The 144,179-nt window shown below is 44.6% G+C and overlaps 2 protein-coding genes across 2 annotated transcripts in view; one reads left to right on the forward strand and one right to left on the reverse strand.

The window, feature by feature from the left end:
- STK32A (serine/threonine kinase 32A) overlaps positions 1-36,628 on the forward strand; it is a 129,082-nt gene extending 92,454 nt beyond the window's left edge. The window contains exons 7-13 of the mRNA XM_011232903.3: positions 3,507-3,596; positions 11,405-11,502; positions 16,388-16,504; positions 19,068-19,193; positions 20,669-20,797; positions 32,915-32,979; positions 33,384-36,628. Coding sequence (XP_011231205.2) covers positions 3,507-3,596; positions 11,405-11,502; positions 16,388-16,504; positions 19,068-19,193; positions 20,669-20,797; positions 32,915-32,979; positions 33,384-33,474 — 716 coding nt within the window. The 3' untranslated portion in view covers positions 33,475-36,628. The remainder of the gene's footprint in view (positions 1-3,506; positions 3,597-11,404; positions 11,503-16,387; positions 16,505-19,067; positions 19,194-20,668; positions 20,798-32,914; positions 32,980-33,383) is intronic.
- Positions 36,629-39,360: 2,732 nt separating this feature from the next.
- On the reverse strand, positions 39,361-100,377 carry DPYSL3 (dihydropyrimidinase like 3). The gene is made up of 14 exons (XM_011232902.3): positions 100,145-100,377; positions 72,388-72,476; positions 68,153-68,337; positions 65,140-65,304; positions 63,062-63,123; positions 62,110-62,190; positions 58,418-58,486; positions 55,078-55,198; positions 50,798-50,954; positions 49,763-49,904; positions 48,077-48,247; positions 46,659-46,838; positions 44,037-44,199; positions 39,361-42,657 (listed from the first exon to the last, which is right to left on the reverse strand). The coding sequence occupies exons 1-14, from the start codon at positions 100,181-100,183 to the stop codon at positions 42,569-42,571; spliced, it is 1,713 nt and encodes a 570-aa protein (XP_011231204.1). The 5' UTR covers positions 100,184-100,377; the 3' UTR covers positions 39,361-42,568.
- Between the last annotated feature and the right edge of the window lie 43,802 nt (positions 100,378-144,179).

The raw sequence follows: 144,179 nt of genomic DNA on the forward strand, positions 1-144,179 counted from the left end.
GCTAGAAGTAATGACGATAATGATAGTTGAATTAAATGACTCAGTGCTATCGATTCAGATTTGCAATGTGCTTCTGTATCTCAAGGTACAGAGGTGAAAAGAAAGGCAAAATGCTTTCCTAAGGTACCAAATCGGGAGCTTCTAAGCCTTGTACCTGGAAAACCCCACGTGAAGGCAGTGGTTCTAACTGGGGGTGGTTTTGCTCTACTTCCTGTCCCCATAGGGGACATCTGGCAGTGTCTAGAGACAATTTCATGGTCAGGATTCCAGCCAGGAGCGGGAAGTGCTATTGGCCTCTAGTGGGTAGAGGCTAGGGTGTTACTGAACTTACTACCATGCACAAGACAGCCCCACGGCAAAGAATGACCAGGTCTAAGAGGTTGAGAAGCTCCACGGAAGGGCCTGGGCTGATGGTCCCCCGTTCCCAAGGCAATTCCCGGGTCCCTCAACCAGCAGGGGACTGCCCCTCCCCCTGTGAGCCAGCACTTAGGTTCACTTTCACAGCTCGGGAGGAACCTGGCAGAGGGATACCAGCTATGGGGACATCCTGGGCCTGGAATTGCGCTTTGGGGCCAGGGTCTACGGGCTCTGCGGAGTTCTGCTGGTGTACTTTAGCTAAGAGCACCGGACCCCAGGTTCCAGTAGAACCCAGCTAACCCTCAAACAATTTCTCCCCACCCATACTGTGCCCTCTGGCAGGGAGACAAACTCTGAGCCAACCGGGAAGGAACTGTCTCAGTTTCTCCAGCTCTTTGGTCTTGTGATAAGGCACAAAAAGTTTGGAGGAAATTCATAACTCAACCAAAGGGTCCCGGACCAAATTCTCAATTCTAATCCCAGTTCTGCTACTTCTGAGCTCCGTGAAATTAGCCACAAACAACTTTTCTCTTAAACAGGGACTATTGCGCCTGGCTAACCGGTTTGAAAATGGCAAGCCATCCAATACATGTAAATACTACTGAAAGATAAAATTCAGCATTCTATCAACAAATTTATAAGACATATAACGAGTACTTACTGGGTCAGGATCTTCTGCCAAGCCAGATCTTACCTTAAAAGAGTGTTCTCAAACTTTACTGAGTGTCAGAATCACCTGGGAGGCTTGTTTAAACGCGGGCGTCCCACCCTCATTTTCTAATTCAGTAGGCTGGGGGCAGTACTCAGGAATTTGCATTGCTAGCAGGTTCCCAGGTGCTGCTGGTGCTGCTGGTCTGAGGACCACGCTCTCAGAACCACGGGGCTCGAAAACAACCTCGACCTTTTATTTCTGTAAGACCATGGATAATCTCAGGATTGAGTTGGCTCCGGACATCTGCTCAGACTAAAGTAAAGGGTCCCCTGCCTGGCTGCTCATCTGAATCTCCTGTGGAGTTTCTGTGGTTTCTAACACGGATGTCTGGCTCTCTATGGTCCCACTGCTCGCCGGGGCTCAGCAGAGTCAAGTCCAGGCATGTGTGTTCAGCAAAAGGGTGCTGGGGTCTCTGATCATGAGAGAGAGCAGCAGTCGAACACTTTCTTCCTTCTAAATGCTGAGCGAAGTTCTTCCACGGTATTATTTTATTTGATCTCCCCAACAAATTCATAAGAAAATTCCTGTTGCCATCCCAATTTTACAGAGAAGGTGTCACCTTTTAAGGTAACACAGGAAGTTAGTGGTCGAACTTGGACTTGAAGCCAGGCAGCCTGACTCCAGAGAACAAGCCTTTCTTAACTACAGTGTCTCTAGGCTGACCTAATTTGTATCCGTGAACTCCTTGAGCTGACTCAGGGGGAGAAAGAAAGAAAGAAAAAACGGAGACGGCCTATACAATATTAGAAGAGTTATCAGAATTATCTGTTGGCACCATTTGAACAAGAATACCTTCACTTTCAGCCGGACGAGTGCTACTCTTACTTTATTAAAATGTCGTCACATCAGCGACACAAAACACTTTTTTTGCACAAAACAAAACCCCAGCAACACAGGCAGTGAGGTTTGTCCTCAGCGCACACTGGGTGCTATCAGGGAGCAGACTGAGAGGTTCGGCAGTGGGGAGTGGGGACTGTGAGCCACGGAAGAAGGATACAACGACATCCCCTCCCAGGGCGGCCGTGTCTCATCGAAACCACAGGGCATGGAAATGGAAATGCCAACACTTCAAGGGCCTCTGAAAGCGTATGAATTTTGTGCCAGCAGCTAACATCACGGGCGGTCTGCCTGCTGCTCCTCCTGCCCTCTTCCTCCTTCGAGCTGGAGATGCAAGGACTGCAGCGCCCTTGGCAGGGGCCGCTCCTTGCAGAGCTGAGGCGTCAGACCCACGCTCTATGTCCTGAGTGTCAGAGCTGACAGAGACCCTAGAGGGGAGCTAGTCCGCCCGTTTCTTTTTCTTTCTTCTTTTCTTTCTTTCTTTCTTTTTCTTTCTTTCTTTCTTTTTTTTTTTTTTTTACAAAAAGAAACTTGGGTTCAACATAGAAAAGGGACTCAAAGTCTATGAGATATCAGGGGCAGACCTCAGGGCAGAACTCAGGTCTCTTGGCTCGCTGCCCAGGGCTCATGATACAGCCTCTTTGTAAATAAAACTTGACTTTTTTTGCCCCTGCCTTTCCCTAATACATTATTTTGTTGGGGGTGGGTAGAGGACAACCTAAACTGTCAGACAAAAAATACTCATGATATTACAGAGAAACGAGGAGGAAAAAGGTACTCTTGCTTGGCAAAGAAATAAATACATGTATCCACATTTTTGTCAGCTTTAGAGTAGCAATATTTATCTCGGAAAAAAAATCCCCTAAGTGGAGCCTATTTCCTAACTTAGATTCGGAACCCCTGCTTGTTTCCTTGCTATTACTGACTGTCAAAAGATTGCCATGTGCTTTTTAAATAAAAACAATCAGGAGAATTTACTTCACACACACACACACAAAATCCCCTAAGAGACACTTGGAAAAATGCTTGGAAATTCCATACATAGAATACCCCTGGCTGCTTCCCTCTTGGTGCTTACAGGTGTGACCAAGTTAAAACGTTGCCAACAAAAAATCATAAGCATAATTACCAGAGTGTGAGCTCTTAACCAGGCAGCTTAAAACTTCCTGAGATTGGGGCACCTGGGTGGCACAGCGGTTAAGCGTCTGCCTTCGGCTCAGGGCGTGATCCCGGCGTTCTGGGATCGAGCCCCACATCAGGCTCCTCCGCTGTGAGCCTGCTTCTTCCTCTCCCACTCCCCCTTGCTTGTGTTCCCTCTCTCGCTGGCTGTCTCTATCTCTGTCAAATAAATAAATAAAATCTTTAAAAAAAAAAAAAAACTTCCTGAGATTGAACTGCAGGTTTACCAGCAGACTCAGCTGGTTGACGATGACGCTGGTCTTGAGGGCAGAATAATTGTGCTGCTGCTGCCTGGACCGCACTTGCTACCGGCACGCAGGCATTGACAAAGGAAGCTTCCAGAGGCTCTCCGTAAGAAGCACGGCTGCGCCACGGAGTGGAACGGGACTTAACGTTCTGTGTGGTGCTTTTGTCTCTCCAGGGCACGTGCACATCACGGACTTCAACATCGCCGCGATGCTGCCCGGGGAGATGCGGCTCACCACGGTGGCGGGCACCAAGCCTTACATGGGTACGGGCCTCGCGAGCGGCGGTGTAAGAGCAAGGCTGGGCTTTTCCATTCCGGTAGACATCTCCTCCAGGTCCAGGCATCTGGAGGCTCTTGTGCTCAGAATGCCAAGTTCCCCTGTGACCTTGTCGGGGAACTTCTGAGTTCACGGGTCTGGGGTGGGTCTCAGGGGGCTCCACTGAGTGAGCACCTGATCTGAGCTCGGTTCAGGAGGGCCACTGATGACGCTTGGAAACACTGCTTTATGAGTTATGCAGGACAGCTTCTACCCACTTCCTAACAAAGACTACTAGTTGATTGAGTAAGTTCTGCTAACGGCCTCTGTGGGTGTGGCACGGTCTCAGGGGCTGGTGACCCGGTATGTGAGCAAAATACCCAAGGTCTCCTGCTCATGGAGCTTACCTTCTAGGGAGAGGAGTTCTTAAAAATAGAATCAGGGGCACTTGGGTGGCTTTGTCAGTTGGTTTTGGCTCGGGTCATGATCTCGGGGGTCATAGGATCAAGTCCCGCATCGGGCTCAGTGCTCAGTGTGGAGTCTGCTTGTCCCTCGCTGCCCCTCCTCCCACTCATGAGCTCCCTCGCTCTCTGTCTTAAATAAATACATAAATAAATAAATAAATAAATAAATAAATAAATAAATAAATAAATAAATAAAATCTTTAAAAATAGAATCAAATAGAAGTAAAATGCAGTAATAAATCAGATGGTGATAGGTGACGTAAACATTACTATACCTATCATTTACATAACCAACCCCTCATTACACGCATAGGACTGTAAAGTTCACACAACACCTCCCAGATGTCATTTTACTTTTAGTTTTAGCACCATGACAAACCCATGAGTTCTCCTTCTTAACCCATGAAGAACTGGATTTTGCCTGAAGATTCAAAATACACCCAGAGGGTTACGAAAAGGATATGGTTAGGTGCCAAAACTGTCAACAAGGTCTCACATTCAATTATGTTAACACTTACAAATTACTACGAATTCTAAGTGCTCTTGCCGGAGCGTCTCTGTGCGGACACCATTCTGGCAGAACTAGCCTTGCCACTCACCCACCCCCAGAAACATAAAGGGAGAACTGCTGTCCTTTCCCCAAAGGGATTCAGGAAGAGGGACTTGTCTGCTCTCCCCACCTAGGACGGTGAGTCAGGTCTTAAGAGAATTATCTGGAAAGTCGATGGGTGACTGTGAGGCGAGCGACCTAGATTTCCAAGCTTGGTCAGTGTGTGGTTCGTCACCGTACGTGCTGACGGGTCCTGGTACTCGCAGAGCCCGATCTGTCCATGGGGGTTTGATGAGTTTGGAGTTAAGTCCTCCCGGGGACCATGACCTTAGGAGACAGAGATACAGTAGTGTGTGAGTGTGTCTGGATTAGCCAGAGGTTGGGGTCCAGCTTGTCTGGGACCCTGCCAGTAGCCTGGAGGGAGGGCGGTCCCTATCGGTGCGGCTTACTGGAAACACCACCAATTCCAATAGAGCTCGACCATAGCAGAATCCTGGAGGTGCCCCCCAAGCACAGGGTGCTTTAAAAGCTCTTCGGGTAATTCTGCCACGTAGCCAGGGTTGAGAGGGATGCCACAGAGAAGGAGAGACATCAGCTATTAGAAGCAACTAAAGAGAGATCACCCCAGGATCCCTCTACCTCCACTATCCCTCAACCAGGCAAAAGGGATCAAAATGTATTAAGCAAGAGACCAGGAGCTATCATTAAGGGAGCCCCCTACCCAACACAAATGCGAAGCGAGCCACTGCACAGTTGTAGGCAGATGACAGAAGAAGAAAGCCTATTTCTGCTTCTACCCTAATTAGTTGAGACGCTTGAAGCAGATAATGTCACTGGTTAAGCCAGTGGAATTAGGGAGGTGGGATGAATTGTCCTGACTAGATATGGTCAGAGTGATTTATGAGCAAAATATTTGACCTTGAAATCAAGGGTAAGAGCAAAGCCACTTCTAATATGTCATTTCCTTCCTCATATAACTAGAGAGAGGAAAAGAAAAAAAAAAAAGAAAACCCCTTGGCCACCTCACTTTCCAAGAGAAAGAAATCCTCTGGGGAAAAAATGAGTCCTATTTTAGATGATATTTGAACAACTACAGATTTCCTGGCTTCCTATTACCAGTGCGGGGGAATAAATCTCCTTTGTCACTTCTAAAATAATGGACACATATAATTCAGCCTATTTTCTGCCTAAAACTCACAGTTCTCAGATGATAAAAGGGAATATCTGAGCCCGCTGGTCTGATGAATTTATTCTGCAGGTTTCCTGGGTTTCCATATTAAGGGCTATTTTCTTGGAGCCAAATCAGAATGTGCATCTGGGTTTTCTAGGCCTGGTTTCCATGGTGAGAGGAGTAAAGGGAGACTACCCTTCTTTTCTCTCCCCAGTGATTTTAAATACAATATCCGTATAATTTAATTCTCCTCATATTTGGCATTTCGGGTCCTTTCACAACACAGAGCTAGGAAATTGGAGTGCATTCAAGGTTCTCTCTGCTTTTCCACCTTCACCCTTATAATTAATAATTATTAATATTTATTGAAAGCTTTCTATGGGCCAGACAACGTGTTAAATGTTTAACGTTCATTTTACTCATTTTTTTTTCTCAGCGACTTTATGAGGCAGACTATAATTATCACCATTTTACAATGAGAAAATCAGAAGCTAAGTCATTTGCCCAAGATCACATGGCTAGCAATTGAAAAAGCTTAAATTTAAACCAAGCTCCGACTTCAGAAAGTCAAGCTTCTTCCTGAAAGAGAGCTAAGGGAGAAATTTATTAGAAATTATTTGTGGTCCGTAAAAGGTTGCAAATCAATTTAGGTAAGCCAAACTTTCAGAAATGTTTCTTGTTTCAGTATAAATGAGTATCTGTCATCACTTCACTCTGAATCCAAAGGTTGCCTTTGCCTTTGATTTTGGGGTAAGAGTCTTTCTAAGAGGTGTCATAGGTAGAAATCTGCTTTTTCTTTTTAACAATTATGATCCAAATAATTTAGTAATATCTAGGTAACAGACATTCACCAGCACCCATACCCATTTAAAGCGCTCCTGTGGGATACTAATTGGCAGGTATAGAAAGAAGAAATTTTCTATTTGTAAAGATTTTATTTATTTCAGAGAGAGAGAGAGAGCACTTGCGCAGTGCACCTGCATGTGTGCGAGTGGGGTGAGGGGCGGAGGGGAAGCGAGGGGGAGAAAGAGTCCCACGCAGACTCCCCACCGAGCACGGAGCCTGACACAGGGCTCAATCTCCTGACCCTGAGATCATGATCTGAGCCAAAACCAAGAGTTGATGCTTAACCAAGGGAGCCACCCAGGGGCCCCAGAAAGAAAAAAATATTCTAAGAAGAAAGAAAGAAAATGAGGATGAAATACTGATGTTGATAGGAATATAGGATATCTACTAAGATAGGTGCTGAGCACGTTAGAGCAGTTTCTTGGCTCTGGAGAGGCGGGGCTGAGCAGTCTCCGGCTCTGAACCACCTCCCTTTCAGCTCCCTACTCCCTCCCCTCTTTCCTCACCCTCACTTCTCCTCTGTGTGAGTATAATCCAGATGACTTAGAGCTTCACCGAGGAAAACATTCCTCTCTTCCCAGTTAAAAACAAAGCAAATTCACCATGGAAAATGTGTAAAATGCTGATAAGCAAAAGGAAGTTAAATTAATCCCTCTCCTTGTAGATATTTATGGTTTCCTTCCAGACTTTTTTTTCCTGTGCACATACGAACACATATTTTTTAAAAGTTGAATCATACTGACTTTCTGTAACCTAAATGTTTACTTTATAATGTAATAACAATAGACATCATACAATGAGCAGTTATTATGACCCAAACGCTTTGCTAAGCTTTTAACATTTATTGTGCATTGAAATTCTCAAGGCAACCCTGTGAAAGAGGTTCATAATCACACAGCAAGTAGCTGGTGGAGCACAGACGGGTGGAGCACCACGTCTGAAACCGTCTCGAGCCTTAGCACTGGTGGTGATGATGGTGGTGATGATGATGAATGGCCGACAATGGCCGACATTGACTGAGCTCTTCTATGTGCCAAGCACTGTTCGAAGTGCACGTATGACATCGTGGAAACGAAAACTTCTGTGAGGCCAATACTATTGTTATTCCCACTTGAAACATGCCACTTGAGAAATGAAGCTCTTTGCCCTGGGTACAGCTAGGGCTACTGCTGTCGAGGGTCAGAGCCCCGACTCTCGAACACTCTGCTATGCTGTGCAACCTCTCAGCCTCCGGTCTCTAACCCGGCCTCAGCTAGAATGGCAACTTGTTTCTCTCTGACTCCAGAGCCTGGGTCTTGGCAAATGGTATTCTTCTTCTTTGCCCACAATTGTGTATAGAACTATCATTTTTAATGATCGTGTGCTGCAGAACTAGAGGACTGCATCAAATTTAACCAATTCTTTATTGTGGAATGTTAGCTTGTTTCTGATTTTGAAACATAAATAGATTTGTCATGAAACTCCTGTTTGCAGAAATGGGTCCTGCAACTTGATTATCCTTGTGACAAACTCCTGTTCAAAGATGGGAGTTTGGATCTGGATATTTATGTGTTAGTGCATTTTCCTCTAAGTTCACATCGATTTCTGCTCGTTCATTCTGGAAGTGTCTGAGAATATTCACTTCCCTGCATTCTCAGCCGGGCTGCACCTTGAGTCTCTTTAATCTTCCTGAAAACATCACTTAAAATGGTCCCTCATGATGCTAATACTGAAATTCTCTGACTTCTTTTGTAAACTGTGCATGTTCTTTGCTCATTTTCTATTAGGGTGTTAATATTTTTATCCTATTTCTTATTGATTATATGCAAAGTTCTAGAGCCTTATATATTCGGAATATGGTAGTGTATCATATGTGTTATAAATATCATTTCCTACCTTTTAGTTTGCTGTTGTTCTTATAACATTTTTAATGTAATGAACTATTTTTCTAACATCATCACACCATTAGTCGTTTTCATAGTTTCTACCTTTTTATTATTTTTTTTAAAGATTCATTTACTTATTTGAGAGAGAGAGCGCGAGAGAAAGAGAGAGAGTGCACATGCAAGCAGGGGAGGGGCAGAGGGAGAAGGGGAGAGAGTTTCAAGCAGACTCCACACAGAACGCAGAGCCTGACAAGGGCTCGGTCCCACAACCCTGAGATCCTAACCTGAGCCAAAACCAAAGTCAATCCCTCAACCAACTGCGCCACCCAGGCGCCCCTAGAGTTTCTACCTTTGATGGTATTCTTAGTAAGACCTTCTTGTCTCCAGTTTTGGGAGGTGGTTACCTAATATTTTTATTACTGTTATAGTTTCATTTTTTCTCTTATTCCAGTTACATATAATCTTGACTGAAGGTATGTTGTAAGGATCTGACTTTATTTTTTGTTAGATCATTAAATAATTGCTTTGAGATGACATATCAAATAAGACCTTTTCCATGTTGATTTATGATATGTTCACCATAAACTAAATATTCTTATATACAAGCATTTTCAAATTTTAATTATTACAGCTTTATAATATAATTTAATACATGAGATACAAGTCTATGTCTTTATTTCTCAGAAAACATTTATTATTCACAAATTTTTTTGGTAGATGAAATTTAGAATATTTTTTGTAAATTTTATTAATTATTTCTATTGCATTACATTTATGGATTAGGTTTGAGGCCCTTTCTTTATTTCTTGACCAAGAATCTACTATCTAGGGGCACCTGGGTGACTCAGTCAGTTAAGCGTCTGACTCTTGGTTTCATCTCAGGTCAGGATCTCAGGGTCGTGAGATTGAGCCCCATGTCAGGCTCCGTGCTCAGCAAGGAGTCTCCTTGTCCCTCTCCCTCCCCCTCTGCCCTTCTCCTCACTCTCTCTCTCTAAAAATGAATAAAATCTTTTTAAAAAATCTACTATCCAGGTATTGTAAAACCTGAAAACCAAATGATGGAAATCCACATAGCCAATAAACACATTAAAATGTGGTGAAGCTTATTAGTAATCAGGACAATGCCGATTTAAACCACAATGAAAGCTCAATATACACGTGCTAGAGTGGCAAAATTCAAGAGGTCAGTTAACGCCAAGTGTGGGTAAGGAGGCTGAGCGAAGGAAACCCTGATATGACGCTGGTCACCGTGTTAATCGGTACTACCACTTTGGCTAAATGGTTGGTCATTATCCAGAGTACGTGAAGATCCACATCGTATCCCCAGCAGCTCCCCTTCCAGGAACACGCCCTATAGATGTGTGGACTTTTAGGAGTGTTCATGACAGCATTGTTCACAATACTGTCAAATCGAAAATACCCAGATGGTAGGAGATGCCTGTCACGTGTCACCGGGGGTACTGGTAAGGGAAAGTGGTAATAAAGCCCATTTCCATCCAATGCGGGGGGTACCCTGGGGTCAGGGCCATTATCTCCCGAGCTGATGGGGAGCTGTGACTTAAAGATAGGATGCAGTGATGCGTGGGAGATGGATTCGCTGGGAAATGAGACTCTTACAGGCAGGGTCAGTCCAGGCACTGGGATGTCAACATTCTACCTCGGACTGGATGCCGTCCGCAGGATTTTACTGGGACGTGAGTACCCCAGCTAGGTCAAGCCCGTGTGCAGGCCTCACATCATGCCAATTTCCTTTGTCCAGAGCCGGCGCCTTACTACCAGAGGCTTGTGTCATCTGTGTATAGCTTTTGATAAGTAACATTCCCATCCCTATGTTTGCCTCTCCAGAACAGTGATTCGTTTTTGGAGCACTTTCTAGATGCCAGGCACGGAGCTCAGATTTTGTCATGCAGCATCTCATTGAATTTCTCACCTCTCTAAAGATCATCTTCTTATTTTGACTTGGCTGATGAGGCTTCTCAAGCTCAGGCAGCTGACTTGTTCAAGGTCAGGATAAGTGGTAAAGGCAGGTTCTGACCCCAGACGGCATGTCACCAGAGCAAATGATTGCCACCATTTCTTGTTGACTTGACTCCTCGTTGTTTCTTCGGTCAACACAGTTCTGTTGAGTGACATTAGCGGCCAGGTTCAATATGAGACACTAGAAGTGTATTGGTGAACACACCGTCCTTGCTTCGGCTTTACCCCTCATGAGCTAGGTATGTGCTTAGAAGAGTATGAAGAAGGTTCCCAGGGCATCAATGTGCTTAGAGAACGCATAACCAGGCGGCCACCACTGGGGGCAAAGTTGACTGTAGCTTTGCCTTTCCTTGGAGTCCTTTCAAATAACCACATTACAAAGTGTAAGTTTCTCCACCTCATGTGAAAGCTTCTATTTCTGAGGGCCCACTCCCTCCTTCTCTCTCCCTCACCACCAACAGCAGGCTAGAAACGCTGCCCTTGGGTCTTCGAGATGACGGTGAGATGGAAAGCCAATCCAATACACCTTGCACCAAATTCTAAGTGTTGTCTGCAGCAGGAATACGGATCTCAGTCCTTTAGCACAAACCTTTCAAATCAAGGCAACAAATAACATCTTCCCAGCCTTCCTGATTTCACGGTCAGCTGAACATTTGAGGCCTTACGGGATCCAATTTTTAATAGTTGCATAATATAAATAAGAAGGGAATTTGCCCATCCAGGCCTGTGCATGCCTGTGTTGGTTGATGAATGAGGCCACTGAGACAAGAAAATTAGCCGGTTTTGCCTGCCGTGCGCCATCTAGCAAGGGATGATAGACATCCGTGGCGGTGTTTATTCGTTTTACTTGCTCTGGTACTATGACTCGGGAGGAACGTGCTGGGAGCAGAGATTTGTGCACGTCCCCGGGAGTAAAACTGACCTAACTTTCCTATCTTTTCAGCGCCTGAGATGTTCAACTCCAGAAGAGAAGCGGGCTATTCCTTTGCTGTGGACTGGTGGTCCTTGGGAGTGACGGCCTATGAGCTCTTAAGAGGCCGGGTATGTTAGAACTGCGTTTCTCTTTGGTTTCTCTTCCAGCAAGTTTCATTTTTAGAATGAAAGAAAGGATTTTTTGCCCCCTAAAATCAAGCAGTTTGTGTGCAAGGTGAAAGCACTATGCCATGTGATACCTGGGATTTCAGCACATACTACTCTCCTATATATGGACCCAAGCATGTGAGTTCACTTTAACTGCAAATAAAATTAAATGAATAATGTGAGTGTTAGAAACTCCCAGAGAGGGAAGATCAGTGCACCTCACTAAATATCTAGTGGAAATACATTTGTTTGTTTAAAGAAAATCATTTGGCAGTCACAGTACAGGATTCTAACTTCGACACGGTTCCCCCAGGTGAGTGTGAATTATTAACATAACACAATTCATACCCTGTCTTGTTGGATTCCTCTCTGTCATTTGGCTCCTGGGTTCTGAGTTTGGGGGCAAATTAGAGTAGTTTCCTTTTAAAGGAGACATTTCTTAAACTAAGAAAATGCCTAGGAAGAATTTTACCAAAAAATATTCCCCCTCCCATATTATCTCTGTGGTAGTTCTCTGTGATATGATGTATTGACATTGTCAGATTCACTTTTTTCTTTCTTTTTTGGGGGTGGGGGGAGGTGAAGAAAAGGTACTAACAGATTATTGAATTTAAATTCCATTTTGTAAAGTATTGCCCTTGTGAGTTTTTCAAGATATATCCATTTTTACCTTATCTCTTCTATATTATTAGATTATAAATTCATTAAGGTGAAGCATATAAACTGTACCTTATACAGTTTAGTATTATCCCCAGTATTTAACTTTAAATAGATACGTAACAACCGTGTACTGAATGAATGGGGGAACAAGGCACTACATCAGTTCTGCCACATTCTAGCAAAGAATCACCAACTAGGCTCTAGGTCATTAGGGTTCAAAATCTAGCTAATCACACTTAATTACAGTTATCGACACAACCAAACCACAGAGGACGGGCGCTAAACAATGATCCCCTCCACATTTACAAATTCTCATTTATAGAAAAATACTTGCCTTGAAGACAAATACGCTTGACCTATCTGCGGTTTCAGAACTTCACACGAACGGGCCCTTAGCCATTAAGCTGCTTTATCTGCCATCATAAAGGCAAGGCCCGTCTTTTCTAGCTTTAAGTCACCCTTAAGTGTCAGCTTCTCGTAGGTACAGGAAGAGTTTTGCACTAATTGTAAATCCTTAACTGCAACTCTTTTGCTCTTATCCTCCGGAAATAAGACCATAATCACAACACCTCTTTTCCCCCATCTAATGCCTTGCTTTTCCACCTTATTCGTTCTTTCTATTCTTGCCCTTATTTTATATGCTGTGTAAGAATTACCCTGTTGCTGCACACTGTAATTTCTTGATAGCATGTGTTCTGTTGATTTAGGGGTGTGTGTGTGCGTGTGTAGAGTTTATATAAATATTTATGGTTTCTGAAAGTACATTAGAGACTCCTCCAGTGCAGAAATTGAGTCTCTCTTGTTCTTATATCCCCAGTGCCCAACAGAGATGCTGGGACATCATGGGCACTCAATAAATATTTGGCAAATGAATAAATACCCAATTCTGGTAGTTGATATATTAACATAGATTCTAAATTTTAGAACTAGAAAGATAAGGTATTGTATAAGACAAAGGCAATTTGACTCTTTTTAATAAGTGGACAGATCGTGAGGATTTTTTTTTAAATATTAAGTTCAAGGGGGCGCCTGGGTGGCTCAGTCGTTAAGCGTCTGCCTTTGGCTCAGGGTGTGATCCTGGCGTTCTGGAATAGAACCCCACGTCAGGCTCCTCTGCTGGGAGCCTGCTTCTTCCTCTCCCACTCCCCCTGCTTGTGTTCCCTCTCTCGCTGGCTGTCTCTCTCTCTTTTGAATGAATAAATAAAATCTTTAAAAAAATAAAATAAATAAAATAAAATATTAAGTTCAGTCACATGGCCTTCTAAAGTAAATGGAAAATAGTACACTTAAACCCGGTTGTCTGTGGCATTTATCAGTTAATTTATTCATTTATCAAATCATTTTATGTTTTTAGTGAGAAACTGTAAGTTTAGAAGCAGCAATGAAACGAAGAAGGAAATTAGAAGAGAGGAAAAAATGTATGCACGTACATATCTAACCGTGGAGAGGAAGCCAATGTGCCCATGTCTCTTGATGGGATACACGGAGTGACTCCCAGGCAGTGAGCCACGGTGCCTTTGGCTAGGAAACAGTCAGTAAGCATTGATCATGGGGATACGGTACCGAGCACTTCCTTTCTGAGATTGAGTTACACGGATTATCTCCACTATGTTGTTACTGAGACGAATTATCTAGAGTCCTTTATTCAGTCTTGTGGGAAGAAAATATGGGGCAGATATATCTGTTTAGACCTTGCATAAAAAAAATAAAGTTTGGCCAGTCTCCTTTTTAGGGAGTCAACTCCTAGCACTTGGCGGGTCCCCGACTAACTGGACATTGACATAATATACGTAGAGTTAAGCCTTTCTTCATGTCGCCTTTATCGATGACTCCTCTTGCTGTTCACTGTTCACATTTATACCCTTTCTACCCCGTGTTCAAGAATAATACAAATCTCTCTCCTGCCCTGTGTGTAATGTGTTAGCTGCTCAATGGAGAATTTTACATGTGTTACATCATTCACTTTTTTTAACAGTCTCATTTGGTGATTTATTTTACAGATAAAGGACAGATGAAGGAACAAACTCCAATCGAGGGCCTCAATTTAATGCTCAAACCCTCTTTTGCCTTCAAAGCTCAAGATCTTAATCACATTACCTTTTTTCCCCCAAGCTTTTATTGAAATTCCATTAGTTAACAGTGTGATATTAATTTCAGGTATAGAATTCAGTGATTCATCACTTACATGCAACACCCAGGGCTCATCACCCACTTAACCCGTCCCCCTGCCCACCTCTCCTCTGGTAACCATCACTTTGTTTTCTATAGTTAAGAATCTGTTTCTCAGTTTGCCTCCCTCAACCCCATGTTCATTTGTTTTGTTTCTTAAATTCCACACATGAATGAAATCGTATGGTATTTGTCTTTCTCTGACTTATTTCACCTAGTGTAATACTCTCTAGCTCCATTCACATCTTCACAAATGGTAAGATTTCATTCATTTTGATGGCAGAGTAATATTCCAGTATAGATATTGATGGCTGAGTAATATTCCAGTGTGTGTGTGTGTGTGTGTGTGTGTGTGTGTGTATGTGTGTACACATATCACTTCTTCTTTATCCATTCATCAGTCAATGGACACTTGGGAAGTTTCCATAATTTGGCTATTGTTGACAAGGCTGCTGTAAACATCAGAGTCCATGCATCCCTTCGAATTGGTATTCTTGTATCCTTTGGGTAAATACGCAGTAATGCAGTTGCAGGATTGAAGGGTAGTTCTATTTTTAGCTTTTTGGGGAACGTCCATAGCGTTTTCCAGAGTCGCTGCACCAGTTTGCATTCCCACCCACAGTGTAAGAGGGTTCCCCCTTCTCCGCATCATCACCAACACCTCGTTTCCGTGTTGCTAATTTTAGTCATTCTGACAGGTGTGAGGTGATATCTCATTGCGGTTTTGATCTGTGTCTCCCTGATGCTGAGTGGTAGTGAGCATATTTTTATGTGTCTATTAGCCATCTATAATTACATTACCTTTTAATACTGATTTACAACAGGAAGAATATTAAACTCTTCCACCTCTCCCAATTTATTCCATCAGTCCACAGTCATTTATGAAGTATCTCGAAAGGGCCAGGCACTTGATGAATGTACATACCCATATTAAGTGTCCCATTGTTGGTTAATCTAATACGGAAATTGTTCATTCAACAAACATGTAATGAGCGTCTACTAGGTGCTAGGTCCAATGGACACAAATATGAATAGGGGATGATCTCTGGCCCTAAGTAGCTCACAATTCACACAAAAGATAAAATCCCATAAATCTATTTTCTGAGAAATAGAGACATTAATGTAGGTAAAGGCTGCTCTCTAGTGGACAGCTATGAAAAATATAATAAAACCACTGTTCTGTTTGATTTCTTTGCCCCAAAGTTAAAACTATAAAAGACCTTGGTTCTCTCAGAAGTAAAAATACTATGCCTCATCATCAAATTCTCCACCCCACTCCACAGAACTAGCAACTCATAGCATTTTGGACTGGAGTTAGTTTTCTGGGTGACATTCTATCCTGAACTTATTACTGCTTCAAAAAGCACAAAGAGGTGCAGAGTAAAACTCTGGATCTCTTTACAATCACTGAACATTTGTCCCATGTTTCACATAAATACTTACGTAACCTGCCTTACAAAACACTCCCAAATTGGGATCTCAGAGGTGTGTTTAGTGTACAGAAATGTTTCATTTGCATGAGAGACTATGTATGGACTATGAGAAACAAACTGAGGGCCTCAGAGGGGAGGGGGGTGGGGGAATGGGATAGACCGGTGATGGGTAGTAAGGGGCACGTATTGCATGGTGCACTGAGTGTTATACGCAACTAATGAATCATCGAACTTTACATCGGAAACCGGGGATGCACTGTATGGTGACTAACATAATATAATAAAAAAACATTAAAAAAAAAAAGAATTGTTTCATTTGGCCCAATGGACTTACCAAGTTTTTAAAAATTCTGAGATTTCACAGGAAGCTAGAGATTTCTGGTGTCTTTTTTTTTTTTTTTTTTAAATAAAAGATCTGGCAACAGTAGACCACATTTGCATATGAAAACAACAATCAACTGGAAGGGATCAGAAAATGATACTGAGATTTTACTGGTTGAAAATTTAGCTTGGGAACATGGGCAAAGCATAATCTTTTCTTTACCCTATAAAAATGAAGACTCTTCCTTCTTCTCTCCCCCAAGAGACCATACCATATTCGCTCCAGTACCTCCAGCAAGGAGATCGCACACATGTTTGAGACCGCTATTGTGACTTACCCCTCTGCCTGGTCACAGGAAATGGTGTCACTACTTAAGAAGGTAAGAAGGAGGACCGCATGACAAAAGGAAGTGGTAAAGAGAAGCATGCCTTCTGGTTTGAGGTGAGAAGTTTATAATATTGGAACCAGCCATGATAATACACATTTCTAGAGTGGGCTTTGCACCTAACAGCTTTCTTTTTTTTTTTTTAAGATTTTATTTATTTATTTGACAGAGAGACAGCCAGCGAGAGAGGGAACACAAGCAAGGGGAGTGGGAGAGGAAGAAGCAGGCTCCCAGTGGAAGAGCCTGATGTGGGGCTTGACCCCAGAACTCCGAGATCACACCCTGAGCCAAAGGCAGATGCTTAACGACTGAGCCACCCAGGCGCCCCTGCACCTAACAGCTTTCAAACACATGGCTTCATTAAGGCAACACACGTGTCCTCTTGTTGAGCCATGTCAAACTCAGTGTGTCCAAAACGGAGTTCCTGATCGCTATTTCCTGGACTTGGTGCAATGTTCCCTTTCCCAATGACTGGCCCCTCCATCTAGCCAGTTATAGAAGCCAGAAACCAGAAGTCACCCACCATCCCCATATCCAAGTCATTGCCAAGTTCTGTAACCTGATTTTGTAAATATCTCGTGACTGGGTCACTTCTCTTCCTCTCTACTGCCATCTCCCCAGTCCTACTGCCATCAGGCCTTGCCTTATAACTGGCTTGTCCCGGACACTTTTACACACTCCCTTCGGTTCTCCCCTCTGCCCCATACTGATCTGTTCAAAGCAAAATTCATTGTCTTCTCATTATTCTCAGAATAAAGATCAAAATAATCTGTATGATATAAAGGTTCCAACTACCACTCAAGCCTTATTTTGGACTTTTGTTCCCCTTTTGACTACACATTGACTTCTTGTCTTCTCCTTTTCTTGTCCCTCCTCACCATCATTTATCAATCTCTTACCACAGCGCCTTTGCACATGCTCTGCCTGGAACCGTGCCCCCATCCCCAGCTCCTCCCACTACCTCCTTTAGATCAACATTAGTCAATGGGATTCACCAACTGGTTCAAGTCCATGAATTGTTTCCTACAGGCCCCTGAGAAGTATAGAAATTAAGAGAAGCATTTAGAAACTGTTATAGCCATGCAGTACTGCGGTTGCCTCTAAGTACATGGTCAATGGACTCATCTCATTGAACAGGGTATTAACTCAAATCACAAGGTGTACATGGCGTGGCCCTGCGTATTAGCCATGCACAAGAAGACCACATACTAATCTCATGGTTGGAAATTAAACAGAAAAAGTTGGCTCTTCTACATAGATAGTTTGAGAAGCACGGCTTTAGATTTCAGCTCAGATATCACTTCCTAGGGAAGCTTTCTTCTGTTGTAAGCTCACATAGCACTCTCTTTCCTTCATACCATTTTTTTTTAAATTTGAACTTATGTATTACATATGTGTGATTCTTGGGTTAATGATTACTGTCTCCTAAGCCCTATGAGGGGCCTCTTCACCATGCTATCCTCAGCATCTAGCACAGAGCCTAATAGGTGATAAAACCTGGTATTTGAATAAATGAGGTCCAGTGTCTATCAGATTTGCAGGATGCCCATGTTCATGGAAAAAATTAATGGCAACTATAGCAGCAGCTAAGTTGTATGCCTTGAATTATTATAAGGAGGAAAGAATGAGGAGCCCCGCAGGATGCACTTGGCTTTCTTTGAAAAGGAAGAATCACACACAGGTTGTGACCAGTTAAGGATAAGAGATTTGAGGGCCTACAGTTCACCCCTGTGCCTCCTGCCTTTGGGGTCAAGTACCCTGTTATGGAACATGGATATTGAGGACGTCAAAGATGAAGAAGAGAGGGGTTATTTTCCATAAGCGAATTGTCCTCAGTTCCAAGACAGCTCTCCTCACCCCAAAATTACGCACTGATGATCCATGGCTATAATCTCCAGGAGAATTCTCAAGCAGAACTGACATTTCCCATTTAAGCCACAAGACCAATGTGATATTGGCTGTGAAGCAGTTACAGGGGGAAGATCTTTCATCACAGTCAGCAAAACCCCAAACCGTAATAGTAACCCTGGTTACATCTTATCTGTGGCACACCCAATATACTTTAATTAATTGTATGAATAGCTAAAACTTTTAGTAGGAAATTAATTTCATTTGTAAAAACACATGAGCATTCCCCACGTAATAAGGGCAGACCTTCTCTTAGGTACTTTATATACATGGCCTCATTTATTCCTAGCTACAACCATACAAAATAAGCTATTATCCCCTTTTTATAGAGGGTAAACTAAGGTTTAGAGGGCAAACTTGCCCATAGGTAGTAAAATAAGGGAGTCAGGAATCAAAGGTAGGTTTGACCCAATAGGACAATCTATTTTCACTCACCACACTGCAAAAACCTACTTACAGCTCGTTCTGTCCATGCATTATCACATTATTTATGTATTATATTATCTTTATTATTTGATAGGATTAGGGAAGGGGAACACTACCTTGTGTCCGTCAGACCTACACTTGAAAACTTTTAGAGGGAATTTGTATGATTTTTTGCCCGACTTTGACCTTCATTATGACCTTGATGTTTGTATTCCATTGGCAGCTGCTTGAGCCTAATCCAGACCAACGGTTTTCTCACTTGTCTGACGTCCAGAACTTCCCATATATGAATGACATGAACTGGGATGCAGTTTTGCAGAAGAGACTCATTCCGGGTTTTATTCCTAACGTGAGTCAATCCTAACACACCCATAATAACTCTCATTCATTACACACACGGTCTCACTAGATAACCTCACCAGTGTTGTAAGACAGCCCAACTCCTGTCTCACAGATGAGACAATGGAGGCACACACAGGGTACATGGGCCACCAAAGGTCATGTGGTTAACAGGTGGCCAAGTGGGATTCTCGTCCAGGTCCATCTGCGTCTGGAGTTCTAGCTCCTAATTGCTTTTTGTGGTGTGCTACTGGAAGGAAGCCCTAGTCCTCCAAACAGTCATTCCCAGGAATCTGCTCATTGAGGAAACAGTGTTTTCTCAGATTTTAAAGATGTAGAAATTTGTTTCCATGGAGTTCTGTGAGTCACAGCGTTGAAAATGTTGGGGTTATTTTTACCACTCACCCCTCTTCTTTTGGTGGTTTGCTGCCACAGACCTACATTCATAAGCACTAATAGCCAAAGGGAAGTAATTCCCCCTGGGTCAGTACGTGGCTGAGGACATCTGTGGCCTCCTTCAGACCACTGGTAAAAGCTGGAGTGCAGAAGCTTCGGCCAAGGGACCCAAGGGAGACCTCTAGCTTCCCTCCGCCAGTCTGATTGTACACACTCAGTATCGGGTAGACTGGCAGAATAATGAACTCCTAAAGGGTGCAGCTGAGACAGTTCAGAGTTTTCTGTGGTGCAGCCCAAGGGAGACACATGCCGTGGGCTTGTGGGGCTGTGATCCTTCCTGTGCAAACAGAGGGCGACGCACCGGCGGGTGGGTTGGGTGAAGGAGCACAGTGGGAGACATGAGTAGGCAGTGTGGTGGAATTCTGGGTTGGGGAGTTGCTGTCTCGTGCAGCAATAAGAAGATAGGTGGAGGTCTTACCACGCCGTGTTGCAGAGTCCCACAGGGGCCGCGTGAACCTTGGCTGATGGATGCATGACACTGTGGAGACCCAGACACACCTGCTGTTGGGTCCTCTCTTCCTCCGATGCACACACCACAGCCATTAGCCAGCCACCCTGCCTCAGGAGAGGCTCTGTGTGTGATTCTCTGACCTTACCGTCCGTCCAAATCATTTGGGAAGCTTCTTAAAAATGTAGTTTCCTCAGCCTCTGTTCAGAAACACTGACTCTGAAGGCCTGGCCGGGGAACTGGGCAGCTGGGCAAACAACTCGGGTGATTCTGATCTGCATACATGATTGTCAGAACACACTTCGAGAAACATAATTCACAAGTTCAAACTGCAGAAAAATAACTAGAGTTTGATTTCCTTTCTCACTCACAGAAGGCTTGTGGGGAGTTAAGAAAACAAAATATAAATGAAAGTGTATGAAAAACAACACCGACCGTAAATTATCTAAAACAGAGTAGGAATCACAGCTCCTTATTCTTGGATGGCGCCATCAAAACTAGATGGTCTTCCTGGTTTTTGGCCTGGTGTCCGTGTAGAATGACCCAGAAGCAAAGGACTGAGCCAACTGTCTTTCTTACAGAAAGGCAGGCTGAATTGCGACCCCACCTTCGAACTGGAAGAAATGATTCTGGAGTCCAAACCTCTTCACAAGAAAAAGAAGCGTCTGGCAAAGAAGGAGAAGGAGATGAGGAAGTGTGATTCCTCTCAGGTAAGCCGGTGCCCGCCAGACTCGGGGTCACGGGACTGTCCCTGACGGCCGCCGTTCGAAAACTTCTGGTGGGAGGGCCGCTCAGCACCCCGCGCAGCTATTAGCAAACACACAGGGTCACGGGACACCCGGGCTTCTGAAATGACAGGCCTGGGCAGCTCTGGGGTTCCGGGCAGAACAGCCACGTTTCAGGGGGGACCCTGGCTCCGGCATGAACTTCATTCAGCTATTGTCCTCCTCAAGCTCTCGTTTCAAATTGTACAATTTCCTGGAAGACACTCCAATCGGTAGCTCTGCAAACAAATAAATATTCTCCATGTACTTCGTGTCTCTAGTCCTCCAGGGACACTGCATACTTCACAGTCCATTTAGCCACGTCCACATGCAGTTGTTCATAGAATGGGCCTCGTGCCAGCTGCCCATCCTCAAGTATTTTCTACAGCCTTCCAAGGGAGGCTTCGGTGTGGCCAGACCCATCGTGCCTGTTGCTTCTCACTTCCACCACCTTCCTCCTAATGATCTGCTCTTGGCATCGTAACCAGCTGGTTTCTCCAGGCTTGCCCCCAGCTGTGCACCTGCAGAGCTTGCCCCGACAGGCCCCCCAAGAACAGGCCCCCAGTGTAGCCCAGACCGAGAGATCATCTTTATTATAAGTATTCTAAAGTTTTAGTGACCACAGCGGTTTGTGAATAACTTTTCACCGGGCCTACCATGCCCTACCTGGTCCTTGAACTGGATCATTCTTGCCCTCGCTCAAGACCTTCCAACCACACGACCCTACCGGTACCCGACCCTCTCTAACTACAGGTTTCATCCTTCTTTAGGACCTTTGCTCTTCCCTTTTCCTTCAATATCCTACTCTCAGATCTTGATGTAGGAGGTTTCCTATCGTCCTTTATACCCTAAACACCATTTGTTGAAGATAAGGTCTCTTCGCTACTGCGCTCTTTCTCAGCCCCAGTTTTTAATTCCTTCGTGACATGAACATAATTTACAAATATTTATGTGTTTCTTTTTCTATCCCACTTAAAATGAGGGCTCCTTGTGGGGGAAGCCCAGGTCGTCCCCATCAGTGTCTTGATGGAATCCCAACGGTGTCTTCACACAGCATAGGCTCAGTAAACAAGAGGTTCAGTATACTGGAAGGAAAGGACATTTTGTAACCGCACAGTGAAAATTAGGCATCGCTCTTTTTAGAGTTATAAGGTCATGTTGCCCCACCAGTCATCTTCCTGGAGTCCCCTCTTGTCCTAGCTCTTCCCCAACGCCCAGCCCCAGGTAGCCTCCCTCCTGATGTGAAAGGTGACGAGCCACTCACCCACAGTACAGACCCTCGCATTTTCAAAGACCACCCAAACGAGGGGCGCTGCTTCCCCTTTCTTCCAGGCCTCATATCAACCTCAGAATCATTTACCAAGAAGTGGCTTAGCCCATGATAAAAACAGGCCCTTGCATCTCTAATCAGGGAAGTGCACCCCCACTGGATCTTTTTGTTTTGTTCTTAACATTTTATGGAGGTGGAATACATATAACATGGAATTTCCCGTTACGACCATATTTAAGTGTACAATTCAGTGGCATGAAGTGCATTCACGAGGCTGTACAGCCACCAACCACTCTTTAGTTCCAAAATTTTTTGTTACCCCAAACCCCATTTGTTTACTTTAATTTCTTTCAGCAATGTTCTGCAGCTTTTGAGAGTATAAATTTCTCGCCTCTTTGGCTAAACTTATTCTTAAGTATTTTATTCTTTTGGATACCATGGAAATGGGATTGTTCGTTTCCTTTTTGGATTGTTAATTCCCGGCGTATAGAAACACAACCGATTTCTCTATGTAGATTCCGTATGCTGCAACTTTGCTGAGCTCGTTTATTAGCTGTGTAGCTTCCTCGTGGATTCTGTGGGATTTTCTATCTATAAGACCATGTTATCTGCAAATAAGAATAGTTTTACTCCTATCTTTACCGTTTGAATGCCTTTAATTCTTTTCTTTCCCTGATTAGTCTGACTAGAAATTCCAGCACACTGTTGAATAGCAATGTCAAAAGCAGGCATCTTTGCCTTTTTTCTGACCTTAGGGGGAAATACCTTTTACCAGTGAGTATTGTGTTAGCTGTGAGTTTTTTGTAAAAGCCCTTTATCTTGTTGAAGAAGTATTCTTCTATCCCTGGTTTTTTTAGTGTTTTCATCATGAAGGGTTTTGAATGTTGTCAAATGCCTTTTTCTGGGTCAAATGAGATAATCTTGCACATTTTTCTTTGCTTAGTTCTATTAATGCAATGTGTTATGTTGGCTGGTTTTCTTATGGTGAACCATTCTCACACTCTTGGGATAAATCCTATGTGCTCATTGTGTATAATCTTTTAATATGCTGTTGGACTTGGTTTGCTAGTACGTTATTGAGGATTCTTGCATCTATATTCATAGTGAAAATTGTCCTGTAATTTTCTTCTCTTTTGATGTCTTTAGCTGTTTTGGTATTGGGGTAAAGCTGGGCTCATAGAATAAGTTAGAAAGTGTTCCCTCCCCTTCTGTTTTTGTTTTGTTGTTTTTTTTTTTTTCAGACGAGTTTGAGAAAGATTGGTGTTATTTCTTCTTTAAACATTTGGTAGAATTCACTGCTGAAGTCATCTGGTCCTGGACTTGTCTTTGTTGGAAAGTTTCTTATTATAGATTTTTACTTGTAGATTACTCTCATTATAGGTCTGTTGGGATTTTATATTTCTTCTGAAGTCAGCGTAGTAATTTTTGTTTTTCTAGAGCTTTGTCCATTCATCTAGATGTTATTTGTTGATGTACAGTTGTTCACCATAAGGTTGAAAGTCATGTCCCCACTTTATGATTTTAATGTTTTGCATCTTTTCTCTTTTTTAATGTATGGTTAAACATTTGTCCATCTTGTTCATCTTTTCAAAGAACCAGCAGTTATGTCTGTTGTTTTTCTATTCTCTATTTCATTTGTCTCTTCTCTCATCTTTATTATTTCCTTCCCTCTGCTAGCTTTGGGTTTAGCCTGCTTTTCTTTTTCTAATTCATCAAGGTATGAAGTTAGGTTATTGACTTGGGATATTTCTTCTTTTCTAAGGTAGACGTTTATAGCTATTAAATCCCCTCTGATTACTGACTTCACTGCATCCCCTAAGTTTTAGTATGTTGGGGTTTTTTGTTTATTTATCTTGAGGTATTTTCTAATTCTTGTTGTGATTTTTTTTTGACACAGTGGTTTGTTGAAGAATGTGTTGTTTAATCTCCACATATTTGTGAATTTTCCAGTTTTCCTTCTGTTGTTGATTTCCAGCTTCATCTTGTTGTGGTCAGAGAAGATAATTTGTATGATTTTAATCTTTTTGAAGTGTATTGAGACTGTTTTTGTGCCCTAACATATGGTTTCCTTCCACAGTTTCTTTTATCTTTTTGAGCATGTTTAAGATAGTTGTTTTAAAGTCTCTGTTTGGGGGCTCCTGGGTGGTTCAGTCGGTTAAGTGTCCAACTCTTAGTTTCAGCTCAGGTCGTGATTTTGGGGTTGTGAGATCTAGCCCTGCACTGGGCGGAGTCTGCTGGAGATTCTCTCTTCCTCTCCCTCCGCCCTTCCTGCTCTTGCTCTCTCTCTCTCTCAAGTAAATAAATAAATCTTTTTAAAAAATGAAGTCTGTTTAGTAAATCCAATGTTTGGGCATCCTCAGGGATAATTTCTGTTCCTTTGAATGGGCCTTCTGATTTTGTTGTTGAAAACCTGACATTTAAAAAAAAAGAAAGAAAAAGAAAACCTGACATTTGAGTATTATAATGCAGTACCTCCAGAAATCAGATTCTCTCCTTTTGTAGGGTTTGCTCTTTTTTGATTGTTGAAGGCAGTATTTATCCTTTTTAAAGTAACTTTTACAAACCACTTTTGCAAATACCGTATTCCTTGTCATGTGTCATCCCTGCAGTTCCTGTTATGTTAGCTTGTGTTTAGCTAATATTTTGACAGAGATTTCCTTGAGCACCAGGAGCATTTTTTAAGTTGCTTTTTTTCTTGATTTAGTGTTTCCTTGGTTGTTAAAAAAAAACAAAAAAAACCCCTTTGATTGCTTTCCAGAATTCTGACAGTTTCTGCTTGCTTTTTTGTTTCTGTTGATGGGGAGCTTGGAGCTGCCTACTCTAATATAATGTTCTAGTTCCTCCTAATCTGGTACCCTAAGTTTAAAAATAAAAATTATTTTGCCTCATAGTAAGGGTTAGTATTCCCCCAAAGAAGAATCAGAAAGATCATGAACCTCCAAATAGCACTCTATCTACTCTTTCACATCAAGGTTTTTAAAATGCGAGGATCAATCTTCACAGCTCATTACAGCATTACCATGTTCGTTCATTCATTCATTCATTCATTCATTCATTCATTCATTCATTCATTCAATACATGATGTAAAGTGCCTGCTATGTCAGGAAGTATCTCTGACTTGCTAGTTATTGCTGCCCTTAGAGGGACAAAGTGCTCTGGGAATTACTGATGGCTCCTGAGTGAAGGTCCAAGACAGGCTTTCTGGAAGAGCAAACATTTGATGTGGTTCCTCGTCTAGCCCAGGCCTCTTGACCACAGGACTGGTATTTCCAACTGTTGGCAACCATCTGCCATTTCATTTCTTTTGAAATAATGAAGGCATTTCTATACCCTCAGGATGTACCAGTCCTGAAACGCCCTTATCCTTTGTTTTCTGTGTGGCTACCTGTATTAAACCTAGAAGAACCAGATCTGGAACCAGATCTGACCTGGAAAAGTGGTCAGCAATCCCACTGTGGTCATTTTAGTGATAATGCATGGTCTCCTACTACTCCCTCAATCTTTAAATCCTGCTTTCTGGTTGGGAAAAAACATGCGCAACAAACCCATTGACTTATCTTCTCCTTTACCTTCCACCTGCTCTCTTATTTGGCATTTCATTAAAATGGAAATTCTGTCGTAATTTTTAGCCCAATTAATTGTATTCATAGAGCCATCATTTTCATTTAAAGATGTACTTTAAGTATCCTGCAAACCTGTTAACCTGTGTTTTATCTGGTCTGTTTGTTTTGGTTAAATTGTTTTAAGAGGGGCGCCTGGGTAACTCAGTCTTAATTTTGGCTCAGATCATGATCTCAGGGTTGTGAGATCAAGCCCCATATCCAGCGTGGAGCCTGATTGAGATTCTCTCTCTCCTTCTCCCTCTGCCCTTCCCACCCCCACTCTCTCTCTCAAAAAAAAAAATTTGTTTTAAGAGATGCTAGGGTGTGAGAGAGAATTTGCAAGATATAATTATCCTATGGGCATATATGTATATCCTAAAAAGCTTTATTAAGGGGAAAAGCCCTACAATGCCAATTTCGTGTATGGGAAAATAAAACCTATTATAATATTTTATATATATATATCTATACATATCTTGTTTTTGTATATGTATTTTATATTTATATAATAATATATATTTGACATATATAGTTCTATAAATATAAAAATGTATTTATGCACATCTTACATAAATATGTGTAACTCTCGTAGAATTGCTTTGTTTTTGTTTTTTAACTTTTTCTTGTGGGAAAAGAGGTGAGGGGAGTCATGCCTCAGATGCCTTCTCAACTTGTAAAGATAATCTATGTAGTTATTTACATCTCAGGAGAAAGGGATATAAATGTGACTACCATCACCAGGCCCACAGGTTATTAAGGAAGCTTTCCACTCAACATAGTAGACACCCTGGAGGGTAGAATCTGTTTCCACAGGGCTTATCAACAACCTCTGAAGTCCAAAAGTCTTACAAGACACTTTCTTAGAAATATCAGCTAGAATCTGTGTGTGTGTGTGTGTGTGTGTGTGTGTGTGTGTGTGTATGTTGTTTTTGTTTTGCCTTCATGATGAAGATCTCTTATCTGTAGCCATAAGGGAGAGGGAAAATTCTCTTCCTTTCATCTCGTAGTCATGTAGACTTCTTTCGCCCACCGTTAGGAGGGTCTGTGTGCTTCAAGACTAAGAAATGGAATTGCGTTAGTGAGTATGGAACAGAAAGAGGCAGGCTTGAAAAGCTCTAAACTTATAATAAGGATAAGAAAGAGGTAGAATTATCTTGTGAAAAGACGGAATGTGAGGTGCATAACTATCTGCAATGATGGTTTCTGTATGTTGAACAGTCAATGCTAACACAATCAGCATGGTGACAGTTGATCTTCGACAAACTGTTTAGAATCTGTTAGAGAGCACATGTCCCTTCTCTCCAGTGAGAGCTGTCATCTCCTGTGAATACTTCCTATTGTGACTAGATGAGGCAGTGTGCACAGTGGTTACTGACCAAACAGCTATATGGTTCTTTTAAATGGAATGCTTTAAATACTAACTCGTGTATCCTTTGTAAGCATTGATTCCTTTATATTAAAAAAAAATAGCAATAGTAATGGGACCTCCCTCTTACAACTGATCTGAGGAGAAAGTAAGATAATGTTAGTGAGGCATACTGACCATTAATAATGCTGAAAGCTTATCGTATGACCCCTTGGACTTCTCCTCCAGGTCCCTGCTGCATCAGTGCTTCTCAAACTTAGCATCACACTTCCGCATTTGGGAAGACTTTTTCAGTGTACTGGTGTCTGGGTCCCACCCAAGGTCAGGTACACCGGAGTCCGGGAGTGTGGCCTGGGCTTCGGTATTTGAAACCGTCTATAGGTGATTCTGTATCTGCGGCTAAGGTTGAGATCCATTGCTACGGAATCTAGGGTGTGATTAAATAAAGTAAAAGCACTACAATTTTCCCTTTCTCTTGTTTTCTTATTTCTAAAATGGAGTTGATATCGGTACCCATTTCATAGACTTACTCTGAGTCAATTATTTCATGTAATGTGTCCGCAAAATGATCAGTTATGATATTTCACTTTTCCATTCTATGCCCTGACTCCTAACTTCTTTCTTTCCCGTGTTCCTGCTTTTGTTCCTGTTCATGTCAGATGCCTCTACTTCTTTGCTTCCAGAATATTCTCCCTTTATCCCTCTCTGCTTATCAACAACTTTAAAGTATAAAACGAGAAAGACAGACACATCGCCTAGCTGATCTGCTATTGAGGCAAATGACTGAAATCCTCTTTTACCATCTCCTGAGATTTCCACCTGCTCCAATCCCTTCAGATACTTCTGATGCCACCTCCATGCCTACCAGTCTAGTAGCTGTCTGCTCTGCTCATCCCTGAGAAGCGGGTTCAAAGAGTTCTAACTAACCTTTTCCTTCTCAGTCACATTCATCCCTCCATTCCATTTGCCTTGCCCTCCTTTCCCTCATCTTCTCTTTCTGGCTACTGTTGTTGACTTAGCCATGTCACTGAACTTCTTAAACTTTTTCACCTAAAGCAGAGGAAAGAGAACATGTCGAATGCGAATGCTTCATGGACCAGGGGGAGGGGGTGGGGGGACTCGTGGGGTCTACTGTGCCAGATCACAAATTCTTCTCTGAGTGTCTATTTTATATCTCTAAGTAAAACAGAATTAGGTGATAGAGAAAAAAAAATTCACATGAATTTCTACATTTTAGTTGATTTTAATCTTGACTTTTAATGTTAAAAATATTTTAAAATGTTAATATTTTAAATATTTTTCATGTTATATTTTAAGTAACATTTTATATGTCCATATATGTATATAAATCTTAATATATGTTTATATAAATGTTTTGTTTATATAGTCTATATAAACATATATACATATACAAATATATAAACATATTACACACTAATTTTACATATATTTTAAATACAATATTTTATGTATGTTTATATAAATATGCTTTGTTAATATATGATATATATTATATATAAACATATACATATATAAACATAAAATATTGTATATGTAAAAGTGTTGTATAATATATTATGTATGTTTATGTATTTAGGTTTTATGTAATACTTTAATGTTAAAGAAAAACACTTGGTGAACTGTACTCAAAGGAAAAAAACACAAACTTTAGCTCAACTAATGAAGGAAAAAAGAGGATCCATATCAATAAAATATAAATGAAAGAGGAGACATTACAGCTCCTGTCTGTAGGAGACAGCACAGAAATGTGAAGAGCATAAGAAACTACTATGAACAACTATATACACAACAAACTAGACAACCTAGAAAAAATGGGCTTTTTTTACTAAGAAAAATTCTTAGTAACATACAACCTACCAATTCTGAATCACAAAGAAATTAAAGATCTGAAGTTACCAATTACTAGTAAGGACTTTGAATCCGTAATCAAAAATCTCCCAACAACGAAAAGCCCAGGACAGATAGTTTCACTGGTAAATTTTACCAAACATTTAAAGAAGAATAAACATTGATCCTTCTCAAACTCTGCCACAAAATCGAAGAGGAGGGGACATCCCCAAACTCATTTTATGAGGTTAGCATTACCTTGATACCGAAGACGGAAAAAGACTTGAAAAGAAAAGGAAACTTCAGGACAACATCCCTGATGAATACAGATGCAAAAATTCTCAATAAAATACTAGCAAACCAAATTCAGCAGTACATTAAAAGAAATGTTCACCATGGTCAAGTGGGATATATGCCTGGGGTGCATAGATGGTTCAACATATGCAAATCAATAAATGTGATATATCACAATGATAGAATTGGAAGAGAAAAATCATATAATCTCAAGAGACACAGAAAAAGCATTTGGCAAAAATTCAACATCTGTTCATGATAAAAACTCATAACAAATTAGGTATAGAAGGAACATACCTCAACTTAATAAAGGCCATATATAACAAGCCCACAGGTAACACCATACTCAGTGATGAAATACTGAAAGCTTTTCTTCTAAGATCAGGAACAAGACATGGGTCCCCACTCTCATCTTTCCTATTCAACATAGCCCTGAAGACCTAGCCAGAGCAATCAAGCAACAAAAAGATATAAAAGACATCAAAATTGGAAAGGAAGAAGCAAAATTGCCTATTTGAAGATGACATGATTTTATATATAGAAAATTGTAGAGACTTCACCAAGAAACTGTTAGATCTAACCACTGAATTCAGTAAAATTGCAGGATACAAAATTATCATATAGTAGCATCTCTATATACTGACAATGAATTATCTGAAAAAAAATCAATCAATGCTATTTACAATAGCATCAAAAAACCAATAAAATACTTAGGAATTAATTCAATCAGGGAGGTGAAAAATATCTATACTGAAAACCATAAGACACTGATGAAAGAAATTAAAGATAACACATATAAATGGAAAGGAATCCTGTATTCATGGATGGAAAAATTAATATTGTTAAAATGTCTGTACTACCCGAAGCCATCTATAGATTCTGTACAATCCCTATCAAAATGCCAAGGGGATCTTTACAGAAGTAGAACAAAAAAAAAATCATAATATCTATATGGTACCACCAAAGACCCCAAATAGGAAAGCGATTCTGAGAAAGAACAACAAAGTAGGAAGCATCATATGTCCTTGTTTCAAGCTATACTACAAAGCTAGAGTAGTTAAAACAGTATGGTATTTGCGGAGAACCAGACACATAGACCAATGGAATAGAATCAAGGGCCCAGAAATAAACCCATAGAAATACCATCAATTGATATTGACACGGGAGACAAGAATACTCAATGGAGAAAAGACAGTATCTTCAATAAATGGTGCTGGGAAAATTGGACATTCACATGTAAAAAAAAAAAATGAAACTAGACCCCTATACCTTACAAAAATCAACTCCCCAAAATTAACTCAAAATGGATTAAAGAATTAAATGTAACACCAGAAACCAATAAAACTCCTAGAAGAAAAGGTAGGAACAAAGCTCCTTGACAATGGCCTTGGCAATGATTTTTTGGATATAATACCTAACGCACCAGGACCAAAATAAACAAGTAGGACCGCATCAATAAAAAGACAACTTACGAAATGGGAAAAATGTTTGCAAATCGTGTATCTGATAAAGTGTTATTATCCAAAAATGTATAAAACTCATACAACTCAAAAAAAAACAAAACAAACAAAAAAACACCAAATAATGCAATTGAAAAATGGGTAAAAGACCTGAATAGACATTTTTCCAAAGAGGATATACGAAGGCCAACAGGTACAAAAAGAGGTGCTCCACGTTACTAAACATCGGGGAAACGCAAATCAAAACTGCACACACCTAGTAGAATACCCATCATCAAAAGACAAGAAATACCAAATTTCGTCCAGGATGTGGAGAAAAGGGAACGCTTAAACACTGTTGGTGGAAATGTAAATCGGTGTGACTACTATGGAAAACAGTATGGAGGTTCCTCAAAAAATTAAAACTAGAACTACCCTATGATCCAGGAATTCTCTGGGGATATATCGAAAGGAAACACAAATACTGTGTTGAAGAGATACCAACATCCTATGTTCACTGCAGCATTATTTATAACAGCCAAGACATGGGTGGACGGGTAAAGTTGTGGTATGCACACACACACATAGTAATATTAATACAGCCTTTAAAAAGAGGGAAATCTTGCTATTTGCAACAACACGGATGGACCTGGAGGGTGTCATGCTAAGTGAAATTAGTCAGAATGACAAATGCTACAAGATCTCAATTATTTGTGGAATCAAACCAATCAACGAACTCATGGAGAAAGAGATCACATTTTGGGTAACCAGAGGCAGGGGGGTGGGGTTTGGGTAATTGGATAAAGGAGGTCAAAAGGTACAGACTTTTAGTTATAAGATAAATAAGCAGCAGGAAGCAAAGGACAACATGATGGCTGCAGCTAACACTGTGGTATGATCTAGAGAAAGGTGTTAAGACAGTAAATCCTAGGAGTTCTCATCAAAAGGAAAAACCTTTTTTTTTCCTTTTCTAATCTATGGGACAGTTGATGTTAACTGAACTTGTTGTAATTATTTCACAATATATGAAAATCGGGTCATGATGCTATATACCTTAAACTTATACAGGGCTGCATACCAATTATATCTCAGTAAAACTAGGGGAAAAACAATACATCTAATAAAGATGTTTCTAAGAACACTATGTATAAGCTATATATATTTATTTATATAAATAAATTTTTAAATAAAAATCTTGGGGAAAAGCTGCTTCCAAGAAGCTCTATCAGATTTTATTTACCCCCACGGTTTCATGTCATCATGATTGATACTAGAAACCCTCAGGGATACAAATACCCCATTTTGAGAACAAGACTAAGTGTAGCAGAGCCTTCTTTCTCTCCTTTGTCTTGCTCCCCTCCCCACTCCTCTGAAATGTCCTCTCCTTTTCATTTGCCTCTTCTATCACCTAAACATGCACTCAGGAAAGAACATTCTCCAGTACTTGAAGAAGCCTTACTATTTCCTAATTCCTAGATTTTTTTTAAAAAAATGAATGAATCAATAACTACTTTTTCCTCAGGGAATTTTTTTTTTCATCCAAAGTCATTTGGAAGTATTTTGTTGCAGATTTGTAAAACAGTTGATCTGGGTCTCACACTGTCCTGGGCCTGATGATAATCACCATTTTGAGGTTAAATTTTCTCATTATAATGGAGAAGTCATCAAGAGATGTTGAAAGCTGGATAGTACAGTCAAAGCAAATGTTTTGCATGTATTTGAGAAAGTCACAAGATCCTGCTCATTGCTCCTGAGGTCTATAGTTACCCGTTGTTGAAGGGAACATTCCAGCAGAACTCAGTGTTTCCAGGCTACTCATTAAATCCAAGTAGAATGTCCAAACCTTTCACAGCAGGGCCAGGAGATGACTGGCGAGTAGGTAACCAGGTCAGTAAACCCTCATCCCCACCCACCTCAAAACTATTGTTTCTTCATGGGCTGACATCAAGCTCACAAGCCAAAACCCACAAGCCAAAACCCACGTCTTCCTTGCTGTGGGGAGCAGAGTTGACCTGCTTTATCCTCTGGTGGTTTCTTCCTTATTTGCTCACCTGTTACTCTAATTGGGGTCTCCTGCCACATATTTTTAGATAGGTGTCCATTGGGAAGATGCACTGGCGCTTGTGAGATTTGAGCCAGTGGACAGACAGGAGGTCACTGGCTGTTTGACGTTTGAGGATCCCCACTGGTCCACTAACTGCATCTCTCTCTCCCCACCCCACTCCCACCTGTTCCCCCGGAAGATGTGCCTTCTTCAAGAGCATCTGGAGTCTGTCCAGAAGGAGTTCATCATTTTCAACAGAGAAAAGTAAGTAAGCCCTGGTTCCGCAGCAGCCCAGCAGACGATGGGGTGTTTCTGCCAGACTTACTCACAGAGCCTTAATAGATTTTTTAACATTTATTTCTTTTCACATCAAAAATGATATGTATTCATAATAGAAAAAAATTGGAAAATTCAGAAGCTCCCCCTCCCCCCGTATGAGATTTCAAAAATTGCACTAGTTAAATTAGCTTAGCACCAAGTTTCTGTTTCAGGGAAGGACAGAGGCATGGGACTAAAAACACTTAAAATCAGTGACGTGTTTAAGATGGTTTCCTTGGCTCATGCCACTTTATACATCGTGGGGCTTAATTCTGTCATTTCAAAGCTTAAATTGTTTCTTTTTCTTTCCAACAATAAGCCCTGGTTGTTTGCTTGTTTTTTCTTTTAAGAGTAAAAAGGGACTTTAATAAAAGGCCGGCTAGTCTAGCCTTGGAACAAACCAAAGACCCACAAGAAGAGAACGGCCCGAATAAGGCATGAAGTCCTCCACATCTGCTTGGGACACTTCCTGCCACCTCAGGCCAGGAACTTCCTGCCAACGCAGGCAGGGAATTGCTGACAGTAGTTCTCACCTCTCCACACCTCACACACCTTAGAAAAATGTGTACGAAAGCCTTTGGGAGGAGGCAGCGTGACAGACACGGAGAGTCCCGGGTCTCCTGGGACGGAGTTTCACCACTCGTTAACTGTGTGGCCTTGAGCGAGCCACTTCCCCAGTCTCTGCATCGGGTCATTCATCTACGATGAGAGGGTCACACTAGAGAAGCTCTGCTTTCCCTTTCTATTGGTACCATTCTGTTACTCCACACAGCCTTTATTTTAAAAGGAATATTTAGATGTAGATTTATTTTTCCACTCATTCTAACTACCCTGTGACAAATGGGCAAATGGACACTGACGTGGGCGATGACTGCGTGAGGCTCTTCAGAGCTAGCAAATCTCAGAAAGAGGTCAGAATTCCCCCATCTGATTGAAGAGGGCGCAGGAATTGAACCAGGAAGCAATGAATGGGAGCGGATTCGAAGTAACCAGATTTCTGAGGCTTTCCAGTGGCGTTCGGAGTCAGCACACCCTATCAGCTCGCGTCCGCCAGCAAGAGCCTAGTGAGCACGTCGCTCCCATCCCCCAGACAGTGATGGGAAGCTGGGCAGCTGAAACTGGTGATGATTGGTAAATACTGGCAATATTTACACCATGGAAATGGGCAAATGCTTCAAATCTGGGCTTTTCTTCCCCAGACAAGCCAGCTGTGAAGGAGTTATTAGAATACTGCTCACCTTCTTCTAATAAGTATGCTCCTTGAGAGGGAATTGCTCTCTTATCAGAGACCTGTGTCTGGGGAGGACCGGAAAATACTGTCACATCGGGACCATGTCTACCATGTAGTCCAGTCAAGCTCTCCCTTACGGTACAAGGGTTATAGTCTGAGTAGAATGGAAGCGAATTTGGAAGAGGGTAAAATTTACACTTGGAAACTCCCTTAAATTACACACACTATGGTAGGTATCTTCTCAGCAAAGCCCCAGTGCAGTGAGCCACCTCTCAGTAATGAAACAAATCACCATTTGGGGGTTTGATTTTGTCTTTTATTTTTGGTCTCATTTTTGGCCAGTATCAGGTGAACCAAAATGTGGAACCGATTATACATTCCTTTATAGACTGGAATAACAGAACTACGAGATGCTGCTCGGATCACCGAAACCTTGTCCTTACCGACAGTAAGGCCTTGCCAAGATGGCAGTAAGCAGGCAACAGGGAAGCCCAGACAGAGAAAACAGGCAGAAGGAACAGATCCCACACCTGCCACACCAGACCTCCAAGGAGGCAAGCAGCACTCAGGCAATTAAACGTGGGTAGGAAGCCAATGCTGGATTTTAACTTGACCTCCAGGATTTTCTCCTGAGTTAACAGGCCCAGAATTTCTGGCAGAGCTGTGAACAGTGCCTCTCTGCTGTGAGAGCAACCATATTTTTGTTAAGAATTAAAACCAGCTCTTTCCTTCTGTTTCTTTTTTTTTTTATGGTTCCCACATATTATTTGCCTGAGCTATTTTGCTTTTCTCCAAACACTATAAACTACGCACTGGCCCTGACTCCATCTCTGATTATATATGAAAAGAGCAAGGGGAAGAAGGTGACCCAGTTCTGTTCCAGGCTGGTAACCCCAGGAGTGTCAGAGGCCACTGGCATGTTTCCAACTTGCATCTTTCATGCGTTTTGACTCAAGTCCTGATGCGCTGTAGTCCCCTGGTGCCTCCTCTTGCTGTGACCTTGTGTGTGTCATTGCAGGGAAAGACTTCGAGAAACACTTGCTGCATGGCAGTGGGATCAGAGGCTCTCCGTGGGGAAGGGAGCCAGCTCTCTGCGCCATTTCACATCTGTACAGTGTATAATAGGATAGGAACCCCGTACTATGTCTGTAGTCTGAACCCCTAGTTTTTATTTCCAGTGAGTTGCTGCTGTGCCCGAGGCACCTCTGTGGCCAGTCAGGAACCGTGGACACATCAACTAGAGAGCACAGCCTCCAAGCGTTAAGATGGGTTTTCAGTCCTAAGCAGGTTACAGACCCACCACGTGTTTCCAGTTAGAAATGAAAAAGCATTGCATCTAGAGTGCAGAACAACTGATTATAAGCATCTCCCACCACCACACATTGGAAACATCAGGACAAGTTTTCCAAAAACCAGAAGGATGCCTAAACCTGCACCATGATTGCTAGATGATGGTATCAGATTCTTTGGCTTTATTCTGTAACTTGGGCCAAAAGTTACTATCTAACCGGCTGGAACATGTCTCATCAATTAGATTTGTGACAACCAAGGCTCAGGGCTCAGAATTTTAGAAAACAAGCCGAGTATTGCAGCCCTTTGTCTGGAATTCCTACAATGTTCTTCTGTTTACTCCCTTACCTGTGTGGAGCATCTGAGAAGTCCAAGCAAGACCAGAAGCATCCTGGTTTTGTCACTCTTACACGCAAGCAGGGCCACCCACCCCCTTGCATTCAGTGACCCCTAGTGGGTGGGTGGGCACCCAAGCCCTGCAACCCTGCCCACGCCCCGAACTTCGTGGAAGTCCATACTCTGCTAATGGCTAACACATCTCGAGGGCAGCACTGGTTTGGGCTGGGGTCATGGCCGGGGCAGCCGTGAATGTCCAGCAGCACAAAGCACTGCTAAATGAATTACAGTCACTAATTAGTAGTGAAGCATCTTGGCATAGGAACGTTTTAACCGGAAATGACTAGGCTGTAGATCAGCATAGCTTCGCTAGATTGGATGGGCAGGTACATAGCTCGGGAGAAAGGATGCTAAACGAGCTAGCAGGACACAGTGTCACTGCTTTCGATGATGCAGTCATGCTAAGGCTTTCATTCTCCAGCCGACCGAGGAGGCGTGCAACACATCGTGTTTGTTTCAGCAGCCAGGCGTGCTTGCGTTGTCTACACAACATCCTGTTTCCTCCTGTCTGCCTGTGATTGCTTTCTTACAGGCTCAGTGTGTCTGATGTTAGTCATGAAGTTCAAAATCCAAATTTCAGTGATCTGCGCTGTTGTGAACAGGCAGCCACTGGGTGGGAAACACGTGCTTCTGTTGATATGATGTAAATGTGCCCTGGTGTATTAAAATGTCTTCTGTACACAGTAAGCCACTTGTCCTTCCTTGTCAGCTGTGTCATTGTTTTTCCTACAGGTAGGGCTGTGGGTGCCCAAAGTCACCTGCTCGTACTTCTCTTTCCCACTGTGAGGACCGTCCTCGACCAGGGACAAGCTGGTATGAGAGATGACGTTCTAGAATGATGGAATGCAGCACCATTTAACTGATCCGCAAATACCAAACCCAAAAGCCTGACCCCCTTAGCATTCACACCTTAGGGAGCACAGCCCAGAATTCCAGATTTTGCCCTTCGCTCGGACCTTGTCCGTGACAGCCCATGCCCCTCTTTTTCAGCACTGGGCCTTGCTACTCTTCAGCCTCTTTGTCCTGTCCCATTCCATACACCGGAACAGTAGGTAGATGTTCCAACCCTGGGACAGGAGCGTCCCAGGCAGCTCTGGATCCTTGTAGCTGGAAGCAACTTCCTTTTACACCCACAGACACTTAGCAGCCAGGCCAGCTGGTTCCCTGGGCTTGTCCTGAAGTCAGTAGGCTCTTGTAAGTCATGTGGGCTCTGAAGTCCTAAATCTGAGTGGCCTGTTGTCCAGGCCATGTCAGGTGCCTTGTTTTGTCCCCAGGAGCCAACTGAGCACACGGCAAGATCTAGAACCCTTGATTCTGAAGAGTGCCACCCTTAAGTATGTGATCTCATTTTTGTCAATTCTTTGGCCCTTCCATCCCCCACTTCCTGCTCATGGTTGGTGTCCCTTTTCTGATGGCTTGATGGTAGCAGAGCTGATTCCAGAAGGTTCTTTGAAAGCAGAGAGACATTTCTTATGTCTGTGCAGTACTCTCATCCCCTACCTGGTCAGGTGTGACTCAGCCCCAAACAGCTCTCACCCACAGAGGTGTGAAAGTCACTATGTCTGTTTCACCAACATTTTTTTAAAAACACTGCCTCATCTCTTATAAACCCTACAACCTGAGTTCACTTCAGTTAAGCTTTGCCCATGCCCTTTAAACCCACTCTAATCCTAAGCAGAGCTCAGTTGCTGCCTTGGTCATGAGCTGGGACAGGTATTTCACCAATCCTGAGTTCAAGCTGCAAACAGATTATGGGCCAAACCTTGAACCTCAAACTAAAATGTGCTGAGTGTAGTTTTTGATGTTTTCTAAGGTTCAGTGTTAAAAGCTATCATCACTCTATGCTCCTGTACTGACAGCATTGTTCTACAGAAGTAAGAAGGGTTCATGACACATACAAGCAATTAATAAGAAAATACCATTCTCTGATCCCCATGTCCACCTGTTCCAGCCTACACATAGCCTCTTCACTGAGCAAAACACTCAGGCCCTGCAGGCTTGAGAAAGGTACCACGGCCATCTGCTGGTTTTGCCCATCCAGTATCCAGATCTGGTATCACAAATTGGTTGTTCTGGGTATGATCCAGAGTCCTCAGGGTTCACCTGGATCTGGGGCTGGGCACATGACCAGGTAGGGCTCATTAGCCTCAGTGTCCTAGCCAGGGTGCCTAGTCCTACGGTGAACACAGGTCCCAAGCCAGGCCAACCAAATTGGTCACTTTGGTTGGAACTAGTGAGGGAGCCTCTCTCCTTCCCAAGTTGCTAGGCAGGCAAAATGAAAACCAGGGGATGCCGATGGCCAGTTCTACTCCCACACCCAGCTTTCCAAAGAAGCACTTACTGAAAGCAAGCAGGGCTAAGAGATTAGGAGAAGTCACGTTCTAGACCCAGCTATGCTCCAATCAACCCAATTCTATCCCTGAAGTTCTCATTACACCAGACTTTTAAATACCCTTTTCAAAACAATTTTGTGCATGTGGTAGTCTACCATTTGCAATGGGAAGTATCCCATACGATATGGAAGTGGATCCAGGCGTGTTTCCCCAAAGAGAGTTTACCATAGTAGGTTCACTGGGATGTTAAAAGAGGATATAGGATAGAAGGGTTCAGCAGTCAAAAAAAGTTTGAGAACCTTGAACAGGACAAATTCTGAAAGGCTTAGGAGGTCTCTCATACCTTTTAATTGGATGATAAGACCTTAAATCTGTCAGAGGAGTAGCTTAGTAAATAATCCTTTCCAACACTCCAACACAACTTGGGATCAGTATGTTAAAGAATATACTTTGAGGGACGCCTGGGTGGTTCAGTCAGTTAAGCCTTTGGCTTGGGTCCTGATTCTGAAGTCCTGGGATTGAGCCCCGAGTCGGCTCCCTGCTCAGCAGGGAATCTGCTTCTCCTCTGCCTCAGCCCCCCATCCCCTGCTCGTGCTCTCTTTCTCTGGCTTTCTTTCAAAAAGTAAATAAAATCTTAAAGAAAAAAAGAATGCGGTTTGGAAAAAAAAGAACATACCTTGGAAAATACTTAGTTTGAATTTCCTCAAAGTCCAGGCTTTTAGGGAGAAACAGAATTTCTTTCAGGGGATGACAAAAAACAAACAGATGAAAGAAATCCTCTCAGGATCTGTACTGGACTCAGCCAGACTTTATCTCAAATGGCAATGCGTTTTACATGAGACAATCCTCAGAAAAAACTTCAGTCATTCTAAGTTCCAATAATGGTCATCAAATTCTATGGCCAAAACAAAAACTCAACCTCAACCGAGAAGACAGAAACCCCCCAAATTTCCTCCGGAAACCTCTTGTTTTCATCAAATCTGCCCCCCTCATTAACCACGTCAGTTTTATTGCACAATTTTCATAGTGCAGGTGAAACGGCACATCAAGTACAGAAGAAGGCTGGACGACAACATCCGTAATTTCATAGTTATTTTAATAACCAGGTGTACATTAACAGTCACTTGATGAACTTTTCTTTAATCTCAGCTAAACTCAAAACACAGTTTTCTTCACGGCTCAAACCAAACAGCTCTTCACGTTCCAGAGCTGCCTCACAGCTACCACAGATCACAGGGAGATTTACGGTCTGTTCATATTCACCAGACACAGAACTGAACACCCACACACCGTTTTCCAAAGAGGGAACTTGTATAATGAATGCTGGCTGCCTGGGACAGCCCATGGGTATATCTGGGACTCAAGCTGGAGTCTTCCAGGGGGGAAGGCCTGGGAAGCTTGTGGCTAGAACCAAAGTCAGGGGGGCTCATCCACCCTGTTGGGAAGGGCCTCTCAGGGTGAGTGCAAGTCCAGGCTTAGGATTAAGGCCTTCACAGCAGAGCATGACTCTCCTGGTGTAGGCATGAGGAAAAAGGCCAAAGGGTGACTGGTCTTTGAAGAAAACCCATTTTCAGGATGACTACAACACCGCCATTTTTAGAAAACAGAAAGAGAAGGAACACCTCTACGGGGTTGGCTGATCTAACAATTCCACAAATACCTTCTCAACTACCTAAGATTATGGCCCTCCCAGAGAGAACCCCAGCTGATTGCCATCTGGGTAAGGAATAACGTGAGAAGGTTGGGGGGGTGGGGAGGCAGGGCAGCCTTAGAGAGGGGCCAGGCCAAGAGACGAGAGGGCAAAAGAAAGCTTGGGCAGGAGAGAAAGGTTCAGCAAGCCCTCCCACACGTGGATGAGATACCATGAATTCTGAGAGTGCTGTGACTTGCGTCATGTTCTCTTCCTAAACCCTGTGCATAGGGAGGGCACTTTGCTGTGTCTTATGGAAAAGGACACATTTGAATATAAATTTTAACTTAAGTAACAAAGTCAAGGAAAGGGAGTTTTCTTGCAATTCTTAGGAATCTCTGTGCTTGGGAAGTTACTTATAGTAAGTGAAGAAAGGGAGGCCTTCCCAGATCACGTTGCCCATCATGAAGGCATTAGCGGGCATCCCTACAGCCTGGAAAGCTTGTGTAGGATATGAAGTTCTGGTTGAATGCTTCATTCAGCAGTCCCAGCGCAGTGCAGATGACCAGTCGGGCCATGAAAGATGTATTGTCATGCACAGACAGGTCAGGGAGGGAGGAGCTGGGCTCTAGCTACGTAAAAGGAGCAGATGGTACAGAAGAGGACGCCCCCACTGGTTTCTTGTCTTTTCCTCCACCTGGTGGTTGTGGCTGGTACTGCAACACTTCCTACAGAACAGCCCAGCCACTGAGGTATATAGCATACACGCTTCAGATCTGACAATCTCCCTCTGCCTGTAAAACTGTCATTCTGAGTTCTGCGACAGGCCCCCACATCTTTGAGTTATAAATCAAGAGCTACATGCTCCCCTTAAGTTTCCTTTAAAATAAAGGCACCATGAAAAAGCCTTAAAATTGCAAGATTCCTTATTATGAGGAGAAATGATCATTTTCAAGAACAGAACAGTAATTAGCTGGCTAGGGGGTATCCTCTTCCTTGGCTATTTCCAAATTCCTTTTTAGCCATGCATTGTGCCCTTTCCTCTGGTCTTCAGCTTATTAAAGCTGCTGTCAGAGAGAATGGCTTCTCCTGAGCACCTGAAAGGTGTTTGAGACCTGCTCTTTTTCTTCCAAGTACCTAGTACACAGGGTTAGGGGTCCTAGCAGCTGGATCCCCCAAGCACAGATATTCTGATCCCAGGGTGAATGTACTTTTTCTGCCTCTAGGCCTCTTAGTTCTACAGCTCTTCAGCTGGCTCAGAGAACTTGCTCCAACACTGAATTTTCAGACGTGGCAGGCCAGGGAAATGGACATTGAGCTTCACTTCCGTTCTGGGCCACAGAACACAAGGCTGCCTGTCATGTCCACTCACCTTGGGAGGCTTTAAAAGGAAAGAAAAAGCTCCCCCAGAGGATGTGCTAAAGGAAGAGGAGACAGATGGTTCAGGGCTGAAAAGCAGACCCATGGCCCCAGAATGTGCTCCCCCAGCTCCACAAACGAGCTTTCCTAAATCCTTGCTTGGCTCCCGTCTTAACTGAGATTACCTGTTCAGAGCAAAACTCAGAGAACATCTAAGCACTTTCATTTTCAAACAAAAAATCCTATTCAATCACAGATGTGCCTGGATCTTGAGACAGAAAAAATCGGCCACTAACCTCCAGCAAGAGAAGCCCTTCCTGGGGTCCCAGTTCGGTTGGTCCTAACTTGGGACGCCGGACGCACGCTGCTCTTCCCGGTTCGCAAAGCCGTGCGAATGAGAGGTGATCTCCAACATGTGTTTAGAGGAAGGTGTGTGAGCATGGCTGCCCTCACCCCAAGGGCCTGTGTGTGCTCCCAGCTGTTGCCTTTTAAAGAGCACCAAAAAGGCAGGCAGGACAGAGGAGGAGGGTGGTTTCCTCTCTCCTCTCTTCCTTCCCTGCCCAGGAAAGAGGAGAATTTGAAAGCAACGCTGAGAAAGAGGCCCCACCAAACACTGGCACAATCAAACAGGTGAAAGTAATGGTTGAGTTTTGGTGTTTTAATAAAATGTTCAAAGGAATAAACTCTAGGAGGGGATGTGAGAAAGTCTGGAACCTGAAGACTGCCTGCCTTCTCCACAGACCCCCGGGGACCGTGATGAAGGGACGGCTGCCCCAAGTAGCCATCTTCCGTGGAAATAAACGTGCTTCAACACAATACACAAGCCCCTTATGCTCACCCACCCACCCGCCTCCCTCTCCACGCCCTACCCCAGCACCTCTGAGCCTTCCGCCTCGCTCTGGGCTCCCACCACCCCCTCACCCCAAATAACCGCGTCCCTTTTGTTGATTTTCCTGACATCCCAGCTTTGTCTGTCCCCTTGTCATAAAATGCAGCACTACACACGCTCTCAACACTATATAGCAGACTTTTACCTTAGTAGCCTGTCTGATTGCATGCACATAAATGCGGGGAGGCAGGGTCAAACCAATCAAGGCTATGCATGAACAGAAAACAAAGCAATATTCGTAAAGCTAGGCAAGCGAGTGTAGCATCGGAGAAACATAAGGCTTGAGGCTTATTGATTCTTTAGATCGCAACTGTTTGGATTCGCTTTCCTTCTTAAATATTGGTGTACCATTTTGGCTTCAAAAAAATCTCTTCTTGCTTCTGCCCCTCTCTTTGGGGAGGGGTCGCTTAACTCAGGGACGTGATGTTAGAACGGCCTCCAGGGGGTGCCACGATGCGCTTGCTGGCCGAGCGGACCCCCTCATCCACTTGGGTGCCTGAAGTTGGCAATACATTCCCAGAAAGAGAAAAGGGAGAGCAGGGTGTGGACAAGAGAGAAATTACATTAATTTTCAGAGTGTCAGATGGCAAGTACCTTCCTGGCCTCATCTCCCAAGAAACTTCCATTCCAGTCTGTCAAGCATTCCAGGCATTTCATATCCACCCTCCTGAACACCCGTGCCCGCCAGGAGAAACCAGGTTCTCATCTAGATGCCATCGGACCCTTAGCATCGTAAAAACGATAATAAAAAACAAGGCCGATGATCTGAGAAACAGCTGTTTTACATTCACCGTGCCAAGCAAAGTCTCACGTGGCCCTCAGACACCTCGCCCGACCCTCACCACTATCCTACCACAGGGAGCTACTGTGACTGAGGCTGTGAGAGCTTAGGGAACCTGACCCAGGTCTCACAACCCGGGCCAGTGCTGGTCAGGCCCCTGCAAATCAGCATGGAAGGACGTGCTCGCGTGTGCCTACGTCCATTCACAGGGGAGCTGCCAACACGTTAGGGAGCGGGTCAGACAGGGGCAATTCAAATGGCCAAAAACAGACAAAAATTACGTGTGACAATCATGTGACCTGTGGCAACATCGCCTCAAAACCTGCAGCTTTCTCCTTCTGCCTTCCTCCCCTGACCCTGTCCCCTCGTCTCTTTCTGGCTTCTGCCAGTCCTTGCTCCTCTTCCTTCCCTAAACCTGTTCCTCTTTACCTCTACCTGCCCCTCTGGTTGTCTTGCTTCCCTTCCACTTAAATTGTTCATCGTAGAGATGCAAATCGACATTTACTTTCCCCCCTTTTAAGACTACTGGCTATGGAGCAACTGGGTAATTATTTTCTATCAATATCAGTTCTTAAAGCATAGCTGAGGTGAATGGTACGGCTAGCCCAGGGTAAGTACGCACTCAAGGGCAGCTCGTGCAAGCACCACCATTATTACTAGGAAGGGGGGGGGTGTGGAGAGTAAAAACGCCAGGTTCGAAGAAGCCCCTGCAACATCCGCTCTCTTTTTACCCTGGGCACACAGAGACGGGACAACACCACGCACAGATCCCACAGTCTCACGTGGAAAATCACCACCAATTCCTAATGGGAAGCCTCTCGCCCCCACCCCAGCAGGTGGGATCGCTAAGCAGAACTGGTCATCGTTTAAACCTGACCTTTAACCTCATCGAGCCCTACCCTGCCTTCTCAAGGGGACTTCTTTTTGATTGGGCAAAGCTTCCTGCTGGCTCCCCTCACCGTCTTTCTCAGAAGGTGTTCCAGGCTCAGGTTCGTGCTCAGCTCGGGCTCTTTCTCAGATCACCCGCCAGCTTGGAGTGCTCGCTGCTTCTCCCTTGTCCCCCTCCCCAGCGAGGAGCACCACGTCCCACTCACCGGACAGGCTGAATCCTGACTGATGGAGGTTCCTCACAGGCGGGTTGGGCCGCGTGGGCGAGCCCCGGGTGGAGCCCGCGGGGGTGCCCCCTTTGGGCGTGGTGGTCAGGTCAAACACCGGGCCGTCATACAGGCCCCTCGGGACGGCGTGCAGGTCTGCCATCTGCAGCAGAGAAAGCGCGTCACCCCTGAGTCTGTCAACAGTTAAAGGCTGTGCTAGGTAGCAAGATAAGTCAGGGAATTCAGGGGGTGGTGGGAGCCAACAAATAATAAAATAGGGTAATTTTAAGGAAAGAAGATGCAGACAATAAACGGGGCATGGGGATAGAGTGACAGTGGAAGAGGTCAGTGAAGTCCTCTCTAAATAGGTGAGCTTCCCTCTTACAGAACAAAGGAGGCTGTTGTGGGGCCGGGCAGGAGGGAAGGAGGACGCTGCGAGGGGCAGAGGACCAGGGTAGAAGGCGGCGCTCCCCGCAGAGGAAGCAGGTGGGGGAAATGTTGCAGATGGAAGGACTGCCTGTAGGCCCCGGAGCAGAGGGAGCGGGGAGGGCAGCTGTTTGGGCCAAGGTCATAAGTGCTGGCTGGGTAAGGTCCGGCGGGAGCTCCACCCACACGCTCCTCAGCACGCAGCAGAGTTGGCAAACCACAAAGGGAGCATCCTGCAGTCTGACCCCCTGGCCTCTCGCTGTGGCTGTGAACCTGTCCTGGGACTGGGGAGCCAGCCAGCACCACCCGCCCCACCCTACACCTAGCACGCTCCAGGCTAGGCCTGGTGCCAGGAGCGGGGGGCAGGGGCAGGGGGGGTCACACGAAACACGGTGCCTTCCCCGGAGGGGCCCCCGGTCTATCAGACACAGGCTGCCTGACCACACAAGGCAGCAGTGCGGCCCGCACAGCACCTACGCCCATGTCCTCTCCCCGGCTGCCGGAGGAGGCCGGCAGTACAGGGCGGCTCACGGTAAGACACCGATCACATCTGCCACAGAGCCTGCCCTCACCTCTGGGAGCGACTCAGGTGCAGGCACAGAGGCGACGCTCATGACATCTGCAGGTTCGGACAACTCAGATGGGACCTTGTTTCTAGCTGTGTTCCCCAAAATCCTTGGCCAGTAACTCTAAACCTTCAACATTTCTTTGGGTGCAGAATCTAAGTCGCATTAATGGAAATAAAGACCTAATGTAGATGGTAGGCTTGAGTTCCATTCTCTTCTCTAGTAGGCCACAGCCAGAGTGCGCAGTTAAACTCCATACCACCTAACGTTAGAGGATCACTCAGAAAGAGGTAGGGCCGGGGCAGGGATTTAAAACACTGTCAGAAGGGACACCTGGATGGCCCAGTCAGTTAAGCGTCTGTCTTGGGCTCAGGTTATGATCTCAAGGTCCTGGGATCCAGTACCGAGTCAGGCTCCCTGCTCAGTGGGGAGCCTGCTTCTCCCTCTCCCTCTGCCCCTCCCCCACCCCCGCTCTTGCTCTCTCAAAATCTTTAAAATAGAATAAAACGCTATCATAAGCAGTGCAGGGATATTCAGACTAAAGGACAGATGCGTCTGGAAACATACACGCGCTCTAAGAGACGGTGAACCTCACTCTTCGAGGGCGCCAGGGGCAGAACAGAGCGCGGGTCGACTGCAGGGAGGGACCCTTGCAGCCAGCAGGAAGAAGCCGGTTGTCACAGGCAGAGAGGGCAGCTGCCTCCGCAGACAGCGAGGCTCCCTGCATCCGCTCTCAGAGGCTGGATGTTCACTGGTGGTCTGGGAGTAGGTTGGGTGCTTGGGTACGGAGTTCCCGTGAGTCTGTCTTTAATGGCCACTACAGTGTGTCCCCAGCCCCCCCGCCTCGCCGGCACCATGACTGAAGACTCACACTCCCAGCTGCTGGATGCTGGCCCATCCCATGCACACGGATGACCGTGTGCCTTCCAACAGACAAGGTTGGGACCGGGGTCAAATTCCACCCCATCCCAGTGCTGGTCTAACCCCGCTCTGTGGATCCCTAGCCTTACTGGAAGGCAACCGTGTGGCAGGTGTGAGGGTACTGGGGGCGCTGAAAAAACAGACTTCTGGCCTCACCCCTTAATTATGTAGAGCGCTCAGTTTGTTATATTTAGGTAGATACACGGACACACATATGTGTCCGTGTATCTATCTTTCTACTTTATCTATGAAATCAGGGACATAAACAAGATTTTATGCGAACCATAGAACTAGCTAGAAGGGTTATGAACATTTGCCCTATGGAGCAACAGTGGATGGAAGAAATGAGACTGGGAGGGGTGGGTGTGGGCTGCTAATTCTCACTGTAAGCCTTCAAGAGTTATTTTTTAAAAATATATAAACATTATTTTGAATTATTAAAATTTTAGATTATTTTTAATTGAGAGTACTACAAAAATGGAGGAAAGTTATTTGAGAAAAAAGTTTCCTTGGGCCAAAAAAGTTTCGGAAACCCCCTTTTTATAGTACATTAAATCTGTGCAAGTGTCTCTGGAGAAGAGATCACTGCTGTGAACTTCTCTGGGAGGGTCCAAGGCACACAGACTCCTCCCGATCCCATGGTTACTGTCCCTGGGCCTGAATGGGACACAGTCCCTCCGCCCACCCCCAGGCCCGGCCAGCGTCTCACCTTCCTCCGGGCTTTAATGCGCTTGTAGACGTAGTCAGAGAACGGGCTGCAGGGGATGAAGCGGCCGGCCCCCTGGGTCACGTGCAGGTTGCCATCTTCCAGCATGATCTTGCCCTGGCAGATGACCACCAGAGGAGCCCCACGCAGCTCCAACCCTTCAAAGATGTTATACTCTGCAGCCTAGAGACAGGGATGAGAGGCAAAGCCATGAGTGGGGGCGAAGGATGGGGAGAAGAGGAACACGGTTTTCCTGGGCGTGGGGCCTGCCTTCAGCCTCACTATAACCAACGCACCAGGGAAGCCAGGAAGAGCCTCCAACGCCACCTGAAGCTTTGGGTGGGTATAAGCCTCTGGAGAGAGATGGCTGCTAAGTAGAGACTGGACTTGCCAGCAAAGAGAAGAATCTAAAGATTTTTAGAAAGGCCCTGGTGTGGAAGGACATTTTGCCACTGGCGGTGTTCAAAGAGAAGCTCAGAAACTGTCAGGGATGCTGTGCTTGGCCCTCCTGTAGGCACTGGGTGAGTGGGTGGGCTCCACCACCTTTAGGTCTCCACTAGCCCAAAAGTGAATGATGTGACACAATGTTTGAATGAAGGCCATCCCCACCAAATATGGGATTTCTCTCCACGGCCTTCATTTATTCACCAAGCAGGAGGCATTACTGCAAAGGGTCAAGGACATCCGTTTGGAGTCCAGATGCGTGGGTCTGAATCCTAACTTCACCATTTACTTGCTGGATGAATTACTGAATTTCCCTGCACCTCCATTTCCTCCCCGATAAAATGCGGATGATAACAGTGCCTATAACGGAGATTCAGTGAATGAAAAGCACACTGCCTGAAACATAAATGCTTTAAAAATATGAACTATTTTTACTAACACAGATGAGGCCCTTTCCCTTAGGGACTGGGCTTTAATTATTATCCTTTACACGAAACTCCTCGTGAGGAAGTTGTCTGGGCTGCTGACCAATTTTTTTCATGTTCTCTCTCCTTTTAGGTGCAGGGGGGATCCCTGACCTCCCCACCCTCCTCGGGTAAGGTCAAGCACAGGGCTGGCTTGGGCCAGTGCGGTATGAGAGGAAGGGCCATATACCACTTCTCTTAGGAAACCTTTTCTTAGACAGTACTCCAGGGACCATGACCTGGTCCCCGGCCTCAGCGATCACGGAGGCGGGTGTAGACATGTCACCTCTGTGTTGACTGTGCTGGGAGCAGCCCCCTGCTGACCCATCAAGGAGAGCAGGAGTGAGGAGTAACGTGCTAAGGTGTTACATCACTGAGAATTTGGTAAGGTTTGTGACTGCGACCCATCCTGGTCTAGTTGGCCTGGGACAAGGCACACGTACACATCTTTCCTGGCTGACTTCCACCCGCGCCTTCTCCACGCTGCTCTTCTCCCGCCTGCACGAGCCTTACCGACTGGTGGTTCTTGGCAGAGACAATCTTCACCGCATCCGGATCCCAGATCACCAGGTCGCTGTCAGAACCCACAGATATTCTCCCCTTGCGGGGATACAGGTTGAAGATCTTGGCGGCATTTGTGCTTGTCACAGCCACGAACTGGTTTTCATCCATTTTCCCGGTGGCCTATGGGAATACCAAAAAAACTCAGCGCAGGGCTCCCACGGTCAGAGCACCGTGACCACAGGGACGGGCCTCTGAGGTGATAAGTACAGACCCCACCCACAAGCTGCCCACCTGGCCGCGCTGTCCCGGTTACACGCACAGTGGCTAACCCGCGGCTTCGGGAGGCCGTTACGACTCCTGGAGTGTGCGTTTTCTCTGGATATGTGCATACACTTACTTCTTTGCCCCTCTAATTCCAAAAAGAATTACAGAGTTCCCAGTAAAAACAAATGTGGTTACGAGCTCCTGTTTTAGATATTTGTTTGTATTTGCATGGTTGCGGGATAAGCACAGAAGAGCTTCCCCCAAATGATAATAATGGTTAACCCTGGGTTGTCGAATTATGATTGATTTTTGTTTTCTTTCATGTGTGTGCTTTTCTGAGCTTTCCAAGTGTTCTTTTAATGAGAATGTATCATGTAGAATTAAAAAATATATATATTATTTTTAACAATTCCAGATTGTACTAAGATAACTATATATATACACAAATACTAAGATAACTATATATATTCACAAATATGTAACAGGGTTGAAGAAAAAAACAAAACCTAAGTATGTGAGAGAAGAGACAAAAATATTTATACTTTTCCTCTTTACAAAACAAAAAGCCTGGATTTAGTTTCAAATCTAACTTTGAACTTCCTAGGAGCTAAGATAAGAAGGGAAATAATATGGTGGCTTACACTGTGTAGATGAGTGAGGCATTAGTTCATAAGCAATATATGTGGCTCAGAAATAATTGTCTTTAGGGTTTTTAAAATAAAAGAGAAGGGGGGCGCCTGGCTGGCTCAGTTGGTAGAGCACGCAACTCCTGATCATGGGGTTGTGAGTTCGAGCCCTATGTTGGGTGTAGAGATTACTTAAAAATAAATTCTTTTAAAAATATAATAAAATTAAAAAATAAAAAAGGAAGTGATCAACTTAATGCGTTAATTATTATTTTTACTAAGGCCTTTGGGACAGCCTTCATTTGCATGGCTATTTCTTTTGTCAGCTTCTGTCATGTTATTAAAGAAAATAAAACCAGGCCTATTGTTAGAAGACTTTGGTCAACAATCCCTCGTACAGCCTAGATGACCACACACTCAGTGAAGGGCATCCTTGATGAGCAAGTTGACTTCAGTCTCTTAGGCATACATGTCCCTTGCTTACCATTTCAATGGGTTCTGTCGAGAGACGTTTCAAAAGAAGTGATAACGTTCTCCAGAGAAAGAATTTTAATTCACTATTAAGTACAGTTCATTCATGCCATCAGATGAAGGGTCTGTATGTGTGGCTCCTACTTCTTAACAATCTAGAGGAGGAGGTCTCCTCACAATCTCAAGGCTCATCCCTCTAGAAATGATATTGCTACACCACTTGAGACATATGGTTCCAGAAACATCTCAGCAGGCATGAGGGCTCACCTACAAAGAATCAGTGGCAGGAGGCTCTGATCTGGCCCTGGCCCCCATCCATGACCTTGATCCTTACCACAGCCTTGTCCCAGATGACAGACATCCGCTCTTCCACACCATTGGTGCCCTCAGGGATGGCTGTGAAGTTGTCCTTCCCAATCGCCTTCTGGGCAGTGCTGAAGGTGCAGTGGGCACTCCCAGAGAGCTGCAGGTCTCCACTGGCAAAGGAAAAAAGCTCCATATAAACCAGAGAAGTGGCTTAGAGGCACCACCGGGGACAAGCATCAAGTGTCTAATGGCAGCATTCTGAATTCGAGGACTTGAGTTTAGGATCTTTTCTGTACTTCTTAGCAGCTGTGTGAGCATAAGTGAGTTCTTTCCTTCCCCGGGGCTTACAGTTAGCCCAAATGGAAAACCAGGGGGTTAGATCATCTCTGGGTAACAAAATACAAGAGACCCAAATGAGTGACGGGACTGACCCTACATGTCCTGGTGGCAGGGTCAGCCATCAATGAGCGTCCCTTTCATTTCAGTTAGGTGCTGTTCAAAATTAGGCACATGGGGGCGCCTGGGTGGCACAGCGGTTAAGCGTCTGCCTTCGGCTCAGGGCGTGATCCCGGCGTTATGGGATCGAGCCCCACATCAGGCTCCTCTGCTATGAGCCTGCTTCTTCCTCTCCCACTCCCCCTGCTTGTGTTCCCTGTCTCGCTGGCTGTCTCTATCTCTGTCAAATAAATAAATAAAATCTAAAAAAAACCCAAAACGAAACAAAATTAGGCACATGATCTGACCCTCAGTTGCTTAACCTGTAAAATGGAGATGACAGTCTCTCGCGCATACAGTTGTCGTGAGGATCAATGAGTTCGTGTGTGTAGTCTCGCCACAGGACTTAACACATGCTATATGTTAACTGCTGCTGTCATTATTAATATGGTTACTGTTAGTCATCTGTGAACTATGACAGGAAGAGCCCGTTGCTCTCCGTGTGTTCTCCTCACTGCACATTCTAGTCTGGCTGATGGATGGGCTGCTCCAGTCCTCATCCCACCCTCCCACCCCAGTCCCACGAGGTTTCCACGGGATGCATGCTGCTCGTCATCCCCGCACCAACCTGGCCAGCAAGGAGTTGATGTAGTCAGGAGTGGTTGGGTCAGGGCTCAGAGGTGGAGATGTCACAAAGGCAGCTGCCTTAGCCCAGTTCTTGCTCCAGTAATGGGTTCCATCTGTGCCGAGGCTGGCAGTGATGGGCTCACCAAAGACCACGTTTCCTGCGATGGTAGGAAAGAGGCGATGGGTTTGCATAACGTCTGTGCTGCTCTGGGCCGGGTTCAGGTAATCACGGCCCCGAGCCCTCCTCAAGGCTTGTGGCTCTGAAGTCAGGCAGGCCTGGGGGCAAGTCCATGTGCCCACCTTTTCTAAGCCTCTGCTTTTCTATCTGCTAAACATGAACAATGTCGTATCCCCTAGCTCACAAGAAGCCATTGGTTATAAGGTGCAGCTTTGAGCCCCAATTTGAGGCAAAACAAAAAATGTATATATACTGATTCTAAGATTCATTGACATCTCAGAAATGTTAAAATATGGACTAGGCCTGTCCTGGAATAGATGAAATAAGACCACGTCTACTTCTGAGGATTCTGAAAATGAAAGGATCTGGGGGCCCCTGAGTGGCTCAGTCAGTTAAGCATCTGCCTTCAGCTCAGGTCATGATCCCAGGGTCTTGGGATCCAGCCTCATGTCGGGCTCTCTGCTCAGCGGTAGCCTGCTTCTCCCCGGCCTGCTGCTCCTCCTGCTTGTACTCTCTCTACCTCTGTCAAATAAATAAATAAAATTTTAAAAAGAAAAAAACTTAAAAAAAATGAAAGGATCTGGCACGTACAAAGTGTGTGGTACACACGAGACGCTTGGTGACTGCGATTTCCTTATACTACTGCTACTCCTTCCCACGGCAGACGCCCAAAGCCCCCAGCGTGCCTGCATGCCTAGGAGCCGCCAGCTCCTGCTTGTTGCAAGGACATGCTCTGGTTCCACAACGAGGTTCTCACAATCTTTCCATCATGCTTGGTACTCCATAACCTAAAACAAGGAGTGATATCTGCTCTTGGGTACCCAATAACCTGGGACACATCAAAGATGAGGCTCACTTCTTGGACCCTGTGTCTGCAATTCAGGGTTTATATGCGCAAACCAAGCAGCAAGGAGAAGGGATACTGGGAAATAAACTGATCTAAGCTGAGCTTCTTAAAGAAGAAGGGAGAGAGAAAGAGAAGGCAAATGCTGTCTCACAGAAGGTTGTTTGGTACCAAGTTTCTCTACACCAGAATCTTGGGCAAAAGATGCTCCATAAAGCCCTGGACTTCTCTAGCTTCAGTCCTCCACCTTCCACATTCAAGTTCCCCCCATTGTCAAAGTGTAGGAAGGCTCTATGGCCAAAATTATAAATACATCTTGCCTTCCTTCAACTCCAATCTATGGGTTTTGGTTGCCTGGAATTCTTTACCAAAAGAATTCTAAATACGCTCTTGGTTTCACTGTAAGAGTCAAGACTGACTTGTGATGTCTGCCATAGGCAAAAGAAGGAATCGATGGCAATGATAGCCCTGCTCTTTGGGAGGACGGGAAAAAGGATCCACACAAGACTAACGAGAATTTCAAGGGCTCCCTAAAGCAATTTACCCAACTAAATCATATAGGACCACAAAGAAAGAAATGGAGGTCAAGGCAAGCCCCAGGTACTATTAAGCGAAACACGATCTTAGAAGTGGAAGAACTCTGGGGCGCCTGGGTGGCTCAGTTGGTTAAACGTCTGCCTTCAGCTCAGGTCATGATCCCAGGGTCCTGGGATCGAGCCCCACGTTGGGCATCTTGCTCAGTAGGGAGCCTGCTTCTTCCTCTTCCCCCGCTCGTGCTCTCTCTCTCTCTAATAAATAAATAAAATCTCTTTAAAAAAAAAGTGGAAGAACTCTCCCTTCGGACTATTTTTAGATGGAAGAGTAGAATAAGCAAAAATTTTAATAATGGTTGGGTTTGAACACCAGCTCTCCCAGCTGGGAGATTCTGACACATTGTGCTTCAATTTCCTCATCTGAAAAATGGGGATAATGTCTATTTCTCAGGGCTCTCTGACAATTCTACATAACAATAAATTTGAAGTATTTATCTCTGTGTGGGGCATACAGTTGGTCCTTATTAAACTGTGAATCCCTAATATTAATTCTGAGCAGCTGTGCAGAGTTGTTGAAGAATACTTGGTGAGTGAAGACACCGGACTTCAGGTCAGGAGGGAAGAGAGTAAGCCCTGCTATACTCTCTCCCTGCTCTGAGTACTCTTCTTTCCTTCCCTGCGAATGACAGGTCCCGAGATGTTTCCTGGCTTCCGTGTCAGGAGTCAGCGTTTCAGCCCTGAAACAAGGTCTCCCTGCCTCCCAGCCACCCTGGAGACATGGCTGTCCTAGCTCTTCTTGCCAGACAATCACGAGCCAGAAGGCAAAGGGTGAGGCACCTTTCTCCAGGAGTTTAAAAGAAGACCCAGTGTATAGTGGAGGCTCTCTGTCCTTAAGACTCTCGGTCATCCTGAGATGGTTCTGAGGGAGGATGTAGCCATGAGCAGAAGGCATGAGAGTAAGTATGGTAGGTGGTCTTAGGGAGAGGGTGGGAGGGTTCCCCATGCATTTTTCTTGCTCACTTGCTTGCTTTTTTTCTTTTTGCCTTTCTCCAAGAATGGGTAAGGAAGATTGGGCTACTTTCCTGGCTCTCACCCAATGACTCATACCCAGGAGAGCAGCCACCCATGTCACGCTGGGACATTTACGAGCAAAGAAAGAAAATAGCAGGCTTACTGTGAGCGGGGTAAGGCAGGAGATGCCCCAGAATGTACTAGCTACGAAGCCTGCCTAGACAATTAGGAAGAATCCCCTCCCAGAAGAAAAGGGTCCCCTTTGCCAGAAGGGCAAGCAGCTGAACACTCAGCCATCAGAGTCAGGGGAACTATTTTTAGCCACCCAAGCCACCCACATGCGGGTCTTTACAGACCCGCTCAGAGTTTGGTGGATAAGTCCCTTATCTGGGGTCTCCACGACCAGAATGGCCGCCGGCACAGAGTGGTAACGAGTATACACACGGGCCTAGGAAATCCTTTCTCCGGCTAACACAGGGCCCCACACCTCCAGGTTCTCAACCATACGCTGTTCACAAGTGAGCCCATGACTGTGCCACGGAAGACGAGAATAAAAAGCAGAAGAGAAAGCTCTGAAATGAGAGTAAACTTCTGCTTGGTACCGGAGGAGCAAATGAAGCCCAAGTTAACAGACACGGAGGAAAACAGCAGGAGGCAGAAGGCGGTGGGGACAAAGCCCCGGGGTGTGAAGGCCGTGCCACTAATCATGCTTTAGAGACCCATTCAACCCCTTGTCCGAAATCAGCTGTGCTAACCTGTGTGGCTCAGGTGGTGGGACCCCGCCCCTGCTCGCTGCCCTCCACCCTGGCCGATCAATACAGCATCCCCAGAGCAGACACTGGCTCTAGGAGGGGCCCATGACCCAAGCCGAGGCAATCAGAGCCCTCCTGGGCGCTTCTGATGGAGCTGCTGGAAAAGCTCCATCTTTGATGGATGCCCCCCCCATCGAATGCTGAGGACAACGGGTGCCTCTGAGCATTTACTCTTGTCACTGTTCACCCTGAAAATGAAGCCAAAAGAGAGGAAAACAGAGACAAGAAAGGATCAAGAGTGATAGAGCCCCAACATCATTGTTGAAACCCCTTGATCCAGCTATGCCTGAAACACCTTCAACCAATAATTTACTTTTGTTTGTTTAAGTCCATTTGAGTTGGATCTTTGAATTCTGCACCCACTATAATCTTGACTAGTATGTCCATTTATAAAGCTCAGATAAAGTGAACTGACAATGAAGGATCAAAGGGAGGAAGAAAGACTCCTGGGGCACCTGGCTGGCTCAGATGGTTAAGCGTCTGCCTTCGGCTCAGGTCATGATCCCAGGATCCTGGGATCAAGCCCCACGTCTGGCTCCTGGCTCAGGCGGGAGTCTGCTTCTCCCTCTCCCTCTGCCTCTCCCCCTGCTCATGCTCTCTCTTTCTGTATCTCCGTCTCAAATGAATAAAATCTTAAAAAAAAAAAAGAAAGACACCTCAAAGCACTGATTGAAGCTGTGTCATCCCAGACAAACCACTCGCCCTTCCTGAGCCTAGTAAACTCACCCACCAAGTGGGAGAAATGCCAGAGTCCTGCCATCCACACGGGACCCCCTGCACTAACAAGGAGGAAGGGCTTCCCAGAGAGCAAGGCAAGGAGTAAAATAAGCACATTCCCACAGGACAGCCAGAGGGGGGAAGGAGCCACATGGCTGGTGCCGGGCCCTTGGGAGCACCAATCACCTTTTTTCCTGGCTTGCGAGATCAGGTCCGCCGCACTCTTGCTCATGACCTTCGTGACGTAGAGTGGACAGTTGGTTTGGCTCGCAATGGTGATGGCACGGAACACAGCCTCAGCTTCCAGCTGCAAAAAGAAGTCCCGGGAGTCAAGAGAAGCACAAGCCTCTTAGGGGCCACTCCCCTGCCTCTGCAAGCTGAGAATGTAGCAAAGCACAGAGCTGCAAAGCCCAGAGGGTCTGCAGTTAGAGGCCCCCGACCCACCACGTCCCCGCTGTGGTGCTTCACTTGGCATCTCAGAGTCTCGCCCTCACCTTCCTAGGTTGCTTCCCTCCTCTCCCTGTCATGATCCCAGTGGCTTCATGTGATGGAAGCTTTTGCTCCCCAGTCTTCCCAGACAGATTCTCTGGCAAAGCATCCCAACACCAATATGGAAATAATAACCAGAAAAGGTAATTAGACATCAAATCCTTTCCTGCAGAGGTGGTCAGAGGTGGCCATTCCAGCAGGCATTTCTTACACTGATAATTCCCAGGCTTCCAGGGCACTGGGGTGGCTCAGTCAGTTAAGGGGCTGACTCTTGATTTCAGCTCAGATCATGATCTCAGGGTTGTGGGACTGAGCCCCACAGCAGGCTAAGCACACTTAGTGTGACCTCTGCTTGAAATTCTCCCTCTCCTCTCCCTCTGTCCCTTCCCCCACTTGTGCTCTCTCTCTCTCTGTCTCTACAATAAATAAATAAAATCTTTAAAAAGAAAATGAGTCCCAGGCTTCTCAGCAGAGGGTTCTCTTCTTCTCGATTTCTTCCATCCTCTCCAAGGTAGAATCTACATGTTCAAATACGCTAACCAACTTGGTTGGATTTATTCAGTAAGAAATAATGAGTTTCCCCTTACTTTATTAACAAACGGTCTTTAGAGCTCAGGTTCTTTCAAATGGCCTGGGTCTGGGTTCTGGTTCTGCCACAGAGAAGCCGGGCGACCTCGGGTATGGTACATAACCTCCCAAAGCCTCAGTTTCCTGTCTATAAAATGGGGACAGTAATAGGACCTGGCACACAGGGCTGTTGTGAGGATTCTAAGAGTTCATCCTTTAAGGCACCTGACCTGCCCCTGGAACAAGGCAAGTAAGCCTGGCAGGCGGGCTGCTGGTCTTAGTGCTCATCACAGCTCCTGGCCAGTGTGGGAGAGCCTGTGTCACTGCCCAAAGCCCACAGCAGTCCGATTCAGCCCAAAGCAATGATGCTGGCATTCTCCCATTCAATCGGCAACAGTTCCATGTTGGATGGATAGGACATTCTGGTCAGCCTATGCAGCCCAACACTTTAAAAAAATACCAAAAACAGCTTGCAGATGCCCGGTGTTTGCATAACGCAAACCAACCACTGCCCTCGGTGGGTGTGGTTCAGGACACAGACTCTAGAACTTGGCGGGCCCTGCCTGCTGGCATCCCCCAAGCTGCACTTGCTTCCAAGGGGACGAGCCCCTGGAGCCTCTGACCACAGGTAAATATGGCCACCTTCCTGAAGCACCCGGACTTCGGGAGCAAAGCTCAGGTTCAGCTCTCTCTGCACAGGGTGTGCTGAGATGGTAGCAGAGTGTGCTCTGAACCGAAGAGGGGCTGGCCCCCCCTCCGCCCATCCCTCCTTCTTCACACCTGTGCTGCCCACTGCACTCCCCACGGCCTCAGTCTGGCCCCTCGGGTCCCACTCCCTCCCAGCTCTGCGGGCTCTTCAGCACCTTGACAACATGACTATCTTTGGAAGGTGACATCACCCTGCAGCTTCACCCAAAAGGGCTTTCAGGGTTGTCCAGATCTACAGCTGAGAAGCTTTTTACTAAAAAGGAGACGGGAACAGGAGGAGTGGGGTGGGGAGGGGTTGGGAAAACAAACCAAGGAACAAAAATAGACTTCGCTCAGAAATCCCCTGGCTGCCACTACACAAACCCATCTTGCCAGCAAATCTCTGCCGCAACCAGCATTTAGGGAAAGTTTCATAAACGGTGTCGATCACCCTGGCCCGCTCACACCGCGTAAACAGCTTTCCAGTCCTTCACATGGGAGCAGCTAGGGGCTTAACCCCCTGAGCCTTCGCTTCTTCACCCAACAGTAATGCCCAGCACCCCGAGCAGCAGCAAGGACAGCTAAGGTAATTAGCACAGCGCCGGGTATGGGCTAGCGTTCCGTAGAAGGGGCCTGATATTCCAGAGCCAGACCTTTCTGGAATGCTGTGAAATAAGGATAAATGATTTCAACCGGGAACAACAAGGTCATTAGACGCCGAGGAGTGTCAGGAGTGCTGACAGTTCTGCTTCTCCAGCTGGGCACGAGTGACACAACTGTATTCAGCTCGTAAAAATTCCTCGAATGTTCATGATAGGAACATTTGTCTGTGCGTGACCTTTTAATTTTTAAAAGCCTCTAAAAGAGATAGGCCACAGGAATCACTTGTTTCTGGTTCTGCCTTCTGCAGAGTGGGGGGGGCTGGGGTGACAGGGCAGGAGCTGGGCTCAGGCTACTTGCACAGAGGGCCCTGAAGGCACTCCAGGCGCCACTCCCGGGCTGGCCTCCCAAAGCCGGTATGCTGTCAGCCGTGTGGCCAGCCAAGGCCCCGTTCTGCGCCCTGTGCCAGCAGCTAAAGCTGCCGACATCCCAAACACATGCGATCAACCACTAGTTAGCATCTATTCACTCGTCAGCTGGTAAGCAGGCCCTACCCTATTCATCATTCATTTTACACGAGGGAAACGCCCATACCCAGACTTAATCATCACCGTACAACAAATCGATAGACATAATGTCTATGAAACACCCACTCCACCTACTACCCATATGGCTGATATTTTATTTTGCAGGACTCAGAATATAATATGGAATCAGGGAGGAAGCGGAAATGTCTTTGAGATGGACCCTGATTAAGAAAGGATTTAGGTATTTACCTCTCCAACTGAAAAGGTGTGGAAGACCCTCCACCTTGAGTTCTCTTTAGAGAGACAAGGGGTCGCAAGTAAGCATTTCCCTTATGTTGCTTTCTACTTTTCTCTGAGTCCCTTGAGTTGGTCCATCAGATGTGTGGTCTTTGGAAGAAATGTTCCAATACTGCTGCCTGGTACTCACAGACTCTCCCCACCTTTCCTCAAGGTTTGCTCCTACCCCGTGTAAGCACGTGCCTGGGGAAGGCAGGCCAAACACAAACACTCCAAGTGTCAAACGAGCAAAAGGCCATTTACCAGGCTGCTGGGAACTGTAGGAACACGAGTCTCCCGGAAGATGATGGAAAAACAGAGCACCTCCACTGCTGTCCTGCCCCCTCCTCCAGCCCAGTCCCCGGCCGCCCGCAACTCACCTCCTCTGGTCTGCTTAGCACATGGCCTTCTGGGCCAGTGATCCCCATTTCCAACATCCGGGTTTGCTCCTACAGCAAGAAAAGAACCGAGAACAGTTTTGAGATAAGCTCCACTGAGGCGTGGAAAAACTATACTGGTATCTTAATCTGAAGAAAAGTGTCCAAGGGAACAAAAAGAATAAGACGTGTATGTTGAATACATTTGTTAATGCTCCATCTGGAATTATAAAATAGGGTCAAGTCTTTTTTTTTTATTTTTTTTTATTATATTATGTTAATCACCATACAGTACATAAAATAGGGTCAAGTCTTAACTAAGAGGAGAAAAAAACGTTTCAGGGTAGCTTTTTTTTTTTTTTTATTAAAAGGACGGCAGTCACTTAGAGCATCAGAATTTTGTCGCTGTTACACATCAAAAGTCACACCAACTCACTTACTTCTTACAGCTTCCTGCTGTGTTTCGCAAGGTCTAGTCGCCTCCCCCCTACATCAGAATCACCGGGCTTGCTTTTGTAGCCGTGCGGCTGTCTGGCCCTCTCCAAATCAGAATGGAGAGGTGAAATTCTAGGGATCTGTGCTCTAACAAAGCCCTCGGGCTTTCTTGTCGTTTAAATGGATGGCTGCAACAAACGACTCAGAATTTAACCAGACGAAACAATGCCTCCAAACAGCATTACCTGACTTGGTCTTGCGGTCAGATTCTATTTAGTCTGTTTTGTGACAAAATTGCCTACCCCTCACAGCTGATGGCTAAATTCTTCAGACTATGGCCAGCTTTCTGGAAGGAGCAGGTGGCTGGTCAGTGAACACACACGTGGGCTAATTGGGACTGGCAGGACTCCTAAGCCGCCGTGTCTGTAGTTTTGCTGGGCTTCACTCTCCAAGCACTAAGGCCAGTGCCAATGAACCTGGGCGCTGCGCAGGGAGAGACGAGGGAGTGACCTGAACGAAGCCTTGTGGCTCTTTGGAAGTAGGAGATGTGTAGAAAGGAAAGGAGTCCTTCTCTCTGCACAAGAAGAACTATTTTTTGTCATTGTTGTTTTTGTTTTGTTTCTAATAATATAGATCTTTTTAAAGGTATAGGAAGAAAGATGCACACACTCTAAGCAATTGCCAGAAGAGACATGATCACCAGCTTTACAGGATTAGAAAAAAGGCCACAGGCTGATCTTGCAGCAAAGGACCTTCACTTCTCATTCTTACTGTTCCATTTCTCGAAACTTGGACTGAACCCAGTTTCTTCTGAACTCTGGAGAGCTTCCGCTCTGTGTCGTCTCCTGAAGTCACACAAAGGTCGAGGAGTCCAACTACAAAGCCTCTTCTGTCTCATCTGACACTCTCCCATCGATCTCGTCCAAGGGTGCTGGCCCCGCGCACAGGAGGGAGCGCGCTCCAGCCGTGGTCTCCCAGGACATCGGCATCACGTGCCTGAAGCTGACTACCGACCTCCTACATCAGCATCTCTGGGGCCACGAGAATCCCAGGAATCCCCACGCTCTGCAGATGATTTTAATGTGCTGCTTCTGCTGGGAAGTCCCAGCCTAAACGCGCTGGTGTCCCTACAGCTGGAAGGTTAGGAAGGGGACGCAAAGACCCTTCGAAGCCAACTTACCTGGGGGGGTGGGGGGCGTGGGCACCTTGAGGCACTGACCATGGCTGTAATTACATCCCAGTTTGCGGCATGACACAATTTTGGTTTGCTCCAAGAGGAAAGGAACCCTGTTTTTTTCATCTTCCCTCTCCAAGGCTCGGCACATAGTAGGTGCTCAGAACTACTGTGAGATGAACGGCTAAAGAGGTTACCCTCTCGGATGGTCCTGCCGGCTTGAAACTTTTGAATATGTCCACGGCTGGTACCCATGAGCAGATTTCTTCTTGCTCTTTGGTGATTTCTGCATCAAGGCTGAGTACAACAGCTGCCTTCATTTCGACAATGTGATAAAATCTTTCAGCTCAATCTGAATATAATGAATACCCACAAGAAACTCACCCAAATGGAAAAATGCCCTTATTCTTTCCCTGACTGAGAACAGATCCTTGACAAGGTACGGAAGAGAGGGGACGGGGACGGGGGGAACCAGAGACAGTTTGGTGCTAAGGGGCCACCAGAGGAAGCTGGAAAGGGGGCTTAGCACTGGAGTCCGTTTCCCTCCACAGGGGAGGAAGTAGTGGGGAGTTTGGTTTCTAGGGCATCTGGAAGGAGGGCTGGGTCCTCTGGCTGCTGTGCTGAAATACAGAGCAAGAGGGGGAGTGAAGCTCTAACACCATGGGGATGCCTCCTGTGAGCACCGGACCCTCTCTGGAAAATGATTTCATTATCTCTGAGTGTGTGGGGGACGTGGGAGAAGGCTGTCAGGGGCCTGACTAATGAATCTCCTTGGTCAGCAAGAGGAAACGACACATTTAGCTCACCTCCTCCGCTCATGAGATAACACCCAGTGTCTGAAATCCTAGCAGCTGGAGCCCTGCGCTGCGGGGACGCGCTGTCTCTCTGGGGGGCCTGCAGTGGGACTGCTGGGGCAACAGGCCCAGGACGGGCCAACTCTGGAGAATACCCAGAAGCCACACCACCTCAGAGCTAAGATTTTCTTCTCCCAGTTACTGGCTGGGATCCTTGGGCCGGTGACCCCATCCTTCTGAGCCCAATGTTCTCCTCTACAAAACAGGGCAGATGGTAGCCATCTCTGAAGGGCCAGGGGAAGACTGAGAACACACTAGAGCACGTACCAGAGCCTGGCACACGGCTGGAAGTGCTCACAGCATGGTACCTGCTCTTTGATGTTCACAGGTCTGAGACAAGGGTCAGCCTCATGGTTCCCACACCCTGCTGACCACATTCACCAAGTCCTGCACAACCTCTAAAATGAAGGCTCAGCCCAAGGACTAGCAAGCTATGGAGTGTGTCTGTTTTGGTTCCCCTCAGTAAACTCATGCCTGGCACAAAGAGCTCAGGAAATACTCTCTGAAAGAATGAATAATGGTTTTAGCTGTGAATGTTATTATATGGACCAAGAGAGCTCCCACTCTTCTAGCAGCCTCCTCCTAGTAGAGGCCAATCTTGAATGCTTCTGAGGTAAAGAAGACGCTGGCTAAGACACCTCTGCGCAGCCAGCCCATTAAGTGACCCAGGAGATGGAGAGAGTGCCTTCTGCTTCCTCATAAACGATCACTTTGGGTCTTGGGGCCTCGCTTTCCTCACTCTTGCCTCAGGTTTCTCAGTACAACTTCTAGGAAACCAGTGGGGTGTCTGATCCCCACAAGACCCGCGTTCTTTATTACCTAAAGCCATGAGCTCCGCAGTCCTGGATCAGATTTCTGAGAAGCGCAGCCTGAGGGTTCTTCCCTAAGACAGAGACTGTCACGTAGCTTGGACTCACTTTTCAAAGAGAATCAGCAACACTCTCAAACTAAATGGCCCAATTTGAAAACCTCTTCCGGGATGCCTGTTCTGATCCCCTCGGATGGTCAGACAGTCCCCCTTTTCGCAGCACCCTTGGCTTTCTCCCTTGCTTCCCTTCATTGCCTCCTCCTAGCCTGAGACGTTCTTTAGGGGAGGTGCTGTTTTTAGCAGAGGGCTCGGGACCAAGGCTCACGCCCATGAAGAGCTCATGCAATACTGCAGGAACAAGGAGAGAGACGGGCCGGAGACCCAAGCCCGTGCAGAGAGCACACCCAGGGCTGCGCGGCGTTACCTGGGCAATGATATCCCCATTCTCTGCGTGGACTTGCGCAATGGCTCCCAGCTCACCCAGACAGGTGAAGATCTCGTAAAGCTGAAAGAGAAAGGAGTTGCTGTCAGCTTCACCAACCACTGAGGCTTTCAACAACTTCACACAGGGGTCCATCCCTAGGGCCACACGTAAAACAAATGAGGAAAACCAGAGAAAATCAGTGATTAGGGCAAGAAACACAGACTAAAACATGCACGACCAGAAAGTGTGAGTCCACAGGAACTCTAGGAAACTGTCTCTATGAAGAACATGTCATGTCTCCCCAGCCGACAGGGTAAATGTACAACAAAGTGCTATCGAGCCATCTATGCTGCCTCCAGCACACGTTTTTAATGGTCCTTCTCGACAAGTGCTCCTAAGAGCTGCTACAGCCTGGCCAGAAACTCGAAGGAAAGCTGGCACCCCTATTCCCTAACCCTTCAAGGTAGACCTCCCCCCCACCTCCTACCCAGGAGGGATGGGAATTCATTCCTTGTATTTCCTCTGAAAATGTGAGATTCATCTCAAACCAACACATGCCATGAGAATGTCTCAGGGAAAGTCAGAGACAAGCTATTCGCCCAAACAGCAGAAGGCCCTCTTAATCCTGCGAGGCAGAGCACTTCATACTTCTGCTGAACTCCTGTGGGGTTTAGGGCTGGTGTGGCAGCTGGAGATTTCAGCATGCCCTTCCTCTTGTCCTTCTGAGAAAGCTGCTGCCAGTGGAAATTCTAGCTCCTGGACTGCCTTGCCATGGGCACCCTGCCTGCTACCTTATTTAAAATGTAGTGTGGACTGCGAGGGCCTTAAGAAGCACTCTGGCCCAGCAGTCTCCCACAGAGACCACAGTGACTCACGCTCCAAGAGCCAAGGTCATCGGCAACAATGGGAAACCCATCCAGCTACCCCAAACCACACAGCAATGGCTTGTTACCTCTGTGTTGGACACTTGATACAAATCCTTATAGGCCATGTAAACCATGAAGGAGTTAACCCCTGCAAGAGAGGGAAGGGAGGGAAAACAGGAAGAAAAAACCATTAGCACATCACATCCACTCTCCTTCCTTTGCTCCCGTCGCCCGTGGGGTCCAAGTGCATTACAGGCGCCCGTCCAATATAAAGCAGTTGCTTCCCATTCTCCATTCTTGCCTCCCGTGCAGAAGCGGCAATGCCGACGTGGTGTCACAGCAGAAGAAGCTCTGCTACGCCTCTGTCTTGCCTCCCCGTACCCCCGTCCCCCAGCCCAGGGAGTCAGTAAGCTTTGCTACTCCTCGAGGCAGGATACAGCACCGAGAATCGGGGGCAGCAGCACCTACTAGCTCAGTGAGCTTGGAAAACCTCACCTCTCCGTCTCCTCACCTGTAAAATGGAAAAACGACCACAGCCTATTTCGTAAGGCAGTTGGAAGCGTTCAGTGAGACAACAGACACCGAAGGCTCAGCACCAGACCTGCCACCATATCTGAGCTTCATTAATGCAGCTCCTGGGATGGGTTTATTTCGCCACCTTAGGAATGCCCGCTCCACACTAGAGCCTGTGCGGGGGGCTGCATCGAGGATGGAAACCACATCCTCGGGGAACTAACGGAGCTAAGGGGCAGAAGTCAAGGTGCACCGTGTGCTTAAATATCTAAGCTGTAAGGGCTATAATGAAAGCGCTATTTAATTTTTCACTCCCAAATAGGCTATTAATGTAGTAATTTATATAAATAGGTGGGGCTGGGGAACAAACAGAGAGTCATTTTGAGGAAAGGAGGATAATTTTGGTCTCCAACCATTAGGGCCATCTCAGCCCACAGTGTTCCAGGCCAAAAGGTGGTTGTAATGTGAGAACTTCCCTACCCAGAGTGGTTCAGCTCCGGGCAGCTTTTCCCAACACTACCCTTCCCATAAGCCTCTGCATCATCTGCGGAATGACCCGGGCTCCTTGGAAGGGAAGTGGGTGTTAAAACTGTTCCATTTTCTACCCCAGTTGAGATGCATGGTGTGAAAGGAATCACAAGACAGGAGGGGGGTTGCAATCTCATATCCTGGATCAGGAAGGTCTGGGCAGAGCTCGTCGGGTGAGGAGGGACATGGACCCTGGGAGCCCATCCTCTCCCCTGCAACCCAGAGCTCACTCTTTCCACTGCGCTCTGGCATTCGCATCTAGGCAGCTCACTGAGAACAGTATTATTAAGTTAGTGTTATAACAATGCTTCTTATTACATTAGTATTAGACTATGATTGTAATGAAATTAGTGTAAAGCTATTACTATAACAACACTATCGAGCACCCTGTGGCATTTATCCTGTAGCTCTTCACTGGCCTGCTTCCTCTGGACTTGCACGCTCAGCAGAGACCATTGCTTACATGTCCCTAAATCCCCCAGGTGACGTTATGATGCTGAGCACACTGTGTGTCTATTTGTGTGTATGAGGGGGTAGTGCGTGTACGTGAAATATCTGATGATCGAAAGGTAGAAGGAAGTAGAGAACAGAAGAATCTAAGACGACCAGGGAAACCCAAATCATGTACCCACTGGGAGGACACACACATTTCCATGTCCTAAGCTCCTAGCCTGAGTACGAACACATCTTCGCTCCCACAAGTGCCATAGCCTTTCCTGAGTATAACACTGTTTGAGAACCATAATGGTTTGATCTTTAGAGCACAAGTTACAAAGGTTAAAAACTCCTAATCTCACATTGAGTAGCTGTGTGACCTTCTAGAAGATGCTAACCTCTCCTGGCCTCAGTTTCTTCCTCTAATGGGCAGTGTTGCATGGAGGTGAAGAGTACAGACTTTGGGTATATTTAACGCTAACTAGCCCCATGATCCTGGGCACTTATTCTGAGCCTCAGGCTCTCCATCTGCGAACTGAGAGAATCATGCCTATTCTGGGGCTCTCATAAGGAGGGAGATGGCGTACACCAAGACAAAGTGCCTGGAACGCAGCGGTACCCTCACCTAGCACTCACGCTCAAGCGTCCAGGCTCCGAGCAACAAGGGAGGAGGGCGCACGGGGCTCACCTTTGTCCTTGATGAGGTTCTGCACCTCCTGCTTGACGCTGTCGTTCCAGTGGGTGATGTCCACGTGCAAGGCATAGTCGCAGCAGCTCTTGCCATCCGCCCACTCTCGCCACTTCTCATAAGCCTCCGTCAGGCTGGCCTCGGGCTCGGGCACCACGTGGTCAACTGAAAGACAGAGGCCCCAGATGGGTAAGTCACTGACACAGCCGCTGCTCCCCTCTGCACAGGCCTGCTCCTGCTTGCTTAGCTACGGCTGCAAAGCCTCTACTTCCTGAGCAGAGCGTTAGAAAGTGTTCCCTGGCAGTTTCCAGACCGCTGATCATTTAACTTTCACTTACCCATGTTGCTCTTGGACAAGCTACTAGCTTCTCTAAACGTCAGTTTTTTCATCCTTGAGATTGGGGCTCAGAGGGGTAGAGGGTAGAATGTCATAGTTCCTTCCTTCTAACTTTGTTGTATGATTAAATGGCAAAACGCATGAAAAGTATCTCACCTGATGCCTGGCACATAGTAAGTGCTCAATAATGTCAATGAGTACCTACTATGTGCCATTTATTACCAGAATTATGGGAAGTCACTGCTAGTGAAGCGACTCAGACTCCCTTTTAAGGGTGGAAAGAGGATAATTAAAGCGATGCCAGGTAACAGGGCAGTGACATCCTTGTGTTTACTGCCACAGGAAAGAGCCAGTGTCACGAACCTGATGCTCAGCCCACAGATCTTATTTCCATGTAAACTTTTTGTCGAGAATATGTTTTCTTGGGGCGCCTGGGTGGCTCAGTCAGTTAAGTGTCCGACTCTTGGTTTTGGCTCAAGTCACGATCTTGGGGTCCTGAGATCGAGCCCTGCAGTAAGCTCAACGCGTAGTCTGCTTGTCCCTCTCCCTCTGCTCCTCCCCCTGCTCTCTCTCTCTCGAATAAATAAAATCTTAAAAAAAAAAAAAAAGAATATGTTTTCTTTTGAGACCCAAATCTACTTCCACAGTACTTGCAACGTGGACAACACTGTTTAATATAATGACATTTACAGTTGAGGAGGGTAAGACAAGAGTGCCACTCCCGTAGCTCCCTTGGGCAGTTGTGGGGAAGTGCAAATTGGTACAACTTTCCTAAGAAAAATTCTGAAATACACATAACAATTCTTGATATTTTTCATACCTTAACGCAATGATTATTCCCATGCCGAAGAATTATTTCCAAGGAAATCAACATGCCATTTGCAAAATGTGGGTGCCAAAGATGTTTGCCACTGCAAACATTATTTATGTTTATTTAAGTGACAAACTGGAAACCATCAAAATCTTCAACAATAGAGAAGTTTAACTAAATGATAAATACAGCTTCGTAGAATGGAGAAGCAGGCACCCATTTTAAATGCTGTAGTGGAATAAAAAGAAATGAATGGAAAGACATCCCTGCCAGGATTTTTTACTGAAATGATACACTAAAACACCACTAAGACACAGTATGTCTATAATGATCCTGTTTCTGCTTCATGGGAAGGAAACTATAGCCAAACCGTAACAGTGATGTGGGCTTTATGGGTTTTCTTTTCTTGCTGCATATCCAGGGTCTTAATTTATCTACAAAGGACATGTACAGCTTTGGATTTCTTGGTATGGTTTTCTCTCATCACGTACAACTCTGACCCCCCTCCAGTTCCTTCCCTAACCTAGAAGACCAAGCACAATACACACTCCCCGGACACTGAACAGGTCCAGCTGCTGGCCGGGAAGGCGGAAAGCCAAGCCAAGATCACTCACTTCCTCAGCCTCCTACCCCAGGCAGCCCAGTGTGCTTCTCAGAAAACAGACGCAAGGAGTTGCATCACTGACATATGGACCTACATCAGGGCTTCTGTGGGCAGGCGGCTGCTAAGAAGTCAGCTGGCTTCCTTCCTTTAGCTGGAGAAAAGCTTCAGTCTCCCTGAATTGCACCTTTTATGGCCTTAATGCAGTTTTCCCGGGCTTCCACACCCAGCTTGCTGGAGCTCAACCTTGCAGGGCTCCCGTCAAAAGGAGCCCAAGGACAATGAGCAACTCCACAGCTCAGGCTGTTCCGTGTCCTTGGATGGGTGCAGACGGTGGTAAAATAAACAGTGCTCTTGCTGACCAAGTTTAGGCCCAGGACTGGGATGGGACCCAATTCCTTGGGATTCCTTTGGGACAGAAAGGACTGCCCTGGAATGTTATCTGTTCCATAATCCAATGGCACGCAACTCCCTAGGTTTCTCTGGAATTGCAAAAGTTCTGGAGAAAGAAAAGAAAAGAAAAGAAAAGAAAAGAAAAGAAAAGAAAAGAAAAGAAAAGAAAAGAAAAGAAAAAAGAAAGGAAGGAAGGAAAGAAGGAAGGAAGGAAGGAAGAAAGAAAGGAAGAAAGGAAGGAAGGAAAGAAGGAAGGAAGGAAGGAAGGAAGGAAGGAAGGAAGGAAGGAAGGAAGAAAGGAAGAAAAAGAAAGAAAACAGAAACAAAAAACAAAGGAAACCACCACCACTTGCCCCATCTTCAGACAGGAATTGATCAAGAGCCAGGGCAGACCAGATAACAGGAAATGCCACTGAAGCCCACGAGTTCCTCAAACACGGCAGGTCCCCGTTATCTTTCCCTCGCGGGGACGCTGAGCCCCGTTCACAGCGCTCTGCCCGCACACTCTGTCCCCGCCTGCCCCAGGCCCGAGCTGGAAGCACTGAAATAACATAGGGCCCTTCTCCACACTTTTCCCAGTGTCTGGCCCAGAGATGATTGCCGATTCCCCACCCACGGTATACCCAGCCCCTGCTCTGACACGGACAAGAGAGGACATCTATTTTCCTGGCCTCGTGAATCTCCTCTAGGCAATTTCAGGGAGCTGCCAGGGTCCTCCCTACCCCCTGCTTTCCTCAGGTCCCATCAGGCAGAAGGTCTGTACGCTGAACTGAGAGACGTGTATAAGCTACCGCCAGAGAGCACAGGGGTTGTGATGTCAGTGAAACAGTCACTTGTTGGGACCAGGAGCATGTAGGGTCGGGCGACTCACTGATCATGGTGGTGCCCCCTGCTAAGGCAGCCTTCGTCCCTTGGAAGAAGTCATCCACTGTGGTCATTCCCTTGTATGGCATCTGGAAGTGAGTGTGGACATCGATGCCTCCAGGGATCACCATCTTCCCATTGGCCTCGATGGTCTTCACTCCTCCAGGGACAATCAGATTGTCTCCGATTTGCCTGGTGAGACAGGGAAGCAACTGGTCACTTAAAAGAGCGACTTTGAAGACAAACATAGAACTGTAAGGATTTTAGACGAGGCAACTTGTATTTATCAGAATGGCCTTTGCAAGTGATTAGCAAGCTTAACAATCTAGAAGCAAATAACGACAGGAGTACACCCAGAAAACAACTTCATAGGTGCAAAACGAGCTGATCTGTTGCTTGGTGGAACAGTGTGCATGTGTCCTGGCTTAGTGCTGCAACCCCACGGGTTGGACAGTGTCTACAATATAGGGTGTGCAAGAAATATTTTTTTAAGAATAGGTGTTTTTGGTATCCCTTTCATTTTGTTCTTTATCTGAGTGAAGGGTGGAAAGTAACATTTGGAAAAGGATTAAGAGAATGTAAAATAATGAAGCATTAGGAGAGACTGAAGAAGTAATGAATCATTTAAAGAATACGTATGTGAACTTGGCTATCCTCTTCAGCGAGTCCATCTGTGTTCCTGACAAGAGGAATCTGTTGGGGTCATTTTGTACGTCAGTCCTCACTCCCAATTCCACCCTTCCCTGATAACTTATCTGTCAGTCACAGCCAAAGGCAGATTCAAAGAAGGAAGCCAAAGACACAGACGCCCAGCTGGTGGGCGTCTCAGCAGAAGCGTCAAGCCAAGGAAGGTGATGGTGACAACCTCTACCAGACACACCTTCGCCCAGGAAACTTCGGTGTATCCCCAGGAGGAAGAAAGGGGGACTTGGGTGGGGAGGAAGCTGATGAGTACTCCAGAGACATACTACCTACACCAGGCAAGTGACAAAGACAACTACTCCTGGCCAAATGTCACCTCCTAGACTGCCTGATGTTGCTTGGTTTATAGGTGACTTCACACCCTTGGTTTAAATGGCCAGTTAATTCTAGGGAGACTTAAGATTCACAAGCCTCGACATTATTATTAAACACGTCCTACGTTGGGGAGACCTGTACCCCACTACCAGTGGCAGGAACATGTACCCCTTTTGTCCACAGCCAGCCGAGACAGACACCCTCTCGGGACAGTAAGAAGGCCACCACTGGCCTTCCAAAATCTAAGTTCTGCAACTAAAATAAAGTATTCCTGACATCTCCAAGAGTTCCACTTCACCACATCCCCACTGGGCCATTCCAGAGCCACCACAATTCAAAACACGCTGTGGAAAAAAATGCGGCCTCTGATTGTACCTCCATTTGAGTCCAGATACTGGCCACGATGTTCCCATTTTCCTCCCTTCCTGATCTTCCTCTGAGGCAAACTGAGAACCAAGGGCATGAAGAGTTAGTTACCCAGCGTGTGTGTGTGTGTGTGTGTGTGTGTGTGTGTGTGTGTGTGTCTGCTTGGGTGCTTCCGCCAGTTCTGAAAACGAGTGGAATACCATGTCTGAAACAGAAATACCTTCCCCCTTTTTCCTCCACGGAGCCACTCAAGGTCATATGAATCCTTGAAGGCTTGGCTTCCATCTCCCCTCCTTGGTCAAATCCCGACTGACAGCCAGGTCTAATAATTAAGAGTAGAGATCTGCCCTGCATGCAGACTATGTGGGTTCACAATCCTGGCTCCACTAGTTACTAGCTTTACGACCTTGGCCAAGTTGCTTAACCTCACTGGTCTTAATTTCTTCCTCTGTAAAATAAAAATGTCATGCAGATTGTTAGTAGGTGTTAAGCCCACGGAACACTGCTAGGCACAGGAAAATTCAGCAAGCATCAGCTATGATGCTAATCCCACACAGCACCCTCCTTCCCCCTGAACCTCATCTACTCTACTACCTTAACCCTCGTTGCTGCTAGTACCTGGTCATGTTATGCCCCCCGAAAAGACTGTAAGGTCCTGGGGGAAGATGTGGGTCCCAATGACAGCCACCATAGCATATGACGTAGCATGGGTTCCATGCTTTAGCCCACCACCTTCCACACTGCAGACACTCCACAAACAGTCACAGATAGACAAACAGCTCTGTGACAACTGGAGGGAATTATTTCTGTTTTTACGCTCTGCGATTTCAGAATGTTTTTGAAGAAAATGTCAGGATTGGATGAAGATCTACCCTTCTCTCTAACACCAACACACACATCCAAAGGTTACATCTCTTCCATAACACCCTTGGCAAGTGGCCTTCTAGTCTATTCTAATAGAGATGGCAAAAGGGCTTTACGTAGTCAACTCTGGTCGTAGATGCCTGACTCGCTGTGGGAAGACGGATTCTGGGCCTGTATTTCAGGCTCAACTGTGAAAAGTGCTGTGATCAATTAGTGATGCCCGTCATGAGCTCTGAAATGAGGAAGGCATATTAGGTGCTACTTTTTTTTCCATCTCTGAAAATCTCTAAATGAGGGAACTTGCTATCTCCAAAGACAGCCAACTATATACAATAATTGTTTAGTAAGAGAAAAATATAAGATCAACTGGGGCTTATCTTTCAAAGAACTTCTTGTTTCACACTGGTTAGCTTGCCTACTGTTTCCATATCTCTTATTCCTAATATGAAAAAGTGTTTATGTAGGTAAGGCGACTAAGCAGGATATCTTCATTCTTGCATGTTTATTTATCCATTCACTCACTCGTTCAATGAACTTGATTAATATGCTGATCGCTAGTAAGTTACTTCCTCCCTGTGTTCCTCTTTCTTCTCATCTGAGAAAAAGGGTAGTAATAGTACTTGCTTTGTGGGATTGCTGGCAGGTTAAATGGAATGAGGCATGTAAAACATTTAATGGCACCTGGCACACGCTACCTTGTCACTAAAAGGTAGCTCTTATAACAGTGTCTCCGTGCTAAGTACTGAGTTAAGTGCTCAGATATGGAGATGAACAGGACAGGGTGCTTGCTGTCAACGTGCCTAACAGTGTCAGCACCGCTGGGACTGAGAAAGGCACGAGAAGGGAAACCAGCCTAGACATGGGGGCTGACAAGGAATAACCACCTACAGAAAGTTATGCCTAAGCCAAGTCTTCAAAGAGAAGTAACAGAGCCACGATGGCCAGAATCTTACACGAGCCAATGAGTTTAACAAATGTAAAAATAAAACAGAACAAGACCAGGGACGGCTAATAAGATGGACTGGATACACTGATCTTATACAATATCTTTTCAGCATGAGGGCATAGCTCACTCTCTGTGATGAAAGGCTATGTGTAGACCAAATCCTCTTTTACAGGTTACAGGTAGGGAGCCCACACAAAAAGGGAACCCGGCTACGCTGCTTACGGACACCCAGTAACACATCCCTGCAGTATCCATTTGAAAATCTTGTCTGAGATGTATGTCCCATCCGTGCTCAGCCCACCTAGGTTCTACCTAAGTCAAGGCTCAGTTCAAATGCCTTCCCCAGCCCCACCCCATCCTCTGAAGGGATCTCCTTTCTGTGCATTTATCTTCACTTGAACTCCTTTGACACCCACAGCACAAAGCCTTTTATTTTTAAGGTGCTGTCATTTTATGCACATTTTTTTCAATAAATTAGAGGACAAGAGTCACATCTTCCACTTCTCTAAGATGCACAGAGAGCCCATCAATACAGTTTGCACAAAGGGGCCCGCAGCATCATTTGGTTGCTCAAATTCAGATTTCTCATTTCATTCACAAGATTCATATAAATTAAGGCTAGCTCCCATTTTAAGGGATTACGTGTATCCAGAACAAAAGGTTAAAATAAAGATTCACTTTGGGGCTCCTGGGATGCTCAGTGAGTTGAGTGTCCAACTCTTGGTTTCAGCTCAGGTCATGATCTCAGGGTCATGAGAAGGAGCCCTACCTCGGAGCCCTACATCGGGCTTCACTCTCAGCAGGGAGTGCACTTGAGGAGTGCACTTGAGGATTCTGGCCCGCTTCCTCGGCCCCTCCCCCATGCGCTCTCCCTTTCCTTCTCTCAAATAAATAAATCTTTAAAAAAAAATACAGACTCATTTTTAAGAAGAAGAAATAAAACACAGAGAATCAAAGGCCTAGGAAGCAAAAGAGAAGCAAGCTTCTTCCTGAACCTCTAATGAAGAGAGGAAGCACAAAAAGATAAAGGTAAGTTTCTACATACTTACTTTATCAAGCCATCTTCCATGTAAATATCAGCATAGAAGGACTGATCATCGTTGACAATTCTACCGCCCTTGATAAGAAGACGGTCACTCTAGAAAAGAAGGCAAATATAAGTCATTCTCATAGCTAGGAATTCGGAGAAGAGTGGTCTGCCAAGGTTTTCCCAGTTCATTGTTCTAGAGGTATAGAAGGAACACATTTACTTAAGACAACTGTGTGCTCAATGCACTAGTGTTTGAACTGGGTGTATTTGTTGGGGATATAGCCTTTCATGTTTGCCCCAAATTCAAATTATTCTACAGTTTCACCTCTTGCTTCTGGAACCTACCATAGCCACTCAGAAATGTCACTACCTGAGGGAAGACACTCTTTGTATTATCTTTCCTGGCTCAGTAAGCAGTAAATATTGAAAGTGGTGTATAATATATGCCTGAGTGCCCAGCATCCTATTGGCGCTTAGCAGTGATTCTCAAAAACAGAACTTGGGATCATACAATGAAACAGTATTTGAAAGTCTTTATAATGACATGAGGATCACGTTATGGTTTTTTTTTGTTTTGTTTTTTTAAATTTTTTATTGCATTATGTTAGTCACCATACAGTACATCACCAGTTTTTGATGTAGTGTTCCATGATTTATTGTTTGCGTATAACACCCAGTGCACCATGCAATACGTGCCCTCCTTAATACCCATCACTGGCCTATCCCAATCCCCCACCTCCCTTCCACTCTGAAGCCCTCAGTACGTTATGTTTAAAATTTAGGATACTTATACAGGTACGAACACGTGCACACAAGGTTGTGGAATGTGTAGGAAAAGCAGTGAATAGAAAAAAGACAAAATACCTATAGTATTCTATAGTATTTAACCAGGTTGGAGAAATAGTGCAGGATTTGTATTTGCTTCATTAAACTCTCACATTTTCTGAAATGTTTTTTGTCTTTATTATGAAAAAAAATTGCCTTTCTTATAACTAAAGTCTTTTTTAAAATTATAGCTTCGATAAAGTTTGGATAAGTGATCCAACTAGAAATAATGCCCATACACTCTAAGGTTATTAAGAAAATATAGGGGCACCTGGGTGGCTCAGTCGGTTAAGCATCTGCCTTCAGGTCCGTTCATGATCCTGGGATCCTGGGATCAGGCCCAGTGTCGGGCTCCTGGCTAATGTGCAGCCCGCTTCTCTATCTCCCTCTGTCCTCCCCTCCACTAGTGCTCTCTCTCTCTCGTGCTGTCTCTCTCTCTCTCAAATAAATAAAATCTTAAAAAAATATATATAAATATATAGTTCATATATTTCAGGAGGAACCAATCAGAGTCAGTTTTCAGTATCACAGATTTCATTAAAAGAACGACTGGAGTTTGGACTGTAGCATGAAGGGTAAATGCCGCTTTGCTGGACTCCTGAGGAAGAAGAGAAATCTCAGCAGCGTGGCTGAGTGGAACAGCTTGAAAAGAGAATGGTATGTTGCATTTTGTTAAGAATTCAAATTATAGACTTCAACTCCACCCGCCCGCCCATCCATCCATCCATCCATCCACCCATCCATCCATCCATTGTTCATCTATCCACTCATCCAGCAAGTAATTATTCGATATGTATGACTAAATACATAGAGAGGATCCAGTTGTTAATGAGTCATACCATGCCCCTGCTTTCATGAAACCAAAAGGGGATATGCGGCAATAAAGAAAAAAGAAACTCAACAAAACAAATAAAACAACGTAAAATTGTATCAAGCGTAACAATGTATAGGGGAGTGGGCTTGTTTAACCAGAGGTGGAAACAGGCCTTGCGGGGAAGATCAAGTAGATGGGGCAGGGATGGAGAGCTGCAGGCAGAGGGAGAAGCATGAGCAGAAGCCCTGTGGTAGAAATAAGTTTTGTTTCTTTGAAAACCTGAAAAAGATCAGGTTCGAAATGGAGAGCTTAGGGATCAAGGAGGAAAGCGGCAGAGAGGAAGGTGGCGAGGAGGGCAACTGGCTTTCAAAAAGGACATCAGTTTAACAGGGGAGGAAGACCACAAACAGGCTGACATCTGGCTTCGGAAATAAAAGGGTGTGAACAAGGCCAGAAACAGAGAATTGAGGTGAGGCATCCACATGGGATACAGCAAAGTGCCACTGAGTTCCTCCCACTTCCCAGGGATTAGGTGGGACCAGGAGATTTCATCACACCATACTGTCAGGGGAGAGGCTCTGAACGAGATACAGATCAAAGAGGCACCCAGGAAAACACCCACAGACGCCAGGAGAAAGATGTGCAGGTGACATCAAATGTGAATTCCCGCCACACCTGATCCCCAAGCCCCTCCCGACCTGCCCTTAGTCCAAAGGTCCGCCCTCATTTCCACCATGTATGGCCTCGTGTTTCACACCACGGCAAAGTAAAAAACGTGTAGTCATTGTCACGTTGCAGCTCTGTGGCCACTAAGCCTTTGCAACAAAGTTCCCTCTGCCTTCTCCCAGGTTCGACTGGCTTCTGACGACCACCCTCTCCTTTGCCAAGCCTCCAGTCGAAGGGTTTCTCCTGTAGAATGCATTACCTGACTTGCCAGCAAATTCCACCTGCTCTCCTCGCCATTTAGTTCAAACAGCTCTATTGTTCTACAACAGCCGCTTTCCCGTTCCTGTCTCCTGCCTAGAGCAAAAACTCCTTTGGTCTTGGGACTCTGTGTCTTTTGATCCTGTTACCTTCATTCCTGGAGCCCACCCTAGACAGCTGTCAAGTACTGGTAAAACAAATGGGTGAAGGGTGGGACACAGGAGGCTGTATCATGTCATTATGATGGAAAGACCAGCCGAGTCACAAAATTGTGATGTGGCCAGATAATTGGACTACTGTTTTAACAGTAGCTGCAAAATTATATGAGGCAGTCCCGGGGCTGTGCTTCCCAAACTAGGGTGCACATTAGAAGAATATGGATTCCCACCAAATCTGTATTTTATAAACTCCACAAATGGCTCTCATGCAGCCATCAGCCAGCCCAGAGCCAAGTCAGAGACCAGCACCAGAAACCAGGCTTCGGTGTGTCCTGGGCACAGTTCCGTGTGTCTACGAAGGCAGCAGAAGCATCTCCAAGAGAAGCTCCATAATAGTCTTGGTAACTATACGGTGTCCCTCTAATAGCTCAATGCTCTTCTTACGTTCTTTATCTTCCTAGCAAAGAACTGAAGTAAACTGCTTTTTGGAAAGGGGCCAGCTACCACCTGTAGTGAGCCCAGGTATGAAATACGACCACTCTCCTGCCTGCGGAACATCCCGCCTAGGGAACGACTGGCATGATCATTACTTCCCTCAACAAGCATCAGATGTCAGCAGAGGGGCAAAAGCTATCTCAGGCCCATGGTACATACTAAGAGGTGGGCCAAGTGGAATTAACATCACTGAGATGGCATCATTGGAAACTCTTCACATGCTAATTAAATACACCTTCTCTGGCTCAATAGTCAGGAATCTGAATAGATAAAGATGAATTACAGGCCTGGCATAAGTTTCAGAGATAGGAGTAACAAGACTCTTGTTCTATGGACTACTACAGTATTAATATTATTTCTTTTCATCACGCAGACCAGAGATACCCAAACCTCAATTCACAGAGCCCCAACACATACTGTCTCTGGAGGTCCCCGGCTTGTCCTCTATCTTTTATTAAAGGGACTCATAAAACTACTTCATTAATTTTAACTCTTTCCATGCACGTGGGATCCACTACAAAGGGGCGCCTAGGCAAACTGTCCTCAGACACAGGAAAGTCTGAAAGGCAGGCCTTGGGTTTGGCCTTGAAGAACAGCAGAACTACTGACCACCCCCAGGTTACATAAAACCAAACCTTACTGGTTACAAAATATGCTTGCCTGTGAGTTTACAGACCAGGCCTATAGACGAACACACGCTAGGGTTGAAAACCCACAAGACAAACAGATCTGCCATCTATGATTAAAAGTCATCCTCCAAGATGTTAGAAAGGCCTGGTGAATGGGGCCCTGCAGGGCTCTTCAATTTCCTTTCCCAGCCGCTGACCGTGTCCAGGAGCTGATACCCGAAGATGTGAAATGGTCTAGTCTGGACATCAAGCAAGGCTTCTCATGTGATGATATATAGATATATAGATGTGATGGTATTTCTAGAGCACACTGGGATCATGTAGAACCCCAAAAAAGCTATTCAGAGCCTAAAATAACCAAGGACCCCCACTGCCTTGGGGCCTGCCCTGCTGCCAAGGCTGAGTGTGGTGAGGTCCTGCAGGCCAGTGGGGTGCCGGGCATAGCAGCAGGCCAGGTTGGGTCTGGCTGGCTTCTCCCACGGCTGGGAGAATCAGGGGGACCCCTTAACGAGGTGTGTGATCTTGAGTTAGGACTTAACCCTCAGAACTTCAGTTTTTATTAGCTCAGAGTGGATAATAATACCTAGCTCACTTCACAGTGTGGCTGCCAGGAATAAACGAGGGAGGAAAGTGTGTGTGTGTGTGTGTGTGTGTGGGTGGGTGTGGGTGTGGGTGCACGCGCGCGGGTGCGCGCACACACGCATATCAAATAACTAACACACAGTAAACAATCTTAAATATTCGTTATATTGATTCCATTCAAATTATTTACAGCACTTCAAAATGTTTTTAAAAGCCTTAAATTAAGTATATTGGAGAGAGACTGTCCCCATTTTCCAAGTGAGGAGATACGCACAGGGCAAGCATCTTTCTCGTAAGTGACAGAGCTGATTAGTTTCAATTGGAATCGAATCCAGGACTCCTACCTCTGGGCACTGGACAGATTTCCACCTGAGGCCACTGAAGCACTGATCCTTAAACCTCACGACAAGGGACTCTTTCTGACAGGGCTCTCTTTACCGTTTGCTGCTGAATCTGACTGTTCCAGGGCTCAAACTGATGACCAGTTCTCTGCGGCAGGTAACTTAAGGAATCCAGTAACCCTGAAGATGCGACTTATAAAAGCAGTGCATCAACCTGCCCCTTATGGCCTGAGCGTGTTCATGCAGCTTATAAAGGGACCTAATTTACAATCCAGGGTAGAACCAGCCCTTCAAGCCTCACTAATATATGGTAATGATTAGAAAAATCAATCATAAAAAAAATGTGGAGTTTATCAGAAAAAGGGAGAGAAGAGAGACAAAAAGAAAGGAAAAGAGTAGAGAGAGAGAGAGCAAGGGAAAGAGGAAGGAAGGGGGAGAGGGAGGAAAAAACAAACTCTGTAAGGAGGGATGTGGTTAAGAATGGCTGGATTCGGGGTGTCTGGATGGCTCAGTTGGTTAAGCATCCGACTCTTGATCTCAGGGTCATGAGTTTGAGCCCTGCATTGATTGGGCTTTACACTGGGTGTGGAGCCAAAAGAGAGAGAAAGAGAGAGAGAAAGGAAGGAAGAAAGGAAGAAAGAAGGAAAGAAAGGCTAGATTCAAACTAGAAGAGAGAATAAAAGAACAGAATCTTGAACTCAAGCCTACTGGAGATGTGGGTTCCCATTTTAGTTTTCCTCGTCTAGTCTTCAACTTAAAAGAACTTAAATCACCACTTCTGTCTATCTGAGGTAATGAGAATATGCCTCCCAGAGAAACCAGAGCCCTCTGTGGACTTCTTCCCAGTGAATAAAGTCAGCCTGAGAACAGTACTTAAGACACATCTGTTCTATACTCTGCCGACATTCCAGCAGCTCAGAATAAAAACTATAATCCTAGGAACAGAAAAGGAGGATATAAAATGAAGAATGTCTTCCAAAATCAAATGTTTTGTTACCTACGTTCAAATCACAAAGCACAGACTCTGACCTTCGGTGGGGACTCAAGATCCTTTTAAAGTCCAGATGAAGGTGCAGCTGGTTATTTAAAATAAATTCCCATCTGGGTAATTAGATTTAACCCCCTAAAAACATTCCCACTCTGAAGAATACATTAGGATGGAAAGACCACATGGATGATCTTGGGGGTCTTCTTCCCACAAAGTAGCATCATTTAAAGAAGAGAGAGAAAGGGCTTTCTAAGATAGTCCGGCTGACCCGACACAGTATTTGGGAAAAGGTACTGAGTAGGCTCCACGGGACCAGGGTTCCCATCCCGGCTCTGCTGTTAAGCGCGAAGCTTCCAGTGAGACACACAGACTTGAGCTTATGCTCTCGCACCAACGCTACCCGTGCCTACATAAGTGACTTCGCTTCTCCGGGCTTCAGTTACCTCCAAGGGGACAATGCTACCCTTCTCTGAGGGTGCTGGTGAGGATTATGCAGATACCATGTGTAAAGGGCTGAGCTCTGTTTGGCTCTGTGTAAATGCTGACGACATGCGAGCTACCATCTTTATCAGAGCTGGCCGCTGTAAAGCTGCCCGCTCACAAATACTCAGGAAGAACTAAACTAGCACTTTATTAATCAAAATAGAACAGACCTTGCCATAAAGGGACTGGCGGAGACGCCAGGCCCCACTCAACCCTCGGCAACTGTTCTCAGCTCCTGCCACGAGCAGCCAAGCTCAGCCAAGACTTCTCCTTTTAAACCCACCCCCCAGAGGGCAAGATCCCATGGCGCCTCCAGGTCATTCTTCCTCTGGAAGAGGAGATAACAATTCACTTGCTCTCTCCCAGCAGGAATGGAGAGTGGGAGGCAAGGTCTTAAGCCTGGCCCCAAACCCACTCTCCCTATGCCATGTATGGATCTGTTTCTAGGACCCTCAGTGACAAACAGGCTGTTGAGACAGACAGAAAGACAAAGATCTGGGAGAAGAGAGACCTCTTGAAGAGCAGTGCAGTTTCTCAGCTCTGAGTCTGCACTGAAACTGAGCAGTTAGTTTCATAACCTTGGCTATTCCATACCTCTGAAATGCTATGGACGAGTCTCAAAAACATTGTTTCTCGCATCATCCAAACATACTGAAGACCAGGTGTGCTAGAGGAAGGTTAACCTGGGGCACACCCTTCAACACAGAGCCCACTAAGCAGAATTGGTAACAATGGGAAGCACCATTTTCCGCTTTCTTTCTTATGTGTAGTTTGGCCCTGGAGGGGCAGAACCCAAAGCAGAAAAGGAGGAAAGAGGCGCTGACACAGAGGAAACGGTAGCCGCGGGCGGTATTAACAGGAGCAGGGTGGACACTCAGTCTTCTGAACTAGAACATCAAAGGCAGCTGTGTGCATTCTTCCCTCCCCAGAACCATGTTAACCATTTTAGAGATGTGATTATCAGGGGGCCAGACAAGGTATGCAGCCTGCCCTGGGTCAGAATGGAGTGGGGGATGAACTGTGGATGGCATCTTAATCCCAGCCCCCTGATAACGGTCTCTCAATCTTCAGCAGGGTTCCAGACATGCATCCGCACAAGTGGATACGCAGGGTAGGAACGAGAGGACGGGGAGGGGAGGTGCACAGGAGCCACGAAGCCATTCCAGTCGCAAGCAGGAAGGTCGGCTGGGCCGATGAAGCCCAAACCTCAGACACTTGTGCACCATTTTCATGGCAGTTGATATAACCTGTAGAAACTGTACTGTCATTTGCACGGTATTATCCTTACATAAATGTATTTTCCACTGTCTTACTCCTATAAATTCTAAGCCACTATCACTTACCAAAAATAGACAGCCAACCTAGGAATGAATACTATAAAAACTCACTGCATTTTGGGGACATTCCGCTGCCTTCAAAAAAGGTTCCAAAGGAGGAGCTCAGATCTGCTACCTTGGTTAAAAAATGAAGTTACCAAGTGTCAGGGAGGTGTCCGATTCAGACCAGCACTACGCTGAGCCTTCTTCCTTGAGCTATTCAGCAGGTTAGAAAAAGAATTAGAATCTGGACACAACTGTGGGATTCAGTGTTACAGAATGCCCTCTTACAGAACAACCTAAAATGATTCCATGTAGGAATGCCACCCCTGCTCTTCATCAGGGACCACCGTGGGCCGACGTGGGCCAATGTGGGTCCACACCGGCTTGTCAGAAGCAAGAGCAGGGTCCAAAGCAGAGCCACAGGGAGATTACTGGGGTTCATGAAGAAACAAGCTCACATTTAGCTGGACTCTGGGAGGGAAAGACAGAGAGGTTGCTGTCCGGGATGGAAACCAGGCCTGATAGCAGTTTGCAGAACCTTGCAAGAGTTTAGGGAGAGACCAAGGGAGTGTGGGAGCCAGACCTGCTTTTGCAGGTCTGGGGTGGTACTGGGCAGGTGACTTGATCTATCTCTGGGCCTCAGTTTCCTTAGCTGGGCAGAGTTCGATTAATCCTCGGCTTCCTTGGCTTTCGTTCTCTAAAAAGGCCTGCTTCTGTATCTATAAAGTATAGATCATAAAGTGAGGATTAACTGTCAGGCAGGGACTGTAAGTAAGTGGTGGACATCTCGCTACTGCTGCTGCTATAATACACACAGACAATTAGAGCCAAATCCAAATCACAGGGCACTACTGTGATACAGAAAATGTGCTGCTCAGGACCAGAATGTGAAGCAGACTACAGACTAAACAACAGTCAGTGCTTTAAAGAACTAATTCACGGCCATCTTTGGTGTGACTTTGGGTGACGGTTTTGTATCTGGTTTATGACCTTTTTATTTTTGTTCGTTTGCTCCTTTTTAGGCCTCAAGTCTACGAAGTAACGGGTGAAAGTGCTCTGCACACAGGCAGACTAGAAAACTAGGTCCAGCTTTGTTCAAATACGATCCCATGTCCCTTTAGCTCAACAGCCTGTGCGAAAGCCAAATGCCTACTTCATCAGGAAGGAGTGCATGAAATTTCAACCCAGGCCTTGATTCTAGGGATAAATGGGCTTAATAATTCGTTCATCTGTGATTACTGCCCATCAGCTGTAGGTTTGGAGCGTGTAGGAAAAGTAAGCTATGAACACAAACAGCAATAGGAAGTCAAGAGAAAGGATCAAACTATCGACATAAAATGATCAGTGGTTGCCAGTGGTTTGGGGAGGTAGGGAACGAGGGGGGTGGTGAGTAGGTGAACAGATGGTGCCCCTCAGGGTTTGGGGGGCAGTGAAACTACGCCATAAGATACTATAATTGTGGACACAGCACATTATGTGTTTGTCAAAACCACAGAACTGCACAAGAGTGAAACTTCATGTAAAACTATCACTTCTGTTAACATATCAATACTGGTTCATCAGTTGTAAAAAATGTACCACACTAATGCCATATGCTGATAATGGGACACTTTGGGGTGGTGGGGGATGGAGGGAGTTTATGAGAGTGCTCTGTGCTTTCTACTCAATTTTCCTGTAAACCTCAAAGTACTCTAAAAAGCAAAGTCTGTCAATGAAAAGAGAGAGAAAGAGAAAGGGAGAAAAATCCTCTGTCCAGTAGAAATCAAAGGAGGGTCCACTGAGGCCTTATCAAGGTAGGTCTTGGGAAAATGGCTGATCTGGACACCTGGGTACGGCCGAAGAGAGAATTCTGATCAGAGTAGGGGAACAATAATTTATTTTTTTTAAGATTTATTTATTTTATTTCAGAGACAGAGAACTGGTGGGGGGAGGGGGAGAATGGGGCAGAAGGAGAGGGAGAGAGAATCTCAAGCAGACTCCCTGCTAAGCACAGAGCCCAACAGGGGGCTCGATCTCATGACCCTAAAATCATAACCTGAGCCAAAATCAAGAGTTGGACGCTCGGGGCGCCTGGGTGGCACAGCGGTTAAGCGTCTGCCTTCGGCTCAGGGCGTGATCCCGGCGTTATGGGATCGAGCCCCACATCAGGCTCCTCTGCTATGAGCCTGCTTCTTCCTCTCCCACTCCCCCTGCTTGTGTTCCCTCTCTCGCTGGCTGTCTCTATCTCTGTCAAATAAATAAATAAAATCTTAAAAAAAAAAAAAAAGAGTTGGACGCTCAACTGACTGAGCCACCCAGGAACCCCAAGGAACAATAATTTATAACTAGCATTTACTGAAACCTTCTTATGTGCTAGAAAGTCTTCAAAGAGATCAATGAATTGTCAGTGAAATGTTGCTGTTCTCCTCACTGAATTGATGAAGACAGGAAAGCTTGGAGAGATTGGCTCATGGTCCAACAGCACATAACCAGTCAGTAGGAGAACTAACTGCATCAACTCAAGAAATGCATTTCAGGGGGCAACTGTGATGTTGGGCAGAGTCCCTGATGCCTAGGATCTGGAATGGGGGACGCTCAAGAGATGGCCGGCTGAAGAATTTGACCTTCATTCTGTGAATGCTGGGGAGCTCTAGAAGGATTTTGAGAAAATGAATGAAATACAGTCTCCAAGTAGAAGAGAAAATTAAGCTGACAGAATAACCATGCTGGAGATAAAGGAAGGAACTAGTTAGAAAGCCATAGCTAGTGGCTAGAGAAAAGAAAAAAGAAAAGAAACAGCTTGTACCATTCAGGGTACCAGGAAAGTGAGTTAATAACTGGGTTATTAAAGAGAGTGTAACAAAGGGATTCTTTGACAAAGTGTGGGCAGGCTTTGTGCCCACCCACAGCAGGGAACCACCCCAACACCAGGCCTGAAGCAGACAGGGGAGAGAGAAGTCACCAAGCTGAAGAGGGCACTGTGAGCACAGCTCTGCCTGACCTCGGAGGTGTGACCTGCAGGAGAACCATGCAGCCCCTCCTCAGTGACCCCGCAGGAAGGAATCAGGAGGGCGAGATACTCTGACCTCAGCTGTGCACCTTCCTTCCAATCTTCTAGTTGCACTGAAGGAACTGAATCCAAGTAGGAGCCCAAGGGCAAAGGGCCTACAGATGCAGGCGAGAGAGAGCCCCACGGCATGCAGCAGAGCAGAAAAAGTGGAGAGGTAACTGGAGAGGCAAGCTGAAAGTATCCTGCCCAGTCCCTGAATATCCAACCGTGAGACATGATGTCATACACCTCAATACAGCCATACAATGGTTAGTCATACACCTATTTTTTTCAACAAGTTAAATCTGTATCTTGACTATCAAATAAGCCACAGATCAATGTGCAAAATATGATTCTACTGTTGCAAAAGCAAATGTGTGTGTATACATATATATATATATATATATATATATATATTATAGGTAAATGTGTTTGTTATGTTTTTGTGTGAGCAGGAGAAAGGTCTGGATGGATGTAAACCAAATTATTAACATTGGATATGGTAGGGGGAAAGGATGAAGATGGAAGGGGTATGGAAAACTTACTTTTTCCTTTCTGTTTCTGCACTATTTACTTATATTATGTCACTAGTTGCACAAAGCATATGCCATTTATAACTTTTACAAGGGGCTTAATAAAGAAAATTACAAAGAGGAAAAAGACTAAGGTGATGGCTATGGCCCAGGTGAGAGCAAGAATACGGATTAGAAAATGCGAGGCATGATGCGGAGGAAAGCCAGAATCAACTCAGCGGCTGCAGGGGAAGGAAAAATGATGTGTCTAAGTTGACTGAAGTTTCAAGGCAAAGTGGCCAGGAAGGACTCATGAATACAAATGGAGAAAGGAAAAGAGAAGAACAAAGTTGAGGTGCAAGAGTATCAATAATAATTTTGAGGTGCTGGTCAACCACACAGCCATGAAGCCAACAGCTAGACATGGGAGCCTGTGATTTAGGAGGATGGGCAGGTGTTAATGGATGGACTTGAGTTAATGCCATTGCGAACCTGGCCATGCCAAGTGAAAGGCAAGAAAGGAGAGTAGACTCTTGGAATGGGGGTCAGGAGCCCCAGATCCTGGTCTTAGCTCTGTGACCCTGAGCAAGGCACTTGGCCTTTCTGGGCTACTGTCCAATGAGCGGTACTCACTTCCTCTTTTAGAAGTAGACTCCTCTTTGATCATTTCAGACTGGCAGCTGGCTTTGACAGAGCCTTTAGAATGACAGGGAAGCCTAGTGAATTCCCACCCGATTGCCTGTCAGAAACAAGAAACTCTTTCACTGAATCTGAAAGCTGGCCAATTGCAATTCCCAGGGGAGGAATGCGGACTTGGGCCTTGGAATGTGTGAGCGGCACCTTCAAATGACAGGCAACTGCTCCCCAGCTATTTGCAGAGGCCACAGGGATGCTTCTCCAAGTCTGACCTTATACTTTTAAAATTGGCGGGGCTGCCTGGGGATTGTGGTTATAAGCACATAACCACTGGCTTATGCAACTTCCCAAAACTGGTCCGGTGGCGGATGTGTTAAGAGAGCTACAGCTGGGATGTTCCAGCTCACACTACGTTGCTGTGGAAAGGGCCCTTGAAGAGAGATCATGGGAGGAAGGGGCTGTTTCCAAGACCAGAGATGTCCCCCAGTTTGTTCGGCCTTGGAGCCCAGACGTCAGAGATTGGGTCCATACAGGAGCGCAGAGAGGAGCCGCATCATTCACTCTGTAGCTAAGGAACGCAAGCGGTGAATCCGTGCCAGACAGAATGGAGGAAAGAGGAAAGGGCTTTGTAGCACAATCCTCACTGTGAAATGGCGAAAATGATATCCACCCCAAAGGACTAAAGTGAGGAGTAAGCCCAAATTGCGGTGCATAGTAGATGATCAATAAATGCAGGTTTCTTTACAGGTTGGGACACAAATCTCAGGTCAGTGCTTCTCACCTGGATGCTTACCTGCTCTCTCCTCTATCCCTGAAAAGTAGCTTGACATTTCATTTCTTTTTAGTGTGTGTGTGTGTGTGTGTGTGTGTGTGTGTTTGTGTATACAAACTACCTTCTTGCAAGAACCCAAACGCTTTCCAAGGAATATGGGGAGCTGAGAGGATGGACCAGCTCACTCTTTTTTCTGGCCCTTTCTTGACACAATTAGCAGACAGTGGTAATGACCAATTCTCTTGCTCATTCTGTTATCTGTCTAGAAACCTGCAAACCCGTAGCTCTGTTTTCATTTGATAGACAGGTGGTTATAAAAGCAGTGGCTATTTTTTGACTCTTGGGCCCCAAACTTCTCCAAGTAATATGGACAGAGAAAAGTGCAGATGCTCAGAGAACAAGGACTTCAAGAGGTCAGGCGGACTTTGAATGAAGTGAACCCTTGAAATAAATACAATTGAGCCTCCGTTTAAAAATTATCAGAACTCAAAAATGAGATTGGCAGGCAGTTAATCCTACAACAAAGGGTTTCTTCACACAACAGGCACCCCCTAAGATGTATTTCAGACTGCCTTCCATTTGCAAGCATCACACCGAAATCACAGGACTGTATGCCCCAGGCCTGAAGGCCTGCAGGCTTCCTCCCTACCTGCAAAGCCTTGACGTCGCTTCCCCGCCTCATAAGCACTATTTCACATTCTATGATTCTAACACTAGCAGAATAATCTTTTGATACAGTTCCCAATTTTTTTTTATGACAGTCTCTGCTCAGAAATGTTTCAAACAGTGCTCTGAGGACTGATGTTTAGAGTTGCAAATGTTGGATGCATACCCAAGCAAGACGTGCACTGTGACATGCATTCAATTGTGTCTAAAACACAGCAAGCAAGTTATAACCATTGCAGGTCTCTTCCCTTCAGCTCAGAGGGAGCAGGTGTCTGTCCACGTGTTACCACTTTTGCCACTGTTCTCAAATCTTTTCACCTTCATCCGCTGCTCCGTTCATTCGAGGTGAGACTGAGCCAGGCCTGGGTGCGAGAGTGCAGAAGGACACAGAAGTGGTCCCTGTCACCATGGAGCAGACAGATCAGTAGCCTTTTGATAACCCTGCTTCCTTGACACCTGTTCTCCCCAAACCACTGACCCCAAGGAAAGCACATTAGCCTCAAGTAAAGGAGCAGGGAGCCTTTTCACTCCCTGATTTATTTATCCCTTCATTCTGTCATTTAATGTTTATAAACGCCTCCTGTTCACAGAGTAGGGATACAGCATGAACAAAATACATTCCTTGACATTGTACTGTCGTGGTTGGAAAAGCAAAGAACAAGTAAGCTAACTAAATGAGTAGTGTACTTGCAACAGTGATAAGGGGAATTCAGACCGAGGGCAAGGGGATAGCAGAGGCTTGGAAGCGTCCGGGACTGTGTCTGAGGGGGTTTTCAAAGAAGATATGTCTAAGAAGCTGTCTGCTGAACGGAACTCTGAACAATCTGAGGGAGCAATCCAAGTCAAGAACAGCTCTTAGGAAAGACCACTGCCCACTCCCGGGGAGCAGCAAGCACAGCAGCCCTGAGCTGCAGACGAAGATGTCCCAGGAAGCACGGGAGCAGAGGCCAGCTGCCGCCAGTCACCCAGGAAGGAGCAGCAGCCGGGCTGGGCGTCCAGAAAGGAGGACAGTCAAGGCCAGGCCACGTGGAATCTGGAGAGAGTCACAGTCTGTTTTATTCCAAGTGCAACAGATGTTTGAGCTGGGGGAGCGACTTGATCCGATTTACATTTTTAAAGGATCACCCTGGTGATGCCCAGAGAATGACCTAAGTGTAGGCAAAGTGGGAGCACGGAGTTCAGTTGGGGGTTACGGTAAGACCAGGGAGGCTTGAGCTAGGGCGGTGGCAAGTGATGAGAAATAGTAACCAGGGGTTGGATGGAGATTCAATTCTAAAGGCAGACCCAACAAAGTTGCATGGCTCATCTACAGGTGAGCTGAGCCTTACCCCCAGTGTCTGCTGAAAACAAACTCTATTCACCTCTTAACTTAATTGTGCCTTCTTACTAACAAAGTCCGAGAACTTGTATTTCCCGTATGATAAGCTTTGGGTTTACCAGCAGCTCAAATTAATTTCATTTTTTCTTCTCTTTTTTTAGGTGACTGCATATTTATCAGGCCTTCCTGTTGAAAATACTTCTAAAATATGTCGTTTTAAAACTCTGGCATAGATAATTTCCACATCCATTCATGTTACAGATGTATGGGTCTGGATTCCTGCTTGAACCGATACGATCCAGCGTACGTAAGTGATTCCCCTGCGATGGGTCGGAGTTCTTCGGGGCCTGGGGTCCATCATTCCAAACCTTAATTCTTCACTATGGATAGCTGTCCATTTCAACAGGTGAAGGGAAGACTTTGTAGTGAAATTCAAACAGCTTATCCTTTAAAATGTCCCTGATCTCTGTATTTTTCCTAAAATCAGGGGCCAAATATGTCCTATCCAATCCATTAAGTGGATTCCGAGGCATTGAGACTCTGGGGTACATTTTTTTTCTTCCTAACTTTAAACAACTAAATGACCCTGGTGACTCTACAGCTTGGATTAACTTCCTGCCCGGGAAGTAGCTCCGTGTACTAAGTGAGGGCTTCAAGTCAGACAAGGAGGTGAACTGGGAGCTTCCTCCACCAGTTAGTTATTAACTATGTGACTTGAGATAAGCTACCCTCCTGAATCTGTTTCTTCATCTGTAAAGTGGAGCTATAAATAATTATAATCTAGACATAAGGATGAAACGAGATGTCATAGATAAAATTATGATGAAAAACCAGTCAGTATGGCTCTGACAAGGCATCATTTCTTACATTATTTATGTGGGTTTCCCTTTTCTGTTCATTGAGAACTTCTCAAGTTTGAAGATTTGAATCTTTAAAAGTCTTTGTCCTTAACATCCCCCTGTGTCATTCTGCCAGGGCTGCCATAACACGGTACCACAGACAGAGTGTCTTAAAAACAAATACTTATTTTCTCATAGTTCTGGAAACTGGAAGTTCAAGATCAAGGTGTCGGCAGGGTTGGTTTCCCCCGACGCCTCTCTCCTTGACTTGCTGATGGCCTTCTCCTCCCTGTGTCTTCAAATGGTCTTGTTCTGTGACTGTGTCCTAATCTCTTCTTCTAGAGCCAGTCATAATGGATTAGGGCCCACCCTCCTGACCTTAGTTACCTCAACCATGTCCGGAAAGGCCCTATGGCCAAATCCAGTCACATTCTGAGGTACCCTGGGTTAGGACCTCACCACACAAACTTTGAGGAGACAAAATTCAGCCAGTAACAGATCCTCAAATTCCCCTGCCTCAGAAGAAAAGGGGGTGATAAAAGTACTGAACTAGAGTAAGGGAAACAATTTCTACACTTCTCTTTTTCCTTAATTATTTTGCTGTGTGACCTTTGGCAAATTATTTTCCGTCTTCCGCCCATATTTTCTTAATCATTAAAATGAGGGGGTTGGAATAATGGATCCTTTATTTCTCTTCCTGCCCTTAACCGAGCAAAGCTAAGTTTTTCCCATAATTTCTCACATCAAAAAGGGTCTGAGATAGAGCGCGCCACGAAGCAACTGAAATAAAAACAAAACAAAACATACCTTCTTTGTGGAATCAACCCAGGATGAAGTCTCTAGAAGCAGAGGATTAGATCCAATTGCTTTAAAACCTTCTAAGTTGTTTATGCCCTTTCTCTCTGTCAGGCCATAATTTAAACCAATTTAGTTGGATAAACCAGAAACCCCAAGCTGAATTTATCAATATCCCCAAACAAAGTAATCTCATCAAGATTTGGGGCACAAATTGGCTTTGAGGGAAAGAGTATATGATTTCAAATAAAGGTCTCCTTGAAAGAATTAAGGGGAAAAAAGTTTTAAAAACAAACATACATACACACAGAGAATGTAAAATTAAAACCAGCTTCCAAGCTCATAGGTTAAGCTATTAAGGAGAAGGGAGAAAGAGCTGGGCATGTTTCCTCTCCAGCTGTGTAACTTCAGGTCCCAGGACTCTGTGTACCTCTACAAATGTCAACAGCCTCGGAGAGTCAGACAGGCAAGCAAGGGCGGATGTGAGAAAACCAATGTGCTCACTCAAGAGCAGAAGACGAGAGAGGGAAGGCAGAGCCCTCCATGGAAAACAGCCCAACTACCAAAGCAATCAGAGCAATGAAAAGAATACAGGACGAATATGAAAGACAGTGGGTTTCAAATCTCTAGTCTGGCAGTCTTGAGCTGAGCAACTCAGGGCAAGTTACTCAACCTCTCATCCTGGAATAGCTTTTAATTTAACTTCACTAAAAAACAGCAACTGAAAACAAATGCATCATTTCATGTTTGTTAATACCATGATCGTAGAAACAAACCAAAAAATTCAATCAAAGTGGGATTAATTTAATCAGATCCCCAAGCACTGGGGTAATATGTGGGTTTTTAAAATTATGTTATGGAAGAATATCTGAAACATGGAAAGATGTCATAATATATTGTGGAATGGAAAGCAGGACATAAAACAGCATGAACACTACAGGTACCATTTTTATAAATGGCATATATGGTCTTAAGAAAAAGCTCAAAATGGGTGTATACATAAAATTTACAATGGCTGTCTGATTAATTTCACTATAGCTTATTTGTATTGTCCTCATTGTGTTTATTTTGGTAAATTTTTCTGTAACCCTCACGCTGTTTTTCGTATTGGGGAAAAAAATTCCTACTTAATTTTAAAATCTCAGTGCCCTACAATAAACCAGACAGAAGAAGCCCTAATTCATTCAGACCCACTTGCGTCTCCGCCTCCATTTCTTCACCTGTAAGGGAAATCTAGACTAAAATACTCTCTCTAAGGGAATTCTGACTCTATCAATCTCACAGAGCTTGCATTTAATCAAAACCTTGGCAGAATCTTGCTTTGGATTTATTGAGAAGCTGGGGAATGTCCTGTGGGGTATGGAATGAGAAGGAGGCATTCAAATCCACATTAAGAAGAAACCCCCATTGGTATTTTTGTTAATTCAATGCAAAATAGACTTCTTTGCTAAAAGTGGTGCCCCCCCACCCCGGCAAGTTGCCCTGGGCTGTGCCATTGTGTGGTGCTGCCTCGGACATGCTGGGAAGTGAGTCTGCCTGTAATGGGAAGGCTGGAGAGCTTCTGGAACCAGGCAGTGCTCGTGCAGAGGAGGGCACCAAAGGGCTGTTCTCTGTACCTCCCACAACCTCAACTACACAAGGTTCACAGGAAACAGGTGCAGGGAAGGCCTTCACCCTGGACCTGAATTAAGTGAATTCCAATTTGAACGGGTGTCTCATGACCTTGGAGGTGGGAGAAGATAAAAGAAGGTAGAATTTAAGATAGCTCCACCTAGCAGTTGAGAATGTGCGCTGAGCCAGTTCGAATTTTGGTTCCACCACAGAAGGCTTGCATGATCTTAGGCAAATTTTCTGATCTAAGTTTTCTCCTCAATGAAATAGGAAGACTGAGTTGGAAATCCATTTACCTAACTGAAGAGTTCTGAGCATTACATGAGATAATGAATAAAAAGCACTTAACACAGGATACAATAAAAATTTGTTATTGTTAGTAATTAGTAGTAGTAGTAGTTGTTGTTGTCATAAAGTAATTTCCCATCTGTGTTCCAGATTAGATGCTCCAGGGACAAGCATTGCATTGCTAGGTCCAGAGCCAATGGTCAATACTTGTTCTACAATCAAAAAAGAGCCAAATGCTGTTATTATACTTGATTATGTTATATATGATGTTTTCTAATACATCAAGTATTTCACGTGCTTTCTGACCTGAGATGTTAGGTTCCATGAATAGACTTTACTTCTTCACTTTGCCTTCTCTTATTAATGCTCCTTTTAAAAGGATCTAGTGACAACTATTACCTAAAGATTACTGAGACCACAAACCACATGGTTTACAGCCAGTGATGAACTTGATAAAATGTGCTGGGAGTTTAATCATCTTCACCAATCAAAGCAAAAAATGAACTTCAGAATAAATGCTAATAACAGGAATAGCTCCAAATATAAGCCCAGAGAAAGCTGACAGATGCGGTGGAATGAGGGACTAAAAATCTCTGAGTAAACACACACACACAAGCATGAAAACACTCCATCAAAATGGCCAACCCTAATAGGGAAGCAAAAAAAGACCTTTGGGCTGCTCCTTCACCAAGCTTTCTAAAAGGCGGGGTTTTCTGTACAATGCAGATTGCCCTATCTAACTGCTAATAACTAATAACTCCAAAGGCTTGTGGTTTCTATGCAAAGGCAGAAAGGCCTCAATTCAGATCTATGTTGGATCCTGGTTCAAAAAGTCATGGGGACGATTCTCTCTATTTGAAAGGAGGCATAAAGGTCTCTTTCTTTTCAATCATTTCCTGGAAGAGAAACAATGGGTCGGTTTGCAAGCAAGGAGTAGCCAGGTAGGCTCTGAAACAGGCTGAGAATGGGGTCAGATGCAGAATTTGGAAGAAGGGAAGCAAGGGAGGTCTAAGAAGAGAGAAGGACAAACAAGGGCCGGGCTCCGTCGGCCCCGGTCAGGTCCCAGAGTACAGCTGACCCTGCTCGTTCTACGGGTGTGCTGTCCTGTTTCCCTTGGCTCAGTGAGCCTCTGCTGATTTCTTAGAGCCAAGCCTGGTCTCTTAAAAGTTAATATTCAAGAATGTTGCCAGTGAAAGGAAGGATGACGTACAAGCATAAATGTATGCACGTTCTGATCATCTTCTGGCTTGAAATCATTCCTGCAACGTAAGTGTTAAATGTACCCATTCGTTCAACAAATATTTACAGAGGGCTTAATATGTGCCAACCAAAGACTGAGTGCTGTAGACTCAGTGGTAACAAAACCAAAACCATCCCTACCTCATGGGGTGCCCATGGCATTATTTGGCTTTTGGGGGTGGGTTATTTCCATTGGATGGCAGCCACCTCACTTAAAATATTGGCAAGAGCAACTGAAAAGAGCTTGCTGGAGCATATATAGACTTAGAGCTGTTTTCTGTTGGTCCACCTAGTTGCTTGACCGGTGTAGATTTGGGGCAACTTGTCAGCTTCGTGCCCTTATTGATGGTAGCCTTATCCAAAAGAGAAACTATTATGTGCCAGCAAAGGAATCACGGTCTCATTTGAAGAACACTCATTTGAATTAATACTAAAGTTCTGCTAAGAAAAAGACATCATTATTCCATTTCTCTCCTGTACAGAATCTATTGACCACATCTATCCTCTGAATGAGAAAAAGGGGGGATTTTAAGTGTAAAAGGCAACCAAAGACCCTTAGACCCAGCACAGATCTGGGCTGGTCCCACCAATTTTAAGCCAACAAGGACTACTCTGACTTTCTTCTCACTGCATTGTCTTCCCTCACGGAAAGGGCTTATGACTCTTCTCTAAATTTGGAACACAGTGACGAGGGCTGACCATGATCTCAAGAAAAAAGAGAGGACAAAATAAAGGCTCATAGGGTCATGTGCACTGGCAGGGACCTTGGGGATCATTTAGCTCAATGCCCTCATTTGACTGATGCAGAATTCAGAGGGATAATAAGGGTTTGCCCAAAGTCACACGTAAATTAGAGGCAAGGGCAGGCCTGAACCACAACATGCTGATACTCCATCCAGGGCTGTCTCTCCCTGTGTCAAAAAAACCGGAGGGCTCCTTTGCTGTACTAGCCAGAAGAACTTTTCTCTTAAAAAAAATTAAATCTCACTTTATCCTGCATATTTCATTGTCCAGGGCTTCCCAGGAAAAAAGAGACTAATTAAGCCATGAGAAATGTGTCCTTGAATTCCAGATGTCCCAAATAGGCTCCTGGACCATTCTAAAGTGGAGCTCCCCCATCTGGCTCAGAGTGCTGGGCGTGTCCTATATTTCTCTGGCGGAATGGGGAGCTTGGCTCCTTCCAAGTCTGGGAAGCAGACAGGCACAGAGAGTGAAGGGGCCTTGGGCCCAGACTGTACGTATGCAAGGCAGGAAAATAGCATCTGCTTTTCCACCGTCCACTCATACATGCATCTGGGCAAAAGCCAGAAGCTAATTCAGACGGATGGCGAAGTAATGCATGAACCACTATTAGGACATACACTCGGTAGTTGTTCCAGGGGTGATGTGACAGGTTTGGCCAGATCATCCCCACTCCTTCCACCCTGATAACACTGACCCGCATTTGTGAGCTGACAGGTGCAGACAGCTGGAGGTGACGGGGATGGGGAAAACCACCTGTGGATAGGGAATGACTGCTTTCCTGTCTATGAAACGAACTCACCTCTGGACGGATCAATCCCAGGATCTTGCTTTTTCAACTGTATGACTTTAGTCAAGTTACTCAAACTCTGGGAGCCTCTATCCAGAGCACAAAAATGGTGGTTAATCCCTGCAGCTACAGGAGATGCTATGAGTCAAGTGAGGGAATCCACACAGCCACTCAAACGGTAGCTCAACAGCTCCATTAGGCTTAGTCCCATCTTTCTAACCACCAAGATCCCTACAATCTAATTAACAGAGGAAAGTTCCTCAAGAGAAGTTGTTGGGGTTTTTTTTTTTTAAGATTTTATTTATTTATTTGTTTATTTATTAGAAAGAGAGCAAGCACGTGCAAGTAGGGGTTGGAGCACAGGGAGAGGGACAAGCAGACTCCGTGCTGAGCGTAGAGCCAGAGGTGGGGCTCGATCCCAGGGACAAGCAGACTCCGTGCTGAGCGTAGAGCCAGAGGTGGGGCTCGATCCCAGGCCCCTGAGATCATGACCTGAGCTGGAAATCAAGGGTCAGAAGCTTAACTGATAGAGCCACCCAGGCAGCCCAAGAGAAGTTGTTTTTGTAAGTACACTCCACATAGAGACTAAGGCCAAACAAAGAGCCCAAACTGAAGGGCTCATCCTATTCGACCACACAGTATTTTTGGTCTATTTCATATACTGAAATACCCATAGACTGAGTCTGAGGAACGAGAAATTTCACAACAGAAGAGTGTGAAAATAGAAAATAGCTTATTTCTCTGGGTTGTCCAGGGTCTTTCTCATTTGTTTCTGAGTGGCCTATAGAAAATGAGAGAAAAGGTAAAATGGAGCACTCATTTGAGGAGGGAGTAACTGGGGAGCCCTTCAGGCTTCCTATCAACATTCATCACAGGAGGCGATGACATATTCAAATTTCCAGTCCCCTTATGATTAGGAGCACTGATTTAATCAAAGAGGGGCAGATTTATATCCTAGGGAGACGTTCCTACTGCTGTAAACATTTTGTAACTTTTCAAATGTAATAAGCAAAAGCAAATTATCCTATGAAACGTGTCAACAGGTAAAGAACAGCGGAACCATTAGGACATAAAGGGGTTTTTTTTGTTCTTTTTTAAATTCGGTGGTTTTTTTTTTTCCCAACTGAGGAGAAAGGGCAGAGGAAAAGCTACTGAACAGGGAGTCATAAAGAACGTGCCAGAAAGGGTGTTCATAACCTGTGTCACTTTAGTCTACAAACTAATTAGGATTGAAAAACAATATAGTGCAACTAAATAAGAAAAACATCCTTTATTCAGCTTAAGAGAAAGTCTCTATATCAAAGACCAGAGACAGTCTAATGGCCTCTATTAGATTGTCAGAAATGAATGAGAAGCCTAATTTTTAGGAACATTGTGACATAACTTAAGCAAGAAAAAATAACAAGAGCTTCTATAGAACACTGTATTAATTTTTGTTTTTAAAAACTTGCATTCAAAAAATAGTTTCCTAAGTAGCCACTTTCTATCCCAGACTTTTATCATGTCTTCCCCTTCATGAATTTCCACATTCCAGAGTAGTTGAGATTTTATAAATAAATCAGCATTTACTATTTTGAAGATATCGGGGCTCAGAGACCACGTTCAGGGTCACTCTCCTCATTGGGACCTTTCAACAGCCCAGGGAGATAAGCAGGAAGATTTTCATTTATAAGCTGACAGTTCTACCACATAGGCTGGAATTCTCTGAGAAAATCTATTCCTCTAGAATTCCCCCAAATGCCCAGCCAGCTCCATCATAGCTACTAATAGGCAGAGCTCTTTATACACCTGAGGCATTTTGCTGGTGTTTCAGAAAGAGGAATAACCCAGAGGCGCCTGGGTGGCTCAGTCAGTTGAGTTTTCCACTCTTGGTTTCGGCTCAGGTCATCATCTCAAGGTTGTGAGATCGAGCCGTGTTGGGCTCCATGCTCAGTTCAGAGTCTGCTCGGGATTCTCTCTCTTTCTCTACGCCCCTCAAACACATTTTAAAAATCGTTTTTTCTTTAAAGATTTTATTTATTGGAGAGAGAGAGAGACAGAGATAGTGAGAAAGAACAGGATCAGGGAGGAGAGGGAGAAAACAGACACCCTGCTCGCCAATGCGGGACTCAATCCCAGGACCCTGGGATCATGACCTGGACCAAAGGCAGACGCTTAACCGACTGAGCCACCCAGGCGTCCCAATTAAAAAAAAAAAAAAGAGGGGCGCCTGGGTGGCACAGCGGTTAAGCATCTGCCTTCGGCTCAGGGCGTGATCCCAGCGTTCTGGGATCGAGCCCCACATCNCCACCACATAACTTGTCAAAATATAAAGTAACAAATGAACACCCCAGGCAGGGCAGGGGCTGAGATTTCCATGATCAGATATCTAAGATGCTTTCCATTCCTAACTTTCCCTCCGTCTTTTACTCTGGAATTTCCCTACCAAGATGCCTTACACAGATAAAGCCAACTGTGGGTGACTTCTTTTCTTTTGGGAACGCTAGTCCCAAGTGACTAGTCCCAGTCCCAAGTGGCACCTCTTGAAGCAAGAAGAAGGCACAGAGGCAGGGGCAGGGTTGCACTCACACCTCCTCCAGGTTCTCCGCTGGTTCCAGGCCCCCAGCTCAGCTGCTGCACTTCATAAGGCCCCTTCCCTTCCCCTCAGGAATAAAAACTTCCCATGGCACTCACAAAGATCATGATCCCACCCATCGAACCAGACCACAGCATCCTGACTATGCTCCCGGGTAAGAACTCTCCGGGTTGTGTTCCTGCCTGAGGATGTGTATTCTGGGAATTCCCAAACATCACACACACACAACCCAACCCCCAATGCGGCCAAGATGCATTATCTGCAAGATAATATTTACGGAAATCCAATTACGGTTTGCAAAAAGCCAATTCTCTGTGATGCGCCTCCCCTCCCAGAGGGAATTCTGGAACTCTTTATCCACACCTTCCAGATCTCTGCTGCACGTGCCTCTGGGAGGCGGCAGCTGCACCAGGACCGCTGAGGCTGTGAAGCCAGAGAAGCCTGAGCTGACTTCCGGCTTTGCCCCCAAATTCTCGCTGGGTAACTCTGGATAACTAACTTCACCTATCTGTGCTTCAGTTTCCTTAAAATGGGTTTTTGCAGAGGCTCTGACAAGAGAATACATATAAAGCATTGGAACCTGACTGTGAGATCCGTCCCAGTCCTGCGGTCAGCTTCAAGCGGTAACTCCCCACCGCGGAACTGATAGGCTAGCTACCCTCCCCCAAAGTTATTTACACTTACTGAATATAAGAAGTAAGAGATGCCATGTTAAGGGATCTGTTGACAGTGGCAGGCAAAATACGCCTCCCAGATGCTACCAGGACTACTTAGGGGGTGCGGAGTCTTTCCTCTATACCATTTGCCTTACTAACACCAAGTAACAGTGATGGTAGAAGCAGAAACACCAAAAAGAATGTGGTGGTGAAGGGCATGCACTTTGACTTCAAGCAGGTGGGCAGGTTTGAGTCCTGCCTCTAACACCCACACAGTCTCTGATCCTGGGCAAAGGCTTTTGATTTTCTAAGGGTTTTGGGGTTTTTTTGATTCTTTGGGGGGTTTTTTTGTTTGGTGTTTTTTGGGGGATCTATAAAATGAGAATAACTATAGTACCTTTTAGACAGTGTTGAGTCAAGGATCAAAAGGAGACAATGGAGGTAAGGCACACAGAACAATAACAGACAAAATAAACACTCAATAGGTATGAGCTCTTATTAGGAACAATTTTTAATTCATTTATTGATTTAACTGATAACCAGGAGGCATCTATGTGCTAGGGACCATGCTAGACAGTGGAGACAGAGGTGATGGCAGCACAAGGTCCCTGCTGTGATTGGCTGAACCAGACTAAACTGCCAGCCTGACATTTAGAAGCAAGGGCTGGTATAGAGGTAGACCAGACAGGTCATGCACGTGGATAACCTGAGAAGAACAATAAGATGGGAGGCCTGAGCCACTCACAGAGAAAGCTCCAGCCAATTCTACCAAGGACAGAGAAACCCCTCTCTCCTAGAAACCAATAAACACAGGTATAAGAAGGCTTTGATCTCAGGAGGGCAGCAAAAATAGGTGGCAGGAAAAACAAAAACAATCAAAGCCTTACTGGGGGTAGGGGTGGGGGGGCAAATTGTGGCAGAGGGTGGTGTCTGGGGAGGCAATGGGTATCCAGCAAGAAAGACTGCCCCCATCGGTCCTCAGATTCTAGTGACATTTTAGCTACTGGGTGGGGCAGCCTTCACAGAAAGGAATACAGAGAGGCTAGAAAACTTAATTCAAATTCCATAATCTTGCCATTTAAAAAAAATATGCTAGAATTGACAGTAGGGGATATATGTCACATTTAGATCTTTAATGACATTTTCTCATGTATGTATATGTGCCCATATTTTAATGTTTTTAATTATATCCAGGAAGAGTATCTCAACCCTTACAGTGTATAGATAACTAGAATCATCTAAAGACATACAAACATGCAAAAATAACCAAATCTAAAACAGAATGACTGTTTACAGAAATACAACACAAAGCCTGAGGAAAATCTACAAATGGATTCCTTGCCTCCGAAGCCCAATACCCCCCACCTCCTGCTATGCTCCTCTTCTCCCCCACCCCACCCCAGACCCCTTGCAACAATGTGAATACAAGGTAGTCTGGCTTGAAGAAATTCACAACCACTGTCCATTCTCGTCGCAGCTGCTGGAGAGACACATCCCCAGCTTGAAGATGCGGCTATGCAGCACCACACCCCATGCACGGAGAGAAAGGATGGAAGCCGCGCAGAAAATGAAGGAGGCACCCCAGGGAAGAGCATCCAAACAAGAACAAAAGGGAACCCCTTGCAAACCTGGACCTAGGATTAGGGCACAGCCACATTTATGGGGGCTTCGAAGGCAAGTTATCAATCAGGGCTAAATTTCTGTAGCTCTCCTGAAAGGTGGCCTAGTGATACCTATGAGAATGGGCGTGGCCCTCGGTGCCACAGCACAGGCTGAGTCCATAAGAAGAACCTTGCGGTCTGGACTAGAAAGAAAAAAAATAACCTTTTCTCTGCTTATCCCCAACAGGAGAACTGGCAAATGTATAGCGGAGGTAAGGCAAGGGGCATTTGAGCAGCATGCTTCATGCACGGAACAGCATGAGAGCTGGGGTTCATCAGGAGAGCTGGGGTTCATCCCTCCTCACTGAGGGAAAATATCAAAATTGAGCTTTTGTCCCAGTCTTTTTTTTTAAATATCTTCCACAGCTGTCTGCAAAGACAACTGGCACTGAGAAAACCACCGTGCATTGTAAAAGATCCACAATGTTTCTTCAATAATGTGAAGTCAATGATATCACGCAGTGATAAAGGAGGGTATGTGTACACCCGACACCTTTACCTGGCAAAAGGATCCCTACCCATCCCGACCTCTCTTTCTCCTAAGCAGTGTTGTTTATTCCCTAAGACCAGGTGGACCGCAGGTAGGGGTGGGGTGCACTTGTGTGGGGTGAAGCTCAGGTGCATGAAAAAGATAGCCTGCTTCAATAAAAACAAAACCACTTGAGAATAAAGTGCACTAGAGCCAAGAACAGCTTCCCCCTGCCTACAGAGGTAAGGTCCTGCATTGGCAGTCTCAAGCACACAGGGCGTTCCAAACATAGTGGAGCAAGTGCAAACAGACTCATGCCCACAGCAAAATCTGGTGGATCCCTGGCAAATGAACTATAGTAGCAGGTACAGCTCTGCCCTAGGGCAGCTGCAGAGCCTCCCAGGGGCCAGTTGATCACTTCCTTTGTTTGCCTTGCAAAGATGGAGTAGCCACCCATTCCCCCACTATACACACACACACACTACACACACACACCCCATTCACTACAAAGCACAACCATACTGCTTCATGCGAAACTAACAAATGTCAGTGTTTTTTGTTATTGTTGTTTTGCTCCCTACGACCCCCCCCTTTTTTTGGTAATGCCCATCCCAGGTTGTCGTATGCCCCTTCCATTCAGGGGCTTCATTTCAGCGCATTCCACAGAAACGCCCAGCTGGGGCGCGGTATTTTGCCGCTGAGAGCTGGCTCTAGCGAAGATGCGGCTTCTGTACCTGATAATGGCACGTCCCCTTTCCACCCCGCCCTAGGCGCTCGCCCAGGGCATTTGACACCCGCCAGCCGCGGGTGGCTCGGTTTTGCACACAATGGCAGTCGGACATGTAAGGCTCACTCACTGTAAGGCACACAGGGTGCGCCTACTACCCCAAACTAAAATTTGCTCTTCAAACTCAGTCTTTTCTAGGTATGAGGGGGGAAAATGACCTGAAAAACGAAAAATCCATGGTGGGGGGGGGGAGTTGGTCATTGCCTCTACAGCCACAATAGTTGTCTAGTCCGGAATATGACGTACCGAAATATGAACGGGGTGAATGCAGGCGAGAAGGGGACAAGGTGAAGACCGAAGGTCCAGACACGCCGCCACCCTCGCGGCGCGGGAGGCAGAGACATGGGGTTGGAGCTAGGAGAGGGGCGCGGTCGTGCCACCAGGCACCCCTGCGGAAAGGTGTCATCTCTCCATACCCCGCCTCGCCAAAAGGAACCTAAAACAAAAATCACACCCCGCCTAGGGCAGCGCACACTGACACCCCGGGCGGCCCGGGGGGCCAGGGAGGGCCCGAGCCCTGCGTTATTTGGAAACTACCGACTGGTGGGAAATCAGAGGATTATGTATCCTTCTGATACATAATCCAAAGTTCTCCGCGCCACTATGGGTTTCCTCTTTGTTTTGTTTTCCCCCAAACGCCAGGGTCGCTCCGTCTGGGTGGCGCCCGGCGCGCCGGCTGGGCTGACCGCCGCTCTCCACCCCCGGACCCCGGGTCCCCGTCCCTCCCCGGGGACCGGACCAGGGTAGCCGGCGGGATCCAAGGCGCCCCGCCCGCGGCGCAGCGAGCAGCGAGCGAGCGAGAGACGCAGGCGGCCGCGCCCGGCGCCCCACTCACCGTGATCCGCGGGATGTTCTTCTTGCCTTGGTAGGACATGGTGGCGGCGGTGCCTGCAGCAGCTGCCTCCCTCCCTCCTTCTTCTGCTCCTGCTCCTGCCTGCCCGCGCCTTCCTCAGCGCGCAGCGCCGGAGATCAGGTGGAGCGAATGGTGCGCTGGCCACAGCCGCCGCCTCCTCTCGCCTCCGCCCCCCTCCCGGGCTCCCGCGGCGGCTGCCAGAGACAATAGTAAATCTCCCCAGTCCCCCCTTTCACCCGACCCCCCCGCCACACACACCCTCCTCCACTCGCGTTCACGCCCGGTTTTTTTTTTTTTTTTCTTTCTTTCTTTTGCCGTGCCAGCTGGGACCCCGTAAGACCAGAATGGCTGCTCCGCGACTCCTCCCTCTTCTCTCTTATCCCTATTGATTTTCCTCTTTGCATCTGCCTCACCCACTTTTTCTTTTTCTTCCTTTTTTTGTGACTTAGGAGTGCGGCGGAGCCAGCCGGCTCACAGCCACCAGGGGGCGCGAGGGACTTTTCGGGGCGGGGATGCTGCAGTCCCGGGTGGAGGAAGAAGAGCGCGAGCGTCGCCCCTGCCCTCGCGGGCCGAGCCCCGGGAAGCACCAACGCGGTCAGCGGCCAGCCCCTGGTCGGGTTTCCCACCCTCCCGACCCTCATTTCGGACCGGAGAAGGCTCCCGACTTCCCTCCCGGGGCCCGCGCTCCTCCGATTCGGCGCGGGCTGCAGGCGGCGGCGCCGTCTTTGTTACAGCGAAGGGCGGCACGCCGCCTCTGCCGGCCGCTGCGGGTGTAAACCCGCCGCCGAAGCCCGGAGAAAACCTAGACCTGCTCACACCTGGTGCAGCCCCGCCGGCCCGCGGCTCTCCTGAGATCCTGGCACTACGTGTCGGAAAATGTAAAGCAACCACTCGCTCTCACGGGGCTGCAAGGGACTCCGCGTCAGTTACCAGCAACTGTTCTCCGTATTTTAAAAACAGTCTCAAAATAATATGTTGTAGAGGAACTCCACTGCCTGGCTCTCAGAATAGGCGAAAGTGCATTAATGCTGCTCTGAGTCAAGAGTAGAAAACACCTGTGGTTGAAAGCACCCCCCACCCCCGTCACATTGCTGGTGTGCAGACAAGGATGCGTGAGGGACACTACTGTTGCTTCCCCTGGGCTGTGAACAGTGTGCGCTGCTGAAAATCCCGAGTTTACTTTAGGCAGAGCTGACGGACAAAAGTCGGTATGTCATTGGGAGCAAAGACACGGCCTTTTAGTGCTGAAATATATTGTCCTTCAGCTCCTCGCTAAAATTAAATGGCCAAGGAAGACATATTTGGAGGGGCTTTTATGCGTGGGGGCTACCTGGTGGTCCTGGTGGTCCTTTCCTTGAAAATGATTCCAAACATATCATTTAAAGAACAAAAATGGCTCGCTTTGCAAAAACGGTAAAACCCTTTCAAGACAAGTCTCATACCATCCCACTCCCCAATTGTCACTGCTAATGGCCTACTGAATATTCTGCAGATGTCACTATGCACAACTAGGTCTGTGTGAAGAATCTTAAATTCACATTTCTACATGGCAGGCCACTGACCACAGTTCTGGCCATCTTTTCATTAAATTGCAGGCCTTCTCTGCAGTAGAGGAACTATATAAAGCATCCACCAGAATAGGAACAGAATACTCCAGCCTGGGCTTTCCAAAAACCTAAAATGAACCACCCTGGGCACATAATCCCCAAGGGGAGACTAAGCTCCCTGAATTCAAGACTCCTTCCTCTCGAGTTAACCCAAGCCTCTGGTTATGCATGGGTAAGTGGACTGAATGCAGTCTTCACAGGAAAAGTCCCCAGCCACCTCCACTTTAGTTCTGTGATACCCTGGCTAGAAGGATGAATGCCAGGCAAAGTCACTCCCTGTGCTCTTTTGGCAAAGCCTGAGCAGGGTTTAGGGCCAAAGTCACGCCCAAAACATTTTGCTTTGTTCTTATGCTGAGACCACTAGCCAAGAGTTGTGAAATTACAAAGCATTCTGGGGATTGGCATGCAAATGAGCAGGATTATATTTAGAACAGGGTAAAAAGAGAATTAACTACATACTATGAAACCCTGCAGAGCTCTCTCTGTATCTTTCCCAAAGATGTGTCCCAAACTTGCTGGAAGGGATCTTGCAAGTTCTTAAGAAAAGCAAAAATATGTAGGGGATATTGACTATCCTAAAGAAATACCACTGCGATTTTTTCTTTTTTAATACTAGAGGTTTCTTTCCCTTTCTTGCAACCTATTTCTGTCCTCTGTTCCTGTCATTATAATCCAGAACACTCTCTACTAAAATAGATTTATACCATGTTTTTGGTCACTTGTGTGTGTGTGTGTGTGTGTGTGTGTGTGTGTGTTGTTTCAAATTAGAAGACCTGGGGTTAAACTCTTTGAGGTCAGGTCTGCATGCTAGAAGCCATGGAGAATAGGACTTGTGATGTGTTTCTCCGGATCAGACTCCAGTGACAAGCCGTGCACAGGAATGCATAATAACCAGCTAATCGGTTCAAGCTGTTGCCACAATCAGAAATGTACAACAGACACTATTTTTTTCCCTCTTTTGTCCCCTCAATCATCTTTTTCTTTCTTAAATCAAAAGAAAGTGTCCAACATGAGTTTGAAGGAAAAAGCCTTCCTTGGCTGGGCCTTTCTTTGAATACAGGATGCCTCTGTGTCTGGCCAAGAGAGTGAGGAGTGAAACCAGTGTGGATGTTTTCTACAGTAGAATGACTCTGATGGTTTTCCTTGGATACACAGCAGTGCTTGGCTTTAGGTATCCCAGGAAACTATGAGAGAGGGAAAAGGAGACATAGAGAGACTTAATTTATGGTCCCAAAGTAACTTACTATTGGCCACCAAACCTACCACATTGGTAGACTTGCACACCTCAGTCAAAGCTACTTCGTTCTAGTTGCTCAGGCCAAAGGCATGGCACCAACCTTGACTCTTCTCCTTCAGTCCATCCACTTTGCACTCCATATCCAAACTTTCAGGAAACGTTGTTGCTTCTCTTAACTATATCCAGATCGATGAAGTTAATTCATATACTGAGATCCACAAAATGGAGGCGGCTCCAGTCCCCGGGACCATGTCACAAATCTAAACCTAAGTCAGCCTCCACTTACCAGAAACCTAACAAGGGTGAATCACAATCCTCCAACGCAGCTTGGCTAGCTTACTTTACCCTAAAGTATTAGGGTATTATAAGTATTACAAGGAAATCCCTGGCCAACCATGCCCTATTTCCACGCTGCTTCTTCTCTCTGTAAAACTCACTCTTGCCCAAAATCCCTCAGAAAGTGTGTTCTACTGCTCATGAGGCACGGTATCCCCCCAATCTATGGACTGTCTTCCCTTGAATAAAGGACAGCAAACTCATTACGAAGTTGTACTCTGCATGCCGTTGGACAATAATACGACCTCATAATCTGCAAAACTTCTTCCTGTGCCTAGCACCCTCACGTCTCACGTGGACTGCTGCAGTAACCCCCTCACTGGGTCTCTCCATCCTTCATTTGTTCTCACAATACTCACACGATATTTATGTTGTGTTTACGACACACTATTACTTTTCCAGGTGCTAGTGTTACAGAGCTGAATAACAATAGTAACGTCCCAGATCTCATGAAGTTTACCTTATACCCTTACTCAAAAATAAGGCACTTGGTGCCCTTCCATGCCTGTGTTAGCTTTATGGTGCTTTTCACCATATGCATAGTAATTGATCATTAAGTATTATCCTTCTCCCCGTCATTGGAATGTAAGCTTCGTGAGGGCAGGGAATATGTTGGTTTTATTTACAGGTATATCCTTCGTGTGTGAAACAGGACTCTGCCCATAGAAATTGCTCAATAATTATTAGGTGAGTGACTATGTGAATTTTAAAATTGTGTCTGAAGAAAAAGTAAATACATGGGAACAAGAATGTTCCTATGATTAAAGGGCATGTGATAAAATCTAGATTTAAGAGTATCTATTTTGGGGGTGCCTTGATGGCTCAGTTGGTTAAGCCTCTACCTTCGGCTCAGGTCATGATCCTGGAGTCCTGGGATGAGCCTGCAATGGGCTCCCTGCTCAGCGGGGAGTCTGCTTCTTCCCGTTCCTCTGCCCCTCCCCCTGCTTGTGAACTCTCTCTCTCAAATAAATAAATAAAATATTAAAAACAAAAAAAAGAATATCTATTTTTGCTTCTCCAAGGCTTCTTAGAGTTTCCTGATTTCAGATTTCACAGCAGGTGCATTCAGGCTGGTGAGGAAATCCCTTTGCTAATATGATACAGTCACAAAATTCTAAGGCAACATATGGGCCAAAGAACGACTCAGTAGAATAGATTTGGTACCTGAGCACTAATTAGAGAGCTGTGACTTTGAGAGGAGCTGCCATCAAAGTGTAAGAGAACATTGAAAGCCTTGTGTTAATTTAAATAATTAAAAAACAATTGATATTGGGTTTCGAGGGAAAAATAGGGACAAAGAATGGTGTGCTGTTTAAGGATCTGGATTTGGAAATAGAGGGACCTTGGTCCATATTTACTTATTTATTTACTTTTATTTATTGAAAACCTACTGTGGGCACCTAGACATTAGGAATTCAAATATTTGAATAAAATAGACAAAATCCATGCCCTCTTGAAGCTTACGTTTTAGGAAAGGGGACAAGTCAAAGGTTAAAAATGATAATACATGGTGTTTAAAATGATGGGAAGTACACTGAGGATAACTAAACCGGGAGTGGGAAGGTGAAAGTCATTCTACTGTCTTGAGTTTGGGCTGGAATTTTACGTAGAGAGGTCACAGAAGGTCAGGTGAGATGACGGTAGCTTGGACCAAGTAGTAACTGTAGAAGCAGCGAGAAATGGTCACGTATTAGATATATCTCAAGGTAAAGCCAACAGTTTTTGCTGATGGAACTCACCAGGGTGTGAGATAAAGAGGAAATGACATTTACACTAAATTTGTTGGCCTGAGCAATTCAAAAGATGAAGACGTGCCTCACTGCAACAGGGAAAAATGTGGGAGGAAAGGGACTGGGGGGAAAGATCAGGAATATATCTGTGGACCTTCCTATTAAATATCGAAGCGAAAGGGTGCCTGGGTGGTTAGTGGTCAGTTAAGCATCTGCCTTTGGCTGGGTCGTGATCTTAGGGTCCTGGGACGGAGGCCGCATCAGGCTCCCTGCTCTGTGGGGAGTCTGCTTCTCCCTCTTCCTCTGCCCCTCCTACTCCCCCCCATGCTTGCACACTCTCTCTCTTTCTCACAAATAAATAAAAAATAAAATCTTTAAAAAAATATCGAAGCGAAATGTTGAGCAGGCAGGCGGATATTTGAGATTGGAAATCTAAGGGATGATCTGGGCCAGAGACACAAATTTGGGAGTTGTCAGCCTCTAGGTATCATTTAATAATACTGGAGGTGATGAGCAAGGAAGTGAGTAGAGACAGAGGGCAGACAGGTCTGAGGTAAGTAAGTGTCCTGAGGGGAAATGAACAACCAGGAAAAGGAGTGGAGACAGAGGTCAGTGAGACAGAAGGTACACCATGGGAGCACGGTGTTCTGAAGGTCAAGAAACTAAATTATTTCAAAGAGGAGAACATATTCACTTTGTTAAATGCTGCTGAAGGTTCAAGGAAGATGAGAAGTGAGAATTAATTAGTACATGAAAACACTGTCAAGGTCGCTGCGGGCCTTCACCAGAGCACCTATAAAATGAGTATATTAACAGCCACCTCACAGTGGTTTTCCTGGGAGCATTTGTTAAATGATTCAAGTCATATTTCCTGAGTACCTACTATGTGTGTATGTACCAGCACAGCCCTAGTGAAGTCGTGGGGGTGAAAACTAATCAGTGTTTCCAAGAGACACTCGAAGTGGAAATTGGAAACATCTGATGTAGACACCTCCTTCAAGGGATTTTGTTGTCCATGGGGACAAGGAAATGGAGCAGAAACAGGCAGAGAAAGCAGAATCTCATGGGAGAGAAGTACGAGCATGGTTGTAGGCCTATGGTGCTGACTCTGTAAGAGAATGTGGACAAGAGCCCTACTGTCCTTGAATGGGCAACACAGGTGACATCTAGTATTCAAATGGAGGGCTTGCCCATAGCAAGGAGCAAAGATGGCTCCTCCACAGGGAAGTGAGGATGGAGCAAGGGATCTTGTATCCTTAAATGAGAAAACAGGGCATAAGTGTATAGGAAGATAAAGGATAGTGAACATATTGAAGATTAAATAAGATTGTTCATGTAAAACTCATAGCCCAAAGCAAGTTAATTAGATGGCAACTATTCCTGCCATTACTTCTACTGTTCTGGTTTTTCAAACTCATTTACGTCAGGGACTATGTCTTATTTATCTTTTCAGTGTCCAGCTCTTTCACAATGCTTGAAATAGAGTAGAATTAATGCAGTATAAAATAAATTGAATAGGGGCCCCTGAGTGGCTCAGTTGATTAAATGCCTGCCTTCAGCTCATGATCCCAGGGTCCTAGGATCGAACCCCACATCAGGCTCCCTGCTCAGTGGGGAGCCTTCTTCTCCCTGTCCCTCTGCCTACCGCTCTGCCTACTTGTGCTCTCTCTTGCTCTCTCTCTTGCACCAAATAAATAAATAAAATCTTTTTTTTAATATAAATAAATAAATAATAAACTGAATAGAGGGAAAATCAAGAATATTCTGTCCTTTTAATCTCCAATATACCTAAAATAAGTGATCAGCCATTTTCATAGTTTTGATCACTGAAAATATGTTCTACTTTTTTAAAAACAAATTTACATTTTGCTATATTAACATGGTGAAACATTTTCCTTGATCTCCATTTGGAGGATAGAGGAAAAAAATAGTTCCAAAACAAATACAGAAAGAGTTCTGAAGGGGCAAAAACCATATCCAAAGCCTTTGTGAAACACACAGGCTCTTCTAATGTTAGCAAATACACATTTAATCACAGAACTGCCCATTAAGTCACTTGGGTCCATATGTTTTATCCACAGTTCAAACAGGGGAAGTCTTAGTCATATGCTTCCAGTATCACAGAATGAAAATCAAGGTGGTGATTCACCTGCTATTATTAGATGATTGTACATTAAAGACACAGAAATAATTGGACAAAGAATTCTACCTTTGATACACATATGCCAAAAAATAAATATTTCAGACATACACAAAACGTTCCTATGGGCTTATTCCAAAATCATACTCGTATCAGCCTGAGCAAGGTGTGCAAACCTACTTCTCCCTGGATAAAGCTTGTCATTCATTTCTTCAACAGAGGATGGTTCCAAAGGCCTCTGGCCTTCATAAGATATGATGGTAGTTCATTTCAAAGCCCCAGGCAGGGCCACTAGGGCTATGGGGTAAGGTTGGGATGGAGGGATAAATTACTGTGTGTTCATCTCCTTTTCTGGCCCAACACATGTTAGACCCACAGGAGAGGTCACATTTGTTACAAGAGCAGTAGGAAACTAAAATAGGTAGTAATCAAAATGAATCAAGGATTGAGGATCAGAAGGCTGAAGGTAGTGCTCCACTAAAATGTCATAATCCCACAGGACGCCTGGGTGACTCAGTTGGTTAAGTGGCCGACTCTTGTTTTTGGCTCAGGTTGTGATCTCATGGTCCTGGGATTGAGACCCGCATCATGCTTCATACTCAGTGGGGAGTCTGCTGAGGCTTCTTCCTCTCCTTCTGCCCCTCCCCACCCCGGCTCACACACACTCTCTTTCTAATACATAAATAAATCTTTTTTTAAATAAGTCATAATACTGTGTCCAATTTCTAGATCTGACCTAGTTTTGAGGTTTGCAAAACATTAACTGAAGGAGAAGTGGGTCATGATGAGGAAAGATCCTGCAACACCATGATGAGTATGATTCCTCTAGTCCTTCCCCAAGGGGTCCTAGCACCAACTATTAATGCCACTGTAAACTAGGAAAGGGGGCTAACTAAGCATCTGGAGGACAGATGGATATAAGTGCCCTGTTGACACTGATACCCGGAGACTTGCATCAGCAGAACTCCTCTGTTAGAGTGAAAGCACGCTGAGGCCAAGTAATAAATGGACTCCTGGTCCAGTTCTGGCTTACCTTTGGACCACTACCTTTACAGATCCACCTACTGGTCATTTTTCAAACCTCTATTAATTAATTGGAATGGGCAAATATGGCAATTAGCACACTTCCACGTTGGTTTCTTAGCCCGTGGGGTAACAGCAATCAAGTTGGGAAGATCAAGGAGAAGGCTCTAAAACTCTTCCCCACCTTTACCCCAAGATGTTAAATCAAGATAGCAAATTTAAAAATTTTTTGCATCCTAAGAGAATGGCCTTAAAGACCAAAATGCTACGGGGCTGGTAATCCCCATTATATTGTCATTTAATTCACTATTCCGGATAGTACAAAAGCCACACAAATCCCAATGCATAACTCAATCAATTAAGAGCCCAAATTGAAAGTGTTGTGATACTCTCCTAGGGCATATTGTCATGGCCTCAAGTACATGGTACACAGCCACTGAACTATCCAAGAAGTTCTTTTCCATCCCTGCCAGAAAAGCAATGCAAAGCAGTTTGCATGCACTTGAGACAGATGACAATTCACATGAAGAGTCTTGACCAGGGCTACGATTGTCCTTCCCTCCATTAAAATACAGTCTGAAAAGATCTAGTCTGGACGTCTTGAAGAACATCCTACTGGTACTCTCTTCGGATGACATCATGCAAAACTGATGAGATGAGTGAGAAGTGACAAGTATGTTGAAGGCTTTGGTAAGACACATGAGCTGTACAGTGTTCACGAAGGACACATGAACTTTAGAGAGTGGAGAAAAAAAGCCCCCACCAAAAAAAAATAAATAAATCTTAAAAAAAAGAAAAGAGGTGAACACATATTCTAGGTATGTATTTGCCTTTGCTGCTTCTAGAGCCTCAATTCGACACTAAGGAGTATTTGATCAATGGCGCGGGTTCCATAACATCACATCGGACTAAGGAGTCTATTTAATAGCAAGCAAGATGCATGAAAGGTCATATGACTGCAAGATCCAGTAGTTCTAGCAAAGACTCTCCACCTAGAAGCTGCCATCCTAAATGTGAAGGAATGATCTACTGAAGGTACAAGTGAAGCACGAATTCAGGGATGATTCCTTGCAAGGATAAGGCAACATCCTCCAGGATGCACTGTCATTTTAAATCAGTGCCCTTTATCAAGCATGTACTGTCCCAAAAAGAAGAATACATGAGTCCAAGAACCAAGGGGAAGAATCAAGAGTGACCCCTTTGACCATCACTCCCAGGGAGCCAAGTGGGAAACACGTGTTTCACTTCCCTGCAACTCTGGGTTGTTTCCTATCTTTTCTCCGAAGGGGAAATGCTCTCCACCAGGGGGCAGAGCAAGAGTCCTACTGAACTCTGTTACTGCTACTACGGAGCACTCCGGTCTCTCTATGTCCAGGGACTAAACAGGCAACGAGGAGAATCAGCAACCTTATAGGACCAGAGTATCAAGAGGAGGTAGGGCTGCTGTTACACAATGGGGGCAGGGAGGAGAATTACGGCGACACCCTTGCAATGCACGTGGGTTCTTTCAGGTACTACCTTGCCCAGTCTTGATAGTAAATAGACAAGTACATCAGCCATAAATGGACAAGGGCATGGTGACCAGGGTCCATCTCCCAACACCAAGTAAACCAGGAGCAGAGAAGATGTAGGAGACCCTCTGAAGCTACACCCAGGCCCCCCTTCCCCGCCTTCAGGATTGAAGGACTCCATCCTCCGGGTGCTCTCAACCTTCAGCAATCAGCCCTCTCTGGAAACCGTCCTTGTCTCAGGTAACCCACCCCCACCCCAAGGGCAGCCTGATCCAGTAAGTGGTTAATGGGAGCAAGTAAGGGCCTGGCCTCCTAGCCACAACAGGGTAACAACTCCAAAGCCTGTCAGGTCAGCTAAAGCCTTGTAGACCACATCACAGCTCAACTTCCCCCACTGTCTAACTGTCCCCTCCCTTCCCTTGCACAGATGTTGATCCCTAATAAACTTCCTACAGGTTATTCTCCAGAATCTGTACCCCAGGAAACTCAATATGCAAAGTGAGGCTGGTAGTAAGTGAATATATACATGGGACGATATTTTTTTACTTAGCCAATATTTTAAAATGTACAGATTTCACACTCAAATTTAGATATCTTTAAAAATTGGAAAACTTGGGGGGTGCCTGGGTGGCTCAGTCACTTGAGCCTCTGACTCTCAGTTTCAGCTCAAGTCATGATCTCAGGTCATGGGATTGAGCCCCATGTTAGGCTCCATACTCAGTGGGGAGTTTGCTTGAGGATTCTCTCCGTCTCCCTCTGCCCCTCCTCTCGCTCTCAAGTTCTCTCTCTCTCTCAAAAAAATAAATACATCTTTTTTAAAAAATTGGAAAACTCAGGCATTCTGGGCTCCCAGATACACATTGGTACCCATCAGCTAGAATCAAATACTGGCTGCCTTCTGGGTAGAACACGTACTCTCCCATTAGCTATGTCTGCTGTTTCCTTTGCCTTGAAGAAAGGTTGGCTTCCGTTTATTTATGCCACCTGCCTGGCATATGGTTACGTGAATTTCTGACACCAGATCATTTGAAGATTCTTGAATTATTTAGGCATTAAAGAGTAGGGGCCTCTGAGTCTCAAAGGTGAGGGTTGTTTTTTTCCAAAGCAGTCTGGTGCCTGTTCAGTATTGAGATAGCAGTGAGTTATCTCCAGGGAACTACCTCCTTCCCCAGCCCACCCCCACTCCACTCCCAGTGCGCCCTAAACCGCAAGATTGAATCCCGGAACCACAGGCCGTGTGCTAAAAGCCTGTGCGAGAACATGACCGGAGCTGCAGAATCTACGGCTAAGTGCAGTCAGTTTCACCCTGGGGCTGAGCGGAAACGCACGTGATTGGATTCAGACCTCTCTCTGCAGAGCACATAAGCTCCCTCCTAGATGAGAGATGTGAGACTCACTCTTGGATGGAGGCTCAGGATAGCAAGCCAGCCCCCAAATGCAAGGTGGCAACGCCAGTTTATATTTTCCAGGTTTCCCCAATCTCTCCAGGAAGGGACTTTGGCTGTATGTCTTTTAGGGTTTTTCCCCCCTCTGGTTTCCTGTATTCAGTTACAGCAAACGCTCCAGGGCTATGGGGCCTCATCAGCCTTTGGCTCCCTATCTTTGCAGAGAAGGAGGAATGGCAGAAACACATGCCTGAGGGTCTAGTCACAGGTTTCTCTGAGCAAATTTCCGAAGGAGCTGTTGAATGAAAAAGAGACTCCTTTTGCGTATCACTGGTATGTCAACAAATGTGTACTTCTTTGTTGGACTGGTCACCTCTACACTCTGATCCCAAGTGAAACCCTGGATTTCTGACTTTAGGACACCCAGTATCAACGAGTGACCTGGCCCCAAGCAGAGTGCTTGGTCAGTTTTCAAGGTCCAGGTAGTCCATTTTTCACTGAAGACAGTGAACATAAGCAGAAGAACCAGAGACTGAAATAGAGAAATACTGTTAGATTTTCTAAATTCATTTCAGATTGGTTGACTTTAGAATTAACAGCGTGCAAAACCTGCTGGGCTTTACTTGCCTCATCTGTAAAATGGGTCAGTACAATAACTGAGTGGATATGCTAACAGAAACATGAGAGAACAGGTCTTATGAAACAGAAAGATGAGTGATTCATTTAAAAGGAGTTGCTGGTTTATATCATTACGCTATGGAGTGATTAAAAGAATAAGTTTTGGAGTTTGTGTAATAGTGAGTGGATGGAAAACGGAGAACCCTTGTCCAAGCCGGCCCACGAGCAGTTCCTAATCTTGCCTCCCTGCTGAAATCATGTACCAAATTAGATAAGGACTTTCTGGACTTACAGCACAGTATACTGAGCATCTTTCCAAAAGATATGCATAATTAACTAATGCATATTTTAACAAGTATCCAAGTCCTCTTTTCATTACTTCATAGCCACAAATAATTTACGATGATCTCCATTTTAAAAACCTCAACACACTGCTGACAGTGTGAGATGAACACATTTTGTTATTGACACTTACCTAGTTTATACATTTCCTGGGGATTCTCTACAGCACAAATGAAAGTAATGTATAAGCAGATGTCAGTAGAACAACAATTCTGTTGTAATGAGGGTTTAACGCTAAAGCCACTGTGGAAAGCCGTTTTCATAAAAGCCCACATATCTCTTACTCAGCCTTAACTAAAATTAAAGTTAAACTAAGGGACCATCTTGTTTCCAAGCAGGGACCCCGGAAATCACTTGTAGAGGTAGTTTTATGGGAAAAGGCTACTGAAATTTTATATGTTTACTATAGCATTTAAGATGAATTTATATATTTACTACAGAATTTAAAGTAAATATAAGAATTTATATTATCTATTTTGTCACCATAACATTGAGTTTCTCTTTAAGTCTCCTAAGTTTTTGTCATGTGGAAAGTTTGTTTTAATAGGATCCAAGGTCTCCTCATTTAAAATCTTGGGACTGTGAAAGGTTCTCACAGGAAACTACTTAATCACAAAGCTTCTTGTGAAAGTTTCTATGCAGATAAAGGTAGAAACTGTTTTTGTCACAGAAGTCTGATATGAGACTCATTAACATTGTGATGATAAATTTACTATAATCTTGCTAATTGACTTTTCATTAACTAGTATAAAAAGATGGTAAAGACTCTTGGGAGTATATTGAATATTGGCAAATCAATCAATGTGATCCACCACATTGACAAAACAAAAGATAAAAATCCCGTGATCATCTCAATAGAGGTAGAAAAATCATGTGACAAAATTCAAACTCTGTACATGATATTTTCTAAACAAAGTGGGTTTAGAGAGAACAAAGCTCAATATAAAAAGGCCATATATGAAAAACCCACAGTTAACATCATATTCAACAGTGAAAAACGAAGAACTTCTCTGCTAAGGTCAGGAACAAGACAAAGATGTCCACTCTCACCACTAATATTCAATATAGTACTGAAGTCCTAGCCACAGCAGTCAAAAAAGAAAAGGCATCCAAATTGGTTAGGAAGAAGTAAAATTGTCCCCATTGATAAATGACATGATAATACACATAGAAAACTCTAAAGACTCCACTAAAAAACTATTAGAAGTAATAGATGAATTCAATAAAGTTGCAGGATAAAAAATTAACACAGAAAACAAGTTGTGTTCTATACACTAATGACAAAGTAGCAGAAAGAAAAATTAAGAAAACAATTCAATTTACAAATGCACCAAAAAGAATAAAATTCCTAGGAATAAGCTTAACCAAGGAGGTAAAAGTCCTATACTCTGAAAACCATAAAACACCAATGAAAGAAACTGAAGAGGACACAAACAAATGGAAAGATATTCCATGCTCATAGACTGGAAGAATCCTGTTAAAAATGCCCATGCTAGGGGCGCCTGGGTGGCGCAGTCGTTAAGCGTCTGCCTTCGGCTCAGGGCGTGATCCCAGCGTTCTGGGATTGAGCCCCACGTCAGGCTCCTCTGCTGGGAGCCTGCTTCTTCCTCTCCCACTCCCCCTGCTTGTGTTCCCTCTCTCTCGCTGGCTGTCTCTCTCTGTCAAATAAATAAATAAAATCTTAAAAAAAAAAATGTCCATACTACCCAAAGCAATGTTCAATGCAATCCCTATCAAAAAACAACAGCATTTTTTCATAGAACCAGAGCAGATAATACTCAAATTGGTGTGGAACCACAAAAGACCCCCGACAGCACAGCACTCTTGAGGAAGAAGAACAAATTAGAGGTATCACAATCCCAGATTTCAAGATATAGTACAAGGCAGCAATAATCAAAACAGTACAATACCAGCACAAACATAAACACATAGATCAGTAGAAAAAACAGAGAATTCAGAAATGAACCCATGCTTATATGGTCGATTAATCTATGACAAAGGAGGCAAGAATATACAATGGGGAGAAGACAGTCTCTTCAATAAACGGTGCTGGGAAAACTGAACAGCAACATTCAAAAGAATGAAACTGGGGGCGCCTGGGTGGCACAGTGGTTAAGCATCTGCCTTCGGCTCAGGGCGTGATCCCGGCATTACGGGATCGAGCCCCACATCAGGCTCCTCCGCTATGAGCCTGCTTCTTCCTCTCCCACTCCCCTTGCTTGTGTTCCCTCTCTTGCTGGCTGTCTCTATCTCTGTCAAATAAATAAATAAAATCTTTAAAAAAAAAAAAAAAGAATGAAACTGGACTGCTCTCTTATACCATAAACAAAAATAAACTCAAAATGGATGAAAGACATAAATGTGAGACCTGACCCCATAAAACTAGAAGAAAACATAGGCAGTAACTTCTATGACACGGGCCTTAGCAACATTTTTCTAGATATGTCTCCTCAGGCAAGGGAAACAAAAGCAAAAATAAACTACTGGAACTAAACGAAAATAAAAAGCTCTTGTACAACAAAGGAAGTCATTGACAAAACAAAAAGGCAGCCTAATAAATGGCGGAAGTCAACCTGCTTGACTGGTGCCTGGGTGGCTGGTTCTCCCCCTATTTAGCAAGAATTCACTGTCACCCTGAGAGTGCCAAAGAAGGAGCCTGGAGAGCCCACCATGGCACTCACAAACGGACTTCCGGAATTGAACTCCGCCAGTCACATCACCAGGTATCTCAGTTCTAGCTCTGTCATGTACTGACTGTGGTAGCCCAGACAAGTTCTCACTTTCACCCTCTGCAAAATGGGGACAACATGGTGAACTTACATGGCATGAGCATCAGGTGAAATAATGGCGAGTACCTGATACTCTGTGAATGCTCCAAGAAACCGGATTAATTAATCAGATTAATTAACATATAGCATGATGTTGTTCAGGGTATAGAGTGTTACTAAGTGATTTCAGTTATTGAGTGAACCCAGGCCAAAGACAGCCAAACAAATATTTTTTCTGAGGTTGTCTCTAGTTTCCTTCAGGTTCTCAAAAGTGTGCACGACCCCCCGAATTAATGCATTCACACCACTGGTAAGATATTGCCTCCCAAACCTCGCCTCTTGGCCAGCCCTGGCCTCTCAGCTTCAGGCTCATACATCCAACTGCACACGGGAAGCCTCCGTCTGAGCGATCCAGGGGCACCCCGCTCCACCCCACTCCCCGTGGTGCACGGCCTGCCTCCCCCTTTGGGAAAAAGGGCTTCTGATCCCAGATGCTACAAGTGCCTCTGGCAGATGGTCTCAGTTGTCAACCATCTTTGAACACTGCTTCAGGTAAGCAGATCCACCTTGCCCGAATGACATTGCCCCAGGGGGTGGTCTACATTGGTACCAGCGGGGAGTTGAGGCCTGACCCTCTTATCCTAACTCGGAGCAGAGCTGAAGTTTCATTCTCTCTTCAGAACTCCCTGCAGGGCTGGCTGAGGTTTCTACTGAGGTTGCAACCTCCTTCACCCAATTCAGCTTCCTTCCCTTCCCCTGGTGTTGATCTCAAGACCATCCCCTAATAAACTTCTGGAATGTTAATCTTTGCCTTATGATCTGTTCTCTAGGGAAACTAAAACACTCAGCATGTCTCAGGTAGGCTCCAGAACCTTCTGTACCTTCTCCAGTGCTTTGTAGCTCAGCTGGTGATACCTCACCTTACCTGATCATCTTAACCAAAAACCTAGGCCTCCATCCTGGGTGCTTTTGTCCTGTCTGCTCCCTCTGCCTGGATCAACCTCAACCAGTTTGAGTCCTTATCATTCAGGTGTCATCGTGAATGTCACCTCCTCACTTACCTGCAGGTTTCCAATCATTCCCCTTCAGACTCAGCATCTGAAATCTAAGATGCTAAATGTCATGCACCATCCCTTCCCCCACCACCACCACTTGGCCTCTGCTCACCTCTGTGGCTTCACCTTTCTTCACTCCTGACTTGCATGTTGGGTCCAAGTAACCCTAGGAACTAGGAGCTCCTTTCTCACATCATGCCGCTCCTTGCCCCCAAGTGCTTGCCTTTGTCAGAACTTTGGCCAGAAACAGTTGTACCTTTTCTTTCTTTTTTTAAGATTTTATTTATCTATCTATCTGAGAGAGAGAGAGCAGGGCTTGGAGGAGAGGGAGAGAGACAAGCAGACTCTGCACTGAGTGCAGAGCCCAACAAGGGGCTCAATCCCGACTCCGAGATCATGACCTGAGCCGAAATCAAGAGTCGGGCATTCGACCAACTGAGCCACCCAGGCGCCACCCCCTTTCTTAAATTGGGAAACCCCAAACAATCCTTAAGACTCAGCTCAGGCTTTGTCTCTTCTAGAAAGCTTTTCCTGACATCTTTTCAGTGTCTCCTGGTGCTTCCCAGAGCTTCTGCCCACCTCCAGTCCTGGGCTTACGGAGTATGTTATGATTATCTGTTTTAATTGGCCATCTTCACCAGGCTCCTTGAGAAGGGATGCGGCTCTGTTTATTCAACATTGCATCCCCAGGGTCCACACAGTGCCTAGCTTACAGATGAAGGCACTCATGAGATGTGTGTTCAGATTGCCTTTGATGGGGGTGCCTGGGTGGCACAGTCAGTTAAGTGTCTGACTCTTGGTTTTGGCTTAGGGTCCTGAGATCAAGCCCCATGTCAGACTCAGCTCAGCATGGAGTCTGCTTGAGATTCTCTCTCCTCCCTCAGCCCCTCCCACTTGGGCTCTCTCTCTCTTTAAAATAAATAAATAAATCTTTTCGGCAAAGAAAGGATTGCCTTGGATGACTACATGCTAACATACATATATACATATGCACACGTACATACACGCACGCATAGACAAACTCAAACCAAATGCAAACCCGACTTGAGAGCAATATCCTGAAGGATATTGGGTTGGTGGGGGTGGCAGAACGTTTCAGATAGGCTCATTTGCATGTTAACGGGTTATCATTTAGGTTAACGCTTAGTAAAAATACCTTGTTAAAAAATTAAAGATAATAATCGCAGTAAAACAATTTTTTTAAAGAAGAGGGACTGGATTGGAAGGATCCAAGTAGAGGTATCCAGACAGGCTGGAATCAGGATCCATCTGCCATAGTCTTTCACCTTCTGAGTCCTCACGGGCCTGTACCCCCCTTCTATTTACATTAGCTGCATGTTTTCTCTGAACATTTGCTACTCCATCTTTCTTCATTCTAATCACACTGAGAGTGATAAATTTTGTAAAGGGGATCCTTGAAAATAAGGATCTGCTTAATCTGCCTGCTTGCCATATGCTAAGTAAGTGTTCTCAGTCCAGATATTTACATGTATCCGTATTCCCCACCCCTTCTAGCTCTTTCTCAAGCTTCTTGGTCTCTGTCTTTATTTGTACTAGCTTTGTTCTTCTTTTAGATCCTCAAAGAGATCACTCCATGAGCCTACAGCTATCAGCTCAGTCCTACAGCTGAAGCACACGAGACTAGAGAAGGCACATGGTCTGTGCACCCCTAAGCCCACAGTTAATGACACCATCAGCATAGGGCTCTGATCTTCATCCACAGATCTGCCATCCACCAGACGGTGCCTCCCTTCATCCTAGTTATACAGGGGTGGGGCGGGTGGGCTTCCCGCCTGGTCAAAGCTTCAGTAACACTAAGCTGAGTTTCAAATGAAATAAAATGGTGCACAGTATTAGAAACAGAGGAAAGTGCTGAGCCACAAACAATTACTATACTGAGACATAATGATGAGGTATCATTGTGAGAAGAGAAAAAGAGTAAGGAGTCAAGAGACCCAAGCTTTAGCCATGTCTACTTTATTAACAAACTGTTTGACCTCACGCAATTTATCTACCTTCTCTTCATCTCTTTAATAGAGAGTAAGTTCTTTGCTTCCAACCTCTTCAGGCTGAAGATCAAATGAGATCATGGAAATGCCCCTGTTTGAAAAACAAATGCACTCCAAAGGCTATATGAACACCAAGGCTTAGTATTATGTTTCCATCATGTTACACACATATCCGGGACTGATATCCACTCCAAGCCCTGTTTACCATTGTTGCTTTCCAAGTCTGACCTTCCTTTAAGTACCTCTCTGTTTTTCAAATTATGTATTTCTCCAGATGCACATTTCTACTTTTCCAGGCTGATCTCATTTGTTCATTTCCTGTCCATCTTTCTACTCTCTAGGTTGCTCTGTGCTATGTCTCTTCCTCACTAGGGTCTGGACACCACCATATTTACCCTCATCTGCAGATCTAATTACCCGAGTAGGTTTACAAGCTCCTTCCAAGCCATTCATAACAACGCAAAATGAAATGCGCCTGAAGCTGAGCTCAGCAGCATCCTCCTGAAACCCGCTGCATGCCATTTCTCATTCCTGGTGGGGTTTTCAGCCACTTTCGAGGTCATTTTGCAAGGTTCAGAGAAACTCTTCACCCCAACCCAAGACTTGTTTTTGTTTTGCTTTGTTTTGTTAATTATATGGGAACCAGACCTTGTTTCTCCTGCCCATAATAAAATAAATAAAATAAAGTAAAATAAAATCAGTTATACCATACCAACACATGAAGCAGAGAGCTTTATTAAAGCCCAGAGAATAAATTAGGAGGTTCCTAGCCAAAGATCTCCTGTCTCTCATCAATATGAGAATGCTCACTGGGATTCTCTCTCTGTGTTGATCCAGAAATCAAGAAGACCTAAGTTTTCCGAGTGGCATTCCAAATCCTTGTGTTTCTTTCCAGTGGAAACCTGCAGCCAAGTTCCTCCATAAACCTGGGGAATGGGAATGCATAATCACTGAGGCTCTCTACAAAGGAAACGACTTCCCTTTGTTGTTTTTCTCAATAAATTGGCTGACATTAGAGTCCCGTCTTTGCTTCCATTACAACACTTGGCAGTTGCTAAAGAGAAAGGAGTCTGAAGAAAGAAAGAACACAAAGACTAAGCCATGGGTGAATAAACTTGAGAAATGGCTTTGATGACATATTATTGCCAACGATTTTTTTTTCTTCTGAGCTTGGATTTAGTTTTGGGTTTTGTTTTTTGTTCTTTTAAGATTTATTTATTTATTTTAGAGAGCAAGAGGGAAGGCATGAGTTGGGGGGAAGGACAGAGAGAGAAGGAGAGAATCTCAAGCAGGTGCCCCACTGAGCATGGAGTCCAAGGTGGAGTGGGATCTCACGACCCTGAGATCATGACCCTTCACCAGCTGAGCCACCCAGGGACCCCTTGTTTTTCAGTTGAGCTTAGTTAGCATGGAGGGTGGACGGGCTTTGCCTTCTAACTTCTAGAACACATCTCTTCACCTCTTCCTGAGCACTTGTGGCCATGGACTTCACCAGCAGCAGTTTTGCCCTTTACAGTTCAATTCTCATTCAAGCTCTAAGCAGGTGGACATTCACGTTGGACAGAACCGTAGTGTTCTTTCTGAACTATTCTAAAGATATCCACCTTCTTTTAAAAATACATTAAAAATATTTTTAATACCACCACCTTGGAAATGCTAAGTTTTCATTTCCGAATAAAGAGAGAAAATAAAGTGAAAAGCTGGAAGTATCTAAATACCAGAAGTTACTTGCAGTGTTTGAAAAATAGTCTCGCTGACATCAATTTATGGGTGAAAGTGGAAAAGCACAACCTTGGGACACAGACGTGGGTTTCTATCCTGGCTCCATCAAATACTTCCTTCATGAAACTGAGAAATTTTCTGATTCTTTCTGAGTTTGCTTGCTTTTCTACCAGATGGGGATAATACTACTTTCTGTTGTGGAGCAATATTTGGAAGAAATGTGCAGAATGGTAGCTAGTAAATATAGTGTCCGGTGCATAGCAGGCGATCAGTAAATGTCAGCTGCTTCCTTTGTGCTCCCATAGACACCATGGCAGACTCTGTCATCCTTTATTACTATGCATGGCTCACTTTCTCATAACACTATTACCAGGCAGTTATGAACTGCTATGAGGAAAATGTCCTTTCATGAATTTAATAACAAGGATAATGATACTGTGCAGGCAGCACTCTAAATGCTTTTATATGCATTATTCCATTTAATCCTCACAAAGGGAGGTAATTTTCCTTTTCCCATTTACAGAAAAGGATGTGGAAGTTCAGAATGGTTAAATGACATCCTAGTTAGTAAAGGGTGCATGGTTCGATGTGTACCAAACATTATATGTAATGCCTGCCACATAGTAAATTCTTAATAAACATCAGAAACTGCGTGACAGAATAAGATTTTTTTTTAAAGATTTTATTTATTTATTTGACAGAGATAGAGACAGCCAGCGAGAGAGGGAACACAAGCAGGGGGAGTGGGAGAGGAAGAAGCAGGCTCATAGCGGAGGAGCCTGATGTGGGGCTCGATCCTATAACGCCAGGATCACGCCCTGAGCCGAAGGCAGACGCCTAACCACTGTGCCACCCAGGCGCCCCCAGAATAAGATTTTTTATAATACAATTAGATCCCTTCTTGTAATAGCCTTTTTCTTTCTACATACATATTCATATCTACAAACCCATTTCTTTCTACAAGTTACTCCTATAACTTAACATACCATAAAATTCACCATTTAAAGTGTCCAATTCAATGGTTTTTTAGTATATTCACAGAGTCATACAACAATCACCCCAACCTAAGAATGGAATCATTTTTTTGTCACCAGGAAAGTCCTTTATTTTTAAAATCTGAGTTTTCATAGCTTTCTTAGAGGAGAAAATACTATTGGGTCAAAAGTGGTACTTCTGGGGCACCTGGGTGGCTCAGTCATTAAGCGTCTGCCTTCGGCTCAGGGCGTGATCCCAGGGTCCTGGGATCGAGCCCCGAATCAGACTTCTCCACTATGAGCCTGCTTCTTCCTCTCCCACTCCCCCTGCTTGTGTTCCCTCTCTCACTGGCTATCTCTCTCTCTGTCAAATAAATAAAATCTTAAAAAAAAAAAAAAAAGGGGTACTTCTCTCATACACTTTCGGTTGGAATGTAAAATGGCACAACCACTCCAAAAAGTAATTTGGCAGTTTTCTATAAGACTAAACATGCCGTAAGTATTCAACTTACCGACTGCACTTTTGGGGCACTTATCTCAAAGAAATGAAAACTTGTGTTCCCTCAAAAGCTTGTACACAAATGTTTATAGCAGTTCTATTCTAAGAGCCAGAAAGTGGAAAGAACCCACATGTCTTTTAATAGGTGAATGGGTAAATAAAGTCTGGTACGCCCACACGGTTCAACACTACTCTGCAATAAAAAGGGTCAAATCCTGGGTAGACGATAAATGAGGCTGGATCTTAAAGGCATGATGCTTAATGAACAACAACCACTTCACAAAGTGATACACTGTGTGATTCCATTTATACAACATCCTCAAAATGACAAAACTATAGAGATGGAAAACAAATTAGCGGTTGCCAAGGGACAGGAAAGGAGTAGGTGTGACAATAAAGAGGGAGCGTGAGAGAGTTCCTTTGTAGTATGGAACAGTTCTGTATTTTAATTGCAATAGTGGTTATATGGATATGCGTGGGATGAAATCACACAGAACGACACACGCACATAAAATGCATGTAAGAACAGGTGAAACCTGATGAAGGCCGTGGCGCCCAGTTAACATTATTGTACCAATGTTTGTTTCCTTGTTTTGATACTGTACTGCTGATATTTAAGCTGTGACCAGTGGCAAAAGCTGAGGGAAGTGCTCAAAGAACCTCATGTATGAGTTCTGCCACTTCATGGGAGCTTGTCATCATTTCAAAATAAAAAAGCTAAAATAGTGGCATTTCAAAAGGAATGCCAAGATGAGTTTTGAAGAAGTTACCCAAACCTGAAAGCTGGCATATAAATGGTTTTCCTTGTAATTGACACAATGTGATCCTCACTGCCAAAGACTTGATAGAAAGATCGAAATCACAACACAAATTGCTCAAAATGGAAGATTATTCAAGAGAAGGGAAAGAACAATGGGAGAGAACAAGGGAGAGAACAATGAAAACAGAGCTTCAAGGCTACTTTATAAACACAAACTACATTAAAGAAGTGAAAGCTACCAGAGGAAAGGTGGAAAGATCAAAGTCATTAGAAACTACAGAAATAATCCCACATAAAGGATTGTCTTAACATGTCATTATAACGAGGAAGGCGACTCAAACTCTTGAAAACACTGTTAAAAGTAGGTTTGGATGGGGCCCCTGGGTGGCTCAGTCGGTTGAGCATCCGACTCTTGATTTCAGCTCAGGTCGTGATTTCAGGGTTCTGAGTGGGAGCCTCATGCCGGGCTCTGCACTCAGGGAGGAATCTGCTCGAGGATTGTCTCTCCCTCTGCCCCCCCCCTGCTCGGAAGCACGAGCACTCTCTCTCTCTCAAATAAACAAAACTTTTTTTTTTTTTTTTAATGTGATCTCTGGCTCTGGATCAGATGACAGCAATCCTAACTCTGCCTTCTTCTACTAGAAGTTTTCTGATGTCGGGCAAGTTATTCCATCTGTCTCACTTCACGTATCAATAAAGTGGTAGCTCTCACTGATGATCAGAAAGCTTTGTGCTTTCAGTGAAATGATATAAAATGCTCAAAACAGTGCCTGAGATGTAGGAAACACTCAAGGAGCATTAGCTAGTGTTACCACTATTACCATATTTTATTCGATTTCACAATAGCACTGCAGTAGAGGCTGTTTCCATCTTTCCAGGGAATTACGTTATTTGATAGTTAATGGCCCATTTAGGATCACAATTAAGACTGTTTAGAACTAGGACCAGAATTCCTATCCCCTGAGTCCTAACATTTTGAGCTCTCTCTTTAATTATTGCTCTTATAAAAATGTTCTTTAATAAAGGATTTATCCTGGGTTATCCACTGTGTAGGATGACACATTTGCCGAAACTTCAAACATTCCCTTTGCATTTATTGGTCTGCTACAGGAGGTTTACAGATCGTAATATGCACTCTAACTTTTTTATTTTCATTGCATCTCCAGGCTGTACACATCAGTGTCAGTTACGACTGGCAGTCAGCCATGCATAACCCTGTTTGTAAGGGAAACTGGAAAATGGGAGTTTTTCAAGCTGGGCACACTGCCTCCCTCAGCAAAATGAGGGCTGTCTTAGTAAGAAAGGAGACAAATGGTTACTGGTTAGACAAACACCGTAATATACAGGAGGAATGGTCCGAGATGCAGAAGGCCTCTCTGGCAAGAAGGAGAAGCCAAGAGAGAAAAAGAGTTCATGGTGGCTCCCAGGGATGGTGGCCCAGCATAGGCTCTGTAAGTTTCCACATAATTTGGCCCTGGCTGACCTCTCCGGCTTTGACTTTTACCCAACTTATGTCCTCACTATCTATAGGACTTCAGGTTCTTTTTTTTTTTTTTAAAGATTTTATTTATTCATTTGACAGAGAGAGAGGCAGCGAGAGAGAGAACACAAGCAGGGGGAGTGGGAGAGGGAGAAGCAGGCTTCCTGCTGAGCAGGGAGCCAGATGCAGGGCTCCATCCCAGAACACTGGGATCATGACCTGAGCCAAAGGCAGACGCTTAACGACCGAGCCACCCAGGGACCCCATGATTTCAGGTTCTTAAGCATGCTATGCTTTCTCTTTTATAGATCCTCTACTTGGAACACCCCACCCCCACCCCACGCCACAGCTCCTGCCACCACCTCCCAACCACACAAGCGTACGTGTCTAACAGTATACCATACATGCATATTTTGCCAGGCTAACTCAAACGTGCAACGAGGCCATAGGAAGCTACCCCCCGTCCCCCGAGTCTCATTTTAGTCCTGTATCTGTCTCTTAGCTCCTCCGGCCCTTTGTGCATATCCCTGTTGCAAAACCCATCACACTGCGCTCTTAAGTGTTTCTGATCATGGCCAACCCACCTCCCCCCCCACACTTCCCGAACTGTTAGCATCTCAAAGGCAGGAATTCTATTCTAATTGCACAGGTCAAGTCTGTATTTTGCTCATTTTTGGTTCACCAATTATTTTCACAGTATCTGACACCTAATAGGTGTCCAATAAACTAATTAATAAATTCAGCTCTGCATATTTCAGGAGCTTACAAAAAAATAGTGCAGGTGGGCAGTAATAAGAGTCATCATGTGTTAGGAGTTTATGAAATCTGAGGCATGCTGGATTTAGGGCTTTACATGAATTATCTTCTTCCACTTTCCCGACAACCCTATAATACACACACAACAGCCAGGCTCATTTTACAGATGAGGAAATTGAGGCTTAGGGAGGTTATGCGCCTAAGGTCATACAGCTAATCAAATGCTGAGCAGGGATCCGAACCCTGGTTGTTTCTACCGCACAAATGACATCCTTAACTCCGAGCCTACGTTGCTGCAACTCCAGGTGGCTATACATTCTGAGAAGGCCTGCAGCAGGAGGCTCCAGAACACTGAACAGCTGTTTGGTAGTACAAATCTTGCTGACTCACTGAAGGCCATTTTATCTTGTCTGACGAGAGAATGAAGAGAGAGCAGTGAAAGGCCATAGGGGCTTTATTTTGGGACAGAGAGGAAGCAGGATGACAAATGAAGTAAACTGAGAATCCCACATCAGAGCAGCCACAGATCCAATCAAGACAAGCATTTCATCAACACCATTCTGACAATGAGCTAATTAAATATCCCTGGGGAGAGGGTTCCCATCTTGACTCACAAGGGCAAGCAAAGAGTTCTGAAGCCTGTTCTCCACATGGGGCTTAGCAAAGCCAGCTTCCCAGATGGCCGGATAATCCCCGAAGCAAGCATAATACCCCAGCCCCCCTGGAAAACAGGCCAAGGCAGCAGATTATATAGAAAGCAAGCTTAGCATAATAAGAATGATAAAAGCTTACATTTATTGGGCACTTGCAATCAGTCTCCAGCAACTGAGTGGTTATTTCATTCAATCTTCCAAAAGCATCTAACGAGAGAGGACATTATTCCCATTTTACAGACGCAGAACCAAGGGACAGCAGTTGTGCCCGTCACTTGCTGACTGTTTCTCAGCCCCAAATCCATCCTGCCACAGTCCCTACTCTCTAACTTCTACCTGGCTGGGACTCCGCACACCACATGACCCAGGACGCGTAACCAGCTAGTTTCCCATTAAATTCTGCAAACTGAAGGCAGCACATGCACTTGCTGAGAAGTCCAAAGAAAGGGAAAACGAACTTCCTTCCTGCTTCCCTGTTCCTGCAGCCTCACTCCTGGAGGACAGCGGTCTCCAGCCTGCAGCTTCTTCGAGTGCTGCTACCCCCAGTTTCACCACACCCTGTCGACAGCACCAGGAGCAGCCAGCCGGAGGGTCTCAGAAACCTGAACGCAGGCCCTGCAGGGCAGCCCCTCCGCACACCTCCCTTCTGGCAGCCTTATCCCTTTGTTCACTCAGCCTCAGGTCGTCGGTGCTTCTTCTAGCTGCTCTCTCTGGATTGACGTCTATGTTCCTTTTTGTTCTTTCAGCTTCTAACACGTGTGTACTCCACTCTCTGTGCTAAATCCCCTCTCTCTGGAGTACCTAGTACCCTGTCTGTGTTTATGACTCAACCTTGACAGACACAGAGATGTTCAGTACCCTCTCCAGTGTCACACAGTGAGTAAGCAGCACGGCCATTACCAACCTAGGGTTTTCCACTAGGGCTGGAACGGGCAGCTTTATCTGCCGTGGGGAGCGAGGATCACCACAAATCGTCAGTATGGATGTGTTGCAATGAACCAATTTCTTAGTGCTCACATGACAATTACAGTTTTATTAATAATAACAGGTATGTATAATGCTTTAGAGATTGGAGGAGATTTCATAGCCATTACTTCATATGATTCAGAAAGGAAATATATATGCATTTTTGAAGATCTTATTTATTTATTTATTTATCTATCAGAGAAACAGTGCATACAAGCAGGGGGAGTGGGAGAGGAAGAAGCAGACTCCCCGCTGAGCAGAAAGCCCGATGTGGGACTTGATCCCAGGACCCTAGGAGCACGACCTGAGCCGAAGGCAGATGCTTAACCCAGTAAGCCACCCAGGTGTCCCCAGACAGGAAATATATTATAGTTAAGAGTATAACCTTTAGAGTAAGACAGACATGAGTTTAATTTTTGGTTAAAGATTAATTATGTAACAGCTGTGTGAACTATGGCAAGTTGCCGAACCTTGCTGAAACTTTCTTTCCCGACCTATGAAATCTGGTTACTAGAACTATCTACCCCATGTGACTGCTGTGATCATTTAACTAATGTAACATAATATATATAGTATGTCAAGAACTATGCGGAAACTGAGATTTTTATCATACTTACAACCTAACAAGTTAGCCTATTGCTATTTCATGGCTGATGGCAGAAGACAGGAAACTCTTGGGTCAGAGACCAACAACTTCATTATTCATGCCAAAAGCACTAGCCAGAGTGGATTGTTGGTTTTCTTTGATCATGCCCCTCGAGTCTTACAGGATGACACAAAGGGCCTGTTGTGGCTGCCTGCATACAGTGGGTTCCGTTATAGAACATTGTGCTTGGGGGACCTGCTCATTTTCGAGTAAGTGGAAATAAGACTACTCTTTGGGGGAAACATTATCTCATTTTTCAAGCTTGCTCAGTGAAAACATAACCATGAGAAATGATCCAGGTAAAAAGTAGTTAGGGCCTTGCATTTGGGGATAACCACGGGAATATGCAGGGAAACTCAAAGCCCGTGGTAGATTGCCTCTCCCGCAAAATTTACTAAGTACTTAGTAATTACACAGTAAGTGGTTGTTATCACTATGAGTCTCATAAAACCCAACCATAAAAGAATACTTTCCTCAACTTACAGAGGAGGAAACTGGCTCAGAAGAGTAAAATGACTTGCTCGATCATAATAACCTTTGGGGAAGTGGCGATTCTGGGTTCAAAAATCAGAAAGCATGACCCCAAATCCCATTCCCAGTCATCTCCGTTAAGATGCCTTTTGGAAAGATATGTCACACATACCATTAGCCCAGAATTGACAATATAGTTTGCAGGGTTCAGTATCCATTTTCCTAAAATTCTTAAACTTTAGAATGAGAGGGGCCCTAAATGTAATCTATTCTAGTAGGTTCTGAACTGTATTTACCAAGAAGGTAGTTGTTCACCGAGCTTTCTCAGAGGCTATCAAGAGTGGGTGTGGGGGGCGCCTGGGTGGCACAGCGGTTAAGCGTCTACCTTCGGCTCAGGGCGTGATCCCGGCATTATGGGATCGAGCCCCACATCAGGCTCCTCTGCTGTGAGCCTGCTTCTTCCTCTCCCATTCCCCCTGCTTGTGTTCCCTCTCTCTCGCTGGCTGTCTCTATCTCTGTTGAATAAATAAATAAAATCTTTAAAAAAAAAAAAATGGGTGTGGGCACATGAAGGGAAGATAGAGAAAGAACTCTACCCATGAAGGTCTACTTTTATTGGGGTTATGCATAAGATTATTTTTGATTTTTTTTTAAAAAAAAGGGGAGGTATACCAGAGAACAAACTAGTGGTTGCCAGAAGGGAGGTGGTGGGGGAATGGGCGAAATGGGTGAAGGGAAGTGGGAGATACAGGCTTCTAGTTATGGAACGAATAAGCCACAGGGGTAAAGGCACAGCATAGGGAATACAGTCAGTGAAATTGTAGTAGTGTTATTTAGTAACAGATGGTAGCTATACTTGTAACGAGCATCATGTAACACAACAGCATAGCATAGCATAGTATAGACTTGTTCAATCAGTATGTTGTATACCTGAAACTCATGTATAACACTGTGTGTCAACCATATTTCCTTTAAAAAAGGTGGTAGGGAGGTATGTTCCTAGAAAATCTCAAATTTAACTCAACTAAAATTTGAGGGATTCAGGGGTTTTTCTGTTTGTTTTTTAGAATTCAACATTTTAAAGCCTTTATTTGAAAAAAATTTTCAAACTTACATGAACATACAGAGGAAAGCATAACAAACCTCATGTGTTAATGACACAACTTCAACAACTATAAAATTTTGTTTTAAGAATGAAGAAAGTGGGACACCTGGGTGGCTCAGTTGGTTAAGTATCTGCCTTCAGCTCAGGTCATGATCCCAAGGTCCTGGGATCAAGTTCTGCATAAGGCTCCTTGCTCAACAGGGAGCCTGCTTCTCCCTCTGCTTGCCACTCCCCCTGCTTGTGCTTGCTCTCTCTGACAAATAAATAAATAAAATCTTAAAATAAAATAAAATAATAAAAAATAAAAATGAAGAAGCTAAAGCCCAGAAGGTGAAGGGATTTGGCCAAATTTACACAGTGAGTAAGAGAACCATGTCTCTCCCTTGCTCTCATGGCTTTCAGACAAATATTCTCTCCAACAGCATGGAGGTGGCCTCAGATAAGTGTAAGAGCCATTATATTATCAGATGTACTTCTAAAAGCAGACAGTACCACGCCAGTATCAGGAAGCCATGCACTTTAAATTGCCTGGCCAGACATGAGAATGATCTCTCCTATCAGCTAATTCAACACAGCATGGGAAGTCAGAAAAGCTTGGCATCAATCCCTGATACACTATGTGATGAGCTAATTGATGTTCATTCCATTAACTATTTCATTCAAATATTTATTGAGGGTCTATTATATGCCAGAGACTGTGCTAACTGCCAGGATATAACTGTGAAAAAACAGAGTTTGAATAAGTTACTGAAACTTCCCTATTCATCTACTTATTCATTCAAAAATATGTATTGAACATGACTGTGAGTCAATCCCTGTGTTAGAAACTACGTGCACTGTCTTCAAAAAACGTCCAGGCTAGTGGGAAAGAGGCAAAGGAGAATGTATAAAACAGTGTTTAAGTATCAGATACAGGTAGCACACAAGAGCACCTCACCTGACTTAGAGGGCCTTAGAGGGCCTGGGGAAAAGTCCCTGAAAACACTCAAAATGAAGCTGAAATAGGAAGGAAAGCAAGAGAGAGCAGCCCAGTTACCTCATCTGTAAAATGGGAATCATGATATCTCGCCCCTTAAGAGATGCTGTGAATGTACAAAGAAATATTCATGTGAAGGCTCTAGCCTGGCACACAGGGCTGGCATGGCGTTACATGTCACTTCCTGTCTCTATCTCCCTACGCACGCACGAGTGCTGACCAGGACCTGATATCTCTCTGTGGTTAATGATCAGTAAGTCGAGGGCCCACATAGGAAGAAATCTGTCTCCCGCCTCATTAGCACCGGAGTCCAAGCAAGTAAGCAGGCCCAGACCCGGGCCCAGGAAAGGGGCCTGCGCTGCTGGCCACTTCGACTGGCAATTTCACCCTGTGGCAAAGACTGTACCAAAGACGATTTTCCACTTAAAGTGGTTTCCTCCTCACCCCTCCCCCATTGAGTCGTTCCCCGCCCCCCCCACCTGCACCAAGTGATTGATGTCTCACTGAGGGCCTTTTCCCCTTCATAGCCCATCTGGCCTTCCTGCCTCAGCCTGCAGGGAGGGTGTAATCCTGTGTTTGCAGCTTTGCGGACGGTTTCTATGGAAATTATGACAATATTATAGCTATTGTGGAGCCACATCAGAGCTGATTGAATGAGGGGACGGGACGTGAAAGGGGAAATTTGGAATTAAATATCAACAACCTAAGTCCTCAGAGACAATGACTAGCTTTTGTAACGTTCCTATCAACAGTAACAAACAATAACACACGAATTTTGTTCTTGTATGAACAATATGAGGAAGGCTTATTTCTCAAATCCCTCCTGGAGACTACCCAGAAGATAAAAGTCAGGCCCCAAGCGAGTGCTCCCTGGCGATATTCAGCAATGAGAGCGAGGGAAAACTGCACGCAGGGGTCAGAGGACGGAGGGGCAGAACTCGAACACCTGAATGCTGCGAATCTCTGCCCGGGATGCAGTGTGCTTCGTTCACCACTCTCCCAAATCATCACAAGAACTCTGTCCAGAATTGGGAAATAGAAATGCTTATTTAGGGAAAAGGAAGGGTCAGCAGCCATTAACAGTTGCCAAATGTGGAGGCGGTAAAGAAGAAAGTAGCCACAGAACTCTAACCCCACAGAGGATCTCTCGCCAGCACGGCTCCTTACTTTTGCTGAGGTCCATATTTTCTTCCGATTTTCTTCCCTGACAGGTTTAATCTCTCCCACTCTCTTTTTTTTAAGTCAACAACATTTTGAGATTAATTTGAAAAGTCTTCTCTTCTTTGTAAGAGAAAACGTAACGCTTTTACTCAACTTGTGAAGCAATGCTATGTCATTGTAGAAAGGATGGAAAACGTTGCTGAAGGAATAGAAGAAAACACGAGGTATTATCTCCCTGCTCAGAAATACACTGCTGCTAAGATTCTGTTAAATTTCCATGTAATTTTTACTGTGGCTGAGAGTGTGGTTTGGAGGTGTAGACAGAATTCTGGCTCTGCAAGCTGTCTGAGCTCCTGCGGATTAGTCAACTGTCTAAACCTCAGTTTTCCCGCCCAGGGCCTTGCTAAGGCTGAAGGACTAAGTAAACCAGGAACATGTTCTCACGCTATGATTCTTCTATGGCATCATTTTTAATGGCTCTGTAGTATTCTGCCATGTGAACAGTCCATGAATTATTTGCAAAGTCTTGCGACTGAGGTAGTTGTTTTACACATTTACTATTACAAGAGAGTGACTTCTTAGAAATTGCTTCCAGTTTTCCTTTCGTTCCCTACGTGTTATTCAGCAGAGGGGTTTAATTCACTTAATTTACACCATAGACACCGAGCCCGTGCGCTGTCGCCGACACTGAGGAGGAGCAGTGAGAGTGAGGGGCGCGTACTGCCCTTAGAGCTGAGCTAGTGGGGAGAGCGGAGGGGGCGTGGGCTGGGAAACAGGACATCTGGGTCTCAGCTCCCCCTCAACCCCCTCCGATGAACTGTGTAACCGGGGAAAATGACCTAATCTCTCTTTTCTTATCTACAAAATGAGCATAATTACAGAACCTCCCTCCAAGGGTTTTTGTGAACAGACTAAATTAATATATGTAAAGTGCTTTTACAAATGCTTGGCACAGCAGTATTCACAACAGCCAAAAAGTAGCAACCACCGAAATGTACATTTGCTGATGAATGGAAAAACAAAATGTGGAATAGCCTACACCTCAAACCAATGTAGCATTACAGATCAACTATACTTCCATAATAAATTTTCTAAAAGTCTTATTCAGCTATGGCAGGGAAGCTATTCTGTATGATACTGTAACGGCAGATACATGTTACTATACTTTTGGTTGAAAGCCGCAGAATATACACAACCAAGACTGAACCCTAATGTAAACTGTGGACTTAATAACAAAGTATCAATACTGGCCCACTAATGGTAACCAAATACCACACTGATGCAAGATGTCAGTGATAGAGGAAATTGGAGGGTGAGGGTAAGGAGGGTGTGTTGGAAACCTGTGCTTCCTGTTCATTTTCTCTGAAACTAGAACTGCACAAAAAAGTAGTCTCTTAATTAAAAAAACTGTTCAGGAGGGACTTGAAAAAAAAAAGTGGCATATGCATACAATGGAACATTATCCAGCCCTAAAAAAAGAATAAAATACCAATGCACGCTACGACATGATGAACCTTGAAAACATTACACTCAGTGAAAGAAGCCAGACAAAAAAAGGCCACATATTGTATGATTCCATTTCTATGGAATGTCCAGAATAGGCAAATCTATAGAGACGGAGAGCAGATTAGTGCTTGCCAGGGGCTGGAGGAGGGAGAGATGGGGAGTGGCTGCTAACGGGTACAGAGTTTCCTTTTGGGATCATGGAAAAGTTCTGGAACATGATAGTGGTAATGTCTGTACAACAGCGTAAATGGAATTATACTTTAAAATGGTTAATGTCAACTACACTTGAATAAAAGAAGTCAACCATACTTCAAATTTAAAAAATTAAATTCAAAATGGTTAAAATGGTGAATTTTATCTTATGTATATTTTACCACAGTTTAAAAAAACAGTGCCTGGAATATAAAAAGCACTCAAAAATTTTTATTTTTCATCCCTATTCCCATCTTGGGGGATCTCAGTTTTCCTATTTATAAAGTGAGAGGGGAAAATGACCTTTGAAATTGCTCCTAGCTCGGAGATTCCACAGTCTAGTAGGATGAGTCTGCCTTTTGCTGGAGAAATCTTTTCGATGAATAATTTCCCTCCTTCTCCCTCTCCTGACGGGAGGGAGGCCGGCGCCCTTCTTCTGCGCGCTCATCTTGAAGCTGCTATCACCTCTTCCGCAAACTGCTTCAAGTACCTGCCGGATCTGATTGCGGTGACCCTGAAGAGGCTAACGATGGACTCTTAGTGAGCACCTGTTGGGCCCAAGAATGGATGTAGCAACACTCAAGTGGAGAGCCCCCAACTCTCGCTGCACGCCCCGAAGGGAGACAGCCCCCGCTGAATTCCTCAGGGCAAGTCAAGGTTCCTGAGCAGCGAGCACATGTCTTCCAGAAGGCAGTACACACCCTCCCAAGTACACCCTTTCTCTGAAAACTCCTAAGCACACACTTATAAACCCATTATTGCAGCTCTCCCAACTCCCCATTTTTAATCTGTTGACATGTCTTGCGTGTGAGCAATCCTAGCATTCTCCCCGTTCACTTAACAATGTCACGTTCTGTTAACAACTCCAAGAGAACCTATTTTCCACCACTTCCTCTCCCCTTTGCAGCTCCAAGCTGTTGACTGCCTTCACACCTCTCCTTTTTCTCGCAGGGCAGCAAAGCTTTCTTTTCAGCCTGACCTCCTTCTTCCTAATCGTTCGGACTTCCGGTATTTGTTTCTTTCTCACTGTCATTTCCAGGTTAGCCTCTGCGCCCTCCCCCATTCCCCTGTCTTTGTTCTTTATAAAACCTTGCCTCCACTTCATAAATCTGGATTCTCTAAAATATCTTGCAGTGTTCTCCTCTTCATTGTCAGGTATGTATTTGTTTTTAATTTCCTCCTTCAATCTCAGCCATCCCGAAAAGAGGATCAATGTTTCTGAGCCTTCCAAATTGTCCTGCCTAGTTATCACATCTACTTCAAGTTTTCGAATCTTTTCATATTGAAAAGTTGCTGGGGGGGTGCCTGGGTGGCTCAGTGGGTTAAGACTCTGACTATTTCCGCTCAGATCATGATCTCAGGGTTGAGAGAAGGGGGGCGATGGGCTCTGCACTCAGTGCAGAGTCTGCTTGAGGTTCTCTCCTCCCCCCTCCCTCTTCCCCTCCCCCTCCTCTCTCAAAAGAAAGAAAAAGAAAAGAAAAGAAAAGAAAAGAAAGAAAAGAAAAGAAAGAAAAGAAAAGAAAAGAAAAGAAAAGAAAAGAAAAGAGAAGAAAAGTTAAGTTTCTGGGTGCCCCTCTGCCACTCCAATGCACATTGCACATACAAACAACACACGCACACACACACAATCACACACTCACACACATGCACACATACCCAAACACATCCCACACTCCCCTGTGCTCCTCTTATATTCAAGACCAAGAGCTGGCAAACAATTGCCCTTGGGACAAATCCATCCTACCACCTGACTTCCGTAAATAAAGTTTTATTGGCACACAGTCACACCCATTCGTTCACATGTTGTCTATGGATGGCTTTGTTACATAGACTTTGGTAGTTGTGGTGGACACCTTATAGCCCATAAAGCCTGAAATATTTATTATCTGGACCTTTATAGACTCCTGTTGTAGACAATTGAGGGATATCTCATTCCTTATTTACAAACTCTTAGCTGGCAGCATGCATTGCCAGATACTGCCTTCCTTTCAAATCCCCTACAGCCATTTCAAACTCCCTGCACCCCACTCCAGAGTCTCACTTAAACATTCCCTAAGTACCACTGGCTGGCTTCCTGACTCTTGCTTGGTGTGCAGAAGAAAACTCTCTGGAAAGGTTTTCCCTCCCTACCAATTCTGAGATATTACTATTCATCAATTGTAGTTTTATTCCTTCTCACACAGTATCCATTTATCCCACAACTTCTCATTTCAGTGGTTTTATTTATTTCTATCCAAGTGACAGAATGTGAAGATATTAGTAAGAAGAAAACAGCCCCTCCCTAGCTCACTTACAACTCAACATAAGCACTGCATCTTTCCTCTTTGGACATAGGCTAGCTTCTTGAAAATAAACCTCTGCTTTCAGTAGAGTCTGTCTAGAAAAGTGGCGTGTGAGTCCCACACCTCCTGTAGACCTCAATTTGAGCCCTATCTGCCACCATCCTTTGAATATGATCTGCCCTTAGCAGATAGTGAAGGTGCCTTTAAGTCAGGTCAACCTACCAGCAAGCCACAGCATCCACAAAAAAATTACCTTTAGGGCACTTGGGGCATATCATGAAAACTGTCCGAGCCTCTCCACTCTTCCTTCCCTTGCTCCATCTCCTGGCCTCCCTCTAGGCCTCATAGCTTCTAATGTCTTCTGCTTCAGCCACTGTGTTCACCTTTTGGACTGCATCAAATTCAGATTCCCTATTTTGGTTCTGTGAGCCCCGCCCACTCACTCTCCAGAAAGGTTCCCTAGTAGACATTTTATTTTGGATAATCCTCTTCATCAAGCCAGTTCTAGCACTAGACCCCATTCGGCACCAATGCTCAAGCTGCCACCATATAAAAGAACAGCAAAATAGTATATAAAAATCAACCAGACGGTCTTTAGGCTAAAATCTGGACTTTGTCCATTTCCTGTTGTAGGATTACAAGAAGTCAAGGCACCTCTCCAGGATTCGGTTTCTTTTCCAGAGTGTGTAGATATTAATACCTATTTTGTAGAATGATTGTAAGGATTGGAGGTAATAATGCCTTGCAAAAATAAGCACTCTGTAAATGGAGCTTTTCATTAGAACACAGCATGAACCTCATATCTGTGCTCCAAAAGCCAAGGAAAAGTAAAATTCCAGTAAATTATGGTGAGAACTTCTTTGGTAAAGGAAGAGAAGACACTTTTCTCTTCCTACATTTTTATCTCCAGCTAAGATTTAAAATCATCTTCTTCCCATATCTTTTACTTGTCCCCACTTGCCTGGCTCTTGTGGCCCCTTAATCTCATCTGCTGTTGGGCAATGTGGCCCAGGCTACATTCCTCCCTCTCACAGGATTTATGCAGAAGTGTTCCCTGGTTTACCCAGAGTCCTGTCCTTGAAGTGCCACATGGCAAGCAACCATTCCATGCTCAGTAATCCTGCGGCATGAAAACAACCACACCACATGCCACCATTTCTAGGAAGTTTCCACTGACAAACAATAAAGAAATGAATATATACAAAGATTTAGCTAGAAGAAGGTCTATCGTCTCCTTATTTACAATGGCAAAAAAAGGGAAGTAAAAGTGAAACCAAAACTGAAAGCTAAAATATAAATGTCCACTTAAACGAAATTAGCAATTCAGAGTGCCTGGCTGGCTCAGTCTGTAGAGCATGCGACTCTTGATCTCAGGGTTGTGAGTTCGAGCCCCATGTTGGGTGTAGAAATTACTTTAAAAATAAAATTTTAAAAAAAGGAAATTAGTAATTAAATTTGTGATACATCACAACAGAGTACTACATTGCCATTGTGAATTACATTTTGGAAAATCTTTGATGCTCTGTAAAGATGCCATAATAACTTAGGTTTTAAAAAAATAATTTTAGTGTTTCTAGGTCAGCATGTAAGGAGCTAAGAAGTTGCCACTCCACTCTAACAAGTAAAAAGCTGAACAAACTGACAAATCAACAATTCCCCTTAGACTTAGCAGAAAGGTAAAGTCACATGGAAAACCGTTGCCCTCAGAATTGGAGAGACAGGGAGGCAAATAGAGAGCGTCATGACTCACGTGAGCACTAACTCACAAGCGAACAATTCCACAGGCGCCATGGTATGAAACCTAAACTGTGATGGAGCAATGGATGGAGGCTCAGTGTGGACAACCCTGAGAGTTCAAAACTCCAGAGGGGCCCAGTCATGGGAGGCCCTCCCAGTTTTGTGTTCATTACCTCCAAGAGCTCTCCGAGGTCCTCAAAGTAGCTATCAGAAAAAGATCCCCTCCTGCTTTTGGAATGGGAAGAGGTGAAGGAACCATTTTTGAAATACACCAGAACATTCCATTCTTCTTAACAAGGCCCGACTCCAGGATCAACTGTTTTACCAGAGCCTAATTGGCTATCAGAATCTAAGCTACCTGATGGAAAGGGGGAAACACTCAACACCACACCTCTGGCCTTCCACACAAGAGAAGGAAAATACCTAACTCCAGCTCCACTGAGCCTTCCATGTAGAGGAAGGGAAATACACATCTCCATCCCCATCCAGTCATCTTTTTCCACCTAAGGGGTGGCAGAGGAAGAATGAGCATGATGAAGCTCACGGTCCAAGGGCACAGGCTCACCAAAACACTAAGATCTAACCATAGGACTATAGAGTGCTTCCCTTCTGATCCACACTTTACTACTACATCAGTAAAGGTCTATTTATTGGAGTTCCTATTACCCATTTCATTGTATCCACCTTTCAAGAAAATATGACAAGGGATACTAAAAGGGAAAAAACACAGGTTTAAGAGACTAAACAAACATCAAAACCAGTCAGATATGGCAGGGATGTTTGAATTATCAGATGAGGGATTTAGAAAAAAATTGATTAATTTGCTTCAATGGAAAAAGGAGATGACACTCAAGAACAGATAGATAATATAAGCAGAGAGGTGGGAATTCTAACAAAGAATCAAAAAAATACTAGAAATCAAAAACATTGTAATAGAAATGAAATATGCCTTTGAAGGGCTCATTAGTTGACTAGACACAGCTGAAGAAAGAATCTCTGAATTGGAAGCTATAACAACAGAAACTTCCAAAATTGAGCAAAAAAAAAAAAGACAGAAAAATATGGAACACAGTATCAAAGAACTGCGAGACAACTACAAAAAATATAACATATATATAATAGGAATACCAGAAGGAGAAAATAAAACAGAAGCAATATTTAAAGCAACGATGACTGAGAATTAATGTCAGACATCACATCACAGAAGCTCAAGGAACATCAAGCTCAAGGAACATCAAGTACCTCCCCCAAGTACCTCTAGTACTGTAGACTTATTCTACTCACATTTCAGATAATCAGAGATAAAGACAGAATCTTGGAAGATGACAAAGGGAAAAAAAACAAACACCTAACTTAACACCTATAGAGAGGCAAAGATAAAAGTTACTCTGATTTTTTCTCAGAAAACATACAAGCAAGACGGGAATAGACTGAAATATTTAAAGTGTTGAGAGGAAAGAAAAAAAAACAAACCTACAATTCTGACCTTGCAAAATATCCTTCAAAAGTGAAAGAGAACACGTGAAAAGACACTCAACGTCACTAATAATCAAGGAAATGCAAATCAAAACCACAGTGAGACATCACTTACATACCTGTCAGGATGGCTAGAATCAAAAAGATAAAACAAGCATTGGTGAGGATATGGAGAAAAAGGAATCTTCATACATCATTGGTGGGAATGTAAATTGGTGCAGCCACTAATGCTGGCTAGAAAACATACTGAAGACAACATGGAAGTTCCTCAAAAAAATAAAAATAGAAATACCAGCTGATCCAGTAATTCTACTACTGCATATTTACCCAAAGAAAACAAAATGCTAATCTGAAAAGATATGAGCACCCCTATGTTTACTGCAGCATTATTTACAATAGTCAAGATATGGAAGCAACCCGTGTCCATCAGTAGACAAATGAATAAGGAAGACGTGATATATATACAGAATATTACTTGCCAGAAAAAAGAATGAGCTCTTGCCATTTGCAATAACATGGATGGAACTAGAGGGTATTAGAGGGTATAATGCTAAGTGAAATAAGTCAGACCGAGAAAAACAAATGCCATCTGATTTCACTTCCATGTGGAATCTAAGAGACAAATGAACAAAGAAACAAACAAACAGAAAGCATAAACAGACCCATAAATAAAGAGAAAAAACTGATGGTTGCCAGGGGGGGAAAGGGTCGGAGAAGGGGCAAAATGGGTGAGGGGAAGTGGAAGATACAGGCTTCCAGTTATGGAATGAATAAATCATGGGGATAAAAGGTACAGCATAGGGAATATAGTACTGTAATAGTGTGTATAGTGACAGATGGGAGCTACACTTCTGGTGAGCACAGCATAACATACAGTCTTGTGGAATCACTTTGTAGTACCCTTGGAACTGATGTAACATTGTATGTCAACTCTAATTTCAAAAAAGGGAAGGAGAAATAAAGACTTTCTCAGACAAATAAAACTTGAGAGAATTTGTTGGCAGCACATTTGCCTTGCAAGAAATGTTAAAAGTTCTTCAAAAAGAAGAAAAATGATATGGGTCAAAAACTTGAATCTACATTAGAAAAAAGAAAGAGCACTGGAGAAAGGATAAGTGAAGATAATATAAAAACTTAAATTTTTCTTATTCTTAATTGATCTAACATGTAACAGTTTGTTCAAAATTATAATAGCAACAATGCTTTCAATTATATATGTTTATATATGCTTATGTATAAATGAATTGAGTAACAGTAATAATACAAGGGACAGGGCAGGGAAGAATTGGGAATATTTTGTTATTATATGGTACTTGCACTTGGATTAGTCATAAATGGATATTGCAAACTCTAGGACAACCACTAGAAAAAGGAAAAAAGTATAATTGATATGCTAAGAAAGGAGAAAAAGTGGAATCATATAAAATGATCATTTAAAACTACAAAAGGCAGAAAAAGAATGGAAGACAAAATAAGAACAAGGGAAAGGAACAAGTAGAAAACACAAGCAAATACAGTAAATATGAGTCCAACTATATCAATAATCACCTTGAATGTCAATAGTCTAAATGCACAAATTAGAAGACAGAGATTGTCAGAGTGAATCAAAAACATAACCCCATGGGGCACCTGGGTGGCTCAGTCAGGTAAGCATCGCCTTCGGCTCAGGTCATGATCTCAGGTCCCAAGATTGAGCCCTGTGTCAGGCTCCCTGCTCAATGGGGAGTCTGCTTCTCCCTCTCCCTCTCCCTCTGTCCCTCCCCACTACTCATGCTCTTTTTCTCAAATAAATAAATATAGATTGATAGATAGATAGATGATAGATAGATAGATAGATAAACATACAAGAACACACATGAACCCAAAGTAAATGGGTAGAGAAAAACATACTATCTAACACTAATCAAAAGAAAGCAGGAATAGCTATATCAATTTCATAAAGAGCAGACTTCCAAGTAGGAAAGTAATCAGGTATAATTATAAAGGGGTAAGTGCTCCAAGAAGACATAATAATTCTTAGCATATATATGCCTATAAAAAGAGTATCAAAGTATGTGAGGAAGAAATAATAGAACTGCAAGGAGAAACAGATGAATCCACTAGTGTACTTGGAGACTTTAACATCCCTCTATGGAAAATGGGACAGATCCAGCAGACAGAAAATCAATAAGGGCAAAGCTGAACTCAATAGCATTATCAATCAGCTAGATATAACTGATATCCACAGACTACTTCATCTAACAACAGAACACATGTTCTTCTCAAACTCACATAGAACATTCACCAAGACAGACCATATTCTGAGCTATAAAACACACCTTAACAAATTTAAAAGATGAGAAATCATATAATGTCTGCTCTCACACCACAAGAGAATTAAACCATAAATCAGTAACAAAAAAATAGCAGGAAAATCACAAAATAACTTGATTAAACAACACCTTTCAAACAACACATGGGTCATTAAAGAAATCTCAAAAGAAATTTTTCAATATTTTGAGCTAAATAAAAATGAAACACAGCATAACAAAATTTGTGGGATGCAATTAAAGAAGAGATTAGAAGGAAATTTATAACATTCAATGAGTAGATTAAAAAAGAAAAAGAACACTTAAAACCAATAATCTAAGCTTCCATCTTATGAAAGTAGAAAAAGAAGACAAATTAAATCCAAAGTTAGCAGAAGAAAAGAAAGAATAAAAATTAGAACATAAATCAATGAAAGGAAATTAAAAGAAATCAATAAAGGAAATTAAACCAAAAGCTGTTTCTTTGAAAAGATCAAAACTGATAAACATCTAGCCAGAATAACGAAGAAAAAAAAGAGATAAGACCCAAACTGTATAAGAAATGAAGTGGGGCCATCACTACAGATCCCATTGACATTAAAAGGATAACAAAGAATATTATAAAAAACACTATTCCCACAAATTTGATAATCTAGACAAAATGGACTATTTCCTCGAAAGACACAATCTAGTAAAATTCACACAAGAAGAAATAGACAATCTGAATGGGTCTATATCTATTAAAGAAATTGAATCAATAATTAATAACCTTCCTAAACAGCACTAGGCCCAGATGGGATCACTAGTGAACTCTACCAAACCTTTGAAGAAGAAATTAAGCCAACTCTCTACAGTCTCTTCCGGAAAATGGAATCAAAGGGAATACTTAACTCATTCTAGGAGGACACCATTACTCTAATACCAAAACCAGATAGACATTACAAGAAAAGAAAATGAGACAACAGTATCTCTCAAGAACACAGACGTAAAATTTCTTAACAAATATTAACAAATCAAATTCAATAATGTATACAAAGAATTATACACCATGACCAAGTGGGATTTATCCAAGGTACACAAGGCTGGTTCAATACTGGTAAATTAATGTAATCTATCATAACAAGAAGCTAAAGAAAAATAACATGAACAAAATCAACAGATGCAGAAGCATTTGACAAAATCTGGCACCCATGCACGACAAAAATTCTCAGTGAACTAGTAACAGATGAGGACATCCTCAACATCAATTACAAACCTACAGCTAGGGGCGCCTAGGTGGCACAGTCAATTAAGCCTCAAACGTGGTTTCAGCTCAGGCTGTGATCTCAGGATCGTGGAACCAAGCCATAAGCAGGGCTCCATGCTCTCTCTCTAAAATAAATAAATAAATAAATATTAAAAAAAACAAAACAAAACAAAACCCACCAACCTACAGCTAACATCATACTTAATGATGTGAAACTCGAAAAAACTGACACCACTCAACTTTAAGACTTACTATGAAGTTACACTAATCAAGACAATGTGGTATTACGGGTGCCTGGACAGCTCAATCAGGGCACCTGGGTAGCTTCATTGATTAAGCATCTGCCTCTTTTTTTTTTTTTTTAAGATTTTATTTATTTATTTGACAGAGAGAGACAGCCAGCGAGAGAGGGAACACAAGCAGGGGGAGTGGGAGAGGAAGAAGCAGGCTCCCAGCAGAGGAGCCTGATGTGGGGCTCAATCCCAGGACCCTGGGATCAGGCCCTGAGCTGAAGGGAGACACTTAACGACTGAGCCACCCAGGCACCCTAAGCATCTGCCTCTTGATTTCAGCTCAGGCCATGATCTCAGGGTGGTGAGAGAAAGACCCACATCCGGTTCCATGTTCAGCACAGAATCAGCTTGAGATTCCCTCTCTCCCTCTCCCTTTGCCCCCCCCCCATGCCCCTGTGCTAACTAACTAAAATATTTAAAAAAAAAAAAAAAAGGAAGAAGAAGAAGAAGAGCATGCAACTCTTGATCTTGGGGTCGTGAGTTTGAGCCCCACACTGGACATGAAGCCCACTTAAAAAGATAATAAAATAAAAGATAAGACAATGTGGTACTGGCGAAAGAATACACAAGCAGAACAATGGATCAGAATAGAGACCCTAGAAACAGATCCATATGAATATAGTCAACTGATCTTCGACAAAGAAGCAAAAGCAATAGGATGGCGCGAAGGTAGTCTTTTTCAACAAATAATGCTGGAACAATTGAACATCCACATGCAATAAAATGAATGTAGACACAGACTTTAAACCCTTCACAAAAACCAACTCAAATGGATCACAGATCCAAATGTAGAATGCAAAACTATAAAAGTCCTAGAAGATAGAAGAAAACCCAGATGATGGTGGATATGGCAACAACTTACACCACCAAAGGCATACATATGAAAGAAATAATGGATAAGCTGAACTTCATTAAAATTAAAAACTTCCGTTCTAGGGGCGCCTGGGTAGTGCAGTCGTTAAGCGTCTGCCTTCGGCTCAGGGCGTGATCCCCACGTTCTGGGATCTAGCCCCACATCAGGCTCCTCCGCTGGAAGCCTGCTTCTTCCTCTCCCACTCCCCCTGCTGTGTTCCCTCTCTCGCTGGCTGTCTCTCTGTCATATAAATAAATAAAATCTTTAAAAAAAAAAAAACCAAACTTCTGTTCTACAAAAAACAATGTCAATAGAATGAGAAGACAAGCCATAGACTGGGAGAAAATATTTGCAAGAGACACACCTGATATAGTATTGTTATCCAAAATATATTGCAAAGAACTCTTAAAACTCAACAATAAGAAAATGAATAAACCTATTAAAAAATGGGCCAAAGACCTGGACACTTACCAAAGAAGATACATAGATGGCAAGTAAGTATACGAAAAAATGCTCCACATCAAATGTCATCAGATCATTGCAAACTGAAGCATCAGTGAGAAACCACTACACACCTATTATTACAATGGCCAAAATCCAAAACGGTGACAATACCAAACGCAGACAAGGATGTGGAGCAACAGAAACTCTCATTCAATGCTGGCAGGAATGAATACAAAATGGTACGGCTACTTTGGAAGACAGTTTAGATATTCCTTACAAGGCTAAATATACTCTTACCATCCCATCCAGCAACTGCACTACATCTTGGTATTTACATGAGTGAACTGAAAATTTATGTCCACCTAAAAAGCTGCACACAAATGTTTATAGAAGCTTTAGTCACAATTGCCAAAACTCAGAAGCAACCAGAATATACTCCAGTAGGTGAATGGATAAATAAACTGTACATCCAGAAAATGGAATATTATTCAGGGCTCAAAAGAAATGAGCTACCCAGCCATGAAAAGACATGGAGGAACATTAAATGCACGTTACTAAGTGAAAGAAGCCAGTCTGAAAAAGCTGCGTACTGTAGGAGTCCAAATACATGACATTCTGAAAAAGGCAAAAACTGTGGGGACAAGAGAAAGACTGTAGTTGCCAGGGGTTAGAAGGAAGGGAGGGATGAATAGATGGAGCGCTAAGGACTTTCAGGGCAGTGAAAATCCTGTGTGTGATACTCTAACGGTGGATATATGTCCTTAGGCATTTGTCAAAATCCACAGAATGAACAGCACCAAGAATGAGCCCTACCTGTGGACGATGAAGATAGGTCAGTGAGGGTTCCTCAAGGGTAACAAGTGAGCCGCTCTGGTTGGAAGATGTGGATAAGAGAGGAAGCTTCAGAGGTGTGGGGGCAGGAGAATTAAGGGAAATCACCGTACTTTTCACTCATTCTTGCTCTGAACCTAAAACTGCTCTCAGAAATAAAGTTGATGAAATGTATTCAAGTGGTAAACAATAGTTTTAAACAGACAATACTGTATATTCCCGCTTTCATTTTGGAATGAAAAGCACATGTGTCATACCCACAGAGATGTGAGGAACACACCATGGTATTAATGGCAATTTTCTATGGGAGACTATAGGGAAATGCAATTTATGTTTTCCTGTTGTTTATCTGTTTGTTTCATCTTTGTTTCCTCAAAATTAGTTTTTCATTAAGCACCTACATAGCTGATGCTTAATCAGTGTTTTTTGAATAAACGAGTAGAGAAAAAAATAGGGGTTCAAGGGAGATCTGGGGACTCATCATATTTATGGTGACCCTTGCTATCCACGCACAGGCCCAACCCACATATATAAAGAGAGTATACTGAGCACTACCCAACACTTGGTCTGTAGCCTTAGAGCAAGCCTTCAACAGTTTTGAATTTTCTCTCTGAAACAGGTCTGTAAAAACGCATATATCAGGGCACCTGGGTGGCTCAGTGGGTTGTGTCCGACTCTTGATTTTGGCTTAGGTCATGATCTTGGGGTCATGAAATCGAGCCCTGCACCAGGCTCCACACTCAGCAGGGAGTCTGCTTGGGATTCCCTCTCTCCCTTTCCCTCTGCCCCTCTTCCTCCCTCCTCTCTCTCAAATAAATTAATTTTAAATTAATAAATTAATTTTTTAAAAAAAAAAGAGCATAGGGGTGCCCAGGTGGCTCAGCCATTAAGCATCTTGCCCTTGGCTCAGGTCAGGATCCCAGGGTCCCAGCTCTGCAG

This window comes from Ailuropoda melanoleuca, chromosome 3, assembly GCF_002007445.2.
Source record: "Ailuropoda melanoleuca isolate Jingjing chromosome 3, ASM200744v2, whole genome shotgun sequence".
Classification (NCBI taxonomy): domain Eukaryota; kingdom Metazoa; phylum Chordata; class Mammalia; order Carnivora; family Ursidae; genus Ailuropoda; species Ailuropoda melanoleuca.

Bases quoted from the DNA above. Each gene is read 5' to 3' on its own strand.
- DPYSL3 (XM_011232902.3), bottom strand. From the start codon at position 100,183: ATGTCCTACCAAGGCAAGAAGAACATCCCGCGGATCACG. The intron at 55,199-58,417 runs GTGAGTTGCGGG...TTCTTTTTGCAG, and splicing joins TGCTAAGCAGACCAGAGGAG to CTGGAAGCTGAGGCTGTGTT. The intron at 46,839-48,076 runs GTAAGGCTCGTG...CCCTGTCTCTAG, and splicing joins CTGCCAAGAACCACCAGTCG to GCTGCAGAGTATAACATCTT.